Consider the following 135,937-nt stretch of genomic DNA (forward strand, 5'->3'; position numbering starts at 1 on the left):
GTAGATTTATAAAATTGACTATGTATACATGAAATCGCAAAAATGATTTTACGATATTGTTGAGGTACTTCGTTGCTTTAGAATTTATAATTTTTTTTTAATTAAAAAAATAATAGAGGTAAAATCAGAATTGAAAGCTTAAATTTTGATGGAATTATTTGTTTAGTATATGGAACTATATATTGCTGGAGAGCCTGGCTAACAATTTTTGAATTTGACAAAACTAATAATTTTTGTGAAATTAAATTTTTTTTTAAGTTCCTATTATTTCATCCGAAAAATACTATATATTAAAAGATTGTTAATTATTCGAGTAAGAGACTCTTAGATAGAAAAAGAGAATTTTTTATGGTAATCACAAAATACCCACTGGAGTAAAAAAAATGATATAGAATTCTATATGATTCATATATAATTTTTTATGAATTATGTATACATCTATATAATTATAAATAAATTACATATGCTTCTATATAATTAAATATGAATCATATATAATGATGTATAGTTTTTTTTACTCGGGTATGCCTTTATATGAGTACATAAGACTACTTATGTGCTGGTAAGGGTATGAGTATATCAGACTATATGAATCCATCTTGATATGAATCAAGTTATATCAACCCTGATCAGGGATTTTTTTTTTTTCAAGTTTATCAAAGTATATATAACTTTATAAGGTTATATCAGGGCATATCAGGACCTATTAAAAAATAATGTAAAAATAGATATGAGCATATCAAGCTATATCAAGTCTGACATAGACATATCAAATTGATAAGGCTTGATCAGGCCTGATATGGCCAATTTTCATATCAGGCCATATCAAGATATATCAAAAATTAAATATGGACGTATCAGATCATATCAGACCAGATATGAACATATGAAAAATTTTTATATGGCCTTATCAGCTCATATCAAGCCTGATCAGAATATTTTTTCACGGGTTCTATTTAATCATTCACCATAACTATTCTATTTAATAATAATTACGATAGTAAATTCGTAAAAATTATTTTAATTTTATTACCGAGTATATCTGTGACAATTGGTGAATATTCACTGCGAACCGGTGAAAATCGACTATTTCATTTTCAAATAGTGGACATTTGATTGAATTCCGTCAGCAAAATAGAATTTATGCTCGAAATCCATCACATTATTTATAGATAAACCGATAATGATATACCCATATAGGAAAGAACAACGGGCCCAGGCTTGGCCCAACTCTGTTAAACTCTGGCCCAAGCTTGTAAGCCAGAGTTGGCCCAGCCTTGGTGGAAGTCTGGAATGATAACATGGGGCCACGGTTGGTTGCCATGACTTGGCCAAGCTTGGTTGCCATGACTGGGCCAAGCTTGGTTGCCAGTGCTGAACCATAGTTAATTTTCAAAAATTTTTAAAATTTTATTTCTGATGTAGAGCTAACGCAAATTCAAACCGCTTAACTCTTAAGTGCCGATCCCATCTTTTTCTCGCATCGCAATCACGGCGAGAAATGGTACTATCCTTGTTGCACTCGTGATGATAAAGCTAATTGCAGTTTTATGTTTTTCTCTTAAACAAATGAGAATTTCGAAAAAAACGCTCAGCTATAAAATAGATAATTAAAAAATCTATTACGTAGCTGAGCGTTTTTTTCGAAAATCTTCTTTGTTCAGACGAGAAATGAAAAGCTGCAATCATAGGAGCCGGCTCTTAATTCAAACCTAATTTTCGCAAATTAAAGAAATAAAGTGAAATTCGCATCCGTCCTAACCGAGATTCGAACCCGAGCCGCGCGCTTGCCAGACCGATAACTAACCCCTACATCGTATGACAGATATGTTGAAATACATCTCATCATTCTCATAAACTAAATCTGTAAAGTGACGAAGTGTGACGGTTTATTATTTATATAATTTATGATATTTAATATTGTGCTTTGATGAAAATTAACTATTTTTTACAAATGTTTATTGGGTAAAAAAATGCAAGAGTCAAGTTCTTATATTACTTTAGAATTTTCAAATCGTTCTGTACATTTTTAATATTTTATTACAAATTTTAATGTTTAAAATTATCAATATTAAAAATTCAACTGTAAATTATTATATTTTAATTTTTTTAATACCATATCAATCTTGATGATATGTAACTTTTTTTGTTAAATAATAAATTTTCGATTGTAGCATTAGCTAATAAATGTTCGTTAAACAAAAAATATTTACTGTTAAAAATTATATTACTTAATGATTATTTAACTTTGGATTTTCCATTGAATGGCGAAGACTAGGTTACCCATCCTTGGCCCAAGTCTGGCGTACCATCAAATGGCCAGAGCTAGGTGAGCCAGTCTTAGGCCAAGACTGGCGCGCCATTGGACGGCCGAGCCTAGTTAACCCAGCCTTGAGCCAAGTTTGGTTCACCAAAGGAACGGCCAAGGCTGAGTTGCCCAGTCTTGGCCCAAGTCTGGGACGCCAAGCCTGGCGTCCCAGTGTTGGCGCAAGCTTGGCCCCGTCGTTCAACTCTGGGGACTCCTACATGGGTAATATCAATGAGGGCCGGAATTATTAAGATCGGTCGTCACGTCGAGTCATGTGAATTGATGAAATTTACATAGTATATGTTCCGGTTACATCGAAAGCTTTGCGGTAGGCTCAGGGCAATATTATTTTAATTACGAAATTCTATAACTAGAGGCTAGAATCAGGCGCATACTCGTCATACGTGTGGTCATGCAAAACATTGGCACGTTGACAATTCTCTCCAATTCTCTAGCTTTCGATGTATATAGACCACGATATTATACTCGGGGGTGTATGCAGCAAACAAGATATAGATGTTTATGTATGACTTTTCACATAAAAGCTTTCAGTACATACATTGAATTAATGAAGCTTCATCTTTTTTTGAGTATATGCAGAATGATATCAAAAAAGGTGGATAAATAATCGATAGAAAACTTTAAACCTTAATTAAATAAAAAATAATAAGGTAAAATGAGATACTGTGTGCTCTTGAAGAATATGCTGGTTTCATAAGTAATTCTAACGCTTAGTCATTTATTATGCACGTATTAAATTTATTCAGCAGAAGAGAAAAAAAATTGTTAATAAAACTCAATTTATATTACTAAGTATCTTAATTAGAATAATTTAATTTAAAATTTAAATCATTTATAATAAAATTATTGCTTAATTTTATCGAAATTTTGTTAAAAAAAAAATACCTATGATTTTTAACTTCCCGCTAAGAAAATCGAAGATTTTCAAAATTCGGGAAGTTATTGGTTTCACCCCGTTTTGCGAAAATTGAGTTTTCATCAGATCTCGACGTTTTAAGGTCACAGGAAGCTTCCCTGACTATTCCCGCGATGGTGTCCGTGCGGCTGTGTGTGTGTGTGTGTGTGTGTGTGTGTGTGTGTGTGTGTGTGTGTGTATGTAAACTTCTTATAACTTTTGAACGGCTCGACCGATCGGATCGAAATAGGTGGCGATCCAAAGAGTATCGTTGCCATTAAATTACGTGAAAATTTGAATCAATTCGGTTCGCTAGATTTTGAGAAATCTCAAAAATAAAATTTTCAAAAAATCGTTTTTTTGGAATAACTTCTAAACGGTTGCACCATTCAATTCTAAAAACTATTTCGCTCTTAAGCTTAAAAAACCACGTCAATTGCCACCAGTCCCGTCAAAATCGGTTGATTCGTTCGAGAGTTATCGAAAACGAAAAATTTCAAAAAAAGTGTTTTTTTGGAATTACTTCGAAATTCCTCGTTCGATCCATTTAAACTTAAAAATCCGTTATGAGGTTTCAAAAACTGCGTCGGATGCCACCAACCGCGTAAAAATCGGTTCATTCATTCAAAAGTTATTGCGGTTTAAAAACTCAAAAAATAGTGTTTTATCAAACTTCTATCAGACTTTTAAGCTCGAAGAGCTCAAAAGCATAAAAAAGCTATCTCTTTGAGCTCGTAGATCTCAAAATAACACAGAAATTGTACTTTTGAGCTCAAAGAGCTCAAAAACAAAATAAGTGAAATGTTGAGCGTTTAGGTATGGAGTTAGCGGGAAGTTGCAGGGATGGCCTTTAAGGTCAACCGTTTTCCTAATTTTTTTTTCCGTAAGTTTACTTGTAATTTATAAGTGTTTTAAATGATTAAAAAAGGATTAACAAAAAAAATTAATCAAATTAATATTTATCGAAGTATACTGTCCCCAAAAATTTTTTATTCTCTTCAGTCTTTATTTTTTCGATCCATGGGCATGAAAAGAATTTTTTAGAACTTCCACATAATTAATTTTCATTGACAAACAGCCTATCAAAAATCACCGAAAATTTTTTATAATTTTTTTCTGCTTTCTCTTTTAATTTTTACCAGGAGCTGATACATTAAAATTATACCAAAAGTAAAAACATAAAAAAATGTCGAATAATACAAGACGATATATAATTAAATGTAAAATTAATAGCTTGGTATTTTATTTATACAAAAATATAGTTTAGCAAAAAACAAACTTTAAATAAAAAAAATTTCAGCACTCCAAATTTCATATACGTATACTATTAATATTATAATTGTGAGGTTCACGCCATTGCAGTCTATTTAGCATTATGTTTTGATTCAAGGAATATGAATGGAAATGATATAAATGCAAAAATCGAAACATTTCCATTCATATTATTCGAATCGAAAACTAATGCTAAATAGACCGCAATGACAGGAACCTCACAATTACTATTTATAAATAATGTCGTGAAACAATATTTTAATATCAATATTAATATTAATAAGAATAATTATAAAAGTGATAAGTTTTTTTTTTAATTTTAAATAATGCTAAATAATATTTTAAGTTATTGATCTCTCCTAAATATTAATCCGAACAAAAACAGTTTCACTGTAAAAAAAATCGCGCCAAGTCCACGTTCATAAGACTATTAAGAAAAAAAAATTTGTTTTTTTCTTTACAAAAATATATAAAATAAAAATTAAAAATCAAGTGACCGATATGATTGTTTATGATTTTCGGAAATTAAAAAAAATTTTGTTACAAATTTAAAAATTAAAAAAAAAGTTTGGAACGTATTTAGTGTGCGCGGTTGCAAAATTTAAAAAACTTGAAATACACAATGACGCACACCAAGTACGTTCCAAAATTTTTTTCTTAATTTTTAAATTTACAATAAAATTTTTTTTAATTTCCGAAAATCAAATACAATCAAATCGGTTACTTGGATTTTTTAATTTTTTTATTTTATATATTTTTGTAAAGAAAAAAACAAATTTTTTTTTTCTTAATAGTCTTATGAACGTGGACTTGGCGCGATTTTTTTTACAGTGAAACTGTTTTTGTTCGGATTTTAGTATTTTTGTAATTATAATAAAATTTACAATTGGTACCAACTTAATCAAATCTCGCGTTGGTTGCATTTTTTATAGCAAACTATCCCCTTGAAACTACAGTTTATGTAAAAATAATTCCAGCGCACCCTGGCGGGTGTAGATGCAAGCTGTGAAAAATCTATTTTTAACTGTAGTTTCCCATCTAATGAAGGATTACTATGCATTCTCGAATTATTTAGTCTGTGGCAGATCACTTTGCCCATCGAAAAAAAAGTCAGGATCGAAATTTTTGCGTTGCTATAGTTTGTGCTGATTAAATTTAATAATTTCAAGTAGATTAATTGTTATAAGTGAATATAATTAATTAATAACAGTCAAATAAAGTATGAATTACTGTTATAATATACAATTTAGGAAAAAAAAGTACCGTAGAATTAAATAAAATTTTGCAACCTCAAAATACTGTTCTGCTTACAGTAAACACAGTCGGTAGTCTGGCGCTCCGTTTACAGCAGATTTGAACGGAACTTGGCGCCAGATTCTACCGAATCTGTGGATTTTTTTAATTTCTGCTTTGTACGTTCGATAGCAAAGAATTATGTGGCACGCGTAATATGATACGTTTGAGCGAAACTTAACCAAAGAATACTAATGCTTCTACAACAAGGATTCTATATCCATTCTCTAGAACTTCTGAAGATAATCACTTTATTTAATTTTTTGAAGATTCACTATAATTGAATAAAAAAATTTCATCTATTTAATCAGGAGAAAAAGAAAAATTTTTAATTAAATTTAGAATCATTAAAAAGTCCTTAATTTGAATATATGACTTTTCAATGTTTCATATACTTTTCAGCAATATTTAATTTGTTATGATAAGTTTTCAAGGTACACAGAAAGAACAATATTACACTGGATAACATTCCAGATTATACTCAGTGACATCTGTAGTAAAAAGAAATTTCAGATAGTATCTAGTATAATCCAGATTATACTGAGTAAAATCTGGATTATACTCATTGTAATCTTCCATTTCCCCCAGTAAAATCTCAGATTATACCGCGTAAGATTTCACTGGATATAATCCGAGATTGTATCCTGTAGAGTTTGGATTATACTCAGTAGAATCTTGGATTATACCCAGTGATATCTGCGCCATTTTCTTTCTAGCGTCTGCGCGTGAAGTGCTGTTTACAATTTATGAATTATAATAAATCATCAGTATATTGAACATCTAAAAAATATAATCGGTGCATTAATTACTGTGTAAACATTTATTTTTTGCGCTATGTAACAATATGTTTTATAGCTGTTATATAATTATTAAAATTACAAGACATGTAAAAATAGTGTACAAGACGTATGTTTTTATGTTTAGATTTTTGTCAATAAGATCTAACCTGTTTATAGTCATATGATAATCTAAGATTCTACTGAGTTTAATCCAAATTCTACAGGATACAATCTCGGATTATATCCAGTGGAATCTTACGCGGTGTAACTAGATTTTACTGGGGCAAATGGGAGATTACAATGAGTTTATCCAAGATATCACTCAGTATAATTAATTTATATAATTAAGAGACTAAAAGAAAATTTGGAACGGGTATATCTTTATCGTAAATTGGTTTTGATGATTTTTTAGAAAGGTCTTGATAATAAATAGTGCCTTTTGGTTTCATAGATTTTTTAGTAGTCAATTTTATATGTCAGTTTTTGGAGGGGTTTTGAATAGTTAATTGGTTCTATAAATTTGTTCCGTCATATTTGTCCATTAAATTATTTGTAATTAATCCTGTGACAGCACTATTATTTTAAAAATTTATTTATTAAGTATCCACACTATGTATAGTGTCATGAATATCAAAAAATCATTAAGCCAAAGTTTTTTTATTCACAATCCGTAAATTTCGGCAGTCATATAGTGAATGCAGATTGCTATATTTTATCAATATTGTTATTACTATTTAAATAAAAATAACTTATATGTTGAAACATTGACTTGTGCAATAAAACAATAGTGACGAGTATCAATTAATAATTTAACTAAATATCTACGAGAAAAAAGATTCAGCTCACAGTTTTTGCTGAGTGTTCTCATTATGCATCACCCTTTTATACAGAATTTCAAAGTTTTGTAATTATAACAAAAAATCTAGGCTGTTGTATTGCTCATTTTTAGTCATTATATTTCAGACCTCAAACAAAATTCTATTAACAATCATAAATCTTTAGACTTCGCAATATTTTACAAGGTGACCTAAAACAAAACAAAAGTCTTGTGCAAAAAAATCATGCATAGCAAAACGATTGGAGCTTTTTCTGAAAATTCACCAAAACATTTGAATAAAATTTACATATTCCTAAACTTTCTTATATTTTCGATAGTTTAATAGATAAATAATTGTATTTTTGTACGTGACATTGTCGTGAGCGGCAAGAATTAACTGCTGGCAATTACAATGTTTAAAGCTGACCTTTTACTGCACGTAACACACACGCGCGCAATATTATATATTATTATACGATTTTTCAATGTCACCAATCGAATAACCTGAGATTGCGAATAAACATTTTCTTCGTTTATAAAAAAAAGAAAAAATCCTGTTGTATAATTAAACTTTTTTTTTTATTGCAAAGAATAAAAATGTTTATATAAAATGGAGTTAATTTAAAGTATTGAAATCCATTCACAATATTTTTTTTTGCTATTATTATTTGCATCTATTTATAGGTCTGATATTGATGAATATTATTTTATTTTTAGTAGTACATATGTACTTTATAAAAAAGAGATATATAAATAAAAAGAAAAGTATTGAGTTGCAAGGCTTCTTTCACAAATTGGATCATGAACACGACACGTCTAAAAACTTTCAATTCATGTAAATAATTATTCGTCAAAGAATTATTAATAATTCTAAAAACCTAAATTACATGTCAAGCATTGAAATAAAAAATTTTAAAATATACAATTCCCCATTGAAAAAATAATTTATGTTCACGCATGAATTTTCTTAGCGAAAAAAAATTGATTGAATTTACCACTTCGTAAATCAAATAAAATGTTAAAAAATAATTACTAACAATCAAAAGGAGCAAGATTAATCACAAATTTCAGTAATAATAATAATAATAATAATAATAATAATAATAATTATGGATGTTGACCAAACATTATTGAAGTTAATGAATGTAATTTTAATGGGGAAAATATATAACGCATAATATGCAATAAAAAAAGACTAATGTTTTAATTCCTTGTAAATAATAAATGAATGTATTATATCAATAATTAATGGTATGAAATAATGAATGATTGTAAAATAGTATGATCTAAAATAAAATCGTACTGGAATCATTGTATAAATGTATTGTCATTTCATTTGTTAATAACTTAAAGAAAATGTCCTTAAAAGAAAAAATAATTGTTTTTATTTAAAAAAAAAATATAAGTACATCAATAAAAAAATTGTTTTATTTATTTATCCTATTTACCCTTTCATTATTTTTAATTATAATCTATATAATTAAGAGAATAAATAAAACTTTGTCTCCGGCGTATTTGTAGGATAAAATGAGTTTTTTAAATTAAATTTAGTACCATTGGAAAGGACTTAATTTGAATTTGTGCCTTTTCAATGTTTCATATGCTTTTTAGTAATAGTTATTTTATTATGATCAATTTTCGAAGTAATTATAGATAGAATTGAATTTCGCGATAATCGTCATTTATTTATTTATTTATTTTTTACAACACCTGCTCTGGAAGTGGATTTTTCGAGCGCTGTATGTCATCTCCGAAGTATACAATAGTCGCATACTTGACTATATGTGTTTCATAAACGCACATGTTCGGTTAAGACCACATAACTACACGGATTCCGTCTAAACTATACTACTATAGAAATATAACCACACGAACACAATCTGTGTTTGACTCAGTCCGTCGTTTTTATTTTACTAGAGACTACTGAAACGCCATCTGATGCCGCGATAGTAATTTATTTTTTATCGTTCATGTGAATCATAAACTAAAAACAACGATCAGTCCTAACCCTTATTTATTTATGTCACAATGCAACTGTGTTAAACACAAAAACAAGTGTAATTAAAAAAAATTATTTATTATATTCCTCTCAAATTCAACTTCCATAGCAGTAGTTGTAAAAAGTATTGTATGCTACAGGTGGGATAAATAGCAAATATGACAGTCGTGATTACGACATTCGCTGTAAGGTTTATGAGACATTCGTATGAAGACTCGTGTGGTTGTCGCAACTCGCCTACGGCTCGTAGCGACATCTACCACACTCGTCTTCATACGAATGCCCCATAAACCTTACGCTCATGTCACAACAACACGACTGTCCGATTATTTGCTACTTATCCCACATGTATAAATAACTACTGTTTTGTAAATATGAATGTGATTGTAGAGATCAAAAATTAACTTACATAATTAAAGAGACTAAGAAAAATTTTGTAACGGGTTTTTGTTTTTCGCGATAGTCTTTTATGATTTAAATAATTGAGAGAGTTAGGAAAATTTTGCGACGAGCATAGAATAATTTTGAAAAAAATTTTTATAAAGTACCCGCGGGTAATAAGGCCTTAGTGACAGAAATGAAATTTTAAAAAACCGCTTCCGCTAAGGGCTACTCTAGTAGAAGCGTCTAGGATAGAAATGTCGTGCTAAGTTTATAGAGTCCCGATACTAAATTTTCTGTTTTCTATATTTCATCATCCGTCATATGCTAAAGTAGCGCAGAAGAATTTTTAAAAGACGGTTTGAGTAAATGGCAAACATTTTTATAATTTTATATTTAATAATTTAAAATCATTGGTCTAATTTTTATTAACATCTTAAAAAGTATTGTTGCTAAATTTAAGTGATGATTGATCTCTAATACCAATTTTATTAAGTATAGTATAACTATTGCCAGTATGCTTAACCCGTAGACCTTATTACCCTACCGTAGTAAAATAAGGCCTATTCCTAAAGTTTTTGAAAAAGTCTAATTTTGTGTTTGTTTATGCTAAAAATTACGATTACTTCATTATATTTTATGGTTAATGTATTAAAATAAAGATTAATAATACAATTCAATAATTGAATGCAATAGTTTCGACTTTTTTTAAAATCTCCCTTAGCTACACGGAAAAAAGTAAACTGTAATAAATAATAGTCGATTTATAATAAGTAATAATTAACTGGAAAAAATTGCCATTTCAAACAGTAAAATCGTGATTTTAACAATCACTTTATAATATTTATCATTTAAATGCTACAATTTATTATTTACATGAAAGAAAATACTATTTCAAAACAGTAATATTCGCTATATGACAGTTGAAAATGTTAAAGTATAATAATTAAGAATTTTGAGTTTGATATTTATCATTTCGCACCTAAAAAATGATCGCATGATATGTAAAAAATATAAACTACAGTTACTAAATTTTCTATATAAGCAACGTCAATATTTACAAAGTACAAATGGTAAATTTTAAACGCAACGCTAAAAATCAAACTATAATTATTGATTTGATTGGACTGGTAAAATATATATATTGAGTAGAATTTTTACTGTTTCAAACGTTAAATTCTCCGAGTGTGAGACCTTCCCTTTCTCTTCATAGTGTACACGGAGAAAAAAGTATTGCTATTGTAGCGATCCAGTGGATCGTGAACGTAGTATTGTGATTAGCTCAAAACAGTATTGTCATTTTCACAATATTATAACCTGATATACTCAATACTTCGGATTCTTATATTAACTTGCCATAGTATGTGAATATGTCAAAACGTATTGCGATCATAAAGAAACGTTTCCTTGCTACGGCGAAACGGATCGTGATTATCACGATCCACGACGCCTTCAGCGCCACCACGCATAACCAAGTCTGAAACCTACGAGTGGATTTTTTTACAATTTTGGTGATGAAATAGTGATAATTACATAAATTAGTGAATTAATAATCATAACGATATAGATGATTGGGTTGTTGATAAATTACTTGAATGAAATCTTGAAAAATTTGTCTCGATTTTTGAAGGCTAGTAGAGAAATAAATTTTCCTATGTTAACTGTGTTAATGCTGTGTCCGTGGTTATTGTATATAATTCTACAGCGTTGATAAGGAAAAACAATATACATTATATATTGTATTAAATAAATAAAATTTTTGTTTTCATAAAAATCTTTTTTAGCATAAATGATTTGATCCCATACTGTTTTATACAAAAATATGTTATTGTATGAAATATGTACAGTAATAAAGAAGTAAAAATTCCATTAAAAATTTTTTTTCTTATGATAAAAATATTTGCCTCTTTTAAATGAATACTTCTATAATACAAATTTCTAAACTAATAATAATAATATTTGTAAAAATAAAAAAAAAAGTCATATAAGATAAATTCTAACAGTACTGCTGTAAGTCATTATTTAAACATTTTTAAACCTAACCCAATTCTTGACTGTCATAATCTACACAAAAATTTTTAACTAATCAAGCTACAAAAGGAATTTGTATTTATGTTAATGACAATAATATACCAAAAAAAAAAACTGTAATAAAATATAATTAATATTTAATCCAAGACAATTAATCATCTATAAACCATAGCAATATAGACACTCGATATCCGAATCCATGTGGATCGTGATAATCACGATCCACTAGATTGGGCATATGCGCATCTAAAGTATAGTCATGCGGGGATCGTGATCATCACTATACTGTATCGTGGTAATAGCAATACTTTTCTCTTCGTGTAGACTATATATTAAAACGACAATTTTTACTGTTTGAAACTGTAATTTTTTAAGATGAGAGTCGTTATTTACTATAGTGATAGCTAATAATCACATTTCCGATATTAAATTATAAATTGTCGCTTTTACACTTTCTACATTAAGTTTTGTAATATTTACATTTGTACCACCCTGATGTCCACTGTACTGTTTGAAACTATAAAAATTAACCGGAATCCGAGTGAATTTTACAGTTTACTTTTTTCCGTGTATGCCTTAATTATACCCACATGTACCTTAGTTAAATTTGGTATCATCAGAAAGGTCTTGACAAAAATTAGTGCCTTCTGGTTTTATATATTTTTCAATTATTTATGTTAAGTTTTTGAAAAAGTTTTGAATAATTGGTTGGTTCTATAAATTTTATCCGTAAATTTGTCTATTAAATTATTTATAATCGATCCTGTGATAGCACTCTAATTTTTTTTTATTTATTTAAAAAGTACGCACACTATGTATTGTATTTACAAATATCAAGAAATCATTAAGCCAAAGTTATCTTATTCACACTCCGTAAATCTCGGCAGTCATATAGTGAATGGAGGTTGATATATTTCATCAATATTAATATTACTAATTAAATAAAAATAATTCATATGTTGAAACATTGACTTGTGAAATAGAACAATAATATTTAGTGTTTATAATTAAAATACAGCTCAACTCGAGATGAGCTCGCCTTGAAGAGAATAGTCTTGAAGCTAAAGTAGAAGCAAAAACAGAAGCTGATAGGTTGTATGAGTTGAAGTAGAGAGAATGTTGGTGCGGTGGTTGCGCATTGCAGCAACCCCAATACAAACACACCACTCACGCCTCCCTTTATTCACATCTACTGTTTCATTCTTATTCTTCACCCATGCACATTGCATTCTACCTACAATGGCACGTAGTACCAAACCGCATACTGTTAAGTAATATATGTGTATGTAAGTGAATAAAATACATGAAGCAAGAGGTAATGCGGTAGTAAGGTGCACTCGAAAACTGGTCTGAAAAGTCGAACAGAGTCAAGTGCGACGAGACTGCAGTTTTAGTTACACCTCCACCTTTATAACTGTATCAAACAATAATAAAACAATTATTATTGTTACAATTGTTCTTACTACTACTTACGATTGTGGTAAATATAATCTAAATAAAAAAACTGTTTAAATGAACTTTCTTTCTTCCTTTTCTTCTCCTTTAAATTCGAAGGACACGAGGCATTTTTCTTCCACGATTCTGTTTTTTGCGAAAGAAACTACTTTTTTAGTCGAGTCAAAGATATGACCTTGGCCAGGGTTGATTTTAAACGTAGATTGGATACATGCAATCCCCGAGGACTTAATATCGTAGTTTCATGATAAGAATATATGTTTAAGATAGTGTTAGTAGTATTATGTACTGTACAAACCTTGAGAATAAGAATCTTTAGAGTGGCAAAAATACATTACTTGTAAATTGTGTGATTATGTCGGTATAATATCCTATATTATTTACTGTTCTACAAATGCAGAGTATAAAGTTTAATTTTTAAACTACCAAGAAGCATATAATATCATGCATAAACATAATCTGAATCATATATAGACTCACATGTTAACGGTATCACATTTCCTGACTTACTTACTTCTGATAAATAAAGTTTCCTAGTATCTAACTAATCATTTGATAGCAAACTGACATCTGTCTGTTGACGCAGTTTGGTGTCATCTTTTGATTGACTGCAAAAGTTGGAACGCAACATAAGGTGCTTCAGTTTTTAATTGCTAACTGCATGCAGATTGACAGAAACTGCAATAATTTCTGTTTTATCAATAAAATGGATAATTCAAGCTAAGCCAGAATGCTAAACACTGATGGCTAGATGGAAAAAATTGATAAAATTTACAGAATTGAATATTTTATTTTTACGTGGTAAATTCAGTGATTCTGAATCTGAAAATTTTATATATTGAGTCTATTATGTAGAAACACTTTTGCTGTAAGTATGAAAAAATTTTTTTCTGTAATTATTTCAGAAAATTTATCGTAATAATTAAAAAGCGCTACTCGAATCAGTATCATTGCAAATTAATTTATATCTTCTTTCTGAATTTTTTCAAAAATTTTAGTTTCTCTGATTTTTTACAGTATATTTCTAGACAATTTTTTTTTTTTATAATCAGTAAAAAATATTATTCATTGACATATAATGAAAATTTTGAATTTAGTATTAACAGATCATTATTCAAATTTTTTATTAACAATTAAACTTAATTTTAATTCAAGAAATTACTCTGCAACGACAACATAATACTCTTGTAAACTTAAAGGAAGTTATTAGTAAATTTTACAGAATAACTTTATGGTTTTTATCGAATTTTATCTGTAAAAATTACACATTATTTCTGTTAATTTTACAAAGTCATTTTTTCTGTGAATTTGAACGCAGACTGACAGTAGATTCTAGCTTTTCTTTGCCTGAAATCTGTGCTTTACACTCACCAAACTACGTTAGCGGATTGGCGTCAATCTAACAGCAACATTTGAAAAATCAAGATTCGTAGTCAACTAGACGTCCAATTGACACTAATAATGGATAGCAACTTTTGCGCTGTAACTGTGATTGTTTGGGACAATCTCAATTACCCTAATAGCCATTCAAATTGAAAGTTACACAGTAAAAAATTTTTCGTCATTGTGTAGAATGTTAAAATTTGTGTGTTGAATATTACACTCTAGTGTGTAGCAATTAACACTCTCATGTGTTGATTTAATAATTTAACACACTAGAATATTAAATTCTACATACTAGAGTGTGATATTCAACACAAATTTTTAACACTCTACACAATGACGAAAAATTTTTTAGTGTGTATCGTTGATTTTCATCTGGATTCAGCAACCAACTTAACGTAACGAGTTGAAAAAGGATGAGTTCCAGTTTAATTGCTCTCCAATTTGACGTCAAGACTTGATGTGCAAGTTCATTCTGTAAAGTTATAATAAAAACCGTGATAGCCAGCGCTTTCTCAGTAAGTAGTTGACTTCTAGCAGTAGTTACGGTTAATTTATACATCAAGTTGGCGGTAATTCTTCACTCAACAACAGTTGTAAGCAAATTGACGGAAATCTACGGCCGCAACTTGAATACAAGTTAACAATCCAACTTGTAGTTAAATTTCCTTTGAACTTTACTACAATTTGACGGAAATACTTGTACAGCAAGTTTTGACGTCTATTTGCAGAGTAACTCATAGGCAATCACTTGCTTTGCCAACTCTTTCCGTCAAGTTTGCTTCAAATTGCGGACGTAGATTGACAGTAAGCTATAGGTAAGATGGCTATCAGGGAAAGTTGACTACAAGCTTGCATTCCAATTCCGGTCATAGATTTTTATTAAATTGTATATGACTTTGATTCAGAAAGACTTTCCGTAAATTTTACGATAATTTTATCAGAATATATATATTGAGTATATTCAGTATACTCAACTTCATGTTCTTGCACAGAAATTGAGCATATATACCCTGATAGCCAGTGCTTTCTTAGAAAGTAGTTAACTTTCCGTAGTTAAGTTAACTTAATCTCAAGTTTGCGGTAATTTTTTACTGATGAATAACAGTTGTAAGCGAATTGCCGAGAATCTACAATTGAAATACAAACGGCCACAATTCAAATACTACACTGTAAAAAAAGCGGTGTTAAAATGGACTCATTATAACATCGCTATGTAACACCGGTGTAGCGGTGCTCTTTTGCGGTGTTAAAAATCCGGTGTTAAACCGGTGTAACCGGTGTAATACCGGTGTAACAGTAGAATAAATTTACACCATATCGGAGTATGAATATTGCATGATCCATAAAACACAATTAATATTCAATATTTATCAAAATGAGACAACTAACATTTATTTAAGAATTTTCAATTTATAAAATTACGCAGACATCGATTTAATGAATGTTATATAACAAGTTAAATAACATTTACAATATTAAATGTTTAGGAACAATATAATAATTATTTTTATCGTAACCATGATGTTTCTCACAATATAATAGATGTTTTAAACATGACAAATCTACAGCTGTGCAAAAATAAATTATCTCTATGAAAATCATTTAAAAAACATTCAAAATTTTCGTAAAATTGTTCTAAAAATGTTTCAAATTTGTTGTAAAAACACTCTAAAACTGTCCAAGAAATGTTCCAAAATTGTCTCAAAAATATCCGAAAAATGTCTCAAAAGTATTCAAAATTTGTTCTCAAATAGTTAAAAAAATGATTTAAGATTATTCAAAAAAGGTTCCACATAAAATTTAAGGACAAGATTTCAACTAAATTGCTTCAAATAAATTTCATTGATTCTAAAATTATCTTAGAAGTATTCCGAAAATCTTAAAAAAAATACTTAAAAATTATGAAATAATTACTAAAATCCACTATTTTGAAGTTTTCGATTATTTATATGATGTCATTTTTACATCGAAATTTTTTACAGTGTATTTATTTTAATCAAAAATTTTGATCTGCTTAATATTTTATTATTTTAAACTTTCTAAATTAAATATTAATTTTTTTTTATTATTTACCTTTAATTATTAAGCATGAAAAGTTTAATTATAAAAATTGTGTTAGTTAAAATATTATCAACACCGGAAAATTTATAACACCGATTTAACACCGAAAAAAAATATTTACACCGCGAACGGTGTTACTGCTACACCGATTTCGGTGTTGAATTTAACACCGGAATTTTTAACACCGTACACCGCATGGACTCACACCGGTTTTTTTTTACAGTGTAGTTAACAATCAAACTTGTAGTTAAATTTTCTTTCAACTTTATTATACAATATGATTGAAATACTTGTACAGCAAGTCTTGACGTCAAATTGCAGAGTAACTTATAGGCAAATTAACTGATGAAATTGCTGGCTTTGCCAACTCTTTCCATCAAATTGGCTTCAAATTGCGGCCGCAGATTAACGGCAAGTTTCAGTTAAAGGGGCTATCAGGGATATACATTCTATATGCGGGGTATATTTATGTTTTTTAGTACACGGAAAAAATGAAACACGACTGGTTACTGTGCTACACAAGAATGAGCGAAAATATATAAAAAAAGTTCTTAGCACATTACTAGATCATGTGATAATAAGAATGAGTCGTCTTTACATATGACTGAGTATCTTTCAACACAGTAACCATTCCTATGTTGCACATTACACTGAAAACACGAGTGATTCTCATGTTCACAGTCGCTGTTAGCTTTTAGGACAATAGAGATTCCCGTGAGCAGAAGAACTCTTACTATATAAAATAAGTATGAGTACTGCGCAAGCGTACGAATGAGTCACCTGACAAACGTTTCTCATTCTCGTGCAGCACAGTAATCATTCCTGTGCTAAATGAGAACTGTCCCTGTGGATCACATTGTAATAGTAGTAAAAAAACGAAACTTATTTCATTTGTAAATATTTGTAATATTAACTCATATTTTTATCATTATATTTATTATGATTTACAAATAGAAATCATAATATAATAAAATTAATTTATTTTTTTAAATAATAATAATTCTTTAATTTCTTAAAAATATATTACGATATAATACGCGGTTGTATGTTTCTGAATTGTCATCAGTGACTCAAAAAAAAAACAAAATTAATAAAATTTCTTTCGAATTCTGCATATGATCGATTAAATAGACCAGAAAAAAAAGTGTATGAACTTATGTCAATTTTTAAACTGACATTTCAAAAATATAAATTTCACAGTTATATTATTTACATTTTTAGCAATCGAAAATAACTCCAATTTTTGTGGCAAAAAAAGCTTAAATATTTATCAACGTTTTTAAATTTTATATATATATATATATATATATATATATATATATATATATATATATATATATATATATTTTTTATGAAATTAATCATTTAAAATTCTAGTATATTTTTATATATACATTTTTCACAATAGTACAATACATTAAGTTAAATTAATAGCAAGAATATAAATAAATAAACAAAAAATAGTTACATATTTAAACGTTTATTAAAGATTATTATTTCTAATATGAAATTTTTACAGAAAGTAAACTTATAGTAGTGAAAAATAGTTATATCCATCGCTTCATTTAGTTGGCTGTAGTCAGTCTATAATACACAGGGACAGTTCTCATTTAGCACAGGAATGATTACTGTGCTGCACGAGAATGAGGAACGTTTGTCAGGTGACTCATTCGTACGCTTGCGCAGTACTCATACTTATTTTATATAGTAAGAGTTCTTCTGCTCACGGGAATCTCTATTGCCCTAAAAGCTAACAGCGACTGTGAACATGAGAATCACTCGTGTTTTCAGTGTAATGTGCAACATAGGAATGGTTACTGTGTTGAAAGATACTCAGTCATATGTAAAGACGACTCATTCTTATTATCACATGATCTAGTAATGTGCTAAGAACTTTTTTTATATATTTTCGCTCACTCTTGTATAGCACAGTAACCAGTCGTGTTTCATTTTTTCCGTGTAGCTATACTTTCGAACAAATTAGTGCGTATAGAATAGAAAATTTTAATTGAATGTTAAAATCCTTAAGGTAGTTAGGCCCAAAAAGCAAAAATTCAAGAAATCTCCCAAACTCCGTATAGAAGTAGTTAAATACATAATACACACGCTGTTAAAATTTAGAAACAATTTACCACGTCTAACCGAAGATAATTGCAATTTAAAATGACATTTTTACACAGGCGGTATGGGAAAAGAGAGAGAAAACGCGAAGTTTTATTGTTTTTGTATTGAAGAAATTTTAAGAATTTCACGAAAAACTAATATTACTTAGATTAATACATGTATAACTACCCTACAAAATTCTGGAATTCCCTACCACATAGTTTTTGAGAAATCATTGATAAACTAGTAAAGTAAACAAATAAAGTCATGCGTGGAAGTAAGTGAGCAATAACTAAATAAAATATAAATTTGATGCATACATCAAAGACTCGCATGTTAACACCATATCACATTTCCTAATATACCTACTTCCGATCAATAAAGTTTCTAAGTATCCAACTAATTCCACTACTGGCAAATAAGTTACCATTATTGCCGTATTTCACTTAAATAAATTCCTACTTCTCCTTCTTTCTCTATTCTTGATCGATTTCACGTTATATAATTAATCAAAACAATATTTACTTTCCAAAACATATATCCATAAAATTATTTTTAGCTAAAAAATACAATAAATGTTAAAAACAAAATAATTTTCCAAGTCTGACGCAACAATTCTACTGAATTGCGATAGTACACTCTCTACTCCTCCCAATCATAAAAGCAATTACTATCAATTACCGTAGTGTCAGCATTGAGCATGTGATAGAATCACAAGGTCTAGTTCAAAAAGTAGCTTACAAACTCGACTTAAAAAAGTTCGCCCTCTGCCGGAAAGAAAAACTCATTCCTAAAACTCTTGGCGGCAACATCAAAGCTTCTTATCGACGAAAACATTTCCAGGAATTCCCTAATAATCTGGGTTGTTGTCCGTGCTATTAAGCGATACGTGTTTTCCACCCACCATTTTGTTGAACCCATCTATTCCATTGGGCCACCGTGACGTCAGTCAGCCGTTGATTGGCGCATAATGACGTCAGTATCATTTGATTCGCAGGTTCTTCACACACTCTTTACTACCACATTAAAATAAACTGTCCTATGAGTCATGACGTATGTTGATGCGCGTTTCAAGCCCGATCTTGAGTTTTCTATTCTCATTGCATACTACGTCCGCGACTCAAGACTTTCACACCTGCTACACTAAGTCGTGATACATTTCAGTGTACACTAAGTATTTATTTATCAATAAGCTTACCGAAAGTTATTAAAAAATTTTTAATACCCTAATTGTTTTTCAAGAAGTTTTATTATTTTAATACGAAGACTTTTTAAACATATTTTACGGTAAAAAGTCGATTATCGATCCTATACACCACTCTAAGTGGAAACAGTCCAATCACCCATCGATTTAGGGAGGGTAAGTAATAAAAGTTATTTTTCTACGTTTTGTTTACGTAATCGTGGATTTTTCCAGAAAAACTCGTGCCTATTCTTATTAAATATTGTTATATAAATCTATTATTTTTATTCGTCGCAGTTATTTTTTTTTCTGAGCCAAATTATTTTATTCAATAAAATAACAATAATAATAAAAATATTTTTCGTTAAAAAAAATGCTGTTTCATTCTGTTGCAACTTTCAGAGTGTTATACATACATGTCATGTAATTGTTGAATATTTGTTATCATCTTTAATTATCAAAGAATCCTTTTCCTCCACTCTTATTTTTTTATCACCGACAATTGTCGGTCTATTGAATAAAATAATTGCAAAAAAAAAATATATATATAATTGTTTGGATTTTTTATTCGGAGTTGAAAAAGATGACGTAAATCTTTATTATATTGCTCTATGGGAGTACTTTACGTAACGGTTAAAATACGCTTTACTCGGTAAATATCACTCGCTAGTTATTATTATTATTGTCCGTGGTCATGCTCAGACAATTAGATTAAAATATTCAATAAATAATTTATTGTTATGGAACTCTTTAGAAATATTGATTTTTTGATAAGATCTTTGTAATGATCATATCTGCTTTCCTGGTAAAACACTGAGGTAATTTTATAACAACACGCGGTAAGAACGTGATTATAAAGGCGCCAAAAATAGTTTGTCTGGAGATAATTATCTGTTACATAAAAAGTTTCATTAATTTAAATTGATTGGTATAATTCCTTAATTATCAATCTTAAGTGACCAAGATATTATACAATCTGTTAATTTACGTGCCAACTGCAATCAATTATTTTTATTATTAGAATAAAATTGTTTTATAAATTAAAAACAACAGAAATAATTGATAAATTTACTTAGTGATTGATGAGTCATCGTCAGGTTTATAAATTTATATAGATATAATTGATATTTGTATGTACTGTTTGTGATAAGATAAAAGACATATTCCCTAAATATGGCCTCAATTTATTGACGAAAAAATAATCGTATGACTTCACTATTTTTTTGTGTGTTTTAGATAAGTTAACTGTTTATTTTCTTAAGGAAGTTCATGCGTAAGACTTAATAGTAGATATAAATTTATAATTTTTAATTTTCATAAGTTTAATCATATAGTGATCTTTCCTCAAAAATTAAAAATTCGGTATCAATTATTTCAAAAAGTTATTGACGATTAAAATTCAGATTTTTAACATACAACTTTATGGTAGATCAGCATTTTTTGAATTTAAAATTATAATATTTATATTATTAAGGGGGATAGCCACTGTGAAATTTGAAAAAAAAAAAAATTTTTTTTTATTAAATCAAAGTTTATACATTCAAAAATATGTGTCTAGAGTTTTGTATGAAAATTTTTTGAACTAGTGCAAACTGTAATTTATATAAGTATGAACCGATTTGCAACTTTTTTTTTCCCGTATTCGTCTATTCAGTAGCTATCGTTGCACGTAGGGGATTTTGAAAATTTTGATTTCTAAGAATTTTTAGGGCTGTTTGAATTCAAAAAAATGAAAAAAAAATTAAAAAATTTTTAATATGTCGCCACTTTTTTTTAAATCCAAATTTTCAAAATCCCCTACGTGCGACGATAACCACATGCATGCAGATTACTTTGCTGTTTCGTTTTTTCGTTTTAGATAATCCGTTTTTGAGTTAGAGTTTGCATTGTGGTGGGGGAAATTTTTTTGGTCCTCCACAAAAATGCTAATAACTGTGTAACAACATGATATTTTTTAATAAAAATTTAGGAGAATATTCTTTAATGTATACTTTATAAAAGAAAAAAAAACCCAATTCCCAAATTCCTTTATTATCTCAATCAAAAAAATTAGGAAAACGGTTGACCCTGAAGGCCATCCCTGCAACCCCGCCAATTCTATACCTATAAACACTTGAAATTGCACTTATGACGTTTTAGAGCTCTTCGAGCTCATAAATACAATTTTTGTAATACCAACCGCGAAACTTGGATTTTCGAGCTATAGTTAGGAGGGGTAAAATGAATGTTTGGTCATCTATAGTTGAGTCTACTTTTCACGCACACGTAAGGATAAGTGACATCTCTCTCTCTCTCTATCTGTCTCTACATTTCCGCATGGATGCTAAAAAGTACTATAGGATATTTAGTTTCGTTTATTTCTACAATCATCCACCAGGGAGAGTATGAATCGAAAAAAAAAAATCTTGGCGACAAGTCGATTCTTGTAAACAATTTTACTAATATTTTAGTTTGCCATTTATTTACGTGTGACAGTTCATAAATGAATAACATTTTATTTGCATCCTCTCAAATCCGAGTTTCGCCGTTGCTACTACAAAAAATTTTGTTCGATACAAATCCGCAAAGGTTGGTATTTTGGTAATAAACTTGAAGTGATGACACTCGTCTGAGATTATAAATACATTCTCAACAAAACCGAGTACGTTGTTATCGGTCGAGCGAAGCGAGACCAGATAAAACGTACGAGGTTTTGTTGAGAATGCACTCATAATCTCAGACGAGTGTCATCACTTCAAGTTTATTACCAAAATACCAACCTTTGCGCATACGTATCGAAAATAACTATTGTATATTATTTTGAGCTCTCCGAGCTCAAAGAAATAGCTTTCGTATGCTTTTGAGCTCTTCGAGCTCAAAAGTTTGATAGAAATTTGATAAAACACTATTTTTTTAATTTTTAAATCGCGATAACTTTTGAATGAATGAACCGATTTTCACGCGGTTGGTGGCATTCGACGCAGTTCTTTAAGCTTCATAAAAAATCTTTAAGTTTATATTGACAGAGTGGAAAACTTCGGAGTAATTCCGAAAAAACACTTTTTTGGGTTTTCTTTCGTCAACGATAACTCACGAACGAATCAACCGATTTTGACCGGACTGGCGGTGATCGACGTGGGTTTTTTATGTTAAGAGCTGATTAGTTTTTAGAATTGATCGGTAAAGCCGTTTAAAAGTTATTCCAGAAAACCACTTTTAAAAAAATTTTTTTTTGTAGTTTTTTTGCGATTTCTCAAAATCTACCGGTCCGAAGCGTTCCAAAGTATATACAAAATCTAAGTTTGGTCAAGCCCTTTCGAATGGCACCAACCGCGATCAAATCGGTCAAGCCGTTCAAAAGTCATAAGAGGTTTACATACATCCACACACACGCACACCCATCGCGGAAATAGTCAGGGAAACTTCCGAGGACCTCGAAACGTCGAGATTCGATGAAAATTCGATTTTCGTAAAACGGGGTGAAAACAATAACTTCCCGATTTTTGAAAATCTTCGATTTTCTTAGCGGGAAGTTAAAAATTCCCGAAAATCACCTATTTTTTCGATCTTCACAGTGCCTATCCCCCTTAAAGTAACCATAATAAATAATGTTTGAAAAAGTTATCTGATTCATTTAGTTTTTATAAATGCATCAAAAAGATAGTGTTGACGAACATTTAAATTAATTATTCATTATTTTACTGGGTACAATTAAAATTATTTTAGTTTAATTTTGACCGTATTGAAAACAAGCACCTGAATACAGCTGATCACACGGTTAGAAAAGACAAAAATAAAATTATCAAATTTAATGAGCAATAAAGATGAACGTCGAATTAATGACTAATTTACATTTACTGATTTTTTAAAATAGATGTCTAGAAAATATTTCAAGAAAAAACAAATTATAAATCATTATAAATTATAAGAATATTAAGGTAGTTGTCATGGTACGATATCGTCAAAAAATTAGAGATTATACGCGCCGCAAAAGTATATGAGCTTGTAGCTAAGTAATCCATAATTTTTACGCAAGACTGTACCTGTGGCGATGCAACCCATACAATTGTTTCTGTCCTACTTCGTAGATATATACTTTTTCATAAATTGTTAAACTTTAATCCGTTATTTATAAATAATTAAACGGTCAAAAATTTTTTTTTATTTTTTTTTAAGCTCACAACAAATACATTAAAAGACTGTCAGTTTTTTTAAAGTTTCTGAGCGTTAGTTTTTTTTTATAACTAAGAAACTGGTACAGAACTGCAGAGAGTGTATGCAATCAATGTTAAATATCCAATTTTTAATTGAATTTATCTCGGGTTACAGATGGTCAATCGACTTCAAATTTTAAGGGTAATTATATCATCATGACCCTGAGAATTATACATAAATTTAGAATTTTCTGACGGTATGCCTTAACCACGACAACTACCTTGATATACTTTAAAATTTTTCTCAAAACCCTAATAAATTTCATTAAAAGTTTGAATTCATTTGATTCTAGCGTAGCGCATGAACGTCCTTGACAATTTAATAGAATTTTATATTAACTAATATTTTTTTTTTGTTTATAGGTTTTCAAAATCCCTCCTATTTCAAAGCGTTCAACGGCCAGCAACATTACATTTGATAAGGGCGGGGAATTTAAAGTAAATATATATTTTTATTAATTTATCATATTTACATTAATCAGTCGTATAAAAAGTATTTAAATTAATAATAACTGTACGTTAATTGAAATTTTATAAAAATAAAAGTATCATTTTTGTATTTTTCCATAAGAACTTCAAAATAATATAAATAATTAAAATTTTTATAAATAATCGTACTAAATAATCGATAATTCATTATTTTTTACCAGTACAGCAGTTAATGACCCTCAATGGTGACGATTTAGAACTTTAAATTCCCACTATTTTTCTTGGTATCATGGTAACAAGTCATTTCTTTAATAACTACTAGATTTTACTTCTTATTGTTAATTACTATATTTATTTAGTGTCTAATAGTCGTTTAAAGTAGAGTAAATATAAATTAAGGGAAATATATAACTCCCTTTAGAAAATAAAATTTTGTTTTTTTGAATCTTTATCTTGTATATAAGAAACTAATCATAGAACAACGCAGCGATTTCAAAGTTTTTAATGAGAATTTTTAAAATTGGCTTTCATTGAAAACTTGAAAAATTTTATTTGAATGAGAAAAGTTTTTTAAAGCTTGTAAGTTATAACCAAATGAATAATTAACAAATTAGATTTTCGCGACAAATTACTACTTAAAGTTTCAAAAATTAATTAATTAAAAATACTGGGATAATAAAAATGTATAATCTTTCAGATTGAAATCTGCTATATCATTCTAGCGATATAAGTTTCTAAAAAATCAGGCCATCTTTTTTGATTTTCTCCAAATCAAAATAACTTTTATTCACAAAAAAGTTACTCTTAGAAAAATTTTAGTTTCTTCAGCTAAGAAATAAAGTCGTTCAAAATTTTTAACAAATTAACTTTTTGTCACAAATATGACCATTTTTTTTCTCTAAGAAATTTTTTCATTCAGTGTATTTTTTTGAAATTTTTTTTTTAATACAAAAAGATTTTTTTCTACTTGCACAATGATTCGACAAGAAATTCCGAAGTTATACTAAAAAAAAATACTTTTGCACGACTCATGATGCGAAGCATCAGAGAGTGCTTTACGATCGAAAAAATTTTTTCACCTCATTTTAGCAACTATTTTTAGTATTATAGCCTTGTTAGTTCACGGAATCAAGATATTTTGCATACTATTGTCGAAATAATTTAATGGAGATTAATTTCATACTTTCTAAAAATTGATTTACTGCAATAGAAACGGAAAAAAACATCAAAATAGGTCAAAAAATTTTTCTGTCCGTCATGTATGAAACCCCGGAAACACTGTAACTTGTGAAAAAATCAATTATTTGAGTTAAATTTTTTTTTTTTTTTAAATTCTAATCGACGATTGTAGGTCACTGAATGCGAATGGTTAATTAATTCAGTGTTTAATTACAATTAATAAAAAACGAAAACTACAAGACTGTATATCTATATATATCCATGTAAAATTAACATGGATGGTGATATATCTATATCTATAGATATTATGTACATTTTATTTCACCAGGGGCGCTTGTGCAGTACCTTCCTACTACAGCTGTTTTTTCGGCAATTAATTTTGAACGACTTAAGTTTTTTTTTTTTTTTTTTATATATTTCACAATTAAATGAGCATTATGAGTCGTGCACTTTTGGATTTTCCAAACTTTTTATTTTTATTTTTTCAACACCAAAATCTCTTGAACAAATTGTCCAATTTTGATTTGTGTTACGGCATTGAACTTAATTTTTTTTTTAAATCTAAAAAGATTACTCATTACATGCAATATGATCTGACAACAAATTTCAAAGTTATGCAAAAAAAAAATCATTCTCTGAAATTTTTTGACATTGATATTTATCGAACGAATTAACCGATTTTGATGCAGTTTTCAAAAATTGAAGGTGTTTTTTGAGACTAGAACTCGATTAGATTTTGGAATCGATCTTTTTAGTTTATTTTTACAATTTGTGAGATATCTCAAAATCTACCAAGTCGAACAAATTCAAATTTATATAAAATCTAATGACAAAACAGAACTATTTCGAACACCGTAAAATTTTGATCACTCAAACCATTCAAAAGTTATCAGGAGTTTACACAGATCTTATTGTTGATTTAGTTAAAAATTTTTTCAACAGCTTGACTCGACGTTCCAAACTTCCTATTTGTTTTCCAAATAAAACATTTTACAGACTAAACTAACTATTGATAATAATCATAAATTATCTTGTTTTAATTAACAATATTAATTTATATACTCTCTAACATTTAAACCCACGATAATTACAGGTACAAGAACAATGCAACAATACGAAAAAGCAGGCCTCTGCTTCTCATGGCGTGAAATCTCAGCCGAAGGTGTCGGTTCCACCACCCCAGGTGGCCGACGATCAGCTTGTTATGACACCGATTATCAGTCCGACGACGGAGAAAGAATTGATGAAAGATTTAATGTGGATTACGAAAGCATCATCTTCGAGCTCGATGAATTCATCCCCGAATCTGATGGACGAGGACAACACAACAATATTTTCACCAACTTGGGAGGAAAATTATCAGGATCTAAGTGGATGGTGCTCCAGGATCCCAATGGATCACAGAAGTTACAGTTTTCCTGTAGGTGAATCTCTTAATGGTAGGCATTCAGGTACGTCGATATCACCTTAATTAAAAAATACATATTAATCGATATTTATGTCATAAGGCCGTGAAGTGACGGTTTTCTGATAGCGTCGATATTTCGATATGAGCTTAAGGTTTGTGAAGAAAGGTTCGAAACGGGCGTAATTTTAACGTCCGAGGTGAAGCCGAGGCCAGAAATTTACGCTCGTTTTCTAACATTTGCGTCACAAACATTAAAGCGAATATCGAAAGAAAGTCGTCAAAATCGCCACTAAACGGCCAAATGACATACAATATTTTTTGTTATTATCGCTACATTAGTTTAACTTTTGAGGGATAGGAGGCAAATAATGACATATTTAAATTTTATGAAGTTTCACAATGGCAAAAAAAAATTAATTTTATATTAATTATCTTTTTATTAATATTTATTAATGGCGTACTTGTTATTCTATTAACATTAGGTCCGCTTCGTACACAAAAAAAGGTTTACTTGAGCCAAGAAAATGTTTTTCTTCCTAATTATTTTCTTGAGCGTAAAAAAATTTTTTTTTGACACAAGAAATTTCACTTATTCCAACAAAATTAATTCTCTTGCTTTAAGAAATACCTATCTTGATCCAAAAAAATTTATTTAAGTCAAAATTTCTCTCTTGCTCCAAAAAATTAAATATAAAGATAGAAGTAAATTTTCATTAATATTTTTATTGATTAACATGTCAAATTGAAAGATCAAATAATATTGAATCTTTTTTTTTTTTATTCTATATGGATAATTGCACGCTAAAATAATATAAAATGGATATCAAATATTCAAGAGAAAAATTTTCTCAAGGTGAGAAAATTTTTTTCTCAGCTGGTGGGTGGCGCTGCTTCCCTAAAGTAATTAAAAATCTTGATCAAATATAAAAATTTATTGTATAAATCCACAGATTTGGTAGAATCTGGCGCCAAGTTCCGTTCAAATCCGTTGTCAACGGAACGCCAGACTACCGACTGTGTTTACTGTAAGCAGAACGGTATTTTGAGGTTGCAAAATTTTATTTAATTCTACGGTACTTTTTTTTTCCTAAATTGTATATTATAACAGTAATTCATACTTTATTTTACTGTTATTAATTAATTATATTCACTTATAACAATTAATCTACTTGAAATTACTAAATTTAATCAGCACAAACTATAGCAACGCAAAAATTTCGATCCTGACTTTTTTTCGATGGGCAAAGTGATCTGCCACAGACTAAATAATTCGAGAATACATGGTAATCTTCTAATAGATGGGAAACTACAGTTAAAAAAATACATTTCACAGCTTGCATCTACACCCGCCAGGGTGCGCTGGAATTATTTTTACATAAACTGTAGCTTCAAGAGGATAGTTTGCTATAAAAAATGCAGCCAATGCGAGACTTAAGTTGTTACCAATTGTAAATTTTTATTATAATTACAAAAAATACTAAAATCTGAACAAAAACAGTTTCACTGTAAAAAAATCGTGCCAAGTCCACGTTCATACGACTATTAAGAAAAAAAAATTTGTTTTTTTCTTTACAAAAAGATATAAAATAAAAAAATTAAAAAATCTAAGTAACCGATATAATTGTTTATGATTTTCGGAAATTAAAAAAAATTTTGTTGTAAATATAAAAATTAAAAAAAAAATTTTTGGAACGTACTTGGTGTGCGTCATTGTGGATTTCAATTTTTCTAAAGTCTAGTAAATAAACTTTACGAATTTCATTAAAAATAAAATATTTTGCAACACACTAAATACGTTACAAAATTTTTTTAAAATTTTTAAATTTACAACAAAATTTTTTTTAATTTCCGAAAATCATAAACAATTATATCGGTTACTTGGATTTTTTAATTTTTTTATTTTATATCTTTTTGTAAAGAAAAAAACAAATTTTTTTTCTTTATAGTCGTATGAACGTGGACTTGGCGCGATTTTTTTACAGTGAAACTGTTTTTGTTCAGATTTATGATAATTTGAATTAAGAAAAAATGACTTCTACCAAGAATTGGATTTCAAAAAAAATTTTTACTTCGGCCAACACAGCTTCGGTCTTCCTTCAGGCACCCGAAAATTTTCCTGAGCCAAGAATTTTGTTCTCCAGTCAAGAAATTTTTCCTTCTGTGCAACAGAGAAATAATTAGCGCCACTCAACAGTAACTAAATTTAAAATTTATTCAAAATCATCGGTTGATTCACTAGAATGTGACTTTTTTTTACAATTTCTCTCAATTCCGTCTGTGTATACACGAAAAGTCGGTAAAAAAAAGGGGGAGGTAAACTTCACGGCCTAGGCTGTCAAAAAAAGACGGTATAGTAGAGTCTCTAGAAAAAAGTCTCTTTACGGACGCTACCCAGTGCTCAAAAGTTAAACTTTTAAAGCGAGTATAACAAAAAAATGTTTTTCTTCATATTTAATTATTTCTTATGTTTGTTTTAGATATGAAAATCGACGATCAGACTTACTCGACAAACGTGGGGGTTGAAGTTCTTGACGTGGGTATGACTTCTGCAACAATCGATCTTGATGATTTTAAGCAGCAAAACAATATTAATAACGATAATAATCTTAACAACAGTAATAATATGAATAATATCATTAAAAATAATAAAAATGTAATGCTACCACCGATTGATGATGATAAACCAATAATGCTGGGGGGGAACATTGATGTACTTGATGAATGGTTGGACTTACCTAAGTCTTCCATAGCCTCACGGACAGATGAATGGATACGGCTAGTTGATAATGACAAAATGGATGAACCGCTTCAGCGACTCGAAATTAATCAATTAAATGACAATTTTAATTTGGATAACAGCTACTCTGCAGAGCCTACAATAAATTGGGATATTATTAATAATTTCGATAATAATAAAAAAGATTTCGATCTGCTATCCTATTTATGCGATGTAAGATATTTTTATGTTTTTATAATTGTTTTCATTTATGGATCCATTTTTTACCAAAAAAGCTTACTTATTAGGGTAATGATAAATAATTTATAATTTTTTATACTTCGGGTAAAAAAAATATTTTAGAGTTTTTTTTTAATTAGGTAAAAAGAATTCTATTGAATTTCTATATTTACGAAGATCTTAAAAAACTTGCAATACAGTGAGAGAAAAAATTTCTTTTGAAAAAAATGATCAATATTGTAATGAGAAATTAATTAGTTAAAAATTTTATTTCTAAGCTGAAAAATAAAAATTTTTCTCACGGTAAATTTTTTATTAAAAAAAAGTTTTAAAAATTTTGAAACAAACATTTAGATAAACAACTTAGAAATTTTCATCCAAAAGTGTTTTTTTTCTAAAATCCAGAAAACTTTTTCTCAACAAAGTTGCTGCGAGAAAAATTTTTATTTCTTCAGTTAAGAAATAAAATTTTTTTAAATTTTCAACAAATTAATGTCTTCTCATAACAATATCGATTATTTTCGAAAAAAATTTTTTCTCTTAGCGTATATCACAATAGTATATTACACACCTAGGGGAGTAAAGTAAGAAATGTCTCAGATCACATGTAATTGTTGGCCGAGGCGAAGCCGAGGTCAACAAACATGTGATCTGAGGCTTTCTTATTTACTTCCCGAGGAGTGTATACTATTTTTTTGTCCGACGAAGGCGGAAAGCGGCAACTTAGTTTAGCGCAGCGGGACGAAAGTTGCCACTTTCCGCCCGGAGGGCAAATAGTATATTACACCTAGGGAAGTAAAGTAAGAAATGTCTCAGATCACATGTAATTGTCGGCCGAGGCGAAGCCGAGGTTGACAAACATGTGATCTGAGGCTTTCTTATTTACTTCCCGTGGAGTGTATACTATTTTTTTGCTCGACGAAGGCAGAAAGCGGCAACTTCGTTTAGCGCAGCGGGCCGAAAGTTGACGCTTTCTGCCCGTCGAGCAAAAAAATTGTATTTCTAAGCATTTTTTTTTCTACGTTAGATGACAATTTTTCAATAGCAAAGTTATTTTCTACCATAAGTACTTCGGTCAAATTTTTCCGTGTAAAAAAAAGTCGTTTTAAAAGTGTCTTAAAAATGTCGATTGTTTAAGATCTTAAACGTGACACAAACCAAGACTGTTTTAAGACTCTTTTAAAACGCCAACAAAAAAATTCCGAAAGCAGATTTTTGAAATGTGTTTCTCAAATTTGTTATGAAAATTAATTTTTAGACATTTTTTAAACGATTTTGTGAGTTTTAACCACAACATTTTTGAGTAAGCTCTTTTCCTATTGAATTTGAAATTGTTGAAAAATTATTATCCGACAATTTTAAGACTTTTTTAAGACGCTCCGTTTTAATTTTCCAGGGCTCTGTCGCTGTGAGCTCATCTTAAAATAATCTCTAAAAACTTTTTTAAGACTATTTTTTTTACACGGGTTATACACAAAAAAATCTAATTGACAACATTTTTATAATAGATTCTCATAAAAAGTGGAACCAAAAATCTTAGCAATTATTTTCTTATTTTATTATTAATATTGAGAGAAACAATTTCTTTAAAAAAAAATTAACAATCTTATAAAAAGAAATTAAGTACTTAAAATTTAATTTCTTAGCTGAAGAAATAAAAATTTTTCTCACGGTAACTTTTATGTTGAAAAAAAGTTTTCTAGATTTTAAAAAAACAATTTTGGATGAAAATTTGCAAATTGTCTATCTAAAATTGTTTTCTTCCAAATCCAGGAGACTTTTTTTAACAAAAAAGTTACTGTAAAAAAAAATTCATTTCTTTAGCTAAGAAATAAAATTGCTTAAATTTCTTAAAAAATTAATTGCTTATCTTAATGTTGTTAATTTTTTTCTAAAGAAATTTGTTCTCAGTGTAATGAACACACTTAACGAAAAAATAAAAATTTTTTCAGGACAATTTAAATTCACCAGAAAGTATATCAACAGATTCAATAGACATTTATCAAGCATCGACGAGCTACATTAATAACAATAAAAATGAAGGAATATCTACAAGAGTGCACAACACACGAAACAGAAAAAGAAATTACAGCCAAGAAACAATAACTTCTCCATCAAAGAATACAGATGACTTGGATATTAAGCCGCTGAAGCCATCGTTTGCGTCTGCAATGTCACCATCAACTGAATCATCATTATCCGGAGCAGGATCCACTAAAACAACGACAAGGGCAATCAAACTCACGAAAACCATAAAAACGCGCATGAAAAAAGAAGTTATCGATAGTTTTGACACACAAAGTAGACGAGGAAGGAAACGACAGTACGACAGTGAATCGGAGGGGGAAAATTCAGACTCTAGCTATCGCGAATCGCGAGAAAAAAATAACGAAGCATCGCGTAAATCTCGCATGAATAAAAAAGCTAAAGAGAAAGGCATGATGATGGAAGCTGTCAGTTTAGACAAAACTAATAGAATACTTAAAAGCAGAGTAGAGCAGCTTGAAAAGATGGTATTAACGATGCGCGCTGCTATACTTAAATCTGCGTTAAGAAGAAATTTTTAAGTCTACATAATTTGTTATTTTATTTTTAATCTTTTAATTAAAAAACACCATTCCACAATTATATATTTTTACTTATCTCGTTATCGTTATATTTATTTTATGAATAACGAGAAATATTTAAATGGTGTTACTAGATGCTTTTTTTTGCTATGAAGAAACAAAGATTTAATATTTATAAAGAAAAATCTTTGGCACGAATTATAATAATCATTGTATTGCTTAATATATAAAAGAGATTAATATTTTTTATAATTATATGAAGTATATTGACAGATATAAATATGTTTTTATTTTTGAAAAATAGATACATAAAAAAGTTTAAGCAATAATTAAGCAATTAATTAAAAAAAAAAAAAATTATGATTCAATAATTATAAAAAAAAAAAATATTAGTCTGCTTACAAATGTTATTAATAATTATTATACTTTTCTGGTTAATGGATATATATTATATATTAATTTTAATGGGAAACTGCATGATTTATTACGTTAAGTTTACAACATAGTTACATACAAAAAATGTAACCCTGTAATTAATAACTTTCAATATGAATAATTGTTATTAATAAATATAAATGATGAAGTTATATTTTTTTTTTGGCTTTAGAAACTTTTAAAGCCGACTGCGTGAAGAAATTATTTTTATCAACTTGTTGATTAACCAATATGTTGGCAATATATGTTTAAAAGCCACATAATGCAAAAGGAAACGTATAGTTACTTATTTTTCACAAGAATATTAATAAATGAATTTATAAAACTAATAAATCTACTGGAAAATATTTTTATGAAATGAAGTTAAAATTTATTTTGTAAAAAATTATTCTTTTAACACTTGGCTTTCAATAGTGCCTCAATTTACACTCTACAAGCATTTGTAATCAATAATTTGTAACTATAAATGCAAAATATTTTTCTCTATATCAGCTAGCTTTTATTTTAGCTAAAAAAAATACATTATACGTGTAATTGAACTTGTAAATTAAAATAAAGGCATGATTCGAATATTTTAATAATTATTTCCAAAAAATCCTTGATATTGAAGTAAAAACAATATATTTATTTAGTTACATATTTATGGTTGATTTTCTATTTAAAAATACAGTATTTGGATGATTCTCTGTAAGGACGTCTTAAACCTGTACAAAATTGTCCGACCAAATTATTTTTGATTTTATTAGAAAAAAAATTAACAAGAGCTACAAAATTATCAGCTTAATGATAATAAATAAACAGCCAATTTAATTTATGTTTTTTCGATATTTGTGTATCTTTTGTCATACAACATGACAGGGGACTGTTTTTTTTTTATTAAATTGAGAAAAAATCAAGCAAACTATTTCAATGCATTCAACTTTTCAAGTTCTCAATGAATATTTAAATCAATTAGCATAATATTAAGACTTATGGATCCAATTTTATAAATAAAAATAGTTGCCAGGGGACTGAGTATCTCGTGGCCCAGATACATGTTTCCAGCACAAACGGTGTTTTGACACTAAAAAAAATGACGATTAAGCGCTAACAGCCCTATGGTTATTAACTCAAGGCTAGTTAGGTCCTCATAAACCTTACAGAACATAAGATAGCAGGCTGGATTTTTTTTCTGGCTTTGAACTTCTGGCATGTGTGTGTGTGTGTGTGTGTGTGTGTGTGTGTGTGTGTGTGTGTAAACCACATAACTTTTGAACGGCTCGGCCGATCGGATCGAAATAGGTGGCGACCCAAAGAGTATTATTGACATTAAATTTCGTGAAAATTTGAATCGATTCGATTCGCTAGATTTTGAGAAATCTCAAAAATAAAATTTTCAAAAAATCGTTTTTTTGGAATAACTTCTAAACGACTTTACCAATCAATTCCAAAAATTAATCAGCTCTTAAGCTTAAAAAACTACGTCGATTGCCACCAGTCTCATCAAAATCGGTTAATTCGTTCGAGAGTTATCGAAAACGAAAAATTTCGAAAAAATTTTTTTTTCACATAACTTCACGATTTCTTTTTTGATCGTTTTTGACGAAATAAAATAATTATTAGAGCTAAAAAAATCACGTCGATCGCTACCAAGAACGTTAAGATTGGTTGATTGGTTCGTGAGTTATTGTTGTCGAAAAAATTCGATAAAAGTGAATTTTTCAAATTTCTCTAAGATTTTCGGTTCGATCAGTTTGTGTTCAAAAGTATATCAAAGATTCTGAAAAACTGCGAGGAATACTGCCAGCCGCGTGAAAATCGATTCATTCATTTAGAAATCATTGCAGTTTAAAAATTCAATGAATACTGTTTTATTAAATTTCTATCAGACTTTTGAGCTCGAAGAGCTCAAAACATACAAAAGCTATTTCTTTGAGCTCGAAGAGCTCAAAATAACACACAAATTGTATTTTTGAGCTCGAAGAGCTCAGAAACGTCATAAGTGCAATTTCAAGCGTTTAGGTAACGAATTGGCGGGAAGTTGCAGGGAAGGCCTTTAGGGTCAACCGTTTTCCAGATTTTTTTCATTTATGAAAATACATTATTATAATTTATTTAAAGTTGTGAAAACTGACAAAACATTAATTTAAATTAAACTAAAAATTGATATGAGTACAATTTCGAATTATATCTATTATTTTTCTTAAAGTATAAGTAATTGAGAAATTTTATAGAATTAACGTTCAAATTTACATTCAGATAGTAATTGAGTTAAGCTATTCTGACGATTCAAACATAGATTCAGACAGCAGAGGAAAATTTTTCCTCAAAACTCATATATCATTAATTTTTATTATCTACGAATGATTTCAAGGGTACAATAAATGTCTAAATTTTTTTTCAAATTTCACACAATATTTAAAAACATATTAGACACAGTAAAAAATTTTGCGGCATTGCGTCAAAAAATTTTGTGTTAAAAATTTTTGTGTTAAATATTTAACGCTTTTATGTGTAAATTTAACATTTATTGTGTTAAATTAACACAGAATGAATATAATTTATTTGTTATTTCGAGCTCTCTGAGCTCATAGAGTAAACTGTTCCAAGCTTTTGAGCTCTTCGAGCTCAAAAGTCTGATAGAAGTTTAATAAAACAGTATTTTTTAAATTTTCAAACTGCAATAATTTCTGAATAAATAAATCAATTTTAACGCGGTTGGCAGTATTCCCAGAATCTATGAATTGGCAGTATTCTCAGAATCTATGATATGCTTTTGAACCCAAACTGATTGAACCAAAAATCTTAGAGAAATTTGAAAAATTCACTTTTTTTGAATTTTTTCGACAACAACAACAACTTACAAACCAATAAACCGATTTTCACGTTCTTGGTGGCTATCGACGTGATTTTTCGGGCTCTAATAATTATTTTATTTCATCAAAAACGATCCAAAAAGAAATGTCGAAAAGATGCGATTTCGAAAATTAATTACTCAAAAACGGTGCGGTCAATTGATCTGAAATTTTGGTAGTGACTTATTAATATATTTATCTTTCAATAAAAAAATTTCATAATTTTCTGTTGAAATGCTTATCACGCAACAGCTACCTTAAGAAAATTTTCTTAGTAAAAATATTTTTTTTCTCAATTTAAGGCAGAAGATAAACTAAAAATTACTACCACAAACGTTTAAAATTACTTTTATAATAAGTATGTAAAAATATGAGTATTCATAAAGTTCTCTGAGAGAAATAATTTTTTTGGAAAAAATAGGCATTGTTATTATAAGAAAAGAATTTGTTCACAATTTTTAAGTATTTTATTTTTTAACTGAAGAAATCAAAATTTTTCTCCCTGTAACTTTCTTGACGAAAAAAAAAATTTTCTACATTTAGAAAAAATACTTTTTGATGAAAATTCGCAAGTTGTCTATCTAAATTTGTTTTTTTCCTATTTAATATTTACGATAGAAATATCTTTTGTTTTGTAATCGAATTTAATACAATAATCATTCGATAAAATTACGATAATGATTTAATCATTTTCTACCTTTATCTATTGTTTAAGATATTTGATCGATGATATCTTCTACACCGCTACCGCTGCCAAGATGTAATTATCATAAGGCAGAAGAGAAATTAAAAATTACTGCCTTAACAAATTTTTTTTTCGTCAGATATTTAAACAATGATGGATACACAACAAAAATATACCCATTTTTTCAAGACAATAAAAATTCACCAGAAAGTACATCTACAAATGATTTCAAGGGTGTACAATAAATGTCTAAATTATTTTTAAATTTCACTCAATATTTAAAAACACTTCAGACAATAATCAACACAAAAACAGGCTGATTAGAAGTAGCCTCGTGCTTGGAATTGTTTGTATATTCTGAAACATCGAACAAGTAATAGTTCTATCACGAAAACAATAAGCCCAAACGCGATGAAATACCCTAAGAAATAATAATCCGAACAAAAACAGTTTCACTGTAAAAAAATGGCGCCAAGTCCACGTTCATAAGACTATCAAGAAAAAAAAAATTTCTTTTTTCTTTACAAAAAGATATAAAATAAAAAAATTAAAAAATCCAAGTAACCGATATGATTGTATTTGATTTTCGGAAATTAAAAAAATTTTGTTGTAAATTTAAAAATTAAGAAAAAAATTTTGGAACGTATTTAGTGTGCGTGGTTGCAAAATATTTTACTTTTCATGAAATTCGTAAAATCTATTTACTAGGACTTTAAAAAAATTGAAGTACACAATAACGCACACCAAGTACGTTCCAAAATTTTTTTCTTAATTTTTAAATTTACAACAAAATTTTTTTTAACTTCCGAAAATCATATACAGTCATATCGGTTACTTGGATTTTTTAATTTTTCTATTTTATATCTTATTGTAAAGAAAAAAAAAATTTTTTTTTTCTTAATAGTCTTATGAACGTGGACTTGGCGCGATTTTTTTTACAGTGAAACTGTTTTTGTTCGGATTTCAGTATTTTTTGTAATTATAATAAACATTTGCAATTGGTAACAACTTAAATCTCAAGTTGGCTGCATTTTTTATAGCAAACTATCCCCTTGAAGCTACAGTTTATGTAAAAATAATTGCAGCGCACCCTGGCGGGTGTAGATGCAAGCTATGAAATTTATTTTTTTAACTGTAGTTTCCCATCTATTGGACTATTACCATGCATTCTCGAATTATTTAGTCTGTGGCATGTCACTTTCTACATCGAAAAAAAGTCAGGATCGAAATTTTTGAGCTTGCTATAGTTTGTGCTGATAAAATTTAATAATTTCAAGTAGATTAATTGTTATAATTGAATATAATTCATTGATATTAGTAAAATAAAGTATGAATTACTGTTATAATATAAAATTTAGGAACAAGAAGTACCGTAGAATTAAATAAAATTTTGCAACCTCGAAATACCGTTCTGCTTACAGTAAACACACTCGGTAGTCTGGCGCTCCGTTTACAACGGATTTGAACGGAACTTGGCGCCAGATTCTACCGAATCTGTGGATTGAATATCAAATCATCATAGTCAAACTGCTCATACTTTTCATTTTCTTCCTTTTTTTTCTTCATCTTTAGTTCCTTCATTATCTTTATCATATCGCTGTCCATACTGAGATATTGACTAAATGCTGATTCCGAAGTCACCAGAGCCATCTCATCAAACTTATTTTTCAAGGGCCAGTTCTTTCTGGCCCAATAAACCATTTGTTTTTTAAAGACATCCTTTTTCGACACATACAAGTTTTTAAATTTCGAAGCCTCATTTACTATGATTTTTGTTGTATAAATGCAAGCCATCGTCGAGTTTTGTGAGGCAGCTTGTATGCAGTTCATCATTTTGTTATTCGGTAGTGGATGAAGATACTTTTTGTCCTCATCACTGATCCAAATTTTTTCATTAATTATATCGTTTTCCAACTGGGCGTAATAGTACACATGGAACTTGTTATCAAACAAATCCTTTAGTCTCAACGTTACGCCCCAGGGGCTTAGACAAAATAGCGGATACGTGTCCTTGAAAATCGGGAACTATCAGAAACGCAAAAAGGAATCCGAAAAAAAATATAAACTTCATCGCCAATCGGTCAAGCGGAGTTTCAAGAGTCATACTGACTACTAACCTCACAACGTCCATGATAACCAAGCATAAATCATCTTTATTGATAATAAACATTACAGTCGTAAACATGATGAACAGCACAATTGTCCCAACCACGAACCGTACATCGTTATAGTTACATCGTTGAATACCGTTAAAAAATTAGTCTTCTTAGTCAAGATTGAGAACGTCATTTCATGATAATCTGCAATGATATCCACGTGCTTGTATTCAGTAGCTTCTATCGGAAGTCGCTGATCATAGATATCATAAATTTCATCAGCTAATTCTTTGACGTAACCTTGCTTAATAATTTTGGCATCTTCACGTTCGGAATAAAGTCGATTGTTGGCGTGGCATTCATGAGAAGTGATAGCCGATGTAATGTCATATATTTCTTTTTCAAGCTCATATTAATAAAAACGTTACCATATTGTCGTTCCAACATTTTATTATTGAAAATATCTTTTCTAAAAGTAAATTGAGAAGTTTTAACCTTTGCATTTTCTATACGATCCGTTTTGTCAAATGTTATACTTTGACAAACCCATGGATCTGAAAATAAACATACCGAGTTATTATCGCTAAACTTAATTCAATTTATATATATTCAATCTTCATAAACATCTTTTAAAAAATTGAATTTTTTCTTAAAGTGAATTACACAGAATAGTTTCCAAAACAATAAGGAGAAAAAAATTAGGTAATTTTCGAAAATTCCAAATAGAGTCAAATAAAACTGAAAAAAAATTTTACAATTTAGTAAAAATTCAGAAAAAAATGTTATCGTTGTTCATTTTGGCCCTTTTTACAGTTCAATTTTTTATTTTCTACTTTCATTATGACATTGTTTCATTGATGCAGCATTATTTTCATGTAAAAACTCAAATATTTTTAACTTCCCGCTAAGAAAATTAAAAATTTTCGAAAATCGTTCGTAAGTTATCGTTGACGAAAGAAAACTGAACAAAGTGTTTTTTTCAGAATTACTTCGAAATTTCTCGTTCGATCAATTTGAACTTAAAAATCCTTTTTGAGACTTCAAAAATTGCGTCAGATGCCGCCAACCGCGTTAAAATCAGTTCATTCATTTGAAAGTTATTGCGGTTTGAAAATTCAAAAAATAGTGTTTTGTTAAACTTCTACCAGACTTTTGAGCTTGGAGAGCTCAAAAACGTAATAAGTGCAATTTTGAACGCTTAAGTATGGAATTAGCGACGGGAAGTTGCAAAGATGGCCTTTCAGTCAACCGTTTTCCTAATTTTTTTTTTCATTGGTATTAACGTTTTAGACGATTTTAAGCTGATTAGCAGCCCGACTAGAAATTTCAGTGAGGCAGTGATTTGGCGCAAGTAAGGCATGCCGAATTCCAAACTTGCAGTAAGTAAAGCATCCAAACCAGGCCGAAGTTTAGGATGTAACGCAGTTGCGAAGCTCAGCCTAACTTGGCTTCCTGATTAGGTTGCAGTTTGGAAACCAAATTCGCAACGGAGAATCCAATTCTAATTCTTTCTTGATTTTTAGCTTTTTTATTAACAAGCGAAAATTAATAATAACAAATGCTTATTTTTTTTATCTTCTTTTACTATTTTAAGTATAAATATTAAATTTAGGACTAAATTTTTTAAATATTTCATGAATAAAAAAAAACAAATTCTTTGTTGCTTTTATTTAATTTTATTTTTATTATTTAATTTTATTTTTTCTGTAATTTTTAACTTCCCGCTAAGAAAATCGAAGATTTTCAAAAATCGGGAAGTTATTGTTTTCACCCCGTTTTGCAAAAATCGAGTTTTCATCAGATCTCGACATTTGAAGGTCACAGGAAGCTTCCCTGACTATCCCCGCGAGATTGTCACGGTGTGTGTGTGTGTGTGTGTGTGTGTGTGTGTGTGTGTGTGTGTGTGTGTGTGTGTGTGTGTGTGTGTGTGTGTGTGTGTGTGTGTGTGTGTGTGTGTGTGTGTGTGTGTGTGTGTGTGTGTGTGTGTGTGTGTGTGTGTGTGAAAGTATGTGAACCGCTTATAACTTTTGAACGGCTTGACCGATTTCATCGCGGTTGGTGCCATTCAAAAGGGCTTGACCAAACTTAGATTTTGAAAACTATTTGGACCGATTCAGATCAATAGATTTTGAGAAATCTTCAAAAAACTGAAAAAAATTTTTTTGAATGTGGTTTTTTTGGAATAACTTTTAAACGGCTTGATGGTTCAATTCCAAAAACTAATCAGCTCTTAACCTTAAAAAACCACGTTGATCGCCACCAGTCTGGTCAAAATCGGTTGATTCGTTCGAGAGATATCGTGAACGAAATAAAACCGAAAAAAGTGTTTTTTCGGAATAACTCCGAAATTCCTAGCGCGATCAATTCAAAATTTGAGATTCTTTATGAGGCTTAAAAAACTGCGTCGAATGCTGCCAACCGCGTAAAAATCGGTTTATTCATTCAAAAGTTATTGCGGATTAAAAATTCAAAAAATAGTGTCTTATCAAATCTCTATCAGACTTTTGAGCTCGAAGAGCTCAAAAGCATAGGAAAGCAATCTCTTTGAGCTCGGAGAGCTCAAAATAACCCATAAATTGTATTTTTAAGCTCGAAGAGCTCAAAAACATCATTGGTGCAATTTTAAGCGCCTAAGTATGGAATTAGCGGGAAGTTGCAGGGATGGCCTTCAGGGTCAACCGTTTTCCTAATTTTTTTTTGTTTTTTGGAGCGTTTTTTAATGTGAAGAGATTTTTTTGATTGGTAGATTTGATAAGTCAAGGGGGAAGGAGATGACGGAGGAGTTAGATACACTAATCATACATAACACTTAATTTTACTTCACACTCGCCTTAATAGTAATTATAATTAGTAATTATTAATTATTAAAAATCGTACATGTCGAACGCGAGACTCGAACACGGTACCCGACGAACGAGGGCCCTATACCATACCGCGACGCTACGCCGATGATGAGCGACCTCTTACTTCAAGATACTTATAAGCACAACCAATGTTCGACTTGCCTAATTTAAAACAAATAAGATTCGAATTGGGCTTGCCTAAGTTCGGAAAGCCAAGTTCGCTCTAAACTAGCAAAACTCAGGTTATCGTTACTTGAAACCAGTTCGGCGTTCCCATGATATATCAGACTTAAGGAATCCATGAAACTTTCCTAGTTACGTTCATTTCTAGTCAGGTACATGAGACACCATGTTTATATGTACAATAAACAAATACTCTCATAAATACACACTTTTATATGTATAGAACTAAAAGGCTTAACCTTGGAAAGACTTGAAGCCAATTATCTTCTCCCACTCCGTTTTAGAGTACTTTGGCAAGAAACGCCGAAGTTCGTCAAACGTTTGGAATGCCTAACTTGCCGGAAATTATAAAATCCAAAGATCTACGGAAGTTCGGTTTGCCAAACTTAAAAGTAATTGGGGCCATCTATGGTAAGACGAAGTTTGGCGAATGTTTGGAATACCTAACTTGCAGGAAATTATAAAATCCAAAGGCTTACGAAAGTTCGGTTTACCAAACTTAAAGGTAATTAGGGACATTTATGGCAAGCCAAACTTCGGCAAATCTTTGGTTATCGTTACTTCCAGCTAGTCAGGCATTCCAAAGGTTCGCCAAAGTTCAGCTTGCCATAGATGTCCCAAATTACATACAAATTTGGCATGCCAATCTTCGTTTTGCCTAGCGTGGATTTAAGAAGGCGCAAATTAGGCTTGCCTAAGTTAGGCAAGCCAAACTTGCCCCTCACTAATTCTTCGATATTCCTCACTACAATTTCTATTTGGGAGAAAAAATGTTTTTTGTACACCCTTTTGGCATTTGTCACGTGATTTTATAAAGAAAAATACCTTTTGTGTATTGTAGCCTGTAGAGTGTCATTTTCTTGTCATCGTCGTTGACGAATTCGACAATCAGTTCCCACGGTACCGGTGCGTAGCTTGCAAAAGGATTCAGCGTAAAGATAACTGTCGAATTTTTTTGGTCGTACAAATAATAAACAGCCATTAAATTCCGCTTCCACATGAACTTTAAAATTGTTTTAGTACTAAGACAACGTAAGTTAGTTTCAACGATCAGAAAAGGCGATTTTATGACAACCTTCAGCTTATCAATTGACTCAAACGCAAGCACGTACATCGGGTACGTAGGAAGAAAACCTGTGACCTGTTTGTCGAATTTACGGTCAATCACAATCAATGGATTCCCGCCTGGGTCCCAATTGTTGTCAAGTAGATCCTCGGAGATCACCACTGGATTCGAATTATTTACGAAACACATTTCAACCAACTCCCTCTGTTAACAATAAGTCGTTAAATTTATAATAATAATTTTAAATTTCTTTGTGTAAATTAATAAATGAAGTTATTTTAATTATCAACTGAGAAAATACAAATTTATTTTTAAGATAAAATAAACAATAATACTCACCGCATCACGTTTAAGACGTTCCGAAGAATTTTTATACTTGGAATCTATTATTTTTAATCTATTCCATTCAATACTTGCAGTAACCAACCCCCAAAAAATAATTAATAGAATAATTTCTCGCCACATAACTATTAATTTGACATTACCAAATTGCTTTTAACCGCTATCCTATCAGAAATCCTCTCTGATCTTTAAATAAATGTACAAACTGCACAATTTTTCTCTGATAATACACGAGCTTATAAAATTACAGAAGAAACGACAAAGTTATATGGCAACATTTGCAAATCGAAGAAAAATCCATATTTCCCGGAAACACTTTTATTGCATAGGCCGTAAAATTATTAGCCATTAGTTGATTGAATTATTCGACGTGTGTGTCGTCACACACACTTAAACGTTCACAAGTGTGTGCCATATAATATTTCATTTATTGACGCGTTTTGATCAGCTTAATCTGTATTCACGATTTAATAATAATATAATAATGAAATTTACTCAAAAATTTATTTTTCAAAAGTTTTAACAATCACTCTCCGTGCAATCGTGATAATACTCATTTTTTTCGCATAATAATATTAATAAATCGATCACAAAGTAATTTTCACCTACTAAATAATTTTTTTCTCTTTATTAATATAGTACGTTTTTCCCGTTAATTATATATGTAATTTGTCGATAAAATACATGACTTATCGTGAAAGAATCGAAGACTTCATTTTTAGGCGATTATAATAGCAATTAACTCTGGAACTTACTTCTCGCGCGTTCGCACTTGACATGCAATAGAATTTTTAAATAAGAAGATACATGAACAAACGGACTTGCGCTTTTCACACGCTTGCGCATTAAAATATGTAGACTACTTAAGCGTCTGCACACAGCAAGTGTGTTTTAGTAATTTTCTATCTGTATCTTTTATTAAAGATATTTGATTCTTAATATCTTTTACACCGCTGCAACTGCCAAGATGTAATAATCGTGGTATTGATAATTTTTTTAAATTAGTGCCACAATATTTTCATTGCAAATTCTAACTTGCAGGCAACCATATCTTTTGTTTTTTTCTTAAGGAAGTCCTTTCGCTCCAGTTGAGTCATAACAACTGTAGTAGTAAATTTTCAATAAATTAAAATACAAAACCCATAAAAATTCCTAAAATTAAAAATAAATAGTATATGAGGCATTAATCGTTGAAATTTTGAAAATTAAAAAAAATAGCTAAATACAAAATTAATTTGACTGTTGTAAATCAGCTGTTAGTAACCTGTCCGTGATTTGGCAACGCTTTATTTCGGTTGTTTACATTTTTATTTGCACAATATAACCTTAACCGTGTTTAACTTTTTGCAGTCAGTGTAAATAAATAAATTAATTAAAAATGTTTAGTCACAAAACCATAACATTCTAATGTCTCATGGCAGGAATGCTAGTATTTTTTTATTATTGTTTTATTTTTCAATTATGAATTATGAAAATTTGTTAACAATAAATTAACTAATAAGTATGCATGAAAAACATAAGCGCGTTAAAGTTTAGTTTGAATTTATTGAATGGTCTGAAGCTCGCGCGCTACGCAACGTTGCCAAATCTTCTGACTCCATTTTATTGTAGGTAACTTGAGAATTTTTTGTGATTTTTAAATATTAATTTTTCAATAAATATCTCGGTAACTGATATATTTTATTGCAAAAAAAGAAACCTGAATTTTTCGAAAATCTGATTTTTAGTTTTTTTTACTTCATCTAATCCATGACTGATAGTATAATTTGAGAAATACTGCAAACGTCTGATTTTCTCGTAAGACTCTGAACAAATACTAACATTAAAAAATTTTATTTTTCAAAAATTTGTCCGGTAAAGTATAATTTAAACCTCACTATAAAATAAATAAGGACCTTAACTATTAGAAAAAATTAAATTTACTCATAATCTAATATTTTTTATTTTACATTGGCGGCGAAAGGACCTCCTTAATAAGGTAAAAAGCCTAGTTATTGATAACTTGAATTTTATTTTAATACAAAAAAAAATCAACTCTAAAACATGAATAGGGGAAGGGGGGGGGGCAAAGCAGGCCCCCCTAAAATTTAGGTCTCAAAATTTTGGGGGCAAAGTGGACCCCCTGAAATTTTTTATAAAAAAGGTGAATAATAAATCATTTATACTTTTGATAATGATTAAAAGTGGTTTTTGACAAAAAATTGTCATTGATTCTAAAAAGTAGGAAAAAGAAATAAAAAGAACAGTTCGTCAAATTTTGTCATATTGCTTTTTTGTGAAGGGTAATGAGAAACAAAGACTAAAAGAAAAGAAATAAGTCAATAAGTTCATTTGCAGTGAAGTTACACGCTTTTTCATATTAAGAAAGAGCAAAATATTGATGGAACGATTTTATTAAATTTTTTTGCGAAAAAAATGTTTATGGCAAAATTTTTGGAGGGGGCCCAGTTTGCCCCACATTCTAGATTTTTTTATTTTAATGAACACAGCTTATCAATGTTGAATTACAAACAAGGGGCTAAAAAGTAGTGCAAAGAGTAAAAAAAAAGTACGGATATGACCATTTTTTCCTTAAGGTGGCCAACTTTCCCCCCCCCCCTTCCCCTAAATATAATTTTTTAATTATAATTTTAAGATAATTGGTCTTTTGAGAACATTTTAATCTTTTAATTAGAATAAAATTGCAAGTGTTAAACAACTAGGCGAGTGGCAATAACTGGGTCTTTTACTTTATATACAGATTTTTGGTATACTGAGAGAAAAATTTTTTTTTGAAAAAATGGGTATTGTTGTGACAAGAAATTAATTTGTTGAAAATTTTAAAGAATTTTATTTTTCAGCTGAAGAAATAAAAATTTTTTTCACAGCAACTTTCTTGTTAAAAAAATTTTTTTTTTAATTTCGAAAAAAACAATTTTAGATAGACAACTTGCGAATTTTTATCCAAAATATTTTTTTCCCAAATCTAGAAAACTTTTTCCTAACAACAAATTTACTGTAAGAAAAAATTTATATCTCTTCAGCTAAAAAATAAAATGATTCAAAATTTTCAACGAATTCATTTCTTTTCACCCTTATTTCCATTTTTTCCAAAAGAAATTATTTTCCTTAGTGCAAAACTTTTTTTTTCTTTTAATTTTATTTAGAAAAATGTTTTGTTTAAGAGCCAGATTTCTAATTCCGAATGAAATTCCATCCAATGCTAAATTGTATATATTGGCAATAAAAATTTTATTCTGGATTAAATTTGGTCTCTGATTAAAAAACTGATCCTGTTAAATATCACTTAATCATTGTGACTAGTGTATAACGTGAAGTTTGGCAAAAACAACAGTCAATTATTTTAATATTTTATTTATTAAATCAATCAATCAATAAGTACATATAATTAAATAATTACAATTAAATTTATTCAAAATTGTCGTTGTGATGTCGTTGGAAATCGGAAATATGTCGGACAAGGAACTTGAAGAAGCAGTTACAGTGAGTAATAATAATAATTAATTAACAGTAATTGATAATACTAACAATATCAACTAATATTGATAGAATCACTTGAAAAATCTCGAGGACATGGAAGTGACGGGGAAATATACAGAAAAAAAGTTATTAAAAACGACGAATTGTGATTTAAAAAAAAATTCCGAATTGGACACCCGTAAATGCGGTGATTGGAATGAAAGCTCGCGATCATTCGATAAAAATTCCCTATTAAATAGTAATTATAATAATAATAAAATAAATAACGCCGAATGGAAGTGTAAAAATCTGTACAGTATTCCAAATCTCGATCCGTGCAACAATTTACATTCTTATGGGGAAACTCCGCCATCCGCTCCGTATAAAATAAAATTCTCCGGCGATAGTGATACATTCGTATCCGAGGAAGAAGACTATAATTTATTTGAAAAGTTAAAACATTATCTAATTGATTATCAAGAAAATGTACTGGGGATATCTTCTTCAGAAGAGTATAATTTTTCAGCTCTTATGAAGATGATGGGACAAGCCATGGCTAAATCTTTACTTGCACTTTTTTATTTTATCATTAATGTCATTCCAATGGCACTGGTTTGTTGATTTATTTGTATAATCTAAGGTAAAAGCCTCTATTATTGACAGGACCCCAAATTATTGACACCCTATTTAAAGAGGTTCAAGCGTAACTTATGAGTCAAAATAGTGTTTAAATTTTTTTTTACTTTCAATCTTCTCAATTTTCGTCAAAATTCTTTTTTTTAATTTAAAATAATTTGAACACTTTAATAATTGATGATTTTTACTTATTCAATACAGTAAAGTAATAAAATAATTTTCGTATTTATTACTTGCCGGATTAAATAAACAGATTTGTCAACGGCGCGTTTGATTAGACCCATTACAGAGCTGTGCATGTATGTGTGGGTTTAATATTTCTCTCTCTGTAACTGTATTTCTATCCTTTTCTTTTTTCTCATCTGTTGACACGACGTTGCCAAATCTTGATTCGAATAAATAGCTGACGATAAACGAGTCAAAAACAAAAAATTAAACTTTGAATTTTTCAAAAATTATATCGGTAATATATAATTATTAAATTTTTTATATTTTACAATAATCCAAGTTTCTTGTGCATAGTTTTTTATTCGTTAAAATTAAAAGGTTAATATTGAAAAAAATAATTAAAGTCTCGACTAAAATTTATCTGCCATAAGAGCCCGTGTATAAGGAGAAAAAATGTGATTTTTGAAATTTAATATCTAAGTAACTAAACGGTAAATCTTATTAAATTTTTGGGATTAGATAAACGACGTATTTATTTATACGGGTACTTAATTTCAAAACTCAAAGTTGGAAATTATTTTTCACATTAGATTCACTCAAACCTCCTTAATTTTAATATTTCAATATTAAAATCAGTTAATAATTACAATTATTGATATTTCATGAAAATTTTGCATATTTTTAAAATTAAAAAATAGTTAAATTTAATTCCAAGGTATAAATGATTTACCGCAAAAAAATTTCATTTTTTCAGGTAGGACAAAACTGCTTATACGTTTGTAATTTCTTGACAATATTGTTAAGAAAGACCTTATTTTCAAATCCAGATTTTTTAATGTTTTTTTTTTATGTAATTGCATTGTTTAAAATTATTTTAGATTATTTATAGTCTAAATAACCATATAATCATTTATTTATATTTTATCGAGTTAAAATTAATTTTAAAATAGCGGATGTCAATGATTGGGACACAAAAATTAACTTGCGTCAACTATAATGACATAGGCTATAATGTAAGGTAACCTAACCCCCTCAACATCCATATCAACGTATTAATGTTTACATACTGTCATGTGATTTTATAGTCCACTTAAATTACTCTTATGCGTTGTTCGAACTAATTTTCGACTGAGATGTTTTTTCACGGAAAAATCGAGAATTTTTCATAGAATTAAAACAATTAATAAAAAATTTAAAAATCGCGGAACGCTATATTTTTCACTTTTTTAATATATTGCACGCCTCATAGCGCGAAGCGCGTGAGGTGCTTTATACTCGACTCGTCAAGGTCAAGCAATTTTGTGATCTTTAAATGTCTCTATCACAACCATATTACACTTATACAATAATATAAGTAGATGTACACGGAGAAAACACTTAAATCAAACCATCTTTTACTTTCTAAAATCATTTCATGTAGCTATTTTGAAAAAAAAAAAAAAACGTTTTGAAAAAAATTTTACGTGGACGTCCGGATGTCACCCCATTTTGGATGTACCAATGATTACTCCCGAACAAATTGATATTTCAAGACCGGACCTTTTTTATTAGTTTACGAATGCGATGAACTGGGTCCGTATTTCATATCAGTAGCCTAGTTTAACCGTACAAAGACAAACGAATTTTTCTTATTTGTCACGTGAAAACTATGACGCCACTTGATAAAGCTAGATTTTTTTAGACTGCGTACGCATATAACAAGAAAAAAGGGCGCTGATATTTAAAAAAAAAAAAAATACTCTGTAAGAAATTACTTAATTATAATTTTCTTTTTTTTTATCAGTTACACAATTTATTTTTTCTTAAAAAATGAATGAGCGTTATGAGGCGTGCACTTTTGGATTTTCCAAACTTTTTTTAATATTTTATTTTCACAAAAAATTAGTATCACTGGAAAGAGCGGAAATTTTCCAACAAAAAACGTCACAAACATCTCCGCGGATTAAATAAACACCGAAAAAAAAATAATTAAAAAAAAATTATTTTCTTAAGAAATTTTTTTTTATTAAATTCTATGAAAAATTCCCGATTTTTTTTTGAAAAAACATCTCAGTCGAAAATTAGTTTGAACAACGCATAAGAGTAATTTCAGTGGACTATTATAAGAATCAAAGTATTTGAGATTAGAAAAAATTGCTAAAAAAAAACTAGTAAAAAATATAGAAAAGCTAGGTTTTAAACGAATTTTAAAATAATGAAAATTATTGATAGTTTTGCATTAGTTAGTAGAAACGATTATTGTTAATATAAATTTAACTGTAATAAAAGACCTGTCAATGATAGGGTCAATGGTATGTCAATAATCGGCTTTTTGAATTTATTGCGCTGTCAATAATACATACATTCGACTTGTTTGTTTTGAGTTGATGCAATAATTATTAAATTTATTGTTATTAAAGTTAATTAATTAAATTATATACGTAAAAACAATGATTAAGATGTCCTATAAAAAAAAAAGTTGACAATATTGATTTGAAACACGATAACAAAATTCAAATATTTATGATCACTCTTATAGTGTCAATAATGAAGGCTTTTACCTGATACTCGCAATGATATAATATATCTAAATTATTATCAAACCATTTTATTACAGATAACCTTATTCATCTTGCATTTTATCCTGGACAAGACACTGGATATTAAAAAAACTAAAAATCGTCAAGAGATGGCAATTAAAATAATGCTCTTGGGATTACAGCTTACATTTGTGTATCTCAGCTTCACCTTTATAGTGGGACTCATTTGGATCCCAGTATTTCAAATCATCTTACGCATTATTTCTTGCTGTACAATAGATCCATACAACAATTAAAATTTATAAATCATCCCACCAAATGTTACTTTCAGAATTTAGATGTAAATTTATCTTCAGTTTAGATTTTTAGCAGCAAGAATGCAGATTGTTAGTACGAGTAACTGAGATACTTGATAAGTGCTTGCTACTGACCAGCCACACTCAATGTCTGACTTAAGAGCTTGTATTACTGACATGTTATTTTTGTTAGCACAGAAACTCTCCCTCAAATCATCGTCCCAACCGTTGTCCCAGCAGCTATATTCGTTTTCTTCGTCGCGCTCGAAATCGTACTGATGAAGAGGGAATGTATTGCATCTGTCTTCTTGGTATTGTCTGTGTTTTCTTTGCCAGCCTTCAATCCATCTATTACGATTTGGAAATTATCATTATATTTTTTATTGCAAGTTTTACTCTTGATGGATCTAATTTTCAAGATTTTCTTGCAGTATTACTTAAGAAAAAAAGCTTTCTGAGAATATTGTAAAATTTTATAGAAATTTTACTTCATTATATGAATTCTACACTAAGAAAAAAAATTTATTTTGAAAAAAATTGACATTAGGGTGAGAAAAAATGAATTTGTTGAAAATTTTCTATAATGTTATTTTTTAGCTGAAGAAATAATAATTTTTCTCAAAGTAACTTTCGTGTTGCAAAATAATGATTTTTTGACTTGAAAAAATAAAATGTGTGAATTTTCATCAAAAATTGTTTTTTATCAAATCTAGAAATTTTTTTTTCAACAAGAAAGTTACTTTGAGATAAATTTTTATTTCTTTAGCTAAGAAATGAAATTGTTAGAAATTTTTAATTAATTAATTTCTTATTACAATATTTTTAATTTTTTTCAAAAAAAATATTTTCTCTCAATATTAAAAATAAAATAAGAAGATAATTGCTAAGATTTTTGACTTCACTTTTTATAAGGATTTAATATGAAAATGTTGTCAATTATATTTTTTTGTGTATAAAATTTGACCAAAATAGTTCAGTGAAAAAGAAACTTTGCTATTAGAAAATTACTGTCACTTAATGTAGAAAAAAAATTGTTTGAAAATAATTATAATGTACAGAAAGAGAATAAATTTTTTTTGAAAAAATGGGTATTGTTACGAGAAGAAACTAATTTGTTGAAAATTTTAAACAATTTTATTTCTTCGGTGAAGAAATAAAAAATTTTCTCAGTGTAAATTTTTTGTTGAAAAAAAATTTTCTAGATTTGGGAAAAAAACAATTTTGAATGAAAATTCAAAAATTATTTCTAATTTTTTTTTTTTCAAATTAAAAAAACTTTTTTTCAACAAGAAAATTACTGAGAAAAATTTTCATTTCTTCAGCTAGAAAGTGAAATTGTTTAAAATTTTTAACTAATTAATTTCTTGTCACAACAATGCCAATTTTTTTTAAAAGAAATTTTTTTTCTCACTGTAAAAAGTTATATTACATAAAATTCTATAAAACCTCATGCAATTTTTTAAAATTAGTCTTTCATTTTATATTTGAAGGAATTAGCAATATTCTACCTTGATTTAGATCCATCAGGAATTAAATATATATTAACATACCCGATTTCGCAATCACAAGTAACAGCGCTTCCTTGCATTCGTAATCGCATTAAAAATTGCCTGTCCGTTGCACCAGGTTTGTAACCATTTGATGGATTTTCTAGTGTCTTAAGGTCGTTATTGTGCAAGTCGACAGTGATATTTCGGACTGTTCGTGCATTTTCAAACAGCTTTCTCGGTACTTTACTAACAGATGTGTTGTAAAGACCAAAATGAAGATGTGGACTTCGCATTCCCTAGTTTAAAACTTGGTAATTAATAAAAACTACTAACAAATAATACAAAAAAAAAATTTGTGAAATCCGAAAGTGCACGCCTCATAATCTCATTTTTCACAATAAAATTGATTAAAATAAAATACAAGAAACAAGCTAATAAAAAACAGAAAACTTTACTGTGATTTAGTGGCACCGTAATTCTAAAGTGAAGAAAAAAATATTATAATAAAATGTAGGGGAGGGGGGGGGGCAAAATGGGGTAGGGGTGGCAAAATGGGGTACCCCCAAAATTTCGTAAGAAAATTTTTTTTTCCCAAAAAGCTCTTTCAGCTTCCTAAAAGATATCTTAACGTCATTTCCTACAATTTAAAAGAAAAAAAAATTTTTAAATTAAAAAAACAAAAAAAATTGTTTTTTTTTTAACTTTTCTTACAGTAATTTTTATCGTCATTGTGCATCGTAATAAATTTTTTTTTCACATCTACGATTACTTTTTCTAAATTTTTAAGTTCTCGCTTTACAAATGAATGATTAAAAAAAAAAAAAAATCGGGGAGTCATTGGTTCCATGCCAGTTTTCGAAAATCAAGTTCTAATCTGATCTTCACATTTTTAAGGTCCTAGGAACTAGTTCTTAATATTCCTACGAGGATATCTGTCAGCGTGTGTGTATGTGAGTGTAAACCTCTAATGTATTGAAGAAAAATCTTACACAGAAAAAAAATTTCTTGACTGGAGAACGAAATTCTTGGCTCAAGAAAATTTTCAGGTGCCTGAAGGAAGACTGAAGTTGTGTTGCCCGAAATAAAAATTTTTCTTGAAATTCTATTCTTGGTGGAAGTAATTTTTTCTTAATTCAAATTATCATAAATACTTAATGCAATAAATTTTTACATTTGATCAAGATTTTTAGATACTTTAGGGAAGCAGTGCCACCTATTTCAGCTGAGAACAAAATTTTCTCACCATGAGAAAATTTTTCTCTTGAATATTTGATAGCCATTTTATATTATTTTAGCGTGCAATTATACATATTGAATGAAAAAAAATGATTCAACATTATTTGATCTTCCCATTTGATATGTTAATAAATAAAAATATTAATGAAAATTTACTTCTATCTTTATATTTAATTTTTTGGAGCAAGAGGCTGAATTTTCCCAAAACAAGAAGATTTTCTTGACTTAAATAAATTTTCTTGGATCAAGATACATATTTCTTAAAACAAGAGAGTTAATTTTGTTGGAATAAGTGAAATTTCTTGTGTCAAAAAGAAAATTTTTTTTTCGCTCAAAGAAATAATTAGGAAGAAAAATATTTTCTTGGCTCAAGTGAACCTTTTTTTCTGTGTAAACTAACCATTCTAAAAGAATGTCTTTTTCAAATAACTTCGAAATTTATGCTCGAATAATTTTTGATGTCATAATTTAACTATCAATGCTCAGAAAACTGTGTCAGAGGCCGCCAATTTCTTCAAAATCATTTGGTGGGCTTGTGAGATATTTAATTTAAAAAGTAAGATCTTCAGGCCTACAAGATCATTCAACTTGAAAAAATTTTCCTGAATCCCTAAACCAAGAAAGAAAGTGCAAAAAAATTACGAATGTTTTTTTTCGTGCTATTGCTTGGAATTTCGTGAGAACTATGTCTAAAAAATTTTTCACCGGGAGATCCAAAAATTAGAATCTTCTCAAGGGAACTCTTTTTTTTATCTTGATATTATTTTTACTCAAGCGAAACCCGTCAAAAATTACTACAAAATTAAAAAATTTTTTTTGCTACCTCAATTTTTGTTAGGAGTATATTGCGTCAACTATAACAATGTTTCTTTTTTGGGTGATTTGTTCATCTCTCTGGGTTCTTTCGTAGACATCGATAAGAAAATGTTATTTTTTTAACGACATTTCATTTTCGGATAATGAAATTTTTTTTTCACTTTTTCAGGGGGTGCCCCATTTTGCCCGCAAAAAAAAAATTCTTTTTCTACGGCAAATTGAAATTTGATTATTTTCCTTCAATTACGACTGAAAACGAGAAAAATCAGCATATTTAAGTCCTTAAAATCATAACGGTTTCTTAAGTACCCCATTTTGCCCCCCCCCCTCCCCTATATATACAATCGTGGACATTAATTTGAGTCAGTTTCTAAGTTTAGGGATTTATAGCCATGAGTGAATTTTTCGGTTGTTATATTTCAAATATGTAAAATCTAATTTTTAACATAAATATCATTAATATTACACTGCCCAGGCTTTAAATTAAATAATTTTAAGAATCTGCGAGTTTTATGAATTTTGAGGTTTAAAATCGGCTGGTTTCACGAGTTACCAAGTTTAGAAACGGCCGATTTTAGCGATTTTTAAATTTTAAATCAGCTAAATTCAAGTTGTCAGGTTTTAAATTTTCAGTATTTAGCGATCGTCATATTTTAAGATTCGTGATTTTAAATATTCTCAGTTTTAATGTAATGTTGTTTTAGATGTTCAAACTTTTAGTTTATCATTTTTTTAATTGGGAATATTTTTAATAATTCTTTTTTTTTAACCCGATATTTTTAGATTAATGAGGTTTTATTAATGCTTTTTTTTAACTGTTCATTTTTAAAAATGGATTCATTTAGAAATTTTATTATTTACAGTTGGCTGTCTTTTTATTTGTCACATTTTAGTACAGGTATAATTTACTTTTAACTTTATTTATATTTTTAAAATTTTTATAATATCATTTTTTATGGTTTGCTTATTTTACAAATTGGAAAATTTCATATTTTCCAATTTTAGAGTTTAGAAACGGCCAAATTTATTGATGGCCATAAATCCCTAAACTTAGAAACTGACTCAAATCAATGTCCACGATTGTAGATATACAAATACACAGTTGTATCTTAGTTTTTTATAAATAACAATTAAACGACCGTGAATTGAACGCGCATATTAATTGAAAAAGTCCACAGTGTGTTACTTTAAATGATAAAAAAAAAATTATTCCGGTACGCTTATTTTTTCGACCAATTTCCCTGCCACATAAACGGTTCCATAAACACAGACACACGACGTCCAGGAAAGATTATTTTTAATGTTATTATTTACTATGTTAAACAAAATAATTGTTATATAATTATATTTTATGTGCTTGACAAATTATTTGACTTGATATAAGTGCACCCTATCAAAAAAATCCATATGATTTTATATAGGAATCCACATAGGACAGTATGAATTCCGATATGGAAAATCCACATAAGAAGTATGAATTCCTATAAGAATCCACATAGGAACCTGTGGATACATGGATTCCTACATGCACGGAGAAAAAATTATTGCTATTGTAGCGATCCAGTGGATCGTGAACGTAGTATTGTGATTAGCTCAAAACAGTATTGTCATTTTCACAATATTATAACCTGATGTTCTCAATACTTCGGATTCTTATATTCACTTGCCGTGGTATGTGAATATGTCAAAAGGTATTGTGATCATAAAGAAACGTTTCCTTACTACGGCGAAACGGATCGTGATTATCACGATCCATGACGCCTTCAGCGCTACCACGCATAATCAAGTCTGAAACTTACGAGTGGATTTGTTTACAATTTTGGTGATGAAATAGTGATAATTACATAAATTAGTGAATTAATAATCTTAGCGATATAGATGATTGGGTTGTTGATAAATTACTTGAATGAAATCTTGAAAAATTTGTCTCGATTTTTGAAGGCTAGTAGAGAAATAAATCTTCCTATGTTAACTGTGTTAATGCTGTGTCCGTGGTTATTGTATATAATTCTACTGCGTTGATAAGGAAAAACAATCTACATTATATATTGTATTAAATAAATAAAATTTTTGTTTTCATAAAAGTCTTTTTTAGCATAAATGATTTGATCCCATACTGTTTTATACAAAAATATATTATTGTATGAAATATGTACAGTAATAAAGAAGTAAAAATTCCATTAAAAATTTTTTTTCTTATGATAAAAATATTTGCCTCTTTTAAATGAATACTTCGATAATACCAATTTCTAGAGTAGACTAATAATAATAATATTTGTAAAAATAAAAAAAAAAAGTCATATGAGATAAATTCCAACAGTACTGCTGTAAGTCATTATTTAAACATTTTTAAACCTAACCCAATTCTTGACTGTCATAATCTACACAAAAATTTTTAACTAATCAAGCTACAAAAGGAATTTGTATTTATGTTAATGACAATAATATACCAAAAAAATAATAATCTGCAATAAAATATAATTAATATTTAATTCAAGACAACTAATCATCTATAAGCCATAGCAATATAGACACTCGATATCCGAATCCATGTGGATCGTGATAATCACGATCCACTAGATTGGGCATATGCGCATCTAAAGTATAGTCATGCGGGGATCGTGATCATCACTATACTGTATCGTGGTCATAGCAATACTTTTTTCTCCGTGTGGGAAATCCACAGAGAAAATATGAATTTCTATAGGAAACCACATAGGAACTTGTGGGTTCATGGATTTCTGTATGGAAAATCCACATCGGAAATATGGATTCTTATAGTGAATTTATATAAGTGAAATAAACATAGACCTTGTAAAAACGTGACTTAGGCCAGCGAGTAGCGTAGAACACTGTCAACCATGAGGTACCGGGTTCAAGTCCATCAGGCGCAAGCAGTTTTTTCATTATATAAAGTTACAAAATCCGTTTTTCAGAATTAATTTCAATTAATAATTAATAAATAGCAATTACTTCATTATTATTTTTAATTTTTTAAATAAATTTTTTTTCGCCTGATTAATGTGGGAATCTATGTAGGATCCAACCCTGGATTCCTACATAGGAAACCATTTAGAAATCTATCCGAAAACGCCATGGGGGAATCCAGGCTGGTTTCCCATATGGATTTTTTTGATAGGGCACTCATATTATCCTGTAAGTGCGATATAAGTCAACCATAACTTAAATGTAATTATTATTATTATTATACAACAAGTAAATTTCTCTTAGAATTACTGTATAGTATCTTTTTGTAACCTTGTTACTGGTTATGTAAACTGTTAGGTTAGTAAATAAAGCAAAATAAAAATATAAGCAAAAAATCAATTTCAGTTCAGAGATAACTGCTTTTTTTGATATGTCGAGAGTAGAGCACTACCTCAACGCTTCGCTTATGAGGCGTGCAATTAATTACTATATGAAGATAACATACTTGTAGAATGTTGGTGTCAATATCTTTCAAACTTCTTCCAGTGAAGGTAAAATTAGATAATTTAACCGGGAATTTTCCTTTCATTTCTTTTTCAAGAGTTGTTTCATTTTGAACATCAACAAGTAAGTTTTTTAATCCATGATTGTACTCAATCAAATTAGGGATATTGAAATTTTTAATTGTAGTGTAAGCTGTAATGTGAAGAGTTTGAAGTTTTGATGCTTTGCAGAATGCTCCAGCCTGTAGAAAAATATTTTCTATTAAAAATTCAAGAAAATTTAGTACTTAAATGTTATTAATTAGCAATTTTTTTTTACCTCGAAGATTAATAGAGGAAGTCGTCGAATATCCAGTTCAATTAAACTATCAGCAGGTCCTAAGAAACTTGTATTGGAAACAGATGTGATGGGATTATAGGCAAGATTGAATGACTTTAATTCAAAAAGTGTATGAGTAATAAGTGGGACAACTGTTAAATCATTGTGGCTGAGATCAAGGTGATGAAGAGATGACAAATTAGATGCTAATTCTGCTGGAATTGACGCAAGCTCGTTGTTGGACATATAAAGAGTACGTAAATGCCGAAAGGGAAGTTCTGGAATTGTCAGAAGCGAAATATTACTGAGACCTAGAGTAAGTAGCGAGTCGTCAAGACCAAAAAATGTCCGTCCGTGGTTTTCAAGTATCAGTTGTTTATTATTACTGAGATCCAAGTACGTCAAGTGATGAAGTTCAGTGAAGACACCATCATCTAATCGCACTAATCTATTGTACGATAAATCTAAATATGTTAAACTCTGAAAATAAAATATTATTTATCAATGTCAGATAATTAATACGAATGAATACACAGAGAAAAAATTTATTTTGGAAAAACTTAATGATGCTGTAATAAAAAATTAAGTTGGTAAAAATTTTAAATAAATTTATTTCTTCATTGAAAAAATAAAAATTTTAATCACAGTAATTTTTTTGTTGAAAAAACAATTTTTAGATTTGGGAAAAAAAATTTTGAATGAAAATTTAAAAGTTGTCGATCTAAAAATGTTTTTTTTTTTTAATCAAAAAAACTTTTTTTAATAATAAAAGTTCTTGTAAGATAAATTTTTATTTCTTCAGCTAAAAAATAAAATTGCTTAAAATTTTTAATAAATTTATTTCTTCATTGAAGAAATAAAAATTTATCTTACACAAACTTTTATTATTAAAAAAAAGTTTTCTAGATTTGGGAAAAAAAATTGGATGCAAATTTACAAGTTGTTTATTTTAAATTGTTCTTTTTAAAATTAAAAAAACTTTTTTTCAACAAAAAAGTTTACTGTGAAACAAATTTTTATTTTTTCGGCTTAGAAAAACAAATTTTTAAAAATTTTCAATAAATTTTTTTAACTTCTTGCTAAGAAAATCGAAGATTTTCAAAAATCGGCAAGTTATTGTTTTTATCAGGGTAAAGGAACCAAATATTAACCAGGCAGCATAACAACTTGATTAAAAAAAATTTAGTAATTTAATTTTATATTCAGTACGTAAATATCAATTTTTAATTATTCTTCAAATAAAAATTTGCGCATGCACATAAATACATCCAGTTGTTGTAAAAAAAAAATTAAGTTTGGGTACAAATGTCAGAAAGTTTTGAAAATTCGTCATTAGAACCTCGCTGAATTTGGTAAGCACATTTGTGATCAATTTATATAAAATTAAACACTTCATGATCAATAAATGAGTATTTGTTAAAACAATTATCGAAGATTAATTATCAATAATTTTTGTTAGAAAAATCATGTCAATAATTGAAATAATACTCTGATCAAAAATTGGTGTTGTAAATTATCGAAAGTACCTAATATTAGTATGGCTTCGGCCTTTGATTTAAATATGAATACTGAAGATGATATTGTATCCGAATACAGAACAACTAACAATACTTCAATTATTAAAATGTCAGTGAATAGATTATCTAATTTCGAAAATATTATAGATTAAAAATAAAAGTTATTTATAAATCTAGTAAGCATAAAAATATTGGTCAGTATTTGGAACATAGACGGTCAATATTTAGTAAGTAATAGTTATAAACGGAACAATTGACTGTGCCGTTAATTATTACAATTTTAAATTAATTATTATGAATTTTATAAGTAAAAGTATTATAATTTGTAAGTTAAAACTATAAAAAAAGCCCAACACTCGTTTTAGCTCATAAACTTTTCCAATAAATTTACAAATAATGTATTTATGTTCATTTTATCTCTAAATTGTTCAATATTTGGAGCCTTAATTTACCCTAAATATTATTTATTTTTTTTTAAAAGAAATTTTTTTTCTCAGTATACTCTATTAATTAAAAAACTTACACGAAATTTATTTATAGAATCAGCAACGTTGATGCTTGACAAAAAGTTCCAGGACAAATCAAGAATTGAAATAGAAGCTGCTGCTGTACCAGTAATTGCTTTCGTTGGTAAGCGCATAAATTGGTTATTTGAGAGGTCAAGACTTTCAATAGTAGCATCGGTGAACAAATTATCTGGCAAAGTTCGTAGTCTGTTGAATGACAAATCTAAAATGCGTAACTTCTTTAGGCTTCTTAGAGTTTCCGCGGGGATTTCCGCGATGTTGTTGTGAGACAGCAGCAGCACTTGTATATTCTTAGTATTACGGAAGCAGTCAAAATCAATGTCACTGAGTTCATTGTGACGTAAATCAAGCCATTGAAGGTGCGGCAGATTACCGAATACTGCTTGCGACATGTTGACTATTTCGTTATGAGACAAATACAGATGAGTCAAAGCGTATTCCACTGGACGAAAGTAATACTTCATTATATCAGTAATGTTGTTGTGGCTCAAGTCCAGCACACGGATATTTGATTGCAATGTTCCTCCCATGTTGAAGTACACTAATGATTAATTACATACTCATTATTAAGATAAAACTAAAAAGTTTGGAAAATCCAAAAGTACCCGCCTCATAATCTCATTTTCCATAATTAAATTGATTGAAATAATATACAAATAATTTTAAATTTTTCACACCATTGTCCACCCAGAAAAGAAAGGTACTGCGTATGTGTTTTAAACGAACCTTATTTACATAGATATTAGGGTGTGCCAAAATGTAACTTCCTCGATGGACCTCTTAAAATTGGAATTTTGAGTTCCGCTTTTAACAGGAGTTGTGTTTGGGCATTTTTGCTGAAATTTCAAAATTTCAAAATTTGGCCGAACAAAACTCCTGTTAAAAAATTCTATAAAAATCAAATAAATCTTTAACGGTCAAAATATGTAAGGAAATGCCCAAACACAACTCCTGTTAAAAGAGGAACTCAAAATTCCAATTTTAAAAGGTCCATCAAGGAAGTTACATTTTGGCACACCCTAATAGATATAGATATACAAACGATAAGTGGATTTTAGCTTATTGCTAATTATAATTGAACTACATTGAATTAGACCGTGATTTTCGAAAGGACAATTTTGGATAATGCTGAAGCGTATAAAAAAAAAAAAAATAGACTTGATCAGTTAATTTTTTCGGCAGTTATCGTAACCATGCCAGTTTTCATACATACATCAGACACACGGACGTCCACGGAATAATTTTTTTAAACATTTTTTTTTATTTATTTAATAAGCGAAATGTCTTTTAAAAATGTCATAAGTGTTGAAACTGGTATTTTTCTATGACATTTATGCGTAAATGTTATTCTACAAGTGCGATAGAAAATAAATAGACAATTTTTGCTCAAAAAATGTCCACAGTGTATTACTGTAGATGTTAAAAAAAAATTATTCCGGTACGATTATTTTTTCGAGCAATTTCCCTGCCACATACACGGATTCATAAATACAGACACACGGACGTCCAGGAAAGATTATTTCTAATGTTATTATTTACTATGTTAAAAAAATAATTATTATTTAAATATATTTTATGTGCCTGACAGATTATTTGACTTGATATAAGTGCACTCATATTATCCTGTCAGTGCGATATAAGTAAAAAAAATCAATTTTTTCCCCTCCGTGCGTAAAGCGTCAACTTTAGCCCCGCTGCGCTAAACGAAGTTGCCGCTTTCCGCCTTTGTCGGGGAAAAAAATAGTATACACTCTTCGGGAAGTAAATAAGAAAACCTCAGATCACATATTTGTTGACCTCGGCTTCGCCTCGGCCAACAATTACATGTAATCTGAGACATTTCTTACTTTACTTCCCTAGGGGTGTAATATACTATTCAGTTTCGATAAACCTGTTTTTTTTGACATGTTGAGAGTAGAACACTACCTCAACGCTTCGCTTATGAGGCGTGCAAAACTATCCAATCAAAGGAACTAATTAATAATTGAACTTACTACTTGTTGCCGGTGTAAAACTAGAAGTATTTATTTCTAGTTTGCTGATCGAATTGTGACTGGCGTTGACTTTAAAAGAAGCTAGAGTTCCGACTTGGTCAAACCATGCAAAATCAAATTCATTCATTTTGTTGTAAGCTAAATCCAAAAATTCAAGATCTGGCAAATTTTGGAAGGCTTCATCGGCGATACTAATTATTTTGTTCCCTCTTAAATTAATATATTTCAGCCGATTCATATTCATGAAGGCACGTCGTTCGATTTTGTCGACATTATTGTCTTGCAAGTTTAAAAATGTCATCACTGACAAATCGACAAATGTATGAGTTTGGAGATTTGTTATGTGATTGAACGCAAAATCAACTTCTTCTAATGTTGAGTGTATGTCACCCTACGAACAATAAAATTTTTTTTAATCTTCTATATAATCAAATCTTGATCTGAAATTATGTCTTTTTAGGGTTTCATGTGCTTTTCAGCAATAATTTATTATGATAAATTTTCTAAATAGTTATAAATAGGTTTGAATTTCACGAAAAATGTAATTTCTTGATTTATTTATCCTGTTTTGTATATGGGAATGTGGTCATAAGTCAAAAATTAATTTATATAATTAATAGACTAAGAAAAATTTTGTAACGGGTATATCTTTATCATAAATTAGGTTTGATATTTTTTCAGGAACAGTAATTTATGATTTAAATAATTGAGAGAGTAAGGAAAATTTTGTGACGAGCATATTATTATTTTGAAAGGAATTTTTATAGTTTAATTTGGTATCATCAGATAGGTCTTGATAAGGATTAGTGCCTTTTGGTTTTATATATTTTTTAGTAGTCAATTTTTTATGTCAAATTTTTAAAGGAATTTTGAATAGTTTGTTGGTTTTATAAATTTGTTCCGTCACATTTATCCATTGAATTATTTGTAATTAATCCTGCAATAGCTCTATTATTTTCAAAATTTATTTGAAAAGTACCCAAACTATATATAATGTTTACAAATATCAAAAAATCATGAATACAAAGTTTTCTTATTCTTAATCCGTAAATCTCGGTAGTTATATAGAAGCTACAGGGTTAATAAATATTATTAAAAGTTTACCTGAAAAGTTCCTTTTCGTATTTCAGTTATTTCATTGTCCTGAAGCTCAATTCTCTTGATTCGTTTCAAAAAATGAAAACACGTGTCAGGCATTGAACGAATTTTATTGTTACTCAAATCAAGATATTGTAAATTAGTAAGAGATTTAAATGGTTTACTAGGTAGTTCACTCATTGAACTGGACAGAGCATGAGCAAGTTTAAGTGTCAACAAGGAATGTCCCACTTCAGAAAATGCTTCATCGTCCATCGAAGAAATAGAGTTTTCCGAAAAGTCTAAATATTTTATTCCCCGAACATGTGTGAATGCATGACTTTTGATGCTATTTAGATTGCTGCGTGTTATGCGTAACTCTTTCACGTCAATACCGAATTCGATGAAATCGTCAGCTGAAAGTGAGTCTTGTGATAATTTAGACAAAGCAAGAAAACGCAAGTTACGCATTTGCCGCAGATCTTGAAGAGATATCGCTCCATTTTGTCGGCCACTCAAATCTAGGTTGTACAGTGAGTACTGAAAACCCGTAAATACTTCCACTGAAAATAAAATTAATTTTAATTATTGTAAATAAAAAATTGTAATGCATTCTAATAATGAACCTGGTGAAAAAGTTGCTATTTTATTGTCCTTGAAAATGAGTGTCCTTAAAAAATCAAATTCTTGAAAAATATTTTGCTGTAATTCAGTAATATTATTTCCCGATATATCTAAAAGCTCGAGAGATGATTCAAGACCACGCAATGAAGCAGAATCAATTTCTTTGAGTTCACAATCGGTAAAATAAAGTTCCTTTATTTTAGAATCTCTAAACGCGTCATCCTGAAAAAAATAATAATTTTAGCAAATTGGAAAAAAATGCTTTTAATTTTATACAAATCGCGTGTAATAAGGTAAAAGGGCACGTAAAACAATTTTTTTTATCCGTTTGTTTTAAAATCGTTCAGAACACAAAGATCGGTAAAAAAAAAAAAAAATCGAGCATCCTAAAACTAAAAGGGTGTATTGCAAGACATGCACCCTTTTAGCTTTTAGAAAATTAGTGCTTACAGCTAAAAGGGCGCATAAAAAAATTTGTTGTGGTTTAAGCATACCATCAGAAAATTCTAAATTTTTGTATACTTATTGAGGACATAATGATACAATTACCCTAAAAATTTGAAGTCGATTGACCACCTATAACCCGAGATGAATTCAATTAAAAATTTGGTATTTAACATTGATTACATACGCTCTCTGCAGTTCTGTACCAGTTTCTTAGTTATAAAAAAAAAAACAAACTGTCAGAAACTTTCAAAAAACTGACAGTCTTTTAATGTATTTGTTGTGAGTTTAAAAAAAAAATTAAAAAAAATTTTTGACCGTCTAATTATTTATAAATAAAGGATTAAAGTTCAACAATTTATGAAAAAGTATATATCTACGGAGTCGGACAGAAACAATTGTATGGGTTGCGTCTCCACGGGTACATTCTTGCGTAATAATTACGGATTACTTAGCTTACAAGCTCATATACTTTTGCGGCGCGTATAAGCTCTAATTTTTTGACAATATTGTACCATGACAACTACCTTAATACAAAATGTTGACAGATAGTTTTACAAGACAAGTTAGATCTAAAAACCGTGTAGTATACAAATCTCAGTTATGATAAAAAGGAGCAAAACGAAAACAATTGTTTGGTTTCGCAGTTACTCAGCTTCTGAATATAAAATTTTGTAATAAAAACCATTAATACAATCACGCATTTTTCTAATTTTTCTAAAAATATTTCTAATTTCAATTTTAAAAGAGCGTATAATTGGAATACGCCCTTTTAATTGCACTATTTTTTAAAAATTTTTAGGCTTAGGCTAAATATTGTAAATTGTTCAGAAAAAAAAATTTCTAGGGCCTTTTAGCTTTAGTCTACCTTCCGATTGACGATAAAAAAAAACTTATACGCTCTTTTATGCAAGCGAGATAATTACCTCAATTTCCATTAAAGGGTTTCCACTCATATAAGTTGTATTAACCCGGAAAAAGTGCTGAAATGATCCTGGCGGTAGAATTTCTATCTGATTATAATCAAGACGAAGTGTGTCGAGTGAAATTTGAACACCACGAATTTCAGCTTCCATTTGTGGTTGTATCACTCGTGTGATACGGTTATAACTAAGATCCAATATTTTCATGTATTTTAGTGTTGACAATTGGCTGTAAGGTATAGACGTCAATTGATTGCCGTTAAGGTAAAGTTGAGTCAAATGGGCCATTCCATCACGGAATACCGAGGAGTCAATTTCTTTAAGACTGTTGTCGCGTAGATCAAGAATTTCGAGATATGTTAATCCAGAAAATGCATCTGCAGGTAATTTGTCAATGTGATTTTTTCCGAGACGTAATGTGTGCAAAGTATTTTCAAGACCTCGCCAATTATCTGCTGCTATTGTTGATATTTGGTTACCTGTGAATAAAAATTATTTTGAATAGATACTTTGTAAATTTTTTTTTTAACTTTATTAAATTTGAAGTTTAGAAACCCATTAAAAATATTTTACAATACTCTATATTGTTTTCTAAAATTAAAAAAAATTTTTTCATTACTTTTGGCCACACAAAAATTTGCCCACAAAATTTTAATCTATAGAAATATTATTAAAAAAATTTTGATGTCAATATATTGATTAAAATAAAAATAATCAAAAAATTAATAAACTGACATGAAATTTTTTTTCAATATTAAAAGCTTTACAACTTCTTTGAAAATATTTTTAACTGTTTTGATAAGGTAAATCCCACTTCCAAAAAATTTACGAAAACTAAAAATAATTAAAGTGACCATCTTGGAGGACTCCCGGGCTAAAAAATGCAATATTTTCAATAATTTCTCTTTCAGGCCCGGTATAATATACTGCAATGATTTTTTAAAACTTTTATTTGAAGCTTATAAAATACAAAAATACTTGATTTTTTTTAGATTTCATTTTTAACATCCAGGAAGTGCCAAAATCGAGGCTTTAAAAAAGTATTGTCCCATGGCGGACAGATAATCTCAGGATTGGTAAATGTGAAAAATAAAAAAAAAACACGGTAGATCTTCAAAAGAAAGGTTCCTTATGAAACAATCTTCCACAATTTACCAAAAAAAAAGTAAAAAAGAAATGGCGAATGTTTGAAAAAAAATGTTGAAAAAATACCCCTGCTTTTCATTATTCTCTGCTAAAAAAAAAAAACTTTATAATTAACTTTGTTTGGCGAAATATGGTAGATTGGCTTACAAAACATTTCAACAAACAAAACAAGACTCAAAACATTGAAATCGATTGAGTAGTTTCGGAGATTAACTGTCCACCATTTGACAAAAGTTGTTTCGAGACAAACGCGTTTGAAGTCTTTACTTGCTATTGAGCGCTATATGAAGCGCGCGCACACTTTCACGAATTTCACTATGTTACACGGAAAAAAAACTCGAAAAATTACAGTATATAATGCAACGTGGCGCTTCGTGATGAAAACTGGAAAAATTACAGTTTCAGATTGTAATTATTATAGATTCTATAAGAATTACATTGTAGAATGTAATATTTACATTGAAAGCTCTGAAAATTAAATTCAAAAATTGAATTTAGAAAAATGTTATTTCAAACTGTAATTTTTCTAGTTTTGATTACGACGGGACCAATTTTACATTTTATAAGGTAAAAGTCCCAATAGATGATCACGTACCAGTATATGATCACTCCATGTATTTGTATATCTATATTCACAAATATAGGTATACAAATAAATGGAGTGATCATATACTGGTACATGATCACATATTGGGGCTTTTACCTTACTGCAATTATTCCTGTTTTCTTTTTTCCATGTAGAATTCGAATTTTCAGAAAAACAATTTTATAAATAATTTTTTAAAGTATAAAGATTGAGAAAATGCAATAAAAAAATTTTGGAAAATCCAAAAGTACAAGTCTCATAATCTCATTTTCCCTAATAAAATTGATTAAAATAAAATACAAATACTTCTAAATCTTTCGCACCATTGTCCACCCAGAAAAGAAAGGTACTGCACATGTGTTGTAAGCGAACCTTATTTACATAGATATAGATATACAAACGATAAGTGGATTTTAGCTTATTGCTAATTATAATTAAACTACATTGAATTAGACCGTGATCTTCAAAAGGACTTAGTTTTGGATAATACTGTTAAGTTTTTCGGCAGTTATCGTGACCACGCCAGTTTCCGTACATACATTAGACACACGGACGTCCACGAAATAATTTTTTTAAACATTTTTTTTTATTTATTTAAAAAACCAAATGTCTTTTAAAAATGTCATAACTGTTGAAACTAGTATTAATCTACAAGTGCTATAGAAAATAAATAGAGACAATTTTAGTTAAAAAAATCACTTGATTTTTGTAAGCCGAGAGTAGAGTACTACCTCATCCGTTTCGCTTATGAGGTGTGCAAAAACTCGATTTTTTTTAATTTACAAGGACGACTATCTTAAGATTAAAAAATAATAATTAAAATGTAAATATAAAAATAATTCAATACTTAATAACAAAAAAATTAGTAAAACGGTTCACCCTAAAAGCCATCCCTGCAACTTCCCGCTAATTCCACACCTGGGCGCTTAAAATTGTACTTATGACGTTTTTGAGATTTTTGAGCTCAAAATATAATTTATGTGATATTTTGAGCTCGCTGAGCTCAAAGAGATAGTATTTCTATGCATTTGAGCTCTTCGTGCTCAAAAGTCTGATAGAAGTTTCATAGAACACTACTTTTGGAATTTTCAAACCGCAATAACTTTTGAATGGATCAACCGATTTTCACGCGGTTGGCGGCATTCGACGCAATTTTATCAGCCTCATAAAAAATTTTCAGGTTTTGATTGATCGAATCAAAAATTTTGGAGTAATTTCGAAAAAACACTTTTTTCGGTTTTCTTTCGTTCACGATATCTCTCGAACGAATTGACCGATTTCGACCAGCTTGGTGGCGATCGACGTGGTTTTTTATTGTCTAGAGCTAAATAGTTTTTGGAATCGATCGGTAGAGCCGTTTAAAAGTTATCCAAAAAAAACCACATTTGAAAAAATTTTTTTTCTTATTTTTTTTAAGATTTCTCAAAATCTACTGATCCGAATCGGTCCAAATTATACTCGAAATCTAAGTTTGGCTAAACCCTTTCAAATGACACCAACCGCGATAAAATCGGATGAGCCGTTCAAAAGTTATAAGCGGTTCACATACTTTCACACACACACACACACACACACACACACACACACACACACACACACACACACACACACATACAGACACCGTGACGACCTCACGGGAGTAGTCAGGGAAGCTTCCTATGACCTTCAAACGTCGAGATCTGATGAAAACTCGATTTTTGCAAAACGGGGTGAAAACAATAACTTCCCGATTTTTGAAAATCTTCGATTTTCTTAGCGGGAAGTTAAAAATAAAAATAAATATATTTACCTGTCAAATCAAGAATCTTTAATTTTTGTAGATGGCGAAATGATTTACTGGGTACTTGAACCAATTGATTGTATGGTAATTCAAGTTCCCATAGTGATCTTTCAAGCCCTAGAAACGCCTCGTCTGGTATTTCAGCCAGGGGATTATATCGGATTTGTAAATTATAAAGGCCTAGAATATAAAATAGATAAATAAACACTCGATCAATATATATTTATGTCTTCTCTTAGGTAGATGGTTATAATAAATGACACACTTACCTGTATTCATGAGAAATTGAGGCTGAAGCTGTCTCAATCCATTATTGCCTAACTGAAGTATAAAAACTTTTGACGAGTTAATAGGTTCGGGAATCCTCGACATAGGAACGTTTTCGCAATTAACAATTCCCAAATCGGGTACTGCTTTTGAACACGTGCACAAAGGATTGAAGAAACACGGTGGATACTGAACTGGCAATTCATGCATTCTCACCATTGACGCCCAAAACATCAGTACCAGTGTTACGATCAACATTATGTACCCCATTTTAAAAAATATAAATAAATTCTGTAATATTTATTGTCAAATCAACAAACTAGGTGCGTAAAAACGGAAATAAAATAAAACTAGTTAATTACATTACCATCACAAAGTAAAAAAGTAGACAGGTTTAACAAACAAGCCCAACTGATCTTAATGTAAGCAAAAACTAAATCAACTTCAGCTTGACGAAGACAAGAAGCAGCTTTTTCGCGAATGCAGTGCGTGACTACCAAGTTAATAATAATGAAGGGGCTTCATGAGTTATCTAGCAGTTTTGGTGCTTCTCTTTACACGATTATAAGCCTTGCAAATACATATACCAATACACATAAACTGGATGCAAACCCACCCCTCACAAAAGCACACCAATATTTCATTAGCATTCAATTGCGAAAATACTATGTAGTAGTTGAGCTTTAATCATTGTGACTGACGTTTTTTTTTATTTCAGATTATTTTTGCTACGACACAATTTTCTTCATTGACTTTCAAGGCTGCATTCTACTTAATAAATATTTTATTGTTGCAACTGGTAATTTATTAGCTTTTACAATTAAAAAGTCGTTAAAAGATATAGGAGGCTGTAAAATAGCTCTTGAATTTACATTTAATAGACAGCCAGACGAACCGACATGCAAAGATGATAAAATAAACCATGCATTATTCATATTATCAAGACAATTTTATTAAAACAGAATGTGGATTGTAGAAAGGGCACATTTTTATGATTTTTCTACTCTTCAAATCTTTTGCGCATACAATTTCTATGCAAAATCAAATATCTTTATTGGTAATTGAAAATCTCAACAAAAACAGTTTCACTGTAAAAAATCGCGCGGAGTCCACGTTCATAAGACTTATCTTAGTAACATTTACCTTTATAAAAAAATACGATTTATTTCAATCACTTTCATTCTTTACGATAAGATGTTAAATATAAGAAAATACCAAGTAACTAATATAATTTTTAAAAAATTGAAAAATAATTTTGATGAAAATTTGAAAATTAAAAAATAATTTTTTTAATCGTATCCTGTGTACGTTATTAGGTACCTATATAAACTCATCCTGATGCTACGCTCATCGAGACCTTTCATTTGAGTACGCACATGAATTTTTCATAAATTTTATACATAGACGTTCTAATTAGCAAATCGTCTAACTCGATTTTAGAGAATCTTCCATTTGTACGATAAAACAATTAGTTAAAAATTTTTTATCACTTTAAAAAACCATTTAATATCTATTAGAGGTATAATATTTTGGTTTGGATCATTCAAATAATTTGTAATTGAACTACTGCTACATCAAAATGTTGAGAAATCACCCTCTAGAAAATAAGGAGTTAGACCAATTGCTAATTAGACCGTCGATATATGAAATTTGTAAAATATATAGTATATAAAATATATAAAAAATTCGTGTGCGTATTCAAATGAAAGGTCTCTAAGAGGGTAACATCAGAATGAGCTTAATCCTTAAAAATATCATCAGTGGACAAAATACAATTTTAATTCTTATTTATTGACAATTTTAAAGATATAAGCTCATCCCGATGTTACGCTCATCGAGAATTTTTATTTGAGTACGCACATGATTTTTCATATCGATGTTCTAATTAGCAAATTGTCTAACTTCATTTTAGAGAATCTTCTATTTGTACGAAAAAAACAATTACTTCAAAATTTATTATCACTTTAAAAAACCATTTAATATCATTATTATCTAATAGAGATATAATATTTAGGTTTGAATCATTCAAATAATTTATAATTCGATTATGGCTACATCAAAATGTTAAAAAATCATCCTCTAAAAAATAAGGAGTTAGACAAATTGCTAATTAAACCATCGATATATTTTATATATTATATTAAACATTGTACAATTTGCCATTCGGCTAAGCTTTGGCATATGAATCCAATAAATAAATAAATAAAATATTATAAATTATAATATTTGTGAAATATATAAAAAATTAATGTGGGTATTCAAATAAAAGGTCTCGACGAGTGTAACATCAAAATGAGTTTTTTTTTTTTAAATGTCAATAATTCAGAAAATACATTGTATTTTATCCATTGAAGACATTTTTATCAATTTTAAATTCAGAAAAATCCAATAGGAAATATTTTCCCTCGTCAGAAACGCTATAACACATGATTTTTTCGGTTATTTTTGCTCATAAATTCATTAATGATGATCTGAATTAAAGCTTTGTCGTTTCAAAATTTGATTTAAAAAAAAAAACAATAGAAAATATAGTTCCGACTTTTTGAAAATTTATTATTGTAAACTTCAATATATTCAAAAAAAAATTTAAGCTTGAGTCAATCGTGGGATTATCACAATTACTATTTTTTTTTTATTACAAAAAAAAATCAAAATTTATTTCTTCTTTTTCTTTATTTTTTTAAAATTAATTTTTATTGTTATTGATTTATTTTAATTATTCACTATATAACATTTAAGATCTGCAGCGGCTATACAAAATTTTTCCAAGTACTATATTTTAAATTTAGGTAACACTATTTATCGTCTGATGAAAATTTACCATTTTATTTATGAAAGATTATAATCATCACACTGCTCTAGGTATATCTATTCTGTTAATTTAAATGCAATGTTTTTTTTTCTTTTCTTTGTATTAATATATTTTACCTACAAGATAAACAAAAAATGAAAAAAAAAATAAATGAATAAACAGCCAGAATTTATGATTAAATTTTTATTTAAATGTTAGACGAATCCTTAAAATATTTACAAATTTCTTAAGTACTAAGTCATCGTTATCGTAAAATATAAAAAAAAATAAATGTTTCCATTATTTTTTATTCGTAAATAATTATAACGCTTATTTGTAAGTATATTACAAAAACAGATACATATTTATAACAATGTCTTTATATATAATTTTTTCAAATATCTATAGTAATAATTAATATAAAAAATAATATTAATAATTAATATTATAGTCCAAGCATTCAAATCGCTTTCGCACAAGTTAATTTCTATTTTATTTTTATAATTGTGGAATTATAGAAAACTTTAAGCTTTATTCTGCCAAAGTTTCGTAATTCGTAATAAAGATCAATGAGTATTAATGAAAAAAAAGAAAAAAAAGTACCAAGCACACATAAAAATATCCTCACGTTGTTCATACATTCGTTGACTCAGTCCAGAGTTTAGGAGAGACTCAGTAAAAGAAAAAAAAAAACAAATTGACGGATTTGTGCCGAAGTAATGATTAATCTAAAGATCTAAATCATCACTTCAGGACTGTGTAAAGTCGTACTATTTTTAATTTAATAAATATTATGTACGACCCCCGCCGTTGTTGAATAAAAAACAAATAATATTATTTATCAATTTATGTAAAAACCATTCCATGAGATTGAACGACTTAACATGAGCTGTTGAAATGGTCGAAGGTGGTAGTTTGTTGTTTTGGTCACTGACCCTCGCTGTCACTGTCACTTTTGTCTAAAAACAAAATTATGAATCTTATGCGAAAATTCAGATAACTTCGAAAAAGCTATTTGAAGCTCACCTTTTTTTCCTGGATATGCATGACGTTTCAGTCTATCATAAAGATCATCCTTGGTACCGTAAATGCTGGCGTTTGAACGCGCTAAACTATTCATTTTGCCTCCATTGTGCAGACTCTCTGTAACATTTATAAATATTTTAAATGAGCAATAATTACTTTAACCATTAATAAGGTTAAAGTACCTCCCATATAAAAAAAGTTCGTCTTAAAAGTGTCTTTTGCTTAAGATCTTACGGACTTTTTTAAGACAAAAACTAAAATTTTGAAATGTTTTAGATAAAAAACTTGGAAATTTTTTGTGTTATTCTTTTAAATTTTCAGTTTAAATTCTTTAATCAATATCCACTTCATCCTGACCATAATTTTCTAAGCAAAGTCCAATTTAGAGATTTAGAAATAATATTAAAACTTAGAATTTGAAATATCTCAAATCTCGAGCGCTAAAATTTCACAAAATTTTTTAAATGCACTGAGTTTAAGACTTTTTTAAAACATCTTTAATATTTTTTTAAGACTTCAAATCTGGAATTTTTTTTATCGATGGTCACTTTATTCTGACCAATTGTTTTTTTAAAGTTATTTAGACTTTTTGAAATTTCTAAATTTCAAGACGCTTTTAAAACTCATTTAAGACATTTTTGAAACTGTTTTAAGACACTTTAAAGAAATTTTTAAGGAATCTTTTAAGAGTCATAGAAGAGTTATAAAATGTCTTAAATGAGTCTCAAAAGACTTTTAAAAGATTCCTTAAAAATTTCTTAAAAGCGTCATAAAAGAATAGAACAAATGTCTTTAAGTCTTCAAGTCACTCTTCCTTAAAAAAGTAAGAAAAATGCCTTAAAAAAGTCTTAAAAATTGTATTTAAACAGTTTGAAAAATGTCTTAAATGAGTCTTAAAAGTGACTTGAAAGACTCTTGAAATCGTTTTAAAATTCGACGTTCTAATTAGCAAATTGTTTAACTCCATTTTAGAGAATCTTCTATTTGTATGAAAAAAACAACTAGTTCAAAATTTATTATCACTTAAAAAAACCATTTAATATCATTAATATCTAATAGAGATATAATATTTAGACTTAATAATATTATAATAATAATATTAAGACTTAAAGTCTTAAAAAAGTATTAAAAACGTTTTAAAAAAGTCTTAAACTCAGTGCATTTAAACAATTTTGTGAAATTTTAGCGCTCAAAGTTTGAGATATTTCAAACTCTGTCTTAATATTATCTCTAAAATCTTTAGAGATTTCAAAAAGTGATATAAATTAATTTGGCAATGATGCTGACTTGAGTAGCGCGTTTCAATTAAACGTAAAAATAACATCCTGATTTCTCTAAATTTTTCAAACTTTTCTACAAATTTTACCGAATATTTTTTTCGTATGCCTTTTCAGTATGACTCCTTCTAACCCGTATCAATGCTTTCTTTTACTTTTTCCCCACACGAAGTAATAATTAAAAATTACCTTTCATATAAGTCTCATTGTAGAAATTCGGCATTTCCCATCCGTCTTCTTCGTCATCATAATAATGAGCGTAAGTACTGTGATGAGAAGGTGCAATAGATTCAGCGTAAGGTGTCGGGGCTCCATAGTAAAAGTTGACTTGTGATCCATTTTGATCAGTAGCGGGTGTAATCATTTTCTTGGGCTCACGTTTCCGACTTGCACGAGCACAAATCATCCATACGAGCAGAACGATAAAGATAATAAGTATAATTCCACCGGAAACCCCGCCAATTATGTAGAAGAACTCTGATTTTTCAGTGCAGTGTTTACCGGTGAAGCTACCACTGCACCTACAAGACGGCTGTCCACGGCTGTCTTTCATGCAAACTCCCTCATTGTCACAATATCCTGTACAGACATCGGAACAAACTGTACCCGTTCCATTGTACCCTGGTTTGCATTCACATTTGAATTCGCTGGTTTCTGGGATTAACAAACAATAAGCATTGGCGTCACAATGCATTTCTTCACCGCTCATTTCACACGGGTTGGTACACTCAGCCTTGCTAGTACCGCCAGGTCCTTTGGTGCTGGTATTCGGCGGACAGGGAATACAGAACGTTTGCTGAGGCTCCGATTGATAAGTACCCTTCTTACATTGGACACATTCATTCAAAGTGCCGTTAAGATGCGTACCAGGCTCACAAACGGGCAGTGAGCACTCTTCAACAGCCGCGGATCCCATATTAGGCGTAGTTCTACCCAATGGGCATGCTTGACAAGCTGCTTGCACACCTTGGGTTCGGTAGGTGCCTCTAGGACAAGGTTCACACTTGCCTTCGACTGCCAATTGTTGACCCGATCCACATTCATCGCGACACTCTTCATGAGATACTGCTTCAGCGGTTCTTGTAGTTTTGCCCAGTCCACAAAGCAAACACGAGAAACTACCCTCGTTTGGTTGGTAAAATCCGTGACCACAGCTACGACATAGTCCGGCTGCGTCGTCGTAGTATTTACCTGCGGGACAACGCTCTTTGCAATCAGCTGCGCTCCGTGCTCCTGGTCCTACTGTCACACTGGATCTTCCTGCTATTACGGGACAACTGCTGCATTTAAGCTGGCCTGATTCACTTTGGTACGTTCCTACTGGACATGACACACACTTGTTTGTCGATTCGTCGTAGTAAGTTCCGACCGCACATGGTACTGTTGATGTTAATTCAATTTATTATGATTTACTCGTTACTAATTTTTAATTAGCATAATAATTAATACAGTGAGAGAAAAATTGGCATTATGACAGAAAATTTTTAACAATTTTATTGCTGAAGAAATAAAAATTTTGCTCACAGTAATTTTTTTGTTGAAAAAAAGTTTTCTTAATTTGGGAAAAAAACAATTTTAGATAGGCAACTTGCGAACTTTCATTCAAAATTGTTTCTTCCCAAATCTTGAAAAATTTTTTTCAACAAGAAAGTTACTGTGAAAAAAATTTTTATTTCTTCAGCTAAGAAATAAAATTTCTAAAATTTTCAACAAATTTATTTTTTATTAAGGTAAAGGAACCAAATATTGACCGGGCAGCATAACAACTTGATTGTAAAAAATCTAGTAATTTAATTGTATATTCAGGACTTAATTAACGATTTTTAATTATATTTAAAAAAGAAATTTGCGCATATGAATATTTGCAGTTGTTAGAAAAAAGAAAAAATTTTGTTTACAAATGTCAAAAAGTTGAAAAAATTATTCATTAGAACTTCGTCGAGTTTGGTATGCACATTTGTGATCAATTTATATAAAATTAAATGCTTTATAATCAATAAATAAATATTTCTCAAAACAATTATCGAAGATTATCTATCAATAACACTGGCAAACAAAAAAAAAAGTTGTTTTTGCATTTGACCGGACCCACTTACGGACATGTATTTCGATCCGCTGAATCTGAATTTGAAGTCTGTTTGGCCCGGTCACGCTCCAGATTTGAATAAAATGCAAACCCCCCCCCCAAAAAAAAGCAAAAAATTGCGAAAAACTGCAGTCACAGCGATGAAAAGATTTTTATGGACCCGATCAAGTATGATTTTCATGTACTTAAATTCGCTGAATCTGAATCTGAACGTTAATCCGTTGAGCCGTCAAAATTTGAAAAAATTGCGAAAAACCAAAAAAAAATTGCAATAAATCATGAAAAATCGAAATTATCGAGATGAAAAAAATTTTTTGAATTCAGATTAAGTATAATTTTTATGTATTTTGCTCCACTGAATTCGAATTTGAAGTTTTTTTTGTCCCTTTAACGTTTCAAAATTTTTAAAAATCTCAAAAAACCAAAAAAATTGGGAAAATTGCAGTTATAAATATGAGAAAAAATCTATTAAACACGATTGTTAGTGACTTGGATGTATTTTCGTTGATGGAATATGATCTAAGAATTGAAAAATTGACAAAATTTTAAAATCTGTAAAAGATAGCATTGTAAGCATGTAAGGAAAAGGTACGAAACGTTCTCCTTGTTCTTCGTTCATTTCATTTTATTTGTTCATTTTATCTAAACTGGTCAATATTTGGAGCTTTTACCCTAGACAACTTGCAAATTTTCAAATTTTCTTCCAAAAATTATTTTTTCCGAAATCTAGGAAACCTTTTTTTAACAAGAACGTTACTGTAAAAAGAATTTGTATTTTTTCAGCTAAGAAATAAAATTATTTAAAATTTTCAACAAATTAATTTCTTCCTAAAACATTGCTAATTTTTTTCAAAATAAATTTTTTCTGTCATTGTACAGTTAAAAATGAAAAATAATTACCGCAGTCAGGTGCCATAACAACTTGACCAACTGGACAAGCATAGTCCGATTCAAGTATCAACGAAGCAGGATCTGGTACGGTGTTAGGTAAAATATCATTAACATCAAATTGATCTTCCTCAAGAATTAATTTCTCAAGTAGACTTTGTACCGTTGCACGATCATTTGAGTTTGTGTTCTGAATTGGATCACTGTGAAAATAATTATTAATTCATTATAACACATTATAAATATGTATATAAAAGCTTTTATAACATAAAACATTATTAATTATTAATGCTATTGCTATGTATGCTATGTACAGCCGTTATGCGTTGACGCCGTTAAACACAAGCCACCATATTATTATCTTCGTCCTGTGTAATTAAACCTATTTAATGAGTAATGGATCTTGTATGACATTTATGTTAATTACAACATATTATATTATAAAATCATGTTTTGTTCCTGAATGTATGCTTTTTATAAATAAGTTAGTAAAACGTGCAAACGAACGTTTCTGTAATTTATGAGTTTGATTTCATTCAAATGATCATGTGTATTATGTAATCGTTTGTGAATTATTTTTTTTATTTTGCTAATCGCGCAGCAAAATATCTTACTTTATTGCAGGGAATGCAATCTCCACTTGATAGGTATCACTTCCTTGACGAGCGTGTCTCGTTCTGAGTAAAACAATTAATATTTATAATAATAATAGCAATCTTAATTTATTTGAAATAATTCAGAAAGAAAAAAAAAACACGCTAAATTTTTAATGTAACTTACGCTTCAGCCGGCACAGCAGCAGATATCGTGTAGATTCCGCCATCTTCATCAGCTTCACGAGTAACACGAGCTTTGTGATCACACTGGACGTCAATATCCAAATTCTTACACTCTCGAGTACCTAAATACAAACAGTGTTTAAATTTATTTTTTTTCATCAACTTTTTTTGAAGGGGTCATTCTAGTTTATAATTTTGGAAAAGGTTACTCTGTTTTTACATATTTTGTAAGTTCATCTATCTAAAAGCATTGTGTTACAATTTTTAAGTGATCGGGCCACTGTAACTTTATTATTTTATGATGTTTATATAAAAGTTCGAGTGAAAAAAATCGAATTTTTAAAAAGGCTGAAGGGATTTTGTATGGTGCTGTCATCGCTGATTGACTTAAAAAAATTTGGAAAATCCAAAAGTGCACGTCTCATAACGCTCATTCATTTTTTAAGAAAAATGTAATTTATGTAATTGATTAAAAAATTATAAAAACGATTGACCCTAAAGGCCATCCCTGCAACTTCCCGCTAATTCCGTACTTTGCTCAAAATTGCACTTATTGAGTTTTTGAGCTTTCCGAACTCAAAAGTCAGAGGTTTAATAAAACACTATTTTTGGAATTTTCAAACCGCAATAACTTTTGAATGAATGAACCGATTTTCACGCGGTTGGCGGCATTCGACGCAATTTTTGTATTGTCATAATAAATTTTTAAGTTTGAATTAATCGAACTAGAAATTTCAGAGTAATTCCGAAAAAACACTTTTTTCGGTTTTTTCTCGTTCACGATATCTCTCGAACGAATCAACCGTTTTTGACCCACTTGGCAATAATCGACGTAGTTTTTTAATGTCCAAAGCTGATTAGTTTTTGGAATTGATTGATGGAGCCGTTTAAATTTATTCTAAAAAAACCACATTAAAAAAAATTATTTTTCTTAGTTTTTTTGAGATTTCTCAAAATCTACTGGTCCAAATTGATCCAAAATGTATTCAAAATCTAAGTTTGGACAAGCCCTTTCAAATGGCACCAACTGCGATGAAATCGGTTAAGCCGTTCAAAAGTTATACGTGAGAGAAATAAGAAAAGTTCGTTTATTTTTGTGAGTGTGTATAATCATGAATTTTAATAAAAACTAGAAATTTGAATAGCGCGCTACGCACGCGACTAAATTTTAACCAATAATGAATCGTGGCCCGTTTTTTGCGAGTTTCGACCTTTGGCTAACTTCAAGACTTTCATCTATTTTATAATATAGGATTAAATTTAAAAAAAATACGTAAACTATACTACTGACATGAAATACGGCACCAATTTATCGAATTATTAAACTAATAAAAAAAGTCCGGTCTCGAAATATCAATTTGTTCGGGAGTAATCGTTGGTACATACAAAATGAAGTGACATCAGGAAGTCCACGTAAGATTTTTTTCAAAACATTTCTTTTTTCTCAAAATAGCAACATTAAATGATTTTTAGAAAGCATAAGGTGGTTTAATTTAAGTGTTTTTAGGTGTACATTTGCTTATATTATTGTATAAGTGCAGTATGGTTTTTATAGAGGCATTTGAAGATCAGAAAATTGATTAACCTCGACGAGTCGGGTATCACGCGCTTCGCTAAAAACTCAAAACTGAAAAAACCTTCATTTTCAGTTTTTTTTTAATGTCCGCCTTTTTGTTATTCATCAATAAATATTAATCTCTGTACCTGGTGCAATAACTACTTATATATTAAAGGTAAATAATTTTAGTTTGTAGATTAGAATGACCTCTTCATCAACTATTGACATGAACGGATAGAGTATTACCTTCTAGAGAATAAGAACAGAAGTTCCAATCTCTATTCAGAGCATTGACAGCATTTCGAACCTTCTGTTTAAGAACACCTTGACCAGCTTCGTTACACAAAACAGATGTAGGGAAGTTCATTTTTATTCTGAAAACTCGTTGAGCCGGTGTGGCGGCGGTACACGCGGGATAAACAACTGGTAAACTAGGATCGTTGGTAGGACGCCAGAATCCTTCAGCACCACATGTATAGAATTTGGGAACTTCTTGCGAGAATCTAAGCCCTGAGTTACAAGATATCTCGCAGACTTTAAATTGTCCTCCTGAACCCCAGTCCTTGCACAGTTGTGATCCTCCAATAGGATCTGCCAGTTCTTGACAAAACTCTGAGAGAACGTAGACTTTGAAGTTGCAGCTAGCCGAGTTGCCCGCTTGATCGTAAGCAACATAGCTGATATCATAAGTTCCCCACAATAGGGTCTGTCCAGATCGGTGCCCACTCTTCTCTTGTACTTTAACAACTCCAACGTTGTCAGAGAAACGAGGTTCATCCCAGTTTACAATTGACGATCCATTCTTGGCAATAACCCACAAGTCTCCAGGACAATGGTCAACCTTAGGAGGACTTTTGTCAGCTTCAAGTTGTTGGCATTTACTACCTCCGTAACCGGGTTGACAGACTCGCTGTCCGCAATGCGAAGGAACGACTCTTTCAACTCCTCCGATACTCTCGTCATAACCAGCCCAGGTTAATATAAGACCTGGATACAATACCGGCTCAGTTCGGCAATCACGGACTTGCTTTTGAATTTCATTGGTAACATGCAAAGCTCGAGACCATACTTGTACTTTAGTCAAATGTCCTTGGAATCCAGACTCAGTGTAGCCTTTAGGGCTTTCTCCTTGCGGTTTTCCTAAAACAGTCCAAGCATATGAAGGTATGCTTCTTCCGCTACCGTATCCTTCAGTTTTACTGGCAATCAAGCCTTCAGTAATAAGAATCAGCTCTCCACCATTTTCTCCGTTCCAAACAACTGCTACATGATGCCACTGGCCATCATTGATTGTTGCATACTCTCTAAATGGTAGATAAACATCTTGAACATCTGGAAACAAAGAGACTTGAACTCCATTGCTGTGGGCTTGAATCATTGCACGTCGATTTGTGGGCACATGAGGCGAAGAAACACTGTATAACGTGAAGAATATTCCCGCTTCATCTTTCTGAGTGAATTGCACCCACATTGCGACGGTCAAACTCTTCTGTGCTCCTGTGAAGAATGGTATCACCTGAGCGGCACTACTTCTCGTTGGGTCGGTGAAGTAGAGATCATAGTCTACTTGGATTGACTTTCTACAGTCGTCACCGGTCAAATTGAATGGACATTGACAGAAAAATTTGCCGGTTAAATCGATACACGTGGCAGAAGGAGGACATGAATTCTCCTTACAATCAATAATGTCATCTTCACAAGTTTTGCCAGTATAACCTGGTGGACATATGCAAGTAAATCCAGGTCCATTGTCGATACAAGTAGCGCCGTTTTTACATGCACCAGCTTGGCAAGCGTCGTACTCATACTGACAACCGATTCCTGTGTAATCATCAGGACAAGTACAATTCAAGCCTGAGCCAAAGTCTTGGCATTTTCCCATGTGCATGCATGGATTACCGATGCATCTTTCTGGAGCTGTTTCACATTGCTTGCCATCAGTACCTGAAGGACATACACAGAAGTAATCGAGGAATAGATCCACACACATCGCGTCATTCTGACAAGGTCTATTGAGACACATTCCCACGTCTTGTTCACATCTATCGCCGGTCCATCCTTCAGGACATACACACTTATAGCCTCCTACTTCATCACGGCATGAAGCACCATTAAGACAAGGGTTTGAGGCGCAGTCATCAATATTGACTTCACAAAGTTCACCTGTATATCCTTCGCGACAGTGACACAGGAACTTGTTATCCAAGTCAACGCAACGATCCATACCTACAGGATTACATGGATCGCTTAAGCACTCGTCGATTTCAGCCTCACAATGTAGACCGACAAAGCCAGGTCTACATTGACATTGATAACCATCAAGCTCGTCCATACAAGTAGCACCGTTTTGACATGGTCCTGAAGCGCAATCATCAATAGTATGCTGACACTGTTGACCCGTGTAACCGGGTTCACAAGTACACGTATATCCTGCAGTTTGATCAAGACACTGGCCATTATTCTTACAAGGCTTGCTGGCACACTCATTAATATTGGTTTCGCAAGCGGCACCTGTCCATCCGGGATGACAAATACATTCATGATGGAACAATTTGTCGATACAAATACCGTTCAAACATGGGTTTCCGGAGCATAAATCAATTTTTTCATGACACCGTTTGCCAGTAAATCCTGGTGGACAATCACACGTGAAATCGGCAACCAAATCTGTACAATTAGCACCAAGTAAGCACGGTCGTTCTGCACAATCATCGGTATTAATTTCACAACTTTGGCCTTCCCACCCGGATAAGCAGTCACACTTGTAACGTCCTTGTTGTAATGCTACACAAGTAGCGCCATTGTTGCAAGGATTACCACTGGCAGTGCATGGGTTTATCGTAACATCGCAGTCAACTCCAGTGTATCCGGATCTACAGAGACAAGTATGATTGTTGTAACCTGGTTCATCTTTGCACATAGCTCTTTCAGGACAAGTGTCATTGGAACAATCAGATTTTTCCTCTTGACAATTGATACCTGAATAACCGATTGGACATTGGCATCGATATCCTTGTGGTAGATCTATACACGTGGCTCCATTGTAACAGGGTTGTGATGCACATTCATCGATATCTATTTCACATCGCCGTCCAGAAAATCCAGCTGGACAGAAACATTGGACACTGTGTCCCATTGGTAAGCATAGCCCACCGTGTTTGCAGATAGACTCAGTACAAGTAACGGGCTTACAGGCTTCACGACCGGTTGCACCTGATTTATCAGTGAAGGTGTTAGTAGGACATTCTATGCATGTGGTAGCACCATGTTGAGGTTGATAGAAATTCTTAGGACACTGTGCACAAGGCGCAAGACCTGTGTCAGAATACATTCCCGGTGCACACTTCGGCCTACAACGATCACGTCCTGGAGCTGCTGGTTGATATGTAAAAGTTCCTGCTGGGCAAGTTTGACAGTCTTTGTAACCACCAATCGGTGGTTCACCGGTGTAACTATTTCTTGGACATTCTAAACAAGGTACTAAACCATTAGGTGAGTATGTTCCATACCCACAGACTGGTACACAGTCATCAATGCTCTTTGTGCCTTGTTCTTTGGTATAAGTGCCGAAAGGACAACGTAGACATGATCCCTGACGATCGCTGTTCTGATAGTACCCTTTCGGACAAGATATACACTGTTTTTGTTTCTGTTCACTTGCGTAAGTCCCTGCCGGACAATGAAGACACCTTGGTACATCTGCAGTGTCCATATTCAGTACTTCACCTATGCTGCAAGTAAAGTCACGTGAGACTGACGATTTCAGAGCACGCAGTGGTGGACATTGATTGCCTATAGAAGACACGTTCAGAAGTGGTTCTATTACTGCGCTGGCATATGGCAAAGACAGATCGAAGATCAAATTCAATGCTGAGCCACACAGATCGTACAATTTTGGTTGACGAATCACTGGTACAACTACTAAGATGAAATCCATCTTCAAAACGTTTTCTTCTAATAGCATTGGAATTGATCGTATAAAGGAAACATTAGTGTTTACGGTAACTATTGAACAACGTTGCGTTAGAATAGCGTTCAAGTCCATGTAGTATTGGGCCATCAAGTCTTGATACTGAGGAAGACATGATCTGGATACTGCCCCATTAGCTCGATAAATTACTGTGGCATTTACATGGTAATCTGCTTGTTGGGTATTCTCTGAAACACAATCAGGTACCACAGATGTTGGAGACCAATGTTTAATTGGATCACAAGTGAATGTTTTTGTTGGGGCACCATCAGTAAATCGGTAGCCTGATCTACATGTTGCAATGCACTGAAGCGCCTTGTCACCAGGCGCACATTTCAAACCTCCATTAGCCGGCGGTTTAAGTTCCCAATCTACACATGGAGTTGCCTGTACTGAAACTTGGAAGTGACAAGACGCACGGTTTCCGCTTGAGTCTGTTGCATATACGGTGACATTCTCGAATCCTCCAATCGGAATTACTGCGCGTTCTGGTGAAAACGTCACTGTAACTGGTCCTGAGGCATCAGTTGTATTGATCCGTCTACGTGTTTCATTAAAGTTAACATTGTAGTTGTCTTGACGATCGACCAATTCGATAACATAACTCTGTGGACAACTTAGCTTAGGCGGTGTTATATCTGGCACTGTGATATTAATCTCACAAATAGCAACATTTCCGTCGTAATCAAACGCAACATACTTGACAACCGTGTCTTCAAAAATCCTTATTGGTGTCTTAAAACTCTCCGGTTTAACTTCTAAACGAGCTATACTGCCACTGTTATCAACAGCAGTTGGTTCGGTGAAATTTACTGGCAGCAATTCTCCTCCTGGTCCTTTTTGTACCATAATTGGTTGTTGAGGACAGTTTTGGAAGACAGGCGGTTCATTGTCGACACAAGGTGAATAACCATAATCATAACCCAAAAGTGGCTCCACAACCGGCTCTTCACAACCCATCAATTCAAATTTCAAACAAGCATTATCTACAAAACTAACGATTCCCAAAATAACAAAACGTGCTTGAACGTACTTAGGCAATGTAATCATTGCTAATTCACCATAATTGCCAGGATCACGTGTAGTTAAATTGAAGTTCGGGAAATAAACAACGTAGTTTTCATTTTCGGATTGTTTGTAGAAAAATCGTATTTCTGTAGGTCTTCCTACTATATCGTTAGTGATGACTCCTTTAACTAAGATAGCTTTGACTCGGAATACTTGACCCAAATCAACGCTGACGTAAGTAAAGTCCCGTTGTCCTTGCTTGTTAAAACTACACCAACCAGTTACAGAATTCAATCTTACATTTTTAGCTTCATAATTAGGTCTTTCCGAAGTAGCGTTTATCGCTGAATCAGGAATGCGTCCTGATGCAAGACCCAGTGGCTTAACAACACGACATTCGGGTTCACGTTGACAAGTAATAGGACGCGGATTAATCAGAATATAACCTGGACGATTACATCCGAAGTTTACCTCAGAACCTTGTTCATAACTTCGTGCGACTTGGAAACCATCACTTGGTCTACCAGGATCTTCACAAACCGGTCCTTCACATCTCAAGTCACCAAAGTCCCATACACCATTTGCTTGACAACGTACTACGTTGTCATGACGATTTGTTTGACCGGCTAACTTAAAGGTATCTTGACAACCAAAGAAGAACGATGACTGATATTTAGTGTCTGCATATTGTCCGTACTCTGCACCAGGAGTTGGTAGAGGCTTTCCACAATTTGATCGGGGACAGGCTGGTTGGAATCCAGAGAGCCAGTAATCTGGCAGTCCTGGTTTTGGATCATAAACACACTGTCTAAAGCCTGCAGTAGCTGTATTCCGTAAGTAGCGTCCTGAGTTACCACATTTCAACGTAACGTTCTGTCCAAAAGGTACCAGAACACTAGTTTCATCAGATCTAATCACTGAGAGACCTTCATTTTTATCATCTGGTAACGATACACACTTAGCAAACTGACACTCAGGCGTTGTTCCGTTCCAAGCACCACTTGATGTACAAATAACAGCTGATGATCCAGCCAAAACGTACCCAAAGTTACATTGGAACCTTATAACGTCTCCAAAGTGGAATTGGTCTTTAGTGAGCATTATTTTTCCATTTTCAGGAGCCGGTAAATTGGGACACATTACAGGTACGCATGTCTTATTACGTTGATACAAATCACCATCTCGTTCTCCAGTTTCTGACCTAGCAATTGCAAATCCAGCCGTTCCATTACCTTTGTACAGTTCATAACCAGTATTACACATACATGAATAGCTACCGGGACTGTTGATACACTTTTGATGACATCCGCCATTGTTGTTAGCACACTCATTAATATCAGTACACTCGAGTCTTGTACAACCCATCAACTCAAGCTTGATACAGGGCGCTCCTACGTAATCCTGTATACGGAATCTGATGTATCGTGCTTCTATGAGAACCGGTAAGTTTAGAATAGACAGAATAGGCTCAACCGTTCTGAATTCAACTGGCGTACCATCAGGGTTTGTGTAATCAGTGAATGCATCAGTCAAATCATCTGTGTATTGTATACGTATTGCAGAAGTGAATGCAATGTTTCTATCCAATCTAGCAACAACTTGGGTACGGAATCCGCGGATAATTGTGGGAGCTTTCATGTCAATCATCACCCAATTCATACCACGTTCTACATCATTGCCACACCACCCGTCTCCGCTATTTAACCGAACTCCGGCTTTCGAATATCCATTTTCTGAACTGCTAACTGTGATAGATTCATCCGGGATACCACCATTGATCATACCCAAGTCACCAACCGACCGACAGTCCATTGCAGGAGTGAATCCTGATTTACATTTACAAGCAAAAGCACCAGGTGTATTGACACATTCAGTTGATGCTAAATCACACTGACTTGAAGCGCACTCGTTGATATCCTCACACGATGGAACATTTTCAAACCTTTGCTCCGCTCCGCATGTAATTATATTCGATCCAGTGAGCTTGTAACCGCGGTTACACTGTACTCGGGCTTCATCTCCATAGAAATATTCTCTTGATGTATCAACCAAAAATCCGTTCTTCAAACTCGGCAATATTGCACACTTGGCACGCGAACAAGTAGGGACGTTGTCTGACCAAGTGCCATTTGACATACAAAGAATGACAGGATGACCTGTACGAACATAACCAGGTTCGCACTCAAACCTTACAATGGTACCATAACTTCTACCACCACCATTCAAAATTGTGATGTTAGCGTTTGGTGCTTCGGGTAGTGGAGCACACTGTGAAGCTAAGCACGAAGGTTTCTTTTCCCATCTGCCATCAGCTAAACACGAGATCTTTTCAGTTGGCCTTCCGGAGGGGAATGCAAAGCCTGCGTAGCATTGATAAGTGGCAAGTCCATGATATGTTACATTGGAAGATCCAATTGAGAAACCATTATCTATTTGGGGAACTGGTCCACAGTAGACTTCCTGACATTTTGGAATGTACGTCACTGACCAGTTACCTCCTGGCAAGCATTCTGTCGTGATTTTCGGCTTACCCGTCGCAAATTCCTGGCCCAGAGGACAGGAGAATGTGATTACTGTACCGAACGCAGTGTCACGGCTGCTTGCCAAAGCCCCTTCACCTGGTAGAAGATGGGGACAGTCTGCAGAGAAGGTTGCTTGCCATCCAGTTGCACTTCTCAAAGCATCTGAAACGAATCTAACCAGCATTTCACCGCTTTCTGCAGTCAGAGTTATTTTAGGACGTGTGTTTGAGGTGAAACCGTTTCCGGAGTGTAACCTTAAGCCATTTGTGTTTGATCCATCGTAAACTTGAACGTAGTCGGTGTTGTGCACGTTGAAATTGGTAAATTTCAGAGACAACGCAACGCCTTTTGGATTTTTGATGCGATAAAGACACTCCTGATTGTTTGGGTATTCATTGAGCCCGTAAGAAGGTGATTGAACGGTGCCGTTTAGCGCGACGATGGTTGCACGGCAACCTTGAGTGTAGCGAATACTGAAGCCACGACGTGAGTCTCCTAGCGAGGTCTTGAAATAAAGGTACAAATTGTTACTAGTTGATATAATGACTGCTGGATTGTTTTCTGTCTTGCCGGTGAGTCGGACAATCGGACGGCTCATTGGTGATTCTCCATCACGGACTAAAATATAATCACGATTGGTTTGCAGATCAAGTTCCTCAATTTCTATAGAAATGATTCGGCCTGGTTGAGCTTGGAGTATGTACAAGCACTCGAGACCTCCTGGGTAATTTTGCGGATATCCTGGTGATGTTAATACTTGTCCTTGAGGCGTAGCTCGTAATATTCCTCCACATGTTTGTGGCTCAGTTTTCCATGACGCACGGAAACCTTTGCGCTCTACTGATCCATCAGTACTGAATTTAATTATCATGAAATTCGACGCCGATACGAAACGTTTGTTAGCTAATTCTTCTTTGCCTGATAGTGTTGCTAAGTTAACAGACTTTTCTTCCGTACGTCCGCCAACTAAGATCTGCACGATATCAAAACTCTTCTCAGTTTCAAATTCTTGAAATTGCAGAAGAATATTGTGACCCTGCGGGCCTTCTAATGTCCATTTACAGTTACTCAGTGGCGTGTATTTGTGTGGATAATTAGGACTCTCTACCACATCACCGCTACTTGCCATGTAATATTGACAATTGTTTGGACAATCAATCTCGTCGGAGTAGTCACCGCAGTCATCTTGCTTGTCACATTTGAATGCTGCGTTTATACACTTGCCGTTTGAACAGTGGAATGATCCTAAAAATTTATTTCATTAATGATGACGAAGGGGAATATATTTGAGAAATAAAAAAAAAATTGTATTTTAATTTAACACTCAGTGTTACTTGAATCGAAAAAATGAGCTTACGTAAGTTGTTTTACGTAAACTAATTTTTCTGACTCGAGCTTAGCATAATAAGTAAACACATCTTTTGTATTAAGAGATCATTCTGGTCTGTAACTTTCAAAATAAATTTTTTTTTATTTTTTCAGAAAGTGCATATATCTGAAAGTATTGTGTTACAATTTTTAAGTGATCAGGCCACTGTAACTTTATTATTTTACGATGTTTATATGAAAGTTCGAGTGAAAGAAAATTAAATTTTTAAAAAGGCTGAGGGGATTTTGCATAGTGCTGGCATTGCTGATTGACTTTAAAAAGTTTGGAAAATCCAAAGGTGCACGCCTCATAACGCTTATTCATTTTTTAAGAAAAAAATGAATTGTGTAATTGATTAAAAAAAAGATAATAGCTGAGTAATTGCTTACAGAGTATTTTTTATTTTTTTTTTTAAATATCGGCGCCCGTTTTTTTTTTTTTGTATGCGCATGCAGTCTAAAAAAATCTAGCTTTATTAAGTGGCGCCATAGTTTTCACGTGAAAAAAAAAAAGAAAAGTTCGTTTGTTTTTGTACGTGTGTATAGTGGTAAATTTTAATAAAATTCAATTTAAAAAAAAAAAATACGTAAACTATACTACTGATATGAAATACGTCACCAGTTCATCGAATTCTTAAACTAAAAATAAAATCTCGGTCTCGAAATATCAATTTGTTCGGATGTAATCGTTGGTACATATAAAATGAAGTGACATCAAGAAGCCCACATAAAATTTTTTTCGAAACGTTTTTTTTTTTTTCAAAATAGTACCATTAAATGATTTTAGAAAGTATAAAGTGGTTCAATTTAAGTGTTTTCTAGGTGTACATCTACTTATATTATTGTATAAGTGCAATATGTTTATGATAAAGGTATTTGAAGATCACAAAATTGCTTAATCTTGACGAGTCGGGTATCGAGCATTTTGCGCTATGAGGCGAGCAATAAGATTTTTTATTTTTTAATTAAAAAAACTGTAAGCGCGTTTATCTCTGAACTATATTTTTGTGGTTGACGTACATAATATCTCTTAAACCACGGACCCGATATTAATGAAACTCAACCCACATATTCTTCATAGTAGTAGCGATTGTATCAGCTGCAACCAAATCAAAATTTTGATTTTTACTATTTTTTTAGAACTAAAAACGGTTAAAAAAGCCTTAATTTACAGTTTTCTTTAATGTTCGTAATTTTCTTATTTAACAATAAATATTAATCTCCGTAACTGGTTCAATAACTAATTCTATATGGAATGTAAATAATTTTGGTTTTTGTGTTTTAGATGAGCCGTTATCATGTACATCAGCAAGATACCAACTTTCGGAGAAGCTCTGTTCGCCTGTTTGTTCATAATAAAAATTTACATATTTTTTGTACTATTCAAGAGTGTATTTGAGCTGAATAAATTTTATTTTAAAATCAGTAATAGTCCTGTGCAAAAAAATCATAAATTTTGGCTTTTTTTCGACCTCCAGAACCAGAATGACCCCTTAACGATTTTTGAAAATTAAATGATTAACTGTACCTGCTGGACATGCATTTGCTTTACACATAAAAGGTAACAGTGATTCACATGTTGTAAGTTCCCACGATTGTTGTTGATCATCAGAGATCGCAAAGTCTACACATTCGCCTGATTTTGGATCCGGTTGTTTAGAAGCCCAAAAACCTAAAAAAAATTTTTTTTATTAAATTGTTCAAAAAGTTCCATTTATTATCTCCTATTAAAATTTCAAATCATGATATCGATGAATTAAAATATATATTTTTATTTAAACTAAAACAATTAAATCATCGTAATAACTTAAGAGTTGATTAATTAGGACCGTAATAGGAAAGTATTTTTATTTTTATGTTACTTGGTAAATTTTCTCAGTTATGTAAATAGAAACAGAGGGAGGAAGCTAATTTATGGAGATTTCCGGGATTACCTCAAGTTGCGTGAATCTCGTGCACACATCTTATGTTTACGATGTTACAATTGTCAGATTAACGCATACATTAAATGAATAGAGAAAAGTGTGTCTCGGTGCCACCGAGACTAACGTGAATGTTAGTTCCGCATTTCCGCGACCTCGATCCGATTGACGCTCTTAAATAGCGTGTTAACATATATCAATGATACATTCACACAATTAGACTCTTTTTACGCTCTTAAAATGGCAAAATTTTTCTTTTTATTGCATTAAAAAATTTATTAATAGTAAAATCTTCATCCGATATTAGTAATTAAGAAGAAATTGAAATCGTAAAAGCGAGACAATTATTCAAGTATTAATTAATTAAGTTACATGTTTTCCGATTCAAATCTTGACAACGTAAAATGAGCATGAAGTCATGAGAAAAAAAAATCTATTGTACAATTAGAACGATTTTATCTCTTACAAATCGAATGCATACTTGAGAATTTAACTGTTGCATAGATGTTAAATAACATTTTCAAGAAACTCTTAAGTAATTATTATTTATCCTAAACTGATAAAATAATTATCTTGTCAACAACAATTTCCTTAAATCAAGAATAATTTCGTGGGTCAAGATTTTTTTTTCTTGACTCAAAAAAAATTTTTTTTCAAAATGGTAAAATTTTTTCTCTTCAGCTACGATAAGTTTTTAATCAGAGTGTAAGATGCTTAAATTTATTTAAATTTATCGAAGTGGTTTTATAATATTAACAATATACAATTGTTTATGAATAATTACCTGCATACTGAGAAACAAGCATTCCTGCAGCAGATTCTAACGTATTCGTTCTTAGATCGTCTAACGACGCTAAGCCCAACCAATATTTATCCAAATGTTTTCCTACAATACTTGCAGACATATTGTTCTCGCTGTATGACTCAACCACCATCAGTTCACTTCCATATCTATTTAAAAAGAAAACATAAATAAATTATTACCAGCAGTGATTGGAATTTAAATAAATTATAATAATTAACAAACCTTCGGCATAATTCGGCGGCTTTTTCCCACGAATGTTTGATGTTGAAAAATTTATAACAATATATTCCTTTGAGCTCCCAACCTGCGTGATTAAAATATTATTTAAGTTAATAAGAGAAATTCTGTCGTAAAATCAAGTCAAGTGACATGAAAATAAATGGTATTAAGAAATACGATTGAGAAAAATAAAGTGACCAGGGATTATTATACATTCTCCATCAAGTATATTGAGAAAAAAATTATTTTTAAAAAAATGATCTCTTATAACAAGAAATTAATTTATGGAAAATTTTAGATAAACAACTTGCGAATTATCATTTAAAATTTTTTTCTTCTAAATATAAGAAATTTTTTTTCATCAAGAAAATCACTGTGAAATAATTATTATTTCTTCAAGTAACAAATAAAATTGTTGAAAATTTTTAATCAATTAATTTGTTATAATAATGTAATGTAATTAATATAGTTATATAATTAATATAATAATATAATTAATTTGTTATAATAATATTGTTATGACAATATTGCTCATTTTTTTAAGAAGAAAATTATTATGAGAAAATTTTTTAGCTAAGAAATAATTTTTTCAAATTTTCAACAAATTAATATTACAATATTGCTCTTTTTTTCAAGAAGAAAATTATTATGAAAAAATTTTTATTTCTTCATCTAAAAAATAAAATTGTCTAAGATTTTCAATAAATTAATTTGTAATTACAATATTGCTCTTTTTTCTTCCAAAAAGAAAATTATGATGAGAAAACTTTTGTTTTTTTTCGCTAAAAAATTAATTTGTTTCAAATTTTTAACAAATTAATACTACAATATTTCTCATTTTTTTCAACAAGAAAATTATTATGAAAAATTTTTATTTCTTTATCCAAAAAATAAAATTGTCTCGAATTTTTAATAAATTAATTAGTAATTATAATATTGCTCTTTTTTTCAAGAAAAAAATTATTATGAGGAAATATTTGATTTTTTTTAGCTAAGAAATAAAATTGTTTAAAATTTTCACTAAATTAATTTCTTCCTACAAAAATACCCATTTTTTCAATAGAAATTTTTTTTCTCAGTGTATAACATGAAAATAAGCAATAAAGATTAGATACATGTTAACCCTGCATAAGACAATTGAAAATGAAGTATATTAAGTATTTTAGAAGATTAGAAGATTGTTTAAGTATATATCATATACAAGTTAAATATATAGTAGTAATATGGAGAAAGGTGATCGACCGTTAGGAATATTCTTCCGAAAGGCGGCTAGTGACCCATTACATATACTCTTACATTATTATTATTACATATACATGTGTATTGATATATACCCAGACGACAGAAAGACAGAGAACCCAAGAAGAGACTTAACTCAGAAAGTCTCGATTTAAGTCTCGACCTCGATCGTTTTTAGTGCGACGCACGAGTAAACGCGATCGAGCCAAAGGATGAGTACATACAATACACACAAAAGCTCTTAATATGTACGTGTGTGCTGCACATGTGAACGAATCTCACGTGTTGTGGATAGAAATCGAGGAGGTGAAATGCCGATTTCGACGTTGGCATCTTTATTCTTTTCCTCCATCCTTATTTATGTCTTTTTACTTACGTATGTACGCTTTTTTACTGTGTTTAGTTGATGTAAAGGGGTTACAGACACAATAACCCAATAATGCCTCGTTTGACAAATTAATTTATGTAATTCATTTTTCGTAAGATTACTTTATTATTTCGACTGTGAACTGTTTAATAATATGTTATTAATGTACCTTGTATCAATAACTCTTACCGATTTAATTATATTGTAAATTATAAGTCTTACAGATCTATAACGGATACTAAATAGAGATTGGTCACGAAATGTTTAATTGTTACTCTCTTGGTATTTGAAATATTATTTGCTTCACTTCCTTATTACTGTTTTTATGCATCGAAGTTTAATAAAGAAAAGCAATTATGAATGAAACATGCGAAAAGGAATAGATTGCAAGTTTTAAGATCAAATAAAAAATTTCAATAATAAAATTTTTTTTCAATCTTACATTTAAAAATTTTAATCAATATTTAATTTTCTTCTTCTATTTTTTTTAATTGTAGTATTCATGCAGAAATGAATTAAAAAAAATAATAAATAATTACGAATCTCTAACTATATAATTTTAAACTACGTAATTATTACAAATTTTAAATTACCGAAAAGAAAAATTTTGAAGTAAGGAAAAGTCAATGTTACTTTACTTATTAGTTGAAATTTTTCAACTCAAACAGTCTTTATAATTAGATCGTCATATCGACGAAAATCATTACTCTGAAAAAACAAATAAACGAATTATTATCTATTTGAAAGTTCTTAAAAGAGAAACAGACGTTAAAAGTAGCCCATTAGATTGATTAAAATTCAAAATTTTTAATTAATTTACAGAAATGATATTTCTAATATATTCATCAACAATTGAGTATATATAAATAATCAAGGTAGATTTGGAATTAGTGATCTTTTTAGGTACTTTCGAATGGATCATTATTCAGATGAATTTATGTCAGAAATATAACTTTTTTAAAGTAAACTTCGTTTGAAATTTGAAGGAATTTTAGTTTCTTCATTGTGTATATTTCAGTAGTAGTATTCGCCATTAAATCATTTATATAATTGAAAGAATAAGGAAAATTTTGTGTCTGGCGTATTTATATGATAAAATGAGGTTTTAAAATGAACTTAAGATCATTGGAAAGGTATTGACTTGAGTTTGTATATTTTCATTGTTTCATATGCTTTTCAGTAATAGTTAATTTATTATGTTATCGAAGCAGTAGTAAATAGATTCGAATTTTGAGATAAGCATGATTTGTTTATTTATTTATTTATTTTCACAGTGAAAAATTTTGTGTCATTGCGTCAAAAATGTTTGTGGTAAATATTTAACACTTTTAAGTGTTAATTTAAAATTTATTTGGGTCAATTCTCTTCAATCAACACAAAAAAGTGTTTAATATTTAACCCAAAATTTTTTAACACAAATTTATTTAACGCATTGACGCAAAATTTTTTATTGTGTTGTTTTGTGTAAGTGAATGTAGTTATAGGTCAAAAATTAATTTATAAAATTAAGAGACTATAAAAAATTTTGTAACGGGCATATCTTTATCATAAATTAGGTTTGAAATTCTCTCAGCGATAGTAATTTATAACTTAAATAATTGAAAGAGTAAGGGAAATTTTGTGACGAGCATATTATAATTTTTAAAGGAATTTTAATAGTGAAATTTAGTATCATCAGAAAGGTCTTGATAAGAATAAGTGCCGTTTAGTTTTATATATTTTTTAGTAGTCAATTTTATATGTCAAATTTTTAGAGGAGTTTTGAATTATTTTCTGGTTTTATAAATTTGTACCGTCACATTTGACCATTAGAGTATTTATAATTGATCCTGTGATAACTCTATTATTTTTTTAATTTATTTAAAAATACTCAAACTATGTAAAGTGTTTATAAATATCAAAAAATCACTAAGCCAAACTTTTCTTATTTATAATCCGTAAATCTCGCAAATTGCATAGTGACTGCAAGTTGCTAATTTATATTAATATTTTTTGGCTTTTATTTTATTCGAACTTCTTTATTTTACAGTCAATGCTCTCTGTATTTGACTCGCCCGTACAGGATCATTCTCTGTATTTGACTCGTCCTTGTCCATAAGAGATGTGTAAAATCGTCAAATACAGATAAATCAAATACAAATTAATATCTCGTAAACTATTGGTCGTAGAGACATCGGGTTTAGCCCATTTTGTTCCTTATTCAATTCTCTAAATTTCATACGCAGCATGTCTCGACTACTTTTGCGTAGTTTTCGAGATATTTTAATTTAAAGCTACTTGCAAAATGGCTATTTTTTTAAACAATTGATTTTCCGCGATTTTTTTTTTTTTAAACAATGATCTACATATTTTTCTGAGTATTTAAAAAAAAAAAATTGCAATTTACTCCATTTGCATTGGAAGTCGTAAACAAACGGCCTAATATTTCCCTGCCGACTGGACTAAGAGGAAGAATGTGGTCAAATACAGAAAGCGGTCAAATACAGAGAGGTCGAATACAGAGAGCGTCGACTGTATGAAACTGAATTGAATATTTTTTAGTATTTTTCTAAATCAGAATATTATCCGTCCAGGTAGTTGATCGCAACGTCAAAAATCTACCATATATTTCTATCATGACTGCTGTAAGCAACTTATCGATATGTGATGTCACTACATGTACAGTTTTCTACTTGAAGGTTCTTTAGAAGGTTCTTAGTATCGTTGTTAAATAAAATTTAAAAAAAAAGTACGATTATATACGACTCAATTGAAAAAGCATTCGCAAAAAAATTTGTAATAAAATATAATGATAATATTTTCTAACCACGGTATTTACAACAAATAAACATAAATTTATAACTTTAAATATATTATCCAATTCAAAGATTTAAAATATAATGATTAATGAAACGAGTATGATATTTCCTCATAATACAATCTAAAAATAAATAATAAAGTGAAATTCAAATCGTCAGAGAAAAATTAAAAATAAATATCAAGAGAAAATATTCAAACGCATACTTCATTAAATATGCTGCCAATACTTTATTCATTACATCATTGTAATTTTTTTTTCACTTCATAAAGACTTTTACTTCTCTCGAAAGGTCAACTGGGCATACGGTACATTCTGCAGCTTCTCTTTCTCTCTTACTCTTTAGTAATCACACAAATATTTTCCTATCCATTCATCGTCTTTTTATTCTTCACGTTCATTACGCGATGCCTCATTATTACTTTCATGTGTAAAAAACATAAAATCAAAAGTTAATAAAAACAATTTTAATCATTTTCCTTTCCAATTAAAACAACCGATCAATCGAAATAAAAAATAGTAAAGTAAGCCCAGTATTCTTTTAAAATTCTGACAAAAAATTTTATATTTTAAGACATGATGTTGTATATGCAGCAGAATATAGAACCCATGCTCATCTCTAAAGAATGCCGTTCTTCTTCTTACTTTTTTTTCTTTATTGAAAAAAACTTACTCTATTCTTCGCGCTGAAAATTCTGTTTCTGCACAATCCCAACAATAAATAATAATAATTTATAATAAAAAAATTACACGAATATTTCAGTATGTTCTGAACATTTTAATACGAAATTATATAAGACGTTTGTTAATTAGAGTGGTGAGAAAAAATGAATCTGTAGTTATATATAATTCATAATTAAACACGCATGTACTATGCAATATGTTACGAATAATTAGCAAATTTGAAAACAATGGCTTAGGGTTGCGTTAAAAAATATTATTCGCATGCTTGACAACTCTGTTCTACTTTTCTGGTGCGATATAGCGAGTTACAATTATGTAGGTTGTGGAGTGTAAGATTTTTTTTGCCGTTAGCTGAGTTTTAAAGCAAGTTATCCGTAGTTAATACTGTGTCCATTTTATTCCTTTTCTTTATTTTATTACATTAGTATATTTGTCTTCCTTTCTTCTTCTCATACTTATCCGCGTTTGATGTGTGATTCAGCCTCATTAAACTCTCAAGTTGGCTCCATTACATTTCCTACTTTTTAGTTCCTCTTTCTCAATGAAATTCCTTAATGACAATTCTACATTCTTTCGTTTTATGTGTCATCAGAAGTATCTGTACAGTATACGATCTACGATGCTTTCTTCGTCATTATTCCCTACTTTACTTTTTAATTTTAATTTACAATAAGGTAAAAACCCCCACCATTATTAACACTATAAGAGTGATCATGAATATTTGAATTTTTTTATCGTGTTTCAAATCAATATTGTCAACTTTTTTTTTAAAGGACACCTTAATCATTGTTTTTACTTATATAATTTAATTAATTAACTTAAATAGCAATAAATTTAATAATTATTATATCAACTTAAAACCAACAGGTCGAATGTATGTATTATAGACAGCGTAAAAAATTCAAAGAGCCGATTATTGACATACCGTTGACCCCATTATTGACAGGTCTTTAATTACAGTTAAATTTATATTAACAATAATCATTTTTACTAACTAATGCAAAACTATCAATAATTTTTATTATTTTAAAATTTATTTAAGACCTAGCTTTTCTATAATTTTTACCAGGTTTTTTTTTAGCAATTTTTTTAGTCTCAAATACTTTGTATTAAACATTAAAAAATCTAGATTTGAAAATAAGGTCTTTCTTAACAATATTGTTAAGAAATTACGAACGTATAAGCAGTTTTGGCTACTTGAAAAAATGAAATATTTTTGCGGTAAATAGTTTATACCTTAGAATTAAATTTTACTATTTTTTAATTTTGAAAATATGTAAAATTGCCATGAAATATCAACAATTGTGATTATTAACAGATATTAATAATGAAATAATATAATTAAATAGAGTGTCAATAATGAGGGCTCTGTCAATAATAGGAACTTTTATCGTATGTAATACTCTTAGTTCTTAGTATATGATTAATTTATCTACATTGACTTTTAATTTAGTATTAATTTTTGTTTAACATTTAGAAAAGTTTGATAGACTTTAAGCCATTTAGATTTTTTTCATAAAAGTAGAAAGCAGGTTTAAAAAAAAAAAACACCCTTCAATACCTGGCATAGAAAATCGATTTTTCAGTTTTCAGAAAAATAGACCGGCGCTTTATGACCATTATAAATTTTCCAAGCTAACCGAAGGATGGGAATTAGGGCGACCAGTAAAAGAAGGTGCAGGTAGATTGCAGGTTCACACAACCGTAGGATCAGGTACTTTTTTTTAGAATAGAAGAAGGGAGATGTCAAAGGTACAATAATAACTTACCATTTGGACAGGTGAAGACATTGGAAACCTGTTGAAAAAAAAAAAAAAAAAAATATGTTAGCATGGTATATAATTATTTTTTGGTTCTTAAACTATACTTTGACGTAATCTCGTATCTCGAAAATTTAAAACTAGAAAATTTGCAGTTTGAAATAACATTTTTTAAATTCAAACATAATTTTCACAGATTTTAATGTAATATTTAAATTTTACAATGTAATTCTTAAAAAATCTGTAAAAATAGTAATTTTTTCAGTTTTTTAAAGAAAGCGCCACAGAACATTACATAATTTAATTTATCCCTTTTCTTTTCTTTGTGTAAAATGTCAAAATCTCGAAAAAATTAAAATTTATTATTTTTTCTACTACTTATTTCGAGTATTTTATTTACTCAAAATCAGGTTATTTTTTTTAATTATCATTATATATACCATTAAAATTTTTTAGCCTAAATTTTTTATTAATCAGGAATGTCAAATTGAAAAATAGTGACTTTAATGCATTATAAAAATTAATTATCATTCACTTAAAAAAATTGTTTTTAACTATACTTAAGATAGATCTTAAATTCTTTTTCATCTCTCAGAAATTTATTTTTTAATAATTTATACAGACAAAGTCTAAATATTTGTACAGGTAATATTTAATTTTCTTATTAATTTTTTAGATAAATTAAGTAAAAAAATTCTATTATTTGGGTGATTATCTGTAAGAATGTTTTTCGCTGTCCCAGGCATTTTTTTTATTGGAAAAATTGTTATTTTGTTACTAAAAAAAATTAATTACGAAAGTAAAAAAACATTTCTATTTGGAGCATTGAAAACTAAAATGAAATAAATTTTGGTTTTTTTGCTATAGATTCGTAAACCACCGAAATAACAGTCCCCTGAGCTGTCCCATTCCCAAAATTAAAACTTTAAGATTAAATTTTAGTTATTCGCCCATAATATATAATTTGGTCCATAATGTTTGTAAACTTAATTAGTTAACTAACAATCTTCTTCAATAAAAAATACCGAAAATTAATTTGTTTCATTAAATTCATTAAACCAAAGTTTGTCCCAGGCATTTTAAGAACAGTCCCCTGCCAGAAGTTCAAAGCCAAAAAAAAAAATCCAGCATGTTATTTTACCTTTTGTAAGATTTATAAGGATCTAACTATCCTTGAGTTAATTAATAATCATAGGACTGTTAGCGCTTTATTGTCATTTTATTTAGTGTCAAAGCACCATTTGTGCTGGAAATATATGTCTGGGGCACTTCAAAACTCAGTCCCCTCGCAACTATTTTTATTTATAATTTATTTATAAAATTGAATCCATAAGTCTTAATATTATTCTAATTAATGTAAACATTCATTGAGAACTTGAAGAGTTGAATACTTTAAAATAGTTTACTTGATTTTTCTCAATTTGATTAAAAAAAAACAGTCCCCTGTGATGTTATATGCTATTATCCTTACAGAGAATCATCCATATATACATTGAGAGAATAAATTAGTTTTGAAAAAAAATTGTTATGACAAAAAATTAATTTTTGTAATACCAACCGCGAAACTTGGATTTTCGAGCTATAGTTAGGAGGGGTAAAATGAATGATATCTGGTCATCTATAGTTGAGTCTACTTTTCACGCACACGTAAGGATTAGTGACATCTCTCTCTCTATCTGTCTCTACATTCCCGCATGGATGCTAAAAAGTACTATAGGATATTTAGTTTCGTTTATTTCTACAATCATCCACCAGGGAGAGTATGAATCGAAAAAAAAAAATTTTGGCGACAAGTCGATTCTTGTAAACAATTTTACTAATATTTTAGTTTGTCATTTATTTACGTGTGACAGTTCATAATGAATAACATTTTATTTGCATCCTCTCAAATCCGAGTTTCGCTGTTGCTATTACAAAAAATTTTGTTCGATACAAATCCGCAAAGATTGGTATTTTGGTTATAAACTTGAAGTGATGACACTCGTCTGAGATTATAAATACATTCTCAACAAAACCTCGTACGTTTTATCTGGTCTCGCTTCGCTCGACCGATAACAACGTACTTGGTTTTGTTGAGAATGCACTCATAATCTCAGCCTCGTGACATCACTTCAAGCTTACCAAAATACCTACCATTGCGCATACGTATCGAAAATAACTATTGTTGAAAATTAAAAATTTTTTTACAGTAACTTTCTTGTTGCAAAAATTTTTATTTGATTTGGAAAAAAAAAAATTTAGATAGGCAATTTGCAAAATTTTATTCAAAATTGTTTTTACTTGAATCTAAAAAACTATTTTTCACTTAGAAAATTTCTTCAGTTAAGAAATAAAATTATTTAACATTTTAAACAAATTAATTTCTTATTACATTGCTTATTTTTCTTTTTTTAATAAATTCTTTCTCTCAGTTTATAAATAACAATTTTAAATAGTAACTTGGATTATCCTCAATATTAACTTTCAAAGGTTAATTGTAAAAAAAAAAAAAGAGAATAATTAACAGTCTTCAATTTTTCTTTTTTTCATCTAGAAAATGTGGTTTAATTTGTAAATATTTCAATCTCTAAATAATATGATTAAAAACTCTACAGATTTATATTTTGTGTATAAAATTTATTAGCTTAAGGTGTTTGAGGTCATAAAAATGAAAGTTAAATAAATCGAAAAAATAATTAATAAAGGAATAAAATTACAGTGACACAACTGTTGATGCATTCCAACGAGATCGAGTATAACTTGAGTACATACGCAATTGTATAAAATAAAAATATATATCTAACTAACAAGTAAACCACAAGCGCAATACAAGAGTACAAGTTGAGTACTAAACGCAATGCAACGGTTAATGTTACGTTTTCAATCTCGAATAAAAAAACCCGAGCAAGTATTATAAAGCTATAAAAGTATAGTAGCTTGTTTTTAAAAAATACTATTAACTTTTTTCATGTCTGTGCTTCTTCATTCGCTTTCAGTATTACCAAAGAAAATATAAGAAAAAGAATGAAAAACGTTGGACAGAAAATGAAAATATGTAATGAATAAGTATAATATATAATATATAAAAGAGAGTAATTTATAAAAAATATGTTACGGTTTTCATTCTAGTAATTTTGTGTCTAATGTATAAGAGAATAAAAATCTGTATTATAAATTTCCGGCCGAGTTTTAAGACTCAGTATATTCAGGTACTTTGGCATATGTGTAATTTAATGTATGTGCATCAAGTCCCTCGGTCTCGCTTTCACCGGTTGCAACTTATAACATAAACTCTTATATACATTATGTGTTTTATACTTTACTCAATGTACCTGCATCAAGAGACAGAGATGATTGAATTTTAAAGACACCGAGATAGAGAGAGAAAGGATTTTAAGTACTTATTCAACTTTTATCTCGGCCTACATGCAAGTTGAATTGCCAACAAGGACTTTTGGTATGTCAATTATTTAATTGGGATGTCTTTGCATTATTATTGCAGTCAGATTATATTTCTTAAGATAAATCTGAGGACGTAATAACTGAAGAAAAAAACTACTTGATGAACGAAAAACATTTTTTTTTAAATGTCATTCTGGTTTTGAGATTCTAACTGATAAATCATAAAATTAAAACTCAAGGATTAAGAGCAGAAAAATCTGTTTGATAAAAAATTTTGCAAATTCAAAAAAGCATTTTAAAGTTGCACGGACAGTACTCCATAAGTTATAATAGAATCTAATTTTTTTTAATTAAAATTGAAAATTTGAATACGAAAATTAATTACTATAATTTAACCGTTACCTAACATTATTATTAATTTGACAAGTATTTTTTCACAAAACGTGGACATGGCAACATCGCGTTTAACAGCTGTTTATATTTATCTCGCTGTGTAGTGTTGAATTGAAAATCATAACCAATAAAAATACACAGGAATTATTAAAATTGAAAATTGGCGCGTTTTATTCTGTGCAACGTTGCCACACTGCACCGAATCACGTGGTTTATTTATTTTTAAGTACGTCGAACTAATATTTTCGTGAATTTCTTATCTTTTGAATTAAAATATCTTTAAAAGCCTTCGTCAAAAAATTTTTATTCAAAAATTTTTTATTTTATTTTATTAAAATTTTAATTTTTTATTTTATTTTGAACGTATTCTACGAAAGTTGATTAATTAAATAGAAGTTTTTTAATCTTTATAAGAGTTAATTAGTCACATAAATGGATATATGTGCATCTCGCCAATATTCTCGATAGGCTACATGTCAAATTTTATTTTTTTAATAATTTATTGAACGATAACCCTTTGTCAGATCTATTCAAAAAGTTAATTCAGACGTATGAGATAGCAATTCATAACATATCAAAAAATTAATTTTTTGATCTTGAAATTTTATGCATCTTTATATTTGAAACATATGAAAAATATACATCAAAAATCGATATGTAAAGATATAAAATTATGTTAAGAATATTATGTAGTTTAAAAAGAATTTCTATACATATCTTATAATACTACTATACATTATTTATTCATTTTTTTTATAAATTTTTTTCATAAGGGTATATTTTGTGCAAAATTTTATTTCTCTCAGATTAAGATACATACAGCAGCATTGGTTAAAGATATTACCGGCTTGTTTCAAGAATCTCGTTAAAATTAATAATTTTTCGATATTTTTTAATGAAAAAACTAATTCTTGAATCAATATTATAAAGTTCTTATGATAAAATGAAACTAATAACAGTTCTTGAATAAATTTGATTGTATCGATCGAAGATAATATACTCTTCAATCAAACAATACTAGTTATCAATCGAAAATCTGATTTCCTTAAGTCAAGATTAGAAGATTCAAGACAAGGAATTATTGAAGATTGAAAATACAATAAGATCTCTTACAATGTATGAAATAAATTAAAGTTGATAAAATTTGAAGAAATTACCTGAGATGATGCTATGTGTAGATGGCACAAGAGTACGGCGACCCAAACGGCCGCCACTGCTCTTATCAACATTTTTCTGTAACATAAAATAAAAAACCGATGTAATAAAAGCTTGTAAAATAGTAAAAAATCAATATATAAATAAAAGATAAAGTTATTGAATTCCTACGTGGGAATGGTTTGAAAAAATTCATAGAATTTGATTACAATTGTTGATTGTCGACGTGATTATTATTGAAATCGGTATTGGTTTTGTTGTTTGTGAGATTAAAGAGATTTTTTTTAAAGAAAAATAAGATAGAGATAAACGGTCGCGTCGCAGGGTCTGATGCACCGCTAGTCGGATCCATCATCCCCATGGTATAATAACCGGTCTTGTACGTACTATATACCGGACCTTTTATATAAACCCTCGGCAGTGTTTCTAAGACAATTTAAGTACGTGCTCGATCTCTTCCAGCTTTCAGCTCCTTCAATTTATGATTATAGTTTATTGTGATTTATACTATATGAAAAAAATTTATCAGAAACAAATCCATCATTTTTCTTTTAAATTGGTGGTATTATCATGATCACGATCGTTAACTTTTAGGTGCCTGACTTTTTGAATTCAAGAATTTTATTGAATTTTTTCAACGTTATTTTCTCAAAAAAAATGTTGAGAGATTGAAAAGTACAAAAAATAAATTTTTTCTTTGGGTTAAACACTGTAATTCTATAATTGAAATTCGATTTGGTAATTTTTATTTGAAACAAATTAAAATTTCAATTATTTATTTAATTATACTATACACTACGGCAAGTGAATTTATTTTTTCACGTGTTGTGAATATCTTTATAATTAAAACTACCATGCAATCACTAAAAATTCTAACGAAAAAATCTTCAAGTGAAAACTTATCTTCATTTAAAATAATTAACTTTTTTCTTTCACAGAAAAGATTAAGTGAATTAAAGCGTCATAGTCAGCAACGATATGATTTTAAATTAACATTAAACGAGCAACTTGCAGTTACTTTGCGACTGCCGAGATTTACGGATCATGACTAAGAGAAGTTTGGCTTCAACACGGAAAGAAATACATTGCGGATATCCCTATGTCGTTGTATTGCATTGCTATAAGCCCTATGCATATAGGATTATCTACTATACTGTATGGTACCAAAATCTTTGCGTCTTTTACACGGGCGCATAGGAGGCTTGACGTGACAGCATTGCCGCCAGCCCCATAGTGCATCGCAGATGTCGCAATGCTACTAGTTTTTCCCACGATATTACTTAGCGCGACAATCAATAATTCTATCGAATTACGGCCAATATTTCATGGGTACAACTACTGTACCGACATAAAAATTCATAAATTGGTAAAACTACTTTGAAATTAATTGTAACATTAAACTAGTTTAATACAAAATTTTTAAATATTTTTCATCGAACACACTGATAGAAGGATTTGTTTATATTTAATAAGCTTTATTAACTGTTAATAAATGATTTTTTAACATCATAGGATTTAATGAATATTTATTAACAGTTTATAAATTATTTATTAAATGTTAATAAATATTTGTTAACAGGTGACAAATATTTATTAACAGTTAATAAGTAATTTGTTTAGTACAATTTATTAACTGTTAAAAATATTTATTAATGGTTAATAAACATTTGTTAACTGTTAACGAATATTTATTTAAAATAAAAAGTAAAAATAGCAATTTCCTTTTGACACTTTTTATAACCCTATAGCTGGAATACATGATAATAATTAAATTCACTAAATAAATTAACGTTTTTAATATTTAAAAATATAAAAGATAATTATGAGCTATGATAAAATTTGGTATTTTATAATAAATGTTATTATAATGTAATATAATTAATGCAAATAATTTATAAAGATGATTTTTATTTGTAAGCCATCTTTTCTTTATATCATATGACATTGCAAATTGCAAGCGAAACAAATTCACTCTACAAAATATTTACTAATTGTTAATAAATATTTCTTAACTATTAATAAATACTTATTAACTATTAACAAATGTACTTTCCACCCAAATAGATATTTATTTAATGTTAAAAAATATTTATTAAAATTTAATAAATTAAATAATTGTCTTCAAATAAATTAAATTATTAACAGTTAATAAATCCTTCTATCAGTGCATAACCCATTCAATTAATTAAACTAATTTTGTTACTACTCTAATATCAGCATAAGAGATATAACAATAACGGATAGACTGTTCTGCCAGGAGCATCGTAAATGTCGCCAGTCACTATGGGTCTGACGCCCATAGTGACATTGGCGTATCAGCTATAACTATTGTTGATGTTACTATTCCCACCATAGCCAAATCATCTATGCTGACGATTTTTATATCGAATCAAAATCTTCTAAACCATACAGTATAGTGTTCACACCCATAGTGACATAGTGATATCCGCAATGTATTTCTTTCCGTGAAGACTATTCTTTTCAAGGTGAGCTCATCTCGAGTTGAACTTCTGTATTTTAATTATCAACACTAAATATTATTGTTTTATTTCACAAGTCAATTTTTCAACATATAAATTATTTTTATTTAAATAGTAATAATAATATTGATGAAATATAGCAACCTACATATAACTGCCGAGATTTACGGAGTGTGAATAAGAAAACTTTGGCTTAACGATTTTTTAGTATTTATAATTACACTATACATAGTTTGGCTACTTTTTAAATAAATATTAAAAATAATGGTGCTATTACAGGATCAATTACAAATAATTTAATGGACAAATGTGACGGAACACATTTATAGAACCAACAAACTATTCAAAACTCCTCCAAAAACTTGACATATAAAATTGACTACTAAAAAATAAATAAAACCAAAAGGCACTAATTCTTATCGACCTTTCTGATAATACCAAATTTAACTATAAAAATTCCTTTAAAAATAATAATATGCTCGTCACAAAATTTTCCTTACTCTCTCAATTATTTAACTCATAAATGAATATCGCTGAAAAAATATCAAAACCAATTTACGATAAAAATATGCCCGTTACAAAATTATCCTTAGATCTTAATTAAATATGAAACATTCATATTATTAACATTATTAATAAAATATGAAACAATTAAAAGGCACAAAGTGAGATCAAAACCTTTCCAATGATACGAAATTCAATTCAAAAAACTCATTTTATCATATAAATAGGCCGAAGACAAAATTTTCTTTATTCTCTTAATTATATAGACTTCTTTACTAATTAGTTTATTTAAAAATAAAAAATTCTCTTGGTCAGATATAATTAATAGGTGTTTTTAGATTTTCATTTTATTATCAATTCAAAGACAATTATTGATAATATGACATGCACTATTAAATTAATCATTAATAATTTGTATAGAAAGTTAAATTTTTTTTATTTTTCTATGTTATATATGGTATTGGTCCCATAAAATTTCACTCTAAATGATAATAAATTATTTTCTAAATATTTCGATAAGGCTGTATAGTAATACTCCGACTTATAATATTAATTATTACTATTTTAAAAAATAATACGAAAACAAGGATCCTTAATTAGTAAAAATACTTATCAATATATATATTTTTTTGTTAAATTTGTAAAATTATCAAGGACACTTATCAGAGTATTTAGATCGTGATTTCTGAACAATATTTTTCCGATTTGTCTACTGAGTAACATCAATGTAAAGGTAGTTGTCGTGGTTAAGGCATACCGTCAGAAAATTCTAAATTTTTATATACTCATTAAGGACATGATAATACAATTACCCTAAAAATTTAAAGTCGATTGACCACCTATAACCCGAGATGAATTCAATTAAAAATTGGATATTTAACATTGATTGCATACGCTCTCTGCAGCTCTGTACCAGTTTCTTAGTTATAAAAAAAAACTAACTGTCAGAAACTTTCAAAAAACTGACAGTCTTTTAATGTATTTGTTGTGAGTTTAAAAAAAAATAAAAAAAAAATATTTGACCGTCTAATTATTTATAAATAACAAATTAAAGTTCAACAATTTATGAAAAAGTATATCTACGGAGTTGGACAGAAACAATTGTATGGGTTGCGTCTCCACGGGTACAGTCTTGCGTAATAATTACGGATTACTTAGCTTACAAGCTCATATACTTTTGCGGTGCGTATAATCTCTAATTTTTCGACAATATTGTACTACGACAACTACCTTAAGTTCTTCATAGTTTAGTATTTGAAACAATATCTTTTAATAATAATACAATTATTTATTAGCAATCATTTTTTTTGTATAATGATAATAGTGTATCTATAACGTACTGTAATTTATAATTAATAACCCATATTGTTCGATTACTACTCAATCATTCGGTTAGCATAAATTCCTTACGGTTTCTGATCGCCGTAAATTATTGAGCTATATATCCACTGGAACTGCGTTTAGCGTTCTCCATAACGGAAAATTATAATAAATAGAAATGGTAAAATAAACTAAGAAAATTTTATTATCTACTTAAAGATTCAATTCAGTAACTTTAAATTGCACTGAATTGTAATTAAGCTATATAAATTATAATTTAATAATTTCTTCTTCAATAAAAGTCAACTTGTGATTGATGTCTGATGTTCCTGAGCTAATAAAATTTATTGAAAGAGGATGAAGAAGAATGAGTACTATTAAGGAATTGTAATGAACGATAAAGGTTTTTAAAGGATAGGTGGGTTTATTAACAACCACGTGGAATAATTTGTACGCAACAATAGTGATGCAAGATAACTCAAACCGTCATTTGTACACTCTTAGGATGACTATATATTTTTTTTCTTTCCCCTTGCTTCATTATATCTATATTTATCATTATTTATTATACACTGTGTACTTGTGTATGGAGTTCGTGGGAAGCTACTATGGTAACGAAATAATCGTCGTTGATCTCGAAAGTTGCCCATCCGCAGCGATTAACTTGTCGCCCAAGTTAAAATTACTATTTCGCAATGTCGCAGTAAGACAGAGCATTGTTTTTTTTTATTTTTATATCGCACTATAAAATAACTCACTAATACAATTAAAATAATAATAATAATAAATAACGACTTGTTATAACTCGCAGTTCGCATACATTTTCACGTTAAGATTTAAGTAAAATAAACCGAAACGAATCGCGTGAGACTTACATCTATCTTGAAATACATTTACAATGTATATCATTAGCACTATAAAAATTTATTTCAAAATTTAGAAGAAAAAAAAAGTTGTGATTCTGGTTCATAATTTTTTAGTAAGGTGATTAATTAAAATTTTAATTTTAAATATTTTTTTGAATGTTCATTTTCACTATGCTGGTTCAAAAATTTTAATTTAACGGGTCATTCTGGTTTGTAACTTTCAAAAAATTTGTTTTTTTACATTTTTCGAAAATATATATATATCAAAAGTATTGTGTCGAAATTTTTGAATGATCGGACCACTGTCAACGGAGTATCGTAACTTACACGGAGCGAAAAATGTGGAAATCATTCCTATAATTTTAATGAAATATTTTCCTATACTATTTTAGGAGCGATTACTTAAATTATGGGAATTATACTCATCAGTAATAATATTTATTATTATTATCATTATTAAATTAATCAGTTGTAGCAGTTGACATTTTTTTAATCTTTAATGGTATACATGCTTGTAAATTAAAATAAAATTAATAAAAAAAAAAGTTTCTACTAGAAAAAAGAAAATTTCTTAAATAAAATAAAATTTCCAATGGTTTTGAAATTCCAAATTTTCAAATGTTTTCGCGGCTCAACGTATGTATTGTAAATAAATAATTTGCTTTAAAAATAAAATGAAATTGTAAAAATAAACAATGAATTTCCATATCTATTTTGCTTCTACAATTGTATAGTAGGAAAATATCCTTTTTATTAGAGAAACTTTAAAATTGTTACAATATTTTTCAATATTATTTAACACAATAATAACTGAGCTGGAATAAATAATTCAAGATTAAGTACACACGTGAATAAAAATTATGAAAAAGACATTTTTTCACTCTAGTGAAAGATCAATTTTTATTTACAAAAAAAAATTTATTAGCAAAAAAATACATAATAATTACTTTATATTTTTGAAGTGATTGCTTCATTATTAAGAAAATAAACTTTTTTCTATTATTATGTGCGTTATTCCCATAATATTATAGGAACCATTCCAATAATATTATAGGAATCATTCCTTTAATAGTACAGGAACCATTCCCATAATATTATAGGAACCATTCCCATAATATATTGAAGCTATTCCATTATTGTATAGGAACGTTGCCAATAAACTATGGGTATGGTTCCTATAATGAGTATAGGATTAATGCCTATAATGATAATTTTATTATAGAAACCATTCCCATAATTTTTGGAAAGATTCCTATAAATTTCTCTCCGTGTCGGAAAATTTAATATCGATTTCCGATTGCCCTGCTAAAATTCATCAACATTTTTCAAATTGGATTTAAAAGTCAATACATCTGTATACAGTTGGCATGCATACAAAATTTTGTATTTATTAACCTTAATAGAAGTATGCCTCCCGTGTAAAAAAAAAGTTTCCTGAAAAGTTCCGGAATAGTTCCTGGTCCGGAACGTTCCTATGATAAGACAATCCGGAACATCCCCGGAATACTTTTGCAATGTTCTCGAAATAGTTCTGGATCATTCATGGAACACTTCCAGAACATTTCCGGAAAATCTCCGACAGACTTATAAAACATCGCTGGAATACTTCGAAAATAAATTAGGAATACTTCCGGAACATAATCCAAACGTTTACCGGAAATGTTTCAGAAGTATTCAAGGATTTTTCCAGGAATATTTTAAACATATCCCCGATTTATTCCCGATATATTTTGTAACTATTCCCGATTTGTTCCAGAAGTATTTCGGGAATATTCCAGGAGTGTACCGGAGATGTTCCGGAAGTATTCCTAATTTATTCTGGAAGTATTCCAGCGATGTTCTATAAATCTGCCGGAGATTTTTCGGAAATGTTCCGGAAGTGTTTCACGGATGTTCCAGAACTATTTCAAGAACATTGCAGAAGTATTCCGGGGATGTTCCGGATTGTCTTATCATAGGAACGTTCCGGACCAGGAACTATTCCGGAACTTTTCAGGAAATTTTTTTTTTACACGGGCTCTTTATTATTCATTGCGCCTAATTAAGGAATTAATTTTCTGCAGTCGAACCAGTTTTCAATACTTAACGAAATAAAAATCACAATACTCAAGACGCGTTCAAGCGTAAGATTTAGTAGATATACATTTATTAATTAGTTTTGATAAGTTTAATAAATGATCTTCCCTCAAAAATTAAAAATTCGTAATTAATTATTTCAAAAAGTTGTTAATGATTAAAAATTTGATTTTTAACATACAACCTTATGGTACGTCAGCATTTTCTTGAATTTAAATTATAATATTTATATTATTAAAGTAGATACCATAATAAATTATGTTTAAGAAAATTATATAATTCATGCAGTTTTGCACGCCTCATAAGCGAAGCGGATAGTGCTCTACTCTTGCCTTACAAAAATCAAGTAACTTTTTGAACTAAAATTGTCTATTTAATTTCTATCGCACTGTAGAATAATATTTGCACATAAATGTCATGGCAAAACACTAATTTCAACACTTATGACATTTTTAAAAGACATTTTGCTTTTTAAATAAATAATAAAAATGTTTAAAAATATTATTCCGTAGACGTTCATGTGTCTGATGTATGTATGAAAACTGGCGTGGTCACGATAACTGCCGAAAAACTTAACTGATCAAGTCCATTTTCTTTATACGCTTCAGTATTATCCAATCGAAGATCACAGTCTAATTCAATGTAGTTTAATTATAATTAGCAATAAACTCAAATCCATTTATCGTTTGTATATCTATATCTATGTAAATAAGGTTCGCTTACAACCCATACTGAGAAAAAAGTATTTTGATAATCAGGGTACCAGGTATTTTGATAATCAAAATACCACGTATTGTGATTATCAAAATATAAGTCAGTTCAAGACCTATAGTCTGCGCAGTAATACTATAATAGATGCGTTGTCACTGTCATAGACATTTTAACACTGTCAGTCAGTTAATTTGATTTATGCACTGGTGAAAATAGAATTCAACCAATATTCATTATGTTAGTTTGAAAAAAAATAGTATATTACACCCCTAGGGAAGTAAAGTAAGAAATGTCTTAGATCACAGGTAATTGTTGGCCGAGGCGAAGCCGAGGTCAACAAACATGTGATCTGAGGCTTTCTTATTTACTTCCCGAGGAGTGTATACTATTTTTTTCCCCGACGAAGGCGGAAAGTGGCAACTTCGTTTCGCGCAGCGGAGCTAAAGTTGACGCTTTACGCCCGGAGGGGAAAAAAATTTATTATTACACTTTTAATTTTAATTTTTATTTGTTTTGTTAGTTTTATAAGTCAATTGATTTGTGTCAGTAAAGTGAGGTTATAAACATTTAATAGTCTGTTACATTGGTATACTGATAATCAGTATACCTAGATATTGTGATAATCAGTAAACTTATTGTGATTATCAAAAAAAAATATCCTTAGTAGCAAAATACTTCTTTCTCAGTGCATGCGCAGTACCTTTTTTTTCTTGGTGGACAATGGCGCGAAAGATTTAAAAGTATTTGTATTTTATTTTAATCAATTTTATTATGAAAAATGAGATTATGAGGCGTGAACTCTTGGATTTTCCAAACTTTTTTAAAACGGATGCTTAAAAAATATTTCCGGTAGATAAAAAAAATTATAAGGTTATTGATATACTTTAAAATTTTTCTCAAAACCGCAATAAAATTCATAGAAAGTATTAATTTGACTTCAACGTAGCGCATGAACGTTCTTAAAAATTTTTTAATTTTCGCTTTAATAAAAAAAAAAAAAAAACAGTTGAACTTAGTACTAGAAAATTGCTTGACGTCATATATGTACAAATAGTTATACTGCTGTAAAATAAATAAAAAATAAGTAAATAACGGTAATTAGATAAGAGATGACTTAAAAACTCCTTGAGTACAACAATAAAAATAAACAAAGAAAAAAAAATGTAAAAATAAATAAAAATGAGTATCAAGTCTCCCTTGACTTGGTTCATCCTACTCGTCCACTCATCAGGCATAAAAACCGGTATGACGAACTCGTCCGTATTACATGAAGCCTTGAGTTAACTTCCGTACTTTAATCTATCTTCCAAAGGTGAAAATTAATCTATTTTCAATTATCTAAATAAAACCTTTGAAGTAAAAATTAAATTTTTCCTGCGATGAAAAAATCGAATTTAGATAAATAATACCGATAGAGACTTTTGTAATTATATGTAAAATAGAAAAAAGATATGAATTACGTACTTATATTAGATAGGGTATATTATTTATAAATTAAATGTGAGAAAATAAAAAAAGTAGATGCTATAAGTATCGAAGAGTGTAGAAAGTGGTATTCGAATAGTCCGTTACCCGGTGGGCAATAACGGTTGTATAAAAAGCGAACAATGACTTCCCAGGTTCTCGGTTAAAGTGTCGGTGCTCGTCGACATGTTAAACCATACAAAGATTATGTGTAAGCTAGAAATAATATAAATAACTAAATAAACCCGTATCCACCGTTTTATTTACTCGATTCGTCATTAGTCATTATCGCTGTACCTATACCTTGCAATTTGGCGCAAAAATATTTTATCCATCTATACTTTGTACTTGTGTAGACTTTATCACTAATCTAAGCAAGTAAACTCATATTAGTAGGCCAAAGAACGGTGATTACGGCGATAGTTAAACTTCCGGATTGGCAAAACCGACTGAACTACATTTAGACATTAAGTCCCCTATGGTGTTGCCTAGCCATTCTTGTAATGCTTCAATATTTTTTACACTATTGTTTCATTTTCAAATATAAATAAATAACTTTCACTACTGCTAAACTTCAACAGATATTTATTTTACTTTTATTATTTTAGATATAATACCCGACTATTTAATAGAGGAATAAAACTTATACTACTTTTAAATTGCAATTTATTATTTTGCCTTTTTTTTTCAGTATGTATTTAAAGGATAATTTGATTAAAGCATGTTGAGAGAAAAGATTTCTTTTGAAAATAATGAAGATTGTTGTTATAAGAAATTGATTTGGTGACGATTTAAAAATAGTTTATTTCTCAACTGAAGAAATTAAAATTTTTCTCACATTAACTTTTTTGTTGAGAGTTTATTTCATTTGGAAAAAATAATTTTAAATAGACTAATTTCCATCCAAAATTATTTTTTTCTTGAATCTAAATAACTTTTTTAACAGGAAAGTTACTGTGAGAAAAATTTTTATTTCTTCAGCTAAAAAATTGGCGCTTAAATTTTCATGGAAAGATTAAGTATAGCAAAATATTTTTAAGGGCTACTCATTTTTATTAAAACTTAATGCAAAGTATCATTCAAACAAAATATTGAGTTCTAAAAATAGTTTTTTTATAGAACCTAGTTGTTAATTTTTGAGCTAAGAAAATTGCTGTCGTGCCGAAATGATTAGCTTGAAGCAATTCTTAAGATGACCTAAATTTACAGTGAAAAAATTTATATTACAACATTTTCATGCACAAATTTAACATGAAATTTTTAAACGCATTTCATTGTGTTGTAATTTATCAAACACAATTTTCACTCTTCAAAATAAATTTTTTATTGCGAAAATTAAATCTCCTCAACGAAAAATTTTTCTTCTAGCATATTTTACCTACAAAATTTTTTCTTTATATAATAATCATGTCTTGATAGAATTCCTTTTTATGCAAAATTTTTTTATAAGCTAAAAAATTAAAAAATTTTGCAATGTTTTCTAAAATTTGATTTTTTGCTGGCTAATCTGAAGTTTTTTTTTTTTAATTATTTAAATTTATGATAAGATGCTAAAGTGAAAAAAAAAATTGTTTTTCGAGTTTTCGATAATTATAATCATTCTTTTAATACTAATCAAAATATTAGATTAAAAATTATTCATTTTTATGCAGATGAAAATTATTGACTTTTTTGCAATCGTAAAATTGTTTGTCGTAAAATAATAATTGTTTAACATTATTTATATAACAAACAATAATAAAAAAGTGTCTAAATAAATAATTAAAAAAGTTTTTATCCAAACAACTAAAATACATTGGATATATTAATTATCTCAGACAATGGGCAAATAAAAGAGCAATGTAACTCGACCTAAAGCCTAGGGGAATGTTGCAATGTAATTTCATTCATTGGTTCATTGAATTTATCTACTTCTTGTAAAACTTTTTATTTCATTCTTTCACTAGGTGTTTATTTTATTATTTCTCTTTTTATCAATTCTAAATTTCATTTCTGCTCAGCATACAAAGTACGCCCAAGTTTTTATCGCTGATCACCGATAGAAAGATAATAAAGTTACTGTACTATAGGTGTATAGTGCTGGTTGGAATTTTAACCCAGATCGCTGTAATGCATCCAGCTAAGTTGGATTACAGTTGCATACTTAATACACAACTGACTTAAGAACTCGTGCATTCCATCAGCTGAATAATATTCCTTCCTGTATTGAAGCTTGAAGGTGCAACTAACGGTTAGCAAAGTCACCGCCTCTCCTTTATTTTACTCCCCAGTATCATTGACATTTTTAATCTCCCGAACAACCGGTAATTACTACGGTACCAACAATCTTTTAAAATTTAATTTTTTCATTGATAATTGACATTCCTTTGTTAATCCTTATTCATTATCAAGACTAATAACAATAGCTATCAATTAAAAGATGCCGGAAACTTATAACTTGCTTCATTACCGTATCATAAAGTTATTTAGATAACTTCACAAATTATTGTGCAAAGCATCAAAGAGTGGTTTATGATTAAAAAATAATTTTTTTCCTTGATTATTTCCTTTATAATACACTTTTTACTTAAAAAATCCAAGAGAATTTGCATACCACCGGACAAATTATTAAATTCTACTGGCGAGCATTATGTTGGTTAAGTGCTATCGCTCTTTTTTATGAGTGCTGTTCGATCAGGGTTCGAGTTCAGACTCGAGTGAATTTTCTATTTAAGAACGTTTATGTGTAAAACTTAATAATAGATATAAATTTTTTTTTTTTTTTTTTTAAAGATATAAATTTATTAATTAGTTTTGATAAATTTAATAAATGATTTTTCCTCAAAAATTTAAAATTTGTTATCGATTATCTCAACAAGGTATTAACGATTTAAAATTAGATTTTTAACATACAACCTTATGGCACACCAGCATTTTTTTGAATTCAAAATTATAATATTTATATTATTAAATTAGATACCATAATAAATTATGTTTAAAAAAATTATCTAATTCATGCAGTTTTGCACGCCTCGTAAGCGAAGCGGATAGTGCTCTACTCTTGCCTTACAAAAATCAAGTAACTTTTTGAACTAAAATTGTCTATTTATTTTCTATCGCACTGTAGAATAATATTTACACATAAATGTCATGGCAAAACACTAATTTCAACACTTATAATATTTTTAAAAGACATTTTGCTTTTTAAATAAATAAAAAAAATGTTTAAAAAAATTATTCCGTAGACGTCCGTGTGTCTGATGTATATATGGAAACTGGTGTGGTCACGATAACTGCCGAAAAACTTAACTGATCAAGTCCATTTTTTTTTATACGCTTCAGTATTATCCAAAATTAAGTCCTTTCGAAGATCACGGTCTAATTCAATGTAGTTTAATTATAATTAGCAATAAACTAAAATCCACTTATCGTTTGTATATCTATATCTATGTAAATAAGGTTCGCTTACAACCCATGCGCAGTATCTTTTTTTTCTTGGTAGACAATGGCGCGAAAGATTTAAAAGTATTTGTAATTTATTTTAATCAATTTTATTATGGAAAATGATATTATGAGGTGTGTACTTCTGGATTTTCCAAACTTTTTATAAATGCATCAAAAAGATAGTGTTGACCAACGTTTAAATAAATTATTTATTATTTTACTTGCTATAATGAAAATTATTTCAGTTCATTTTTTATTGTAATGAAAACAACTGCTTGAATACAGCTGATTACATGGTTATAAATGACAAATTTGTCAAATTTAATGAACAATAAATATTTGAAATAGATGCCTAAAAAATATTTTAGGTAAATAAAAAAAAATTATAAATCATTATAAGATTATTGATATACTTTAAATTTTTTCTCAAGATCCCAATAAATTTCATGAAAAGTATTAATTTGACTGGAGCTTGAACGTCCTTTTTTTTTTCAACAGATTCCCCTTTGAAATCTTTTCAAATTATTGCTTTTCTTTAATTGATTAAAAAAAAATATTTACTTGGTTAATCAAATGCTTGTGGGAATCATTTAATAATGCAACTAAACAATGTAAACATCCATGCTCACATACTTACGATTGAATCAAGGAAAAATGTTGTAACAAGAATAAAGAATACAATTGAGTATGGAGATTCATATGACAAATGTCATTGCTATGACGAAACGGTAAATCGATCGTAATCGTCATCGTCATCGATTAAAACATAATCGTAAAGCAAAAGAACCGTTGCTTAATTGTCGTGATAAACACGAATGATAATTTCCGCTACCTTAGATGGATTTGTTCAAGTTTATCTTATCCTACTTCCTTTATTTTTTTATTCTTTGTCAGTTAAAGGTAACTAACGTGTGCTCATATTTTCAGTGCATTTGTTATAAAGTACACTGAGAGACAAAATTTCTTTTGAAAGAATGAGCAATTTTTAATAAGAAATGAACATTTTTCTTACAGTAACTTTTTTATTTAAAAAAAGATTTATAGATTTGGGAAAAAATAATTTCGGATGAAAATTCGCAAGTTATCTATCTAAAATTGTTTTTTTTCCAAAATAATTTTAATTTCTTCAGTTACGGAATAAAATTTTGCAAAATTTTGAACAAATTAATTTCTTTTCACATTAATGCCCAGTTTTTTCAATATAACTTTGTTTCTCTCAATGTATTATTTAATATAATTTGTCAATAATATAGTAAAGTTTATCATTATTATAATTATTATTATAAATATAAAATAAATTTTTCAAATAGCCTCAATAGATATCAATTTCCGGTTGCATGCATATGTAGTGTTCCCACAGAACGATGGCATCCGGCAATTTTTTCCATCAAGCCGATCATCTTCGATTTTTCTCAAATCTACCTATCTACAGCGGAAAATTCCGGAAATTTTTATAATATTTTATCTGAAAAAAAATTGAGCAATGCATGTAAATAACACGTTTTTGCTCTTTCGATTTAAACGTCTAGCATACAAACGACTCAGAGCGGAAATAATACTCGTAATTTTAATAACAACTAAAACCGAGTAAAGATCCTTAACACAAAAGGAAAAAAATCAATTATTTATAACCGAATTTACTTCAACAAAAAAAAAAAAAAAACATACAATAACTGAAATACAAATTGTTTATTTTATTGACAGCTATTCTATTAAAAATTCATTTTAAAATCACAGAAATACTGGCTAGATAATTTTTATAAATTAATAATAGATCCATAAAAATTGATAACACACGTTTTTCTAAGCAATTAAACTTAGATTTATAAACTGTGTATTTTCTGACTAATTTATGTTAAAATAATTAGAAATTTAAGTAAATTAATTATTGATAAGATTATATATCAATTTGTCCAATTAAATTGTAAAAATTTTGGAAAATCCAAAAGTACACGCCTCATAACGCTGATTTAATTTTTAAGAAAAAAAAATGTCGTAGTAATTTTTCTTATTAAATAGACTATTCAACAAAGTTTTTATATTTTTATATTTTTAAAATTTCGAGATTTGAGTACACTACTCTAAATTATAAATCAAACTAAATTATAATCAATTATTTAGATCAAAATTAGAATTTCTACCGATTGCATTAAGGAGAAGCGATGTCAGGCATGGCTATCTGCGTTTACCAAGAAGTAATTCTGCTATGTATAAAAACTCTTTCCTATTTCATGGCATAAAAATTTAGAATTCATTACCGGCTGATATCACAGTAATTGACAACTTTGAACATTTTAAATAAGCGTCTTGTTACAATCAATGTAATTACCATTAATCCTGTGGTTTAACATGTTAGTGTTATTAATTAGTATCGGCCTTTCAAATTGTATTGCGAAAACTGTATCAAATTTGTAAACTATTAACTTTATATATTGTTGATGGTTCTGAAGGAGCTTAGAACTTCAGAATCAAATAAAATTTTTTCTCTATCTATCAAATTGTGCTTTATTTATAGAATCAAATATTTTGGACTATTTTTACCTGAGATAAGAAAAATAAGATGCAAGTACACTACTGAACAGATAACCGAGCATTCATATCTTGCTTAAGGCACTATACTGTATCGTGATAACAGCAACACTTTTTTCTCCGTGTAGTTTTTATTTACATATATATAGATAAATCAAAGCCTAGTAAGTTTTTTTACACTGTAAAAAAAAAATTAACTTGACTCGAGAGAAAAATTCTTGAATCAAGTAAAATTTATTAGTTTAAGAATTTTTCTACTCAAATCAAAAAGATTAAGTTCTTCAAAATTATATACTTGATTCAAGAACATTTTTTTTTCTATGTAGTTTCTTATTAATTATAATTAAACGAAACCAAATTACACAGTCATTTTAAAAATATCACGTGCGTTAAAACGTGCGTTTTTTCTTGACAGACACACTGATATAAGGATTTAGTACAGAGTACTAAATTGATTTAGTAACAAAATTTTTATTCATTTATTTGGGAGAAACAAATATTTTGTACCCATCAATATTATTTGTTACAGCTTAATAAATGATTTCTTTATATGAACAAAGCCTTATTACATGGGAATAAATATTTAGTTCCATCAAATAATATTTAGTAACAGGTACTAAATATTTCTTTGGCAAGTATTGTCGGTAGATGGCTATGCTTTAATTTCAATGTTTATGTGATACATAACCTATTCACTAACTTAGATTATTTTATTCAGCTCGATTTTGGGAGATTTATTAAATCTTTAAAAACACACATACTCCCAATAAATATCTTCTATTTATGTCTTTTCTCAGTGGAGTTTAGTTTACATTTTTTAATTTATCTATTATTGATGTGTTAAAAACTTGTTTAATTTTTAGTAGATTTCATAGAAATCTAACTATTGCATTGGTCCTCATGACGGAACTTTTGAAAAATTTTGCTATATTTCGACTCAGCTCGTCAAGCGGATTCAGAAAATGCATATGGTTCAAAAGTTTATATATGTATGTATTTATATATATATATATACGATATAATCGGCATTGTCTCTTCTCTAACTCTCGTAATTCTATACGGATCTCAATAAAACGTAACATACTTATTCTTAGGACGATTTCCGAGGTTAAGTTCTAAGATGAGCCAAATCTGTCGATTAGTTTAGAAGTGAGAGCAATTCAAAAATTTTCAAAAATCGCAAAAAATTTTCACTTTTACCTTATTTCCGTGCAATAACAATGGAACGCGACATCCTATCAGATTTCTGTAAATTGCATTTGAAAGCTTATTTAATAAGCTTCAATTTGTGTACTTATTTATTTCTCCAAATTAAATAATTTAGGAATAATAGCAATTCAAAAATTTTCAAAAATCGCAAAAATTTTCACTTTTACCGTATTTTGGTGCAATTACAATTGAACGCGATATCTTATCAAAATTCTATAAATGGTATCTGAAAGCTTATTAAATAAGCTTTAATTTGTGTACCTCATTATATCAGTCTAGGCCAAAAATCACCTACTTTCTCAGACAGATATAATGAAATTTTACTTTTGCATTCGTTTTGACGTCATTGTTGTTTAATCAGACAGAAATTTATTTTTTTTTTTTTTTCGTATGCAACCCTAGTAGTATTTTTATTATTCATCATGAAATCTACTTCCATTTCGGCTGCCGAATCAAGACGGAAAATTCTTGAATAGAGTAAAATTTACTTAAGCCAAGAAAAATTTCTTAGTGTAAGAATTTTTCTACTCAAATCAAAAAGTTTAAATTCTTCAAAATTATTTACTTGATTCAAGTAAATTTTTTTTTCTGTGTTTGTTCAGTTATTTTTAATACAAAGGTCAAGATCTAAAGCTTTCTATCGTATCAAATGTATCACCAAGATCGTCTGGCTTAACTAGTTTTTTCTAGCAATCAACAAACGAGTTTTTGTTGATAAAGTATTTAAATTCTCTCTCGAGTTACTGCGATTCCAGATTTAAAACTAAAGTTGTAATTTTTGTAAAATAAATATTTCTGCTGGCCTGAATTACCCATCAGAAGAAGATAAAAGAGCAATGTTCCCATTAGTGTACAGTATTGTAATAAATGCATCACGAGAAAATAAATCTCGGCACAAAAGACCGTTAATTGTATATTGTTTAACTGTAACTAAAACTTTCTTTCGTGCTTACAAGTAATCGATTACTCATATTAATATCATATATGTAATTTTTGTACTAATTAATTGTTCTACCGTTTAAAATAAAATTATTTAAATTTCTTAAAGAAATAGAATTGTTCTTAAAATATCTAAATGCTGGAATGGTCTTAGATATGATATTGAACTATAGATGACTATAAATTAAAAACAAGTAGACTAAACAAGAACCGGACTTTGTCTCGAGAGAAAGCCGGGAGAAATTTAACAAAGATTAGTGAGAAAAATACTAAACTTTATCGACTTTTAAATGTCACCATTTAAAACATAACTAGAAAATTAATAAAATAATTACATATTTATAATCTGAGCCCTCGAAAACTTTAATAGTTACACAATTATCCCATTATAGATAATTAAAAAAAACTAAAATTAATTACATAAATTCGTAAAAAAATGTAAATAGAAAGTACGCATAATTTTAACAGACTAACAGCTTGAGTTAAAATTTCTCACGGCTCACTGTCTATTATATATATTACAATTTACAATATATAACGTAAATAAAAGAATAAAAAATAAATAATTTTAGAGTAAACACCCATAGAACCAGCAACCGATCGTGCGTGCTTTTACTTTACTCTCTTAGAGCAGAAGTTCGTCGACCGAGATAAGATACGTTGGATACTATAACACGTGGACAACTCTCCATTAGCATATTTTAATAAAATAAAAATTCTTTTGTGATCTATTATCTTCCTTCAATATAAATAAATACAAATGTCTGCTCATGAAATAAAATTTTTCTGAATTATATATTGCAAGAAAATATTCTGATTCCACGTGAACGCACAAGTATGCAATGGACCAAGGTGTGGCAATTGTACTGATTTTTTAAATTTCTTCTAGGACGTAGAAAATTTTATCTCAAGCTTTTACCTTCGTACTTTATGCCTAAATATATGTATATGCATACACCCAACAACTAAACGATCATGACAGTACATTCACATCGGTAAGACTTCCTTTTTCGCTTTACAAAACTCAACCAACCAACCAACCTCCACCATTTCACAATAATTCACGTCTACATAAATGTATATGTATATACACGAATCCTCGGCCTTGGATACATGATTTTACTCATGCGACACAAAGAAAAACCAGCAAGCGTGGGTGAAAAAAATCCTCATGTATATATTTATGAATAAAACAATTAAATTTCCTACTATCTTTATAATGTATTGCAAATTATAATCCGGTTACTATTTAATGATAAAATTCAATCGGTTGGATATTTTACCGTTTGATATGTTAATAAATAAAGTAAAAAGACTCACATTAGCCGGTACGTTCACCTCCTTCTTAAGAAATAGTCCTTACGAGGCACATGAACACTTATAGTACCAGTATATTTTTGTATGGGTATTTTTTTGTAAAACTTAAACTAGAGTGACTTCTAACAACACAAGACAGGTTTCACTGGTCACTAAATAATTTTAAAATCCACAATTTTTAAATTATTATTACTTTTTTGAATCCGCTAATAGTCAGGGTCACGGAGTTCCTTTCCTCCGGCCCGGTGATCCTAAACTGAGGAGGATCGTTCCAGACAAGCTCAGATTGCCCAGGTGCGAAAGGTAAAGGAACACGATTCGAGCGGCGAAGGCTGTTTTACCTGCTCAGTCTATAATACTACTATTGAAACTACTACTACTGCCTGGACACGCAAGGCACTCAAGGTATAACTTGTGAGTAAAAGAAGAAAAAGTACAAGAAGAGGAATAAAGTGAGGTTGCTTTCCAAGGAGGTGGAACTCGGCTACAATCGGTACAACTCGGGCTTGAAATTTCTTAGTGTGTTACCTACTCTCTATCTCTGGTTCTTCAGTTTATACATACCTTGGTTCTGCAAAGATGTATTTGTATTTATACATATATAGATATTGGATGATGTATATGTATACTGGTCACTGGAGAAACCTTCGGAAATCGGCAACGGACACACCAAGGGTTGGTATGCATTTTAGAGCCAAATACCCGGAGATTCATGGAATATTTTTATAGTGTCTAGGAATATTATGAACGCCTCCATGATAAATATTTTCTTTAGTAAAGAATGCATGTTTAATTTTTTTATTGTTAGTCTAAAGACTTTTATTCTTTTTATGATAGTTGATAATCGTTTTAATTGCATAATAATTGGTTTTGATAATTGGAAATTATTTTAATAAATAAAAAAGTGTATTCTGATGTGTTACAAGAAATTAATTTGTTGGAAATTTGATTCAATTTTGTTTTTTACAAAGAAAAATATAAATTTTTCTCACAGTTAATTATTTGTCGAAAAAAAGTTTTTTGATTTGGAAAGAATAATTTTAGATAGACAACTTGTGAATTTTTCTTCAATTGCAAAATTGTTTTTTCCCAATTCTAGAAAATTTTTTTCCAACAAAAAAGTTATTATGAGAAAAATTTTTATTTCTTCAAAATAAATTTCTTATTATATTGCTCATTTTTTTAAAAAGAAATTAAAAAAATTTTCCTTTATCAGCTGAAAAAAATCAAATTTTTCTTGTAGTATTTCATTCTTCTTAATTAAGTTTTATTCATAGGTAAAAAAAATAATTTCAATGAAAATCAACTAATCTTTCATTCAAGATTTGAAGTTTTTGATGACGAAGAATTATTTTTCTTGTAATATATTTAATCCACCATATTAATAGAATCGATTGAATATATTTAAATAGAAATAATTTTTTGTCATAAAAAATTTGGAGTTTTTAATTGAATAAAAGTTTAATTTAATTTAATTAAAAAAAAAAGTTTTAATTTTCAAAAGAAAATAATTTGATATGAAGAATGTGATTTCTTCAGCTGAAGAAAAAAAGTTTTTTAAATTTCCAATAATTTAAATTATTATACTAAAAATGATCTTTTTTCTCAAAAGTAATTTCTTCTCTCAATCTATATCATTGGAGACATTAATGCTTGGTTAGAACACAACTTTTGTTTTTTTTTTCATTTTTTATAAAAACGTCAAAATCATTTTTTGACTGTTAATACACCAATTGAAAAATTAATTTGATTCGAGAAAAGATTAATTTAAATTAAAGTAATTTTTGTTGACCTAATATATTTTTTAAGGGATTGGAGGAACTTAAAAATAATTTTTTGAATTAGCATAAAGTTTCGAGGATCATAAATTTTTTATATATCATTCAGCCGTAGAATTATTTCTTATAATTTTTTTGAATTGAACAGACAAGATTTTGAGCAAAGAAATTTTTCGGACTAGTTAAGTAAAAAACAAAATAAATTTCGTAAAAACTCAAAGAATTTTTATAAAACTATACACGAATATAAATAAAAAAATGGTAATCCAATTACGAAAATCTATTACATCATTCTGAAGAGATTAAACATGACAAAAAAATTCTGATTAATATTTATATCAAAATAAAACGCGAACGAAATTGAATGTCTGCTAAAAATTTTTGTCAACGTAACTTTCATAATAAATCTTTGCAGGACATTAAGTCATATTATTTCCAAGAATTAATTTATAGAGATTTATAATCATTGCAAGGATAAAGGATTTCACCTTCATTAAATCTGGAGACACGGTTGTGACTCGCACCAAGTCTATCTCCAAAAAACCTTTGGTTCAATCACTTTTTAATATTATATATATTTTAATTTTTATTTTTATTTTAATATTTTTATTCTTTATCTAAGGTAGTACCCTCGGTTAGTGATTTACTGTTTACAATTTGATGAAATTTGATATACTAGTTAACTCAAGTAAAATAATAAGCCCAAAAAATTTTTGAAAAATTCAAGAGACCCAGTAAAAAAATATTGAGCTTTTAAAACTTTACGGTTAAACATTAACTCTTGTGAGAAATTACAGTTTTTATTTTATTTTACAAAAAGTGACCTTCAGATTTCAACAAAAATTTAGGTGATAAAAATAAATAATATATTGAATACTTTGCGTGATTAAAAGTACAAATTTAGAACTTGTGATAGTAATAAAAAATAATAAAATTTCAAAAATTATCTCAGTATATTTTTCTCGAATACAATTTTGCATAGAAAAATCAACTACTTAAATCAAATAAGGCTTTGTATGGAATATTTGACATTTGTATAATCTGCGGCTACCTTAATATTTCAATGTACATAATTCAAGAAATTTTTTAAATGAGCTTTAAAAATAACATCGCTATCGATGTTATAGAACCAATTTGTGAAAAAAAACTTTGTCCCCGACAATCGTCTAAAAAAAACATGAAATCATCAAAAGGTACAAATTCAGGTCAAGGTCTTTAAGATGATTGTCGACGACACTGAATTCAACTATAAAAACTCATTAAATTGCATAGATTATGACAAAGAAAGAATTTTCTTTATTATTTTAATATGTAGGTAACGTTTTTATAAAGATTTTAATCAAAAAAATTCTGTAAAATAAATAACATTACGTCATTAGTATTTAAGTTAAGCGTGTACATCATTTAAAATCACAGATGATTTAAAGAAGTATCACTAATATTATTATCATTATCGATGTTACTCTTATTTAAATAATTCAACGATTGCATGCTCTTAGCAACATATTTAATAATAAAACTTGACGATGAAGGTGTACATGCACATTCCGTTAGCAGTTATCGGGTCTGTTGCACTTCGAGGCGTTCAACTCAATGACTCGGTAGTTAAGTCAGTTCTCTCAACTTATTGTAACGTATAAAATAATATGTAATAGTTATCTATATAATTAGAAGAATAAGGAAAATTTTGTCTCCAACAAATTTATATGATAAAATAAGTTTTCTAAATTGAATTTTGAATTATTGAAAAGGTCTTGATCCCAAATTTGTGCCTTTTTAATGTTTCATAAGCTTTTTAGCAATAATTAATTTATTTTGATAAATTTTTAAAATGGAAATCTCAAAATTTACGGGAGTAATTTTTTGCAATACATGTGATAAGAAATTTGAAGACCTAAATAGGGATCAGCGGAAAAATTTCGTAGACTTGATACGAAATGACCTAATTTATACTCCATTGATAAAATGAATTTTTTAAATTAAATTTTGATTTATTGAAAAGGTCTTTCAAAAACAATTAGTTCAAAATTTATTACTACTTTAAAAAACAATTTAATACCTAATAAAGGTATAATATTTTGGTTTGGATCATTCAAATAATTTATAATTGGACTATTGCTACATCAAAATGTTAAAAAATCACCCTTTAAAAAATGAAGAGTTAGACCAATTGCTAATTAGACCGTCGATATGCATTTCAGGAATAGTTTATTTATTATAAGTTTTCCGAGTAGTTATAAATAGATTCGAATTTCGCGATAAATGTAATTTATTTATTTGGTAATTTTGTTTTGTACACACAGAAAAAAAAAATGTTCTTGAATTAAGTATATAATTTTGAAGAACTTAACATTCTTGATTGGAGTAAAAAAATTCTTGATTTAATTCTTGGTTCAAGAATTTTCCTTTTGACTCAAGTTAATTTTTTTTTAGGGCATGTGAAGGTGGTCATAGGTCAAAAATTAATTTATATAATTAAAAGACTAAGAAAAATTTTGTAACGGATATATCTTTATCATAAATTAGGTTTGATATTTTTTCAACGATAGTCATTTATGATTTAAATAATTGAGAGTTTTATATATTTTTCAATGATAGCCAATTTTTTATGTTGTTTTTGAGGAGTTTTTAATATTTTTTTGTTTCTATAAATTTGTTCATTAAATTATTAGTAATTGATCCTGTGATAGTACTATTATTTAAAAAATTTATTTAAAAAGTACCCAAACTATGTATAGTGTTTATAAATATCAAAAAAACATTAAGCCAAAGTTTTTTTATTCATATTCCGTAAATCTCGGCAGTCACATAGTGACTGCAAGTTGTAAGTTCATTATTGTTATTATAATAATGATAATAATAATATAAAATAGCTAATAGTTAGTTAATTTAAAAATTTAAGTAACTGACGGGTATACTGTGTAAAGTATTCGATAGCCAAGAATATATTCCAAGTTAAGAAAATTAAAAGTTTGTTGAATTGGAAGACAATGACTCGTTGCATCCTCGTAAGTATTAAACGGATAAGAATAAAATTATGCGGATTAGATCATCGTTACCCACATCATGATCTCAAGTGACATAAATAGAAATCTAAAATCGTGTCATGAATTTCATAGTAGCGATCTTCGATGATATGACGGTGGCATTTTTATGTCCGTAAAAGAATGTTATTCTTTATTCCGGTTGTATGAATGTATGCATATCTTTTTGGAATGGAATGGAACGGAATGGAAGGAGCAAGTGACTTAGGAATATGTATAAGTATGCACAAGATGACCAACAAGGGTGACGGAATGGGCTGTGTAGTGATCGTCAACAGGAAGCTGCCAAATGTAACGGTACAGCCAACGTTATATTATTACAGAAGAAAACCATCAGTTTGATAACTTTACACTTTATTTAAATTCTTACAAGTATATAGGTTATTATGATTATTTTTTTTTGATATTTATTGATATTAGATTTGAAACGATCACTCATGGCTAATTCGATTCCATTTTAAAAATTTACAAGAGTGATAATGAAGGAATCATAAAATTTTGCATTAGATGAGTTCAAAAATGAATGAAAATTCCTATTTAGTTTCAAAATATTAAAAATTTTATAAAGATAGCTAATTTTTATTTTTATTTTAATTTTCATTGTTGATTGATGATTAATCGAGCTACAATTTTACCTAAAAAAAATAAAATTAATGATCATTTTTAGTGACTATTTAAAGATCCAAAGTAATTGTAAAATTTTTAATTACAATTTTTCTCAGATTTTAATTTAACTTAATACAATTATTTTTTATAATTACAATTCAGAGGATCATTATTGGAGCGGGCAAATAAATTAATTCTTTTTGTTTAACGCAACGTTTCGCAATTATTTATTGCTTCCTCAATTATTTTTTTAACAACTACCTTAAATAAATTAAAAATTAATTACTTGATTGATTTATAAATTTTGGCTATTTAGAAGTTTAAAAATAAGTAATAAACTTTATTTTTAACTTTCCGTTCAGAAAATTAAAAATTGAAAATCAGAAATGAATGAACCGGTTGAATTCTACGATACGTCATTCGAAACGGTTTATCAAAACTTAGATCTGATTAAATTTGAGGGTTAATCTATTGAGCCATTACGAAGAAATTAAAAAAAAAATTGGAATTTTCATGTTTTTTAAAAATAACTTTAAAGCGTGCAAAAAAATCATAATAAAACCATGTATACGTTTTTTGTGCTTAAAAAACTGTATCGAATGATTTTTTTTAATAAAATTAAAATCGAACGACGCATTCAAAAGTTTTATTTTTTTTATTTATTTAATTTAATCGACCCTAGAACAAGTGTTCCCTAAGGGCCGTAAAGTACAGAGTATTACATTAATAGTGAGTAATTTTATAAAAATTAATGTATTACATTTTTAATTATAATTTTTATTTATAATTATAATATGATTATAATATAAATTCGACTAAAGTATTAGATGGGGGTATCAGGTAGGATAAGGTAGGCTGTTTATTTCAGTATAAGCTGTCTTTAGGTAAAAAAAAAAAAAAAATTAAAAAATTGAACAATTTAATAAAAAATTTTTGATCCCAATAAAAAATATTTGAACTTAAACTTGAATCATAAGCCATAAGCTTAATATAAGAACCAAATTCCATTTCCAAGACAAGATAAATATATTAATATATGAATGAGGAATATCTACATAAAAATTCGTTTAACATCTGAGAACTATACAAATATACAGCTACAAAATATTCAAATGATCCGACCTGAAGACTAGATCTTATAACAGTATTTTATCCTTAAAAACGGCTTCTGAAAAATTAAAACAGAAGAAGAGTATTTTTAATAATAACTGTAATTATTAATTAAAAAAAAAATTAGATAAATAAGTGCAAATAAAAAATAGATCAAGTATAACTGGAAATATGTAATTAGTAATTAGATAAAACAATAAATTTATTAAGGTTGTGCATTTTAAAACGTTATCTTGATTAAAGTCTGTATTTAAACAAGTCAACAGGTATCCAGGTATCCACTACACCTTAAGCCGATATCCACTCAAGTATGCAGTTGGATCAACGGTACTTCTTGGACACAAAATTATACATACGTACCGGTGAAGTGGTGAATGACGTTACATACCGAATCAACAATTACATAATCAGGTCAAGATTTATTTTCAATAATCTTTATGTTAAGTATTTTTTTTCTCAACTTCTAATTGGATAATTTATTTTCTTAAAAAAAGTATTAATCACTTTTGAAATTAATAACTAGACAAAATTTATGTAGTGTTTGAATTTTTAAAAAATAAGGAATGTAACTCTAACTGTTAGTTGATAATAAAAAAAAATAAGCAGGGAGAATAAACCGGAATAGGAAGGAATATAAATAAAATTGAAAAATAAGGTAGAACGTAGGTAAGAGTAGAAGTAAAGTAAAGTATTGGATCCAGGAGAATAAAATGAAGGAGAGAAGACGAAAAGAATGCAGCAGCAGCAGGCGAATGAGGTCGCTACCGTTGAAGGCAAACTGCTGGTAAAATGCCTCCTGGCTATCGTTTGCTTAGCTATCCTTCCTCTTTACTACTCGCAGCAATACACTCCCAGCCTTTCCCTTAATATTGAGTTTAATCTCTTGAGTATTCATTACTTATGCATTACCATACGCCACATGATATAGTTATATGTTTATGTTCTACGGTCACCCTTCACATTCTCAGAATATTGATTCATACAAACATTTACTATTTATATTTATCTGTTTACATAAATAGTACTTAATAATTCTGATTTTTAGGCCCTTATTTTTCAATTAAATAGAAGTTTTGATTGATCTATTTAATATAAACAAGTAATCTGCAGTCACTATGCGAATGCCAAGATTTACGGATTATGAATAAGAAAACTTCGACTTAATGATTTTTTGATACTTATAATCACCCGCTAAATTTACTTTGGGTACTTTATAAATTAATTTTTGAAATAATAGTGCTATCACAGGATCAATTATAAATAATTTAATGGACAAATGTGACGGAAAAAATTTATAGAACCAAAAAACTATTTAAAACTCCTCCAAAAGCTTAACATAAAAAATTGACTAGTAAAAAATATATAAAACTAAAAGGCACTTATTCTTATCAAGACCTTTCTGATGATAACAAAATTAACTATAAAAATTTCTTCAAAAATACTTAAATGATTTTTCTTTCTCAATTATTTAAATGATTTTGATGCAATTAGTAGTATTCAATGACGATTTTTTAACGCAATTCGATTACTCTTTACATTAAAATCTATGAAAATATCCTTAAAGTATGAGTACAAGTTGAGAAATTTTCTCTAATGAAATCAATTTGATTTTATTTGTTTAGAATAAACTAGTTTTAACTTTATCTTATATTTTTAGCTTATTGTTATAATGCATGATAAGTATCTCATAATTAATAGGAAGCATGTGACACGATGGAGTACTCATTGATAAAGAAATAAATAATGCAAATATCAATGGATAATTGTATTGTTGCGCAGCTTTTTCATGATTGTTATAAAATTGCTCTTGGTCAGGAAATTCCTAAGTACGCCAGCACTCGGAAATTCATAAAAAATTCATGTGAGTTCCGCCTGGTTATAGAGCATGATTATCAAAACAAATCAGTCGTTGATCGTACTTGGGTTTAAATACTTCAAACAATACGTTGAAACATTAAATATTTGGCAGCGTAATAAAATACCCGCCAGTAAAATACCCAAACATTAAAATCTTAGCAACTAATTGTTGTAAAAAAAACTGAAGCATAGTTTTTTAAAAGCTACAGAAAAAAAAATCTACAAGAACCTGCCAAATTTATTTTCATCTCTCCTTTACATGGACGTGGTAATTTTATTTGTGGGTATTTTGTGGTGATACAAAATCTTCAAACATCAAGCCGATGTTTTTTGGACACTTACCTATACTTTTCCTGTCATTTATAATACCTTGGACGCACAGTAAATTATTTCAATTCAAAAACTTCTCTTTAACTTATCAGAAAATGGCAAGTAAAATGGAAGAAAAAAATTTTTGCATTTGATATCCTGATAGCCAGAGTTTCAGATCAACAAAATTGGTGTCAGATAGTTAGCAACAACTTGCGGTCAAGTTCCGAATTTGCAACTGTTGGTATCAAGTTGGCTACAAATTTCTGAGAAAAATAAGACCAATCTACTGCCGCAATTTGTCATCCAATTTCTTGAGAAACTTGTCGTCAATTTGACGTGAAAAAGTTTCAGAAGCAGTTTTGCTGGCAACTTGGTGAACAAGTTGACACCAATTGAGTGCATTTTCAAGACTTACTGGCAACTTGGTGACAAGTTGCGACAGTAAATTGCAGAAAATTGCGACCAACTTGGCTATCAGGGTTGTTAAGGTTATTGATTTCAATTATAATTTAATTTTTCGTTAATAATAGGAATCAATATCAATGGAATCGTGCATTTCTGAAAAATCGAATCCAGTTGTTCTCGTATCGAATGACATCATAAATGTTATTGGTGAATCATTATGGACCAAAGAAATGATACCAATAATTTCAATCGCCGAGAACTTTGAAATCAGTAATGAAAGTGTGATTTTTTTACCAAAATTACCAACATACATTCTGTCTACAAATGAACTTCAAACAATTCTTCAAAAAATAAAATCTTCTCCGTGGTGGAATATTAAATCTTATTTTTTCATTGTAGAAATTTCTCAAGAATGTAATGATAATGATGCATGGAATATTCTTCAAGACATATGGAAGATAAATTTACTGTCATCCCTATTTATTTGCCGTGATACTGATAATACTGTCACATTATATACGTACAATCCTTATGCTCAATATGCACCACACCCATGGCAACATGTGAACTCTATATTCAAGAAGCAAGGTCAACAATGGACATTATTTAAGAAGTTATACTCATCAGGTACATCAATCAAAATTTGTTCCATAAAAAACTTCATAAGATCTTAAAAATTAACTAACGGGTTAGTTCAATTTTTTATTTGTAATTATGTCGGCATGGTTGCAACGAGTTGTTTTTTGATAAAACAAAACTCCTAAATGGATTTGAATTCGTCACTATAAGACCTTATTTTCGTCTTATAGTAGACGTGACTCATGATGTTGACTCGATAAGAAATATAGTGCCATACTATACGAGAAAGATATTTAAAGAAATTGTTTCTGTTTTAAACGTAAGACCCATGTTTATTACTCTGATTCCAGAGACTAAAATGGTCCTATCGTTAAAATTCACGAACAATTTCTCAACGATCTGATCAATGGTATATATGACATTTCCTTAGTACACTTAACTATCACAGATGATACTTCTGACTTTATTTATCCAAGACTTCCCGGAACTTTCTTAATAATCACCCATTACAATAAAGTTCCCTCTTATTTAGAAAAAACAGCAACTGTTTTTAGTACTCAAGTAATTATTCTTACTGTTCTTGTTTTTTCAATAACGTGGATTGTACTGACACTCTGTAAAAGACTGTCAATAGAATCAGGGTTACTCGAAATTTTGCGATTAATATTAAGTACAAGTATTTTGTTAAAGTTTTACAGAAATTCTCTAAAAATTTTCGTGGTTTCCATACTTGTTTTTGTTATGTTTATGATTGGTATTTATCAAAGCCATATGTCAGCATATTCAACAAAATTATACCGGGATGAAATAAATAGTATCACCGACTTACAAAATTCAAAATATACAATTTATGTGAGACCACATCTTACAAAAGTTTTCGGCGTTGATTTATCGACAGACACTCAGAAAAAATATATCCAGTTTGAATATTCGTTACCTTGTCAAAAGGTTTATTACAGTAATGACTCTTGGACAGCATCACGAGTCAAAATTAAAACACTAATTCGAGCCTCAAAAGCCTACTTTCTTTTGATGTTGTGCCTACCGTTAAATGTGAAATACTATTTTGACCTTCAATGTACTCAAAATAGGGTATGGAGGCTAAAATTAGTGTTTTAGAATAATATTTTCAACCTCCAAAACCTAGGGTCGCTTTGAACACCTTTTTTTGCGGTACTTCAGCCTACTACGAGCATAAGTAGGTTAATTTTACGATTTCATGGAATTTAGAACTTAGAATCCCACAAAAAACAGTTTCACTGTAAACCGCCGCGCCAAGTACACGTCCAACTATTGTTACAAATTATAATAATTCAATTTTTACAAAAAACTATTGAATCGAAAAAAAAAAAACGAAGTACAAAAAATTTTTTAGATTAAAAAAACATTAAAGACAGTAAATATTAAGGAAAAAAATTTAATGTATTTGGTGAGCATCATTCGAATACTTTCATTATCCACAGTTTTTAAAATTGATACTTGTAGTGTGAATTGTATAGCACACCAAGTACACTAAATTTTTTTCCTTAGTATTTCCTGTCTTTAATGTTTTTTTAATCTAAAAAATTTTTTGTACTTCGTTTTTTTTTCGATTCAATAGTTTTTGTAAAAATTGAATTATTATAGTTTGTAACAATAGTTGGACGTGTACTTGGCGCGGCGGTTTACAGTGAAACTGTTTTTTGTGGGATATATCTTTTTTTTGTAAAGAGTATATTAAGTGACATAATCAAATATTTTATAAATATTTTAAAATTCCAAATATGTACTTCTCAAGTAATTCAGCTGATTCTTTATGCATGAATTTTTGTAATAATTTAATTACAAACAAAATTACTACAATACTTTAAATGACGCGCGTGACTAACCAATGTGACATCTAAAATATAGCGGTAATGATTTTGTGGCTCCACCTACTGTCATATATTGAAATGTTAAACTAAAGACCAACTACTTATATCGGTGCTAAGTTCAGTACTTAGTATATTAACTACTTAGATGGTAGAATAACAGGGTTAAGTGGTGCCAACTTGGAAATAAGAAAATTCGCCCTAAATTTGTAAAATCTCTCGTAGAATCGAAAACAGGCGCAAGCAAAAGTTTTCAAACTGGCGATATATTAAATAATTGTTAAGATCCAATAATTTTTTGTAACATATGCATAATTGATAAAAAGAAACTTATTAACAATGATGTCAAGTGTTAGCGTCTTAGCAATAATAAAAAAATATAGAGCTAAATATGTGAGGAGGTTATGTTGACATACGATGAGAGAATAGAGAGACGTTGTCTCACGCCATATATTGGACGTGTACTTGGCGCGAGACACTATCGTGTCTCCGGATTTCGTCAGTTGAAAACATTAATTTCGATTATTTAATTTTATAAATTTTGCATATATTGTTAATTAAAAAAAAAAAGATCATTATAATTAAGAAATTAATTTAAACTCGGCATTCAATAAAAATGCTTTTATAATCAAAGTTTTTTGTCTTGGCTCAAGAAACCCGCTGACGATCAAATATTCTATTATTATTAATTATTAATTTCTGAAGAGAAGAACATCAATATATATCTTTGGATAATAGATAAACAAAAGAATAGCTTTATTTAAATTAAGTAAAAATTATTTCAATCAATCTAACAATTTCGTGAGCTAAGAATATATATTCTTGAAAATTTTCAAAATCATAAATTCTTGTATCAAGAAAATTTTCTTAATAAAAGTATTTTTTTTCTCAGTGTAGATGCTCGTAAACTGGTTTGATGAACTGGTACTGACTTTATTTTTTTTTAATAATTAATATTTAATATTTTGAACTGACAGTAATTTTTTTCAATTTTTTAATTAATTAGAATTTAATAAAAATTGATATGATAATTATTCTTATTACAGATAATTAAATATATTAAAAAATAATTTAGGGTGTCAATATTTAGACCCTTGTCAATAATTGGGGCTTTTACTTTAGTTAATTTATAATAAGTAATGATCAACTGAAAAAAATTACCATTTCAAACAGTAAAATCGTGATTTTAATGATCACTTTATAATATTTATCATTTAAATGCTAGAATTTATTATTTACGTGGGGAAAATACTATTTCAAACAGTAATATTTGCTATGTGAATGTCGAAAATGTTAAAATATAATAATTAAAAATTTAGACTTTAATATTTGTCATTTCGAACTTTAAAAGTGATCGCATGATGTGTGGGACTCATTCTTCTTCTCATTTGTGAAGCTAATGCTCGCTCGATTTAAAGTTAAAAAACTAATTTCAGCCTTCAAATTCTACTCGAGGGCAAGGAGGCTGAAATCAGTTTTTTAGATCTATATATTTGGTGAATGAAACTCCTGATATAAAAATTTCTCCAACGTTCGTATAGCGTTGCGGTTAGGTTGTAGTCTCGCGTGCGTTAGGTGTACTGTTCGAATCTCGGTTAGAGCGATAGACGTTTTTATAAAATTATTTATAAGGCAAGCGTTAAATTCAATTAAGATGAATGAATGTGATGTGAAACCTTACCCCCCTCCCCTTCCACCTCCTTTAAAAAACTCCGAAAAAAATAAAGTAAAAATCAAAATAAAAAAGAAAAATTATAAAAAACAAAAAAAAAATATAGAAAACATTTTTATCAAATGTTTTTGTTATTACTAATTTTTTTGTTAATTCACATAGCGAATTTTATAATTTATATGAAAATTATAAATTATAATCAATAAATAAAAAAATTATTTTTTAATTTTAAATTTTTAGTCTTAATATAAATTATTGGATCTTTAATATAAATCATTTAACATTTATAGTTTACTAATAAACTACGCTATCACAGAGTAGATTTGTGGAGCATCCAGTTTGCGTACAAGGAAAAAAATAAATAGTAAATGCAACATGATGCAGTCTTGGTAAATGAACATGATGAAATCATGTTGCAGCTAAATGATTTGTCATGTTTCGGCTACATGACAATCATGTTGCGGTAGCATGAGAAAAATCATGTAGCAGCAACATAATTTTCATGTAGCCTTAATAACACAAAATTAAGCTGCAACAATTAAATATTTATGGTTCAAAAAAATTATTTATTATCAAGCAGCTAGATTTTTTCGGATTTATAATATTGCAGATGCAATAGCGAACGATGTTTTTCTTGTAATGTATGGTATAACACCGATAGCATTAGATCGTCATTATCATCCTTGGAATGTAAAAATAAATAGTCACGCTAATTGTGTAAGGAACCTTAAGGGGGTATTCTAGTCTAGAAGCATGAATTTCAGATAATTTTTTGAAATGCCGTAAAAAAAAGGCAATCAATATTTTTACAATCCATTTTTTTATAAGTTATTTATTAACATTACAAGAATACAGAAACAAATAAAAAAAGTTGAAAATTCAAAAAATTAGCAGCTGATGAAGTGGGGGGGAGGGTCTAAAAAAATTGGCATGTGACCATGCCCACGATTCCAACCCTCTTAGCAATCGGAAATGAAAAAAATAAGAAAGATTATTAATCTAGAGTAATGTCGCTATGGCATGAACCAGGGAAAAGTTAAAAAAAAATTTTTTTTGTACTATTTTTTTTGACTTTTTCGAATTTTTTAAAAATAGTAAAAATTGAAATTTGGGGATGATCTTAGTTCATGCTGGAACAAACCAGCGAAACTGGGATAAGCAAGTTCCCGAGTTCACATTTGCCTATAACACCGCGAAACATGACGTGACAGAATTTTCTCCGGCGTATTTAAATTACGGCCGCGAAATCCTACCTCCTTTGTCAATAAGGGCACGAGCCGACCGAAGAAAAGGCGAAGTTTATGATCCGCATCGGGCAGCCAAGACCTTGGAAGACACCATTGAGTTGGTCAAGGTTAACCTGGCCCAAGCCTATGGGAAACAAGCCAAGTATTACAATCGTAAACGAGGTTCCTGGCAACCAGTTCTTGGAGACC

The 135,937-nt window shown here is 29.4% G+C and overlaps 4 protein-coding genes across 7 annotated transcripts; 1 reads left to right on the plus strand and 3 right to left on the minus strand.

Moving 5' to 3' along the window:
• The first annotated feature begins 19,895 nt into the window (after positions 1-19,895).
• On the plus strand, positions 19,896-32,973 carry LOC123271420 (GATA zinc finger domain-containing protein 8-like). Of its 2 annotated transcripts, none has more exons than XM_044737737.1 (5): positions 19,896-20,161; positions 24,541-24,615; positions 26,879-27,236; positions 29,671-30,143; positions 32,102-32,973. In XM_044737737.1, exons 3-5 carry the CDS (start codon positions 26,990-26,992, stop codon positions 32,714-32,716), a joined length of 1,335 nt encoding a protein of 444 aa, XP_044593672.1. In that variant the 5' UTR covers positions 19,896-20,161; positions 24,541-24,615; positions 26,879-26,989; the 3' UTR covers positions 32,717-32,973. The 2 variants fall into 2 exon arrangements, with proteins under 2 accessions (XP_044593672.1, XP_044593673.1); XM_044737738.1 differs by lacking the exon at positions 19,896-20,161 and adding an exon at positions 21,253-21,270.
• Positions 32,974-38,933: 5,960 nt separating this feature from the next.
• Positions 38,934-42,856, minus strand: LOC123271474. Its single transcript, XM_044737823.1, has 2 exons — positions 42,618-42,856; positions 38,934-39,320 (listed from the first exon to the last, which is right to left on the minus strand). Exons 1-2 carry the CDS (start codon positions 42,790-42,792, stop codon positions 39,049-39,051), a joined length of 447 nt encoding a protein of 148 aa, XP_044593758.1. The 5' UTR covers positions 42,793-42,856; the 3' UTR covers positions 38,934-39,048.
• Positions 42,857-50,251: 7,395 nt separating this feature from the next.
• Positions 50,252-68,965, minus strand: LOC123271381 (chaoptin). The gene is made up of 12 exons (XM_044737686.1): positions 68,823-68,965; positions 68,458-68,746; positions 68,198-68,368; positions 64,680-65,155; positions 63,312-63,531; positions 62,713-63,248; positions 61,609-61,999; positions 59,611-60,155; positions 57,571-58,050; positions 57,254-57,493; positions 51,829-52,064; positions 50,252-50,626 (listed from the first exon to the last, which is right to left on the minus strand). The coding sequence occupies exons 1-12, from the start codon at positions 68,823-68,825 to the stop codon at positions 50,335-50,337; spliced, it is 3,879 nt and encodes a 1,292-aa protein (XP_044593621.1). The 5' UTR covers positions 68,826-68,965; the 3' UTR covers positions 50,252-50,334.
• Positions 68,966-71,678: 2,713 nt separating this feature from the next.
• Positions 71,679-121,688, minus strand: LOC123271176 (sushi, von Willebrand factor type A, EGF and pentraxin domain-containing protein 1). Of its 3 annotated transcripts, none has more exons than XM_044737413.1 (13): positions 121,292-121,688; positions 102,453-102,528; positions 97,531-97,558; positions 90,678-90,759; positions 90,435-90,601; positions 89,257-89,400; positions 79,107-87,605; positions 77,304-77,424; positions 77,138-77,200; positions 76,536-76,726; positions 73,739-74,929; positions 72,273-72,389; positions 71,679-72,225 (listed from the first exon to the last, which is right to left on the minus strand). In XM_044737413.1, exons 2-13 carry the CDS (start codon positions 102,522-102,524, stop codon positions 72,218-72,220), a joined length of 10,683 nt encoding a protein of 3,560 aa, XP_044593348.1. In that variant the 5' UTR covers positions 102,525-102,528; positions 121,292-121,688; the 3' UTR covers positions 71,679-72,217. The 3 variants fall into 3 exon arrangements, with proteins under 3 accessions (XP_044593348.1, XP_044593347.1, XP_044593349.1); XM_044737412.1 differs by having other exon boundaries at positions 71,680-72,205; XM_044737414.1 differs by lacking the exon at positions 77,138-77,200 and having other exon boundaries at positions 71,680-72,205.
• Between the last annotated feature and the right edge of the window lie 14,249 nt (positions 121,689-135,937).

The sequence above is a fragment of the Cotesia glomerata genome, linkage group LG9, assembly GCF_020080835.1.
Source record: "Cotesia glomerata isolate CgM1 linkage group LG9, MPM_Cglom_v2.3, whole genome shotgun sequence".
Lineage (NCBI taxonomy): Eukaryota > Metazoa > Arthropoda > Insecta > Hymenoptera > Braconidae > Cotesia > Cotesia glomerata.

Coding starts and splice junctions, on each gene's coding strand:
- LOC123271420 (XM_044737737.1), top strand. CDS start 26,990: ATGACACCGATTATCAGTCCGACGACGGAGAAAGAATTGATGAAAGAT. Junction 27,237..29,670: donor TCTTAATGGTAGGCATTCAG/GTACGTCGATAT, acceptor TGTTTGTTTTAG/ATATGAAAATCGACGATCAG. Junction 30,144..32,101: donor TGCTATCCTATTTATGCGAT/GTAAGATATTTT, acceptor AAATTTTTTCAG/GACAATTTAAATTCACCAGA.
- LOC123271474 (XM_044737823.1), bottom strand. CDS start 42,792: ATGTGGAAGCGGAATTTAATGGCTGTTTATTATTTGTACGACCAAAAA. Junction 39,321..42,617: donor CAGGCTACAATACACAAAAG/GTATTTTTCTTT, acceptor GTTTATTTTCAG/ATCCATGGGTTTGTCAAAGT.
- LOC123271381 (XM_044737686.1), bottom strand. Junction 63,532..64,679: donor ACCCTTTAATGGAAATTGAG/GTAATTATCTCG, acceptor TATTTTTTTCAG/GATGACGCGTTTAGAGATTC. Junction 58,051..59,610: donor ATTCTATAAATAAATTTCGT/GTAAGTTTTTTA, acceptor TTTTATTTTCAG/AGTTTAACATATTTAGATTT.
- LOC123271176 (XM_044737412.1), bottom strand. CDS start 102,524: ATGTTGATAAGAGCAGTGGCGGCCGTTTGGGTCGCCGTACTCTTGTGC. Junction 90,602..90,677: donor GCCGCCGAATTATGCCGAAG/GTTTGTTAATTA, acceptor CTTTTTAAATAG/ATATGGAAGTGAACTGATGG. Junction 77,201..77,303: donor GCTGCTGTGCCGGCTGAAGC/GTAAGTTACATT, acceptor TGTTTTACTCAG/AACGAGACACGCTCGTCAAG.